General features: G+C 45.3%; 1 long non-coding RNA gene across 1 annotated transcript; it reads right to left on the bottom strand.

Moving 5' to 3' along the window:
• Nucleotides 1-44,917: 44,917 nt before the first annotated feature.
• Nucleotides 44,918-126,606, bottom strand: LOC144785104 (uncharacterized). Its single transcript, XR_013601760.1, has 4 exons — nucleotides 126,480-126,606; nucleotides 65,658-65,768; nucleotides 45,658-45,719; nucleotides 44,918-45,546 (listed from the first exon to the last, which is right to left on the bottom strand). It is a non-coding gene; the product is annotated as an uncharacterized LOC144785104 (long non-coding RNA).
• Nucleotides 126,607-144,179: the final 17,573 nt, after the last annotated feature.

The following is a 144,179-nucleotide window of genomic DNA, read 5'->3' as shown; positions in this document are numbered from 1 at the left end:
AATTAAAGGCTCCACAATCGTTTCACTTTCCCCAAAGGATGTGGGGCTAGAGTTAAGAGAGCAAATTGTAACGTGCCCAATATTTGCACTTTCCCCAATGTATGTTGGAATAAAGATATAATAGTAAATCTCATCACCTTAACTTCAGAGGTTCTCTAAATATCTAGGTTGTTTCCGAACAATCAATTAATAACAGTCTTTATAAAAATAAATAACATAATTAATTTTGATAGTTAAGTATTTGAACATCATTTTTGGTAATATATTGTATTAATAACATCCTGAAATATGTCTACAGTGTATTAAATTTACATTTCATATAATTAAGTCTCCCAGTTTTTAGTTTTTACAGATTTTTACACATAAAAACAGACAAAAAACAATGTTTTCCTGTCTGTATTTATTTTCAAAAGAGGGAAAATACAGAAAATGGAATAAGTAGAGCTCCATGCTGTCCTACAGGAATTCAATGGCAACAGCGGAGCAGAAAGACAGCATGGGGAGTTAAAAAACAAGCTGCGATTTCCTTAAATACAAGTATGTATGTTAACATATATTTGTATATCATGTTAATATATATCTCTGGGTGGACTGTTTGTTATATTTAGCAGCTTAATTTGGTAAAGCGCAACAATCATGAAAGTATGAGGGCATATTTAGTACTTAAATAAATGTGGAAATATACAATTTTACAACTCAATTTATTTGCAAAACACAAAATATATATGAATAAATATCAGTAACATAGCCCAACAAGCATTTACAATGCAATGGTTTTGCCTTTGTTAAAGTTAGAGTTCTATCTTAAATAGGGCATATCTGATGCTTTTCAAGTGCATCTATATTAAATATGGCATATCTGATGCTTTTCAGTGCACTCAGTTTACGGCTGATGTTATGGATAATTATTCTTAACATTGTTACGGACTTGCTAGATAGGAGTCTTACAGTAATTAACTTATTCACACATCCTCTAGATCTACTCTCTTTTTGACCTGATAGTTTAATATACTCTCTTTGCACTCTATACATTACCACAATGTTTAACGTGACTTCCATCTGTAATCACAGTCTGTATATTATGTATTTATTTATTCTGGTTCAAGTGTAACACATCAACTCTTTGTTAAACCATGTATATATATATAACACGATTTTTAATCATAGCTGGTCCTACTTCAATGAACTACCAATGTTTGCACTCCTTGTACTTATCCACATACCCCACTGTTTGATGTAAATTTGAACTTATCTACCAATGTTAACTAATTCCTTTATGTTCCAATCTTTCGGATTTGCTGTACATATTATGAAAATGTATGCATAAGATAATCACCTCTCTCTGTACATTAGTTATATCCTTTTTTTTTATTATTAGTCAACACATCGCTCACTATAGTACCGCAATACATTGTACAATGCATTGAACCCCAAGCGGTTTGAGTATGAGCTATAGAAAACAGTACATAAATACGCAAGGGTGCAAATGGGTGGGTTTAGGATTAGGTGACATAAAAAAAAAAAGAAAGATCGACCGATATAAATACACATACATACACAGTGTTTATCCTGAAAAGCCAGTAAAGACTTTGTGGCTGGGGTCCCCCTATGTCATGACTAAGTGGGGATTGTTTGACTTTAGAGAAGTAGGGTAATGGTTACAGTAAAAGCTTGTTTAAGGTTAATGTTCTATATGGTTAACCTAGCATAGGCATACCGCATTAGGGCTTGGTTGGAAATGTTGCTGTATTCACAATTCCAAACCTGTTGAGTATCCGAGAAGGATTGAGCAAGTTGATTACAATTATCCCATAGATGTCAATGTTTGGAGTTCTGCTATTACGGTGATTCCTTTATGTATGGAGGTTTTTAAGTTGGAGGGTAAGAAAAACAATTCTAAGTGAACGGGGTACACAAATTATGAGGTCGAGTCGATAGTTATAGCAAAGAAGTTGGGTGGCAGTTTTGTTTGGGGTAGGTCGTTAATGACGATGAGACACATTTGGGATGGGGTCTCCTAGAAATTCTGGCTCTTGGTTAGAGTGGGGCTGCTAAAGGCTTGGCCTCTTTTATTGGCTGGAAGTTTTTTGGGCATGTGATATGTTTTTCAAAGTTTATTTTGGTTCAGATCTTTTGTAGGACAATGTCGGGATTAAGCCCGTTTTCATAGGATTTTTTTTGTTTTTTATTATGGATTATTCCATTCCTCTGGGTGTGCGGGAATTGGTAAAGATGCAAGACTCCGCTGCCGGTCGGGGTTGCAAAGACCGGTTACCGGTGGGTGCAGGGTCCAGTGGGGTGCAGTCCCAGACACAGCCACAGTTGGCGCTGGCCCGCCTCCCTCTGACTGCACGGGGCAGTGTGTACACACACAGACAGATGACAACCTAGAACTTGTGCGTGCTGCTGTTGCAGAGTCCAGGCGCCTCCCTTCCCACTACCCCTAGCCCAACAGAACCCCTGTCCCCGGCTGACCTGCTCTGCAGCGGCCTCACTGCGGGACCCCATGCCGGAGCGAGTCCTAGAGGAGATAAAGTGAGCGGGCTCTGCGGCCGGGGTTGCGGTGTTGCTGCGAAGGGAGCGCCGGGTGTTCACCATACTGCCGGCACGGGTTGCGCTAAATGCCGGGGCCTCTCACTGCCCGGGCTCTCTCAGCGCCATTCCTCTTTCTCTCGGGCTGCTGTCAAGCGGCGCTGCCACTGGGGGTCGCTACAGCCAGTACCGCGGGCCGGCCGTTACACTCTCTCTATTGGCAGAAGCAGAGGTTTCCGCAAACACAAAGGCTCAGCCACTAGACCAGAGACATAGAAGAGCAGACAACGCTGGCGATTGCATATGGAAGCAGCGGCCATCTTAACAATTCCGCTTTGAAGCTGCTCGAAAATTTGCAACTACTGAATTTGACAAAAAGAAACTGGGCCGGGATAGTTCGCTTTAAAATACTTTTTTTTGGAACTGAGGCTGCTGCACGGGGAGAGGGACGGTCGATGCAGGCTGCTTCCTCCTCCCGGCTCTCTCCTCCTCCTCCTGCGATGACGCGGAAGGGGGCTCGGCCGGCTGGGCCAATCCCAGCGCGGCCCGGGCTTGAAGGCGGGCGCTGCTTCCTCCTCTCACTCGGGGCCGCGGCGGTGAATACACGGAGCAATGCCGTGTGGGATGGAGGCAAACAGCAGTGACAGGCGGAGAAGACATTCCCGAGTGCAAGGGGAAACAAGCAGGAAGGCGGGTGCCGGCTCAATGCCGGACCAGATTCGGGGGCGTTCCCGGCTTTTGGCTGACGTCGCGTGACGTAGCCAAAAGGGAAAAATTCTCGGGAACGCCCCCGAATCTGGTCTGGGATTGACAGACAGAGCCCTCTACCAATGGCTAGCCTCCATTTATGGAGCTAGCCAATGGGAGGAGGGGGCAGATACCCGACCCCACATAGAGGATTAGAGGATATCATTAGATTTTGCTAGCGCATGCGTACTTCGTACGCATGCATCGCTAGTCAAAACCTAAAAACGAAATATGGAGAAATACAGGCAGCAATGTTAAACAAGCATTTACAATGCAATGGTTTCGCCTTTGGAAAAGTTAGAGCTATTGGCATTGCTCATGACATTTCTTTTTTTTTTTTTACTTCTAAATAAATGGCATTGTTGTTTACATTGCAATAGGTCTCACATTTGTTGGAGTTGGAGCTACTGGCATTGTAAATGGCAATGTTTTTTATTCATGCTTTGTTAGCACACACACACACACACACCCTGGAGCAGTCACACACACACACACACACCCTGGAGCAGTCACACACGCGCACACACACACCCTGGAGCAGTCACACACGCACGCACACACCCTGGAGCAGTCACACACACACACTGGAGCAGTGACATACACATACTGGAGCAGTCACACACACACACACACACACACTGGAGCAGTCACATACACACACACACACACTGGAGCAGTCACATACACACACACTCTGGAGCAGTCACATACACACACACCCTGGAGCCCCGGTGTGTCTAAGACGACAACGTACGTTTATCAAGCATCTCAACAAAGCATCAAGGGAACCCTGTTTTGCAAGACTATTTCACCTCAGTTATCATACCACAAATGAGCGGTTTTAAAAAAGAGACCATATTCCATATTTTTAATTGTACACCATGCACCCATAATGACATTTATCCCATATTCAGGTTTAACCATGCTCATTCTTGCGCCTCAAGTTCCTGCTGAATGACTTGTGCAGAGGTGGTCATGGTGCAGTCAATGAGGAGAAAGGTCACAGTTCAAACCCTCTAATCAATACCACTGTCGAGAAGGCTGCACAGATTTACCAGCCCTGGATTTAAAGGTATCCTGGCAACAGCATCACCCCACGCCTGGGCGCTGACACAGCAGTGACGGATTCACAGGGAGAGGACCCCCGAGCGGTCACGAACTATCGGGCAAGAGGGCGGCGCACATGTTGACAAAGACAAAAGAAGCCTTGGCAAAGCCAGAATGTTTGGTTTGCATTTTGAGTGCCGGCTAAAACATTAAGAGCGCCTGATGCACAGGAAAAAACGAACTAACTGATTTTTTATATACGATGCATCTACGGAATATGTACTTTAATGTCCCATGATTTCAGAGTTCTTTTGAGATATAAAATATTCCTTCATGCGCTGCAATGCAATCATTCCATAGCAGGCTGAATACTATACAAATAAGAAAATAACATGGGGTGAGAGAAATACTGTTCAGGGCAGAGCAAACACCGGCACTATGTGTGTATGTATGTATTAAAGAATTGGTAAACATCGGTCTTCAGATAGCTGCTGTCATGACAAACCTAAAGATAATAGCAACTGGTGGGAGTGCTGCCTGCCTGGGAGAGTCCCAGGTGGCCTCATCTGTGGAAAAAAAACTCCTCTGCCTGGATGCTTGTAAAAATAAGCCTGATGTTTCTCAAAGCGACAAACCAAAATACCTTCTTCCTACTGAGTAACCAGTCCCACTTTGCAGGCGAGATCTCCCACCAAAGACGGAGGAGAGACAACCAGCAGAAGGCCAAGCACCGGACCAGCCTCGTGTTGGCTCGTGCGGGCTTTGTTCAACAGGTTTACTATGAGTCATGAGGCGAACACCCCAAGTGCAGTCCTGCGGTGTAAGCGGATGTGACCAGCTCCACCGCGGGAAACAGCACACCGACACACAGCTAGTCACACAACACATTGAACACCCGAACTTGACTTAATAATACAAAGTAGTGCTGAAGGTTGGCTTGGAGCACTGCTCGCTGTAGGAGCGGTTCTGGAGAATTCGGATTGTCCAATTGGACCTCTTCATTAGTTGCTACTCCACAGCACGTGAGCTCTAAGGAGCTGAAAAACGTTGATAAAGTTAGGAATGCCACTGGTTGCAACCACAACCTCATTCTATACAAATGACCCATACATATCGATTCACCTCATGACCAACACCCCGGACACCATTTATGAGCCAGCTAACTCATTCACATTCAGTGCCCCCCCATGACTCCGTGGTTCGCAGACATACCGTCGGAAACATGTTTGCGGTGGCCAGAGGGCAGTGGCGTGGGAAGTTGCAGCATAGCGCTGGCGGTACACGGACGGGGGGGGCGCAAACGGACAGCGGGAGCGGGAACGGCGCAAGAAAAATAAAACGGCACTCACCTTATGTGCTTGAACCTTGACAGCATTCTTTGGACTCTAGCGCCCCTGACAACAAAGACGGGAGGGGGACGGGAGAGGACGAGGGGGGCGGGAGAGTACACGAACGGCGGGAGGGGGGCGGGAGAGGACGAGGGGGGCGGGAGAGTACACGAACGGCGGGAGGGGGGCGGGAGAAGACGAGGGGGGTGGGAGAGAACACGAACGGCGGGAAGGGGGCGGGAGAAGACGAGGGGGGCGGGAGAGTACACGAACGGCGGGAGGGGGGCGGGAGAGGACAGGGGGGGACGGCGGGAGGAAGGCAGGACAGCAGCAAGCACGGCCCGGCCGGACCAGATTCGTGAGCTCCTAGGGCGGGGAGGGGTGGGGGCAGCGTGGGCTTGGGGTCTTGGCAATTTGGGTAGCTCTGAGAGACAACTAGGGGTGACAAAAGCTAGCCTCTTCGTTTACAGTACAGCAGGGAAAAAAGTGGTGCCCCGCTGAATTGGAGCAGCAGCAACTGCAAATATGACAGCTATTCGAGGTATTCAACAACTCGGGGCTGGTCAACAAGTCCCGGGCCGGGCAGTGCGCACGCGTGTTTGCTAAAACAGCGATTCTCCCGGCTCTTGAGAGCCAGCAGCTGCTGTTTTTGTTAAGCTGGAGGAGCCCGGGCTATGCCTCGAGGAGGAGGATCGGTCTCTGGGCGCACCTTGGCCAGGAACAGAAGCAGCTGTGAGTAATCACGCCCTCACTCGCTTTCTGAACAAGCACCTACGAAGACACAGGGGGCGGGGGAGGACACGGACGGCGGGAGGAGGGCGGGAGAAGACACGAACGGCGGGAGGGGGGCGGGAGAGGACACGAACGGCGGGAGGGGGGCGGGAGAGGACACGGACGGCGGGAGGGGGCGGGAGAGGACACGGACGGCGGGAAACGTGCACAGGACAGCGAGGGAGGGGCGGGGAGGCACACGGAGGGGGCGGGAATGGACAGCGCATCTGAATTCACTTTCAGTGAAAGGGGAGGGAACGGGAAAAAACGTAACTCCGCCCTGGGAAAAAATCTCGGGAACGCCCCCGAATCTGGTCCGGCCTTGACGGACAGATCCGGCACTCAATGGCTAGCCTCCATTTATGGAGCTAGCCAATGAGAGCCGGGGGACGTTCCCGAAGTGCTTAGTGTCGACATAGGATTTCACCTGCGCTGAAGAGCTGCGCAGAGCGCAGCCTTCGGCAGGCGAAACCCAAAAAATAAATACCATAAAACCGAAAGGCCTACTTATATGAATCTTTATGGAATATTTTTGTACATAAAAAAGTGTATACTATGGTGTTCCGACTGAAGGCTTTCTGGGTCCTCAAAGGCCTGTAACCACAATAACCATTGGACAGTTCAATAGTTCTGGCAGTCTCTAAGTCTAATTGGAGTCTTTAGTCCATGTTCCTTAGATCTATGAAGGCCTTTCTTTCTTGCCATGATATATATCTCTCTCACCACAAGTCAGAGCCCTAAAGGGAATAAAGTGGTCATGCTATAAGTCCACTAACTGTCCCTGCCTTTAATTCTTTCTTTAGTTCTGCCTTCTACAGGGACATCTAGTCATATGGGAAACTAAGCAGGGAGAGCCTGTCTGCAGAAGAGAATTGGGGTGTCTTGCAATTCCCTTCTTTACTTTCTAACACTGTAAGTCTTGAGTCATCTGAATGACATCAAGGTGTGACTTAGGAGGTCACAGTTCCTGGAAAGGGAAGGATCTTAAGAACTCAGCACTGCCTGTGCAGGCTACCCTTCCTCCACAGAATGCATAAACAAAGGGGCAAATTTACAAGCCCCGTGCGCCACTTTGGCGTCACCGTTGCGTCACTTCTGGGATGTAGCGGTGGCGTAAAGCTAGCGCCATGCTGCGGAGATTCACAACGTGACGCATCTAGGGAGATGTGTCACATTGTAAAGCCCTAAAGAAAAAACAATATCCCAAAAGGTATAAATGAAAGGACAATTTATATTGCATGCACAAAGCATTACATGGATCAAAAAAAGGAGACACTTATTCAAAATAAATTAGTTTTCAAAATTAATTTGTTCTATTTTGATATTCATCAGAAGAGAGGGAACATTTTATAAAGACATAATTATGTACAGCACAAAATACAGTAATTCAAATGACAACCAAAGAGACTTGGTGCTCAATATGTACAAGTGATGTGGCGACGCAAGTGCAAGGTGAACAGCGAGGGACGGCGCAAAGTGAACAAAGTGAAGAATTTGCAGTGAATAGCTCAAAGATGTGACATAGAATCAGTGACTTTTTATAATGTAGTTCGCAATTTCAATGGAGTCACGGCCAGATGCGCCTATAGTTTGCGCTGTAGGGTCGACGACGTTTCGGTCCTTATACAGTGTGGACCATCTTCAGGACGAGGTTGTCTCATTTTTGGAGTGCTTCAGTTGGCCGCCCGGGAGCTTAGTCTTCTGGCGGGTCAGGATGGACGTCGCGAGTGAATCGCTGTAAAGTTTTAACAGCCAGGGAGCTTAGTCTTCTGGCGAGTCAAGATGGACGTCGCGAGCGAATCGCGGTAAAGTTTTTTGACAACGCATTTGACCCTGTTAGTGATCCATACGCTAACTCAGAGGCTCCCTAACCCTTGGCTGGGCTGCTCAAACGGATTAATTGCGTTCCCGGACCGAGTATTCTCCAGGTCCCTGGCTGTCAAAACTTTACCGTGATTCGCTCGCGACGTCCATCTTGACCCGCCAGAAGACTAAGCTCCCTGGCTGTTAAAACTTTACCGCGATTCGCTCGCGACGTCCATCCTGACCCGCCAGAAGACTAAGCTCCCGGGCGGCCAACTGAATCTCGCCGGATCCTAAGGATCAGGGCTGTTAAATCACTAACTTACAGCACTCCAAAAACGAGACAACCTCGTCCTGAAGATGGTCCACACTGTATAAGGACCGAAACGTCGTCGACCCTACAGCGCAAACTATAGGCGCATCTGGCCGTGACTCCATTGAAATTGCGAACTACATTATAAAAAGTCACTGATTCTATGTCACATCTTTGAGCTGTTCACTGCAAATTCTTCACTTTGTTCACTTTGCGCCGTCCCTCGCTGTTCACCTTGCACTTGCGTCGCCACATCACTTGTACATATTGAGCACCAAGTCTCTTTGGTTGTCATTTGAATTACTGTATTTTGTGCTGTACATAATTATGTCTTTATAAAATGTTCCCTCTCTTCTGATGAATATCAAAATAGAACAAATTAATTTTGAAAACTAATTTATTTTGAATAAGTGTCTCCTTTTTTTGATCCATGTAATGCTTTGTGCATGCAATATAAATTGTCCTTTCATAACTGCCGCGGAACGCCCACGCAGGGATAATTCCCCTCCTGAGCGGGGCGTTCCATTGAGTGGGCGGAGTCATGATGAGCTCAGCTCGTCATGAGCACAGCTCCACTGTGCCCATGAGTACCACGGCGCCACGTGCGCCCCCCCCCACGCGCCGCGGGGGAATTAGCCTTGTGGCGAAGGGGTTAACCAGGATGCTGTGTTACGTTTTGTTTTTCAAGCAGCATATCCCTCTTGTCTAGTGCATAATTTAAATTGAGTCGCATCCTGGGGCACTATTAAGATGTGGCAGAAGGCAGTGCGAGTGTCTCTCAGTGCCTGTCAAGGGCAAAAAGGTGCTCAGATCACATGGTCATCCAATCGTTGGCCTCTTTGCAAAGAACACAGAGCAAGGGTCACGTGTACCAGTTGAAGTTGTGACTGTGTAAATGTGTGGGTAAATGTTTAAGCCATGCCCTTAAGTGTTTATGGGCATGGCCCTTTTAGAGACCCCACCCTCCAGTTTATTTATCCCACTTAAAACCCTGCATGACCCTCCCTAAAGCCACGTTGTCCCTGTCCAACTTTCTCCTACGCCCAGTAGCTGTTCTTTGAAACACTTCTGGGTCCCCTTCTCCTGAGCTCCATCTTTACCATCTTCTCTTCTTCCGAGCATCATTTATACATTCATCCTAGTTACTCGCTTCCCCAACTCACACCCTGCAAAGCCCCTTTCCTGTTCACACTAAGAGGCATATTAACTACTAAAGTAGCGAAGAGTGGAATTAAGCCAAGAAGGCTAATGCCACACTCTGTCACATTAGAAACGCTGGGCTGCACCGTAGTTACAACAATACGATGCAACCCAGCAGTTCCCCCTGCGCTGGTGCTAATTTCAGCTGCCTAGCGCAAATGCAGGCATCCTTGTACCATTGTGCAAGGGTGCCTGCGTTGTGAGGAATTGTTGTTTCTGTGCAGGAAGGTGTCCCTTCCTGCACATACAATCTTAAATGGCGATTTGTAACTACGTGTGCTGCTTTGTGCAGCGCACATAGAAGTTGAAACTCGTCATTTTTAAAATGTTTGTTTATGTGCAGGGGACACCTTCCTGCACATAAACAATCATGCATGGTGTTTGCAGTTTTTATGTGTGCTGCACAATGCAGCACATATAAAAACAGCAAAAACGTGGAGAAATTAAGCATTTCTCCTTGTTGCGCCAGGGTAAGACCAGGTTTTCCCTGTTCTTAATTTTGGCGCTGCCCCATATTTATGCCACCCTTGTAAATATAGGGCAGCGTCAAAATCAATGGGTGCTGCGGATGAACACCCACCGCAACACCCATTGCCCACCACTTTCACGCTAAGGATAGCAGGAAAGAGTGCCTTATTTACAAGACGCTATTATTTACACTGCCTTGTAACTTCACAAAAAGTGATGTTCTGGTGGCGATAAGGGCTTGTAAATATGCCCCTCTGTTTACCTGCATGTTGCAACATTTCCCTTCCTACAGCAACAATTCCTTTCCTTACTTTCATGCCGCCATCTTTGCCTTCTCCTGTCCTCTTCTTTCGCTCTACAAATGTTTACATCCCCACCAGTCTCTTTCATCCCCACTCCCGCCAGGGGTTTGAACCTCTGGAGTGAAAGACCATTTTCTCCATTTTCTCCTACTCCTTCACTGTCTGTTGACTGAAAGACCAATCGCTCACCCACAATCAAATAGAGTCAATATTGCAAGCCGTACTCCCCAATGTGATTGTCCGCGAAATATATTTGTTATATGTCACGTCACATTTTGTAATGTGTAAATACCAATAAAAATACATTTAAAAAGAAAAGAACAAAAAAAATGAAATCTTCTCTTTCCTGTACCTCTCCTCTAACTCTCTAACCCTTTTTCATGTCTTAAAGCCTTGAAGTAGTTTTAAAACGATATCATGGCATAAAAGGCTAAAAAATAAATGAGATTCTAAAAAAATCACATTAGCTCTTTTTCTTCAGTCAGCCCCCTGGTGCCAATGGAAGGCCTCTCCAATTCGGTATTTTAGTTTCGACGCCAACTATTCACATTCTTTCAAACCCCCTGAGCAGAGCGCAATGCATAAAGCGGGGGGAGGGGCTCTCTCTCGACCCCCCGCCACGCGGTGATGACTTCATTGCGTTGTTGAGCGTTGAGGAGGTACAGATCGCGGGATGTGCCGTCCCTGAAAGACCCCTTCCATGAGGGCGCCATTAAACGACAGACACAGCTGCGTGAACTTAAATCCAGCAGTGAAGAGGTTTCACCCTTGTCTTTGACCTCTAGGAGGACGTGGGGCCCGACGGCCAGTGTCGCCTATTTTGGAACAGGGAAACAAGGTTCGAGTCACGTCGTTGGCTCAACACAATGAGATTCTGGTAAAATCACTTAATCTCCGCGTACCTTAAAAAAACAAGCATTGGCGTAGTGGTCTCACGTATGTAAGAGATACTGGCTTTGTCAATGTGTTTTAGCAATGGTGTGTACCAGCGCAACTGCTGCGTGTCAGGGATAAGAGTTAGGGCAAAAGCGCTGTGAGGTGCTTTTTATTTCTGGCTGGCGAGGGTTGGGGAGGGGGGCAAACAGCAACAGGGGTAGGGTCAGGGCTCGAGTCGGGGTACCACGACACCACTTATTTTAACAGGAGATCGATTACTGGAGCAAATGGAGCTACACATTCACTCTTTGGCCTCTCTGGGGCGAGATCGGAGCTCATTCAGAACGCTGCTCATGCGCTGGCTTCTCTGATGCAATCGCATCTAAGGGGTGAGCGAGGGGAGGCAATGAGTCTGATGGTGCACGGCTCCTTTCGGGACGTCACTTCCTGTTGTGACGTCAGCGTCCCCCCACTTCTTTTTTTAGGACTTGTGCCCTGGGTAGGGCTCAGGTGTACAGGGCAAGTAACGACAGGGGGAGGGGCAGATGCTGTGCAAATAATGATGGGGTAAGGGTTGTGTCAAGCATCGATGAGGAGGGGGTCAGGGGAGGAAGGAGCAGGTCAGGCAACAATGCGGGAGGATAGGGCAAGCAATAATTACAGGGCAACAACATGGAGGTGGGGAAGCGGACCAGGCAAGCAACAACAACGCAGGAGATGGGAGGTGGGGGTGCAGCATCGAGGGGGCAACAACGGGGGGAGCAATGTGGCAAGCAACAACGTGGACTGGAATGGGGAGTGGAGGGGAGACGGCCGACAAACACATGCACTCTTAGTGAGTGCTGAAAGTGTTAGAAAAAACTGGGGTCCACGGGTAGGGTGTACAGGGCAGCGAGACAGGGGAGGAGCGGAGCACACATCTAGGTGGACTTACGGGAGATGCACCTTGAGGCAAGTCTGACTATATGAGTCTTCCTTCTGCCCTCCTCCCATGGGGCATTTAGGTTCTTGTTCTAGGGTTTAAAAGTGAGTCCCTCTACAATGGAGTGTGACACAGATCACCCCAACAAGTGGCACCATATCACCACAACGTTGGTAAGACAGGAGCACCCTCTTTTCTTTAGGTCCTGATGAATGCCATGGACCCAACTGGGCCAAAAGGCAGAAACATGTTGACCACACCCAGAACGGTGAGGGGGCAGTAATCTCCCCATAGCACTGTTTATTTGTTTTTGATACCATATAGCTGTCTGCCACATTAATAAATCAATTTGGTAACTATAATGGTTTTTAAATCAAACTCACTCTTCACGGGCCCCCACTTAGTTTAGAAAGGCATCCCTGTCGTCAGGTGTTTGCTGGCCCTCTACCAAACCGAGTTTCTAGAGGGCGAGGACTGGCCAATGATGAAGCATGACACCAGGTGCTGTGTGAGACCAGTCCTTCACTTTTTGTGAGATGCCCACACTCACAATTTAACCCTTTTTGCACCCAGGTCACTATTCTGGGAGCTGCCCCATTTTGCGTTAAACATTTTATGTTGGAGGCTGGCCTGCTCCTAGCACCACGCGCCTCTAGTTCCCTCCCCCAGGTCCCCCGGGGATAGTGTGGTTACACAGTGAGACAGAGGGCCAGTGCAGGGAATCATGGGGCCAGGAGCAGGGAACAGGATGGGGAACAGGATGGGCAGGAGTTGGTGGACTGGTACAGAGTTGCAGGGGAACAGGGGCAAGGTGGCAAGAGAACAACGGAACAGGGTGGGGAAACAGGGGGCAGAAGCTGGGGGCCTTGCAGAGGTGCAGAAGAACATGGATCTAGGAGTAGTGGAACAGGTGGTCAGGTTCAAGGGCCATAGGGCAATGTCACACCATTTTAATCTTTTCCTGGCAGGCACACAGATATGCATAAACACATTGGAAGATGTTTGGTTTACACCTTTCATGAATGCACCTGTTCACCCACCATGAATCTCCTCTGTGTAATCCTGCAGTATCAACATCAAAAGCAACATTTAAAGACGCAAAGACCTGCATTAATAACGTCACTTTCTCATCCGAGCCCGGGTCAAGATGTAGTTGTGAGATGAGTACTCCCTTTGGTAAGGTAACAACATCACAGCAGTTCAGCCATGGCCTGCCGGCAGCGACCAATAGCTTTGGGCCAGTGAACAGCAATAGCAGCTTCTCCATTCCATTTTTTTAGGACTCGCCTAGGCAGCGCTTGCGATTTCTCTTCGAGACATGTTGTATTCAGATTATAGGCATTTAGGAACACCCATCTTTCTAATTGGCTCCTTTTACTGTCCTTTGTAAATGGCTGTTTTTCATTGGTTAATATGGTCACTAGTCCCTCCTTTTTAGGGCTCGCAAGAGAGCCCTCTTGAAGGGAGCTTAAAAACAGACTTGCAAATTCCATTCTTTTTTTTGTGGCCTGCTATTGGCCTTTCACTGCTTGCTGTTTTGTAAGGTGGACACCAATAGGCCAGAGGCGGGTGCATAGCTCCGCTCCTGGCCTATTGGTGTCTATTACGTGCATTTCCTGACATATGCTTTCAATTATGCTCACTTTGCCACTGGATTCAAGCAAGCCGGGCTGAAGACGGCTGGAATGCCAGAAACCGGTCCTCGGAAGCTTGTTTCCGGTCCAGGGAAGGCATGGCTTGGCAGTTCGGGCTGGACTGTTCCCAAGAGGCACAGGGTCAGACTGATTTGCATATAGCCATGTCTGAACTGGGGTGGCAGAGTGGGCTAAAGAACGGTGATGGATCAAACCCAGATCTTTGCACTGGGTGTGAGTGTTTGATTGGTTCAGATGCTCCGTCCATCACCACCCCCTTTTGTATCGCTTCAATTAATTCAAAGCATATGGCAGGAAAGGCGCGCACGCGGCACCACTCACGAGCTTCTTTTTGTTTTTGGATCCATTTCACGGCCGAAGCAACTAAACGCTGACGTCTTGTTTTCCTTGTTTTCTTTTGTAACCTCCCATGAGGACTGCCCCTCTTAGATGTGCTGTTACGCTTTCATGTTATTTACTGTACCTTGTGGGCACTCTTTTTTTGGTAGACTCTTCCCATTTTGAGCTAACACACACAGCATTCGCATTTCTCTGTGTCCTAATCAGATGTGGTCCCATGGTGCTGCTAATCAGGCACGGTCCCAAGGCGTCTGTTCAGTGCACTTCCCCCTCCTGCTTTGGCTTTAAAGGGGCATTTGCATTTCTTTTTTCCTTTCATCATAGCGGTATGACAACACCTGTTTCTTGCACTTCTCCCTCCCACTTTGGCTTTCGAACGGCATTTGCATTTCTTTCTCTTCTACTGCTCCAGAATGTTTGTTCACCGGATCCTGGATGCATTTACATTTAATTGTTATCATATGCATTTTTTTTATAGCGCAGAAGCCGAGACTCGAACCCTGTTCCCCAGGCTCAAAGTAGGCAGCTCTCTTTGTTATGCCACATCCCTATACAGGTATACTTGCAGCCAATCACAAGCTGTCCTGCAAGCTTGAGTCTGCTGTAGCCAATCTGTAGACCGCACAATTCCTAAGCACATCATTTCGCGGCTGCACGGGAATCCCATTAGTGACTTTATATAAGTGGTGAGACGCTGTCACAATATTTGGAGATGGTCTCAAACCTTTGAACTGCATCAGCTGGTGCTTCAGGTGCACCATTAATACATTGTTTTAGAGAGCAACAAATGCACTTTATATTATCGTTTTGAGGTTGAGCCTTTATTATTTTACACTACTGCCCTCTACATACAATTTTTATTTACTTATTTTTAAATGTAGGTTATACATAATATAGCACTACTTTGAATTTGGGCAACAAATCCATAATTTGCAGGAATCTGCTGGCCACCTTAATGTGCACATTTGTATTTTTAAACACAAATCGTGAGCTTTTAAATTTTTCAAATATGGCCAACATTGACGGCCGATCCTAACGGGACTTTTAACTTCAAGTCCTCTTTCAATATCAATGATTTTGGTATTTACATGACGTCTGAGGTTTGAACAAGCTTCCTCGTCGTTCCCTACATCGCGTGTGTGTCCTGAGCATGGATCCATACTCTGGGGGTGATTATGACTTCTTTTTTTACACATATTGCTCTTAATCTGGACATGCATACAATATTCAGGTAAGTCACCCATATGTGCTCTTTCGATTGTCTCGTGCAGTGGTGTAATTGCATATAGAGGTCAAATTATCACTCCACTGCAAACCAAAAACATAATTAAAAAACAGTGCCATTTATTACGCCAATAGCTCCATCATTCATGAATGCGAGACCTATTACATTGCAAAAGCTTGTTTTACTGCTGTCATTGGTGATACAATCAGGGTCTGGTAAAGACACATTTACAGCAATGAAACCAACGTAAGATGAACGTACAAGCTATGAATGTACATTGTTCTCTTTTATAGAGTGGTTATTTTGAAAATATCTCCTGAATCTGCCTCCTTCACCTTCCTTTCACATCGTTGGAATAGAGGCTTGTAAAAGCATTGTAGACAACTAGCCTTGTCTCATGGGGGCTTCCCTGGAGCCAGACCTGACCGCGTGTGGCTGAAAGTAAAAAAAGATAAGCAATTGCAATGCCAGTAGATGTCACCTAAGAGCTATTGGATTTAACAATGTACAGCAGCGTGGATGCTTTACAGTGTGGCTAAAACTAGTTTCAAAATGCACTAAGAAGCAGCCTGGGCTTATGCACTTTTTTTTATACGAGTGCATTAGCGTTGAAAGTATCATAGTCCTTTTTTAATTATTATTTTTAGCCATGCTGCACAGCAACCACACTTCTACACAGAATTGCCACACATCATTGCCAAAGTTGGCAATACCCATGCTTGTCTCTGTACAACACACCAGTGATTCCAGGCAAATCAGTTAATCGTCCAATGCGCTGCAAAATATCCTACCACATAAAGAAAGCAATTGCGCTCATGTCTAAGTGAAAATACATTTGAAAGCAGATAACATCTGCTCTTACAATCAAAGCAGATAACATCTGTTGTCACAATAAACACCCATTTGAAAGGAGAAAAGGGCTTCTTTTAAGTGTATGTGGCATAGTAAAACATAGCTACAAATGGAATGAAGTTCAAGAAGGAGAAGAGGGAACAAGGCAAAACAAAAGTAGTTCCTTAATCACAGTGCAATCAGCGGAAGAACAGCAATCAAGCAGAAGCAATCAGTACTTGGTCCATGCTCCAGTCGAAAGAAGGGGAAATAAAGCCAGCATTTGCTGGCCATCTAGAAGGCAGCCAAGAAGACCAAAAATGAAGCAAATGAATGTTAAGCAATGGGCGGTCCGCAAGCCACTTGTGTACAATTTCTCTAGAAGCAGGATAGTGTTAATGGGGGAGTGGATAAGGTGGGCGGATAGGAGTGCAGTGAGACAAACGAAAGAATGAGACGTAACTTTAATATACGCACCCAATCTTTGTAAATTTGGACATCATATTGCAGATGAAGACAGTAAATTCAGTTGTTTTTCCATAAAATCTCAGTAAGTCAGAATAGATTGTATTGTGGAAAGCTGATATTTTGAAATGTTGACATTTTTAAACTAAGCTGTATATCATCAGTATACTTGGAAATTGCTACCCACACCTTCTCGGTCACAATTGTCTGTCCTCCTATTCATCAATTGAAAGAAGTTGGAGTCAGAATGGCAGAAATGAGAGCCCATCCCAGGATTTATTAGATGTATTTAGTTTGACTGCAGTACTCCTGAGGTGAAATGGGAACGTGAACCAGAAAGCAAACCGGAAAGCAGAAAAAAACATTTCATCCACTTACCCATCAACTAAGTATATATTGCTTCATATCTGCTATCACTTCTTGTCAATTATCCATCCCCATTTCTGATAACATGAGGCCAGCTGGCAACTCTGAGTGTGTGGCAGGGTGGAGCACTTCCTGCCCCATCAGCACTTACTGCCAATGCACCGTGAAAGAGACATGTCAGCAGCTATACAGTGTACATCATTACTGAGAAAGGCCACTGAGTCAAGCTTCCAGGAAATGGACACCGTTGATTCTATGTGAAACCCTCTACAGGGACTGGGCAGTTGTTCCAGCCTATCGTAAGCCTCCAAACAGTAGGTTTGCGGCAGCCTGAGTTTGTGGACATATGTCACAATATGCTCTTACTCAAAGTATCTTAGACATTATTTGGCATGCACTTGAAAGGAAAGGGCGACGTAAAGGAGGGGTTGCCATATGGGACAGGCAGAATTGGTAAATTGCAAACTGTTAATGGGAGGTGTAGAGTTCAGACCCTGGTTCTCACCTCTTGATCACAGTGCATGATTTTGGACACATTTTTTGTCTCCCTGTGCCTTAGGTTCTATATAGACCAATAATAGAAGTGGTTAGGCATTTGTTACATGCTTGTCTAAGACTCTAAATAAATAACATCAAACAACTGTAATTCGTAAATTGGATGTGCCATCTAGCCCACATAATGGACCAACAATCCCTTTCAATTCCAACTATTCTCCTGTTATCTGACAGTAAAAACCTCCCACAAATCAAAAGAGTCCCTCTAAATACCTAGGGCCCCATTAGGATGGCGGGCAGATCGCCCACGCCAGGCCGGCGGTAGCCACCGCCGGCCTGGCGGGGGCGATCCGCCCACCATCCGTGCCGGAATGACCCCCCGCCATATTATCATGGCTGGGGGTCCTCGGGGGATGGAAAGACCATCTGCCGCTTTTCTGCCCCGGTCGCCTTGTGACCGGGAGCAAAAGGGTTCTATATGGTGGCGGTGTCTATCAGACATCGCCAGCCATATTAGTATGGGCATTTTCCAATGCCTTTGCGTGGCGGCATTGCCGCCACGCAAAGGCATGCGGAGTCCCATGGACTCCGGGGGGTGGGGGGTGCACATGGGGGGTACCTATGATACACCCCAGCATTTCAAAGAACAACGTGGCAGGCACCGCGCGGTGTCTGTCACGTTGTGCTTTGAAATACACTACATGTATTTTTACCTTTGCGGCGGGCGGTGCTCGCCACAATGTTAAAAATACAGGATGCGCCCGCCACTGTGGCGGGCGCATCCTAATTTCTCCCATGGGACCCCCACCCTTATGGCGGGCGGTCCCTTTCTGCGATGGGATGGCGGGCGGGCAAAGTCCGCCCGCCATCCTAATGGGGGCCTTAGTGTTTTACTTCATGCAGCTTATTCCACTAGTAACCGTAGAACTGACACAAAGTGAGCAAGAGATACACCAGTCAATCACCTACACCGGATGAGATTGCTGAAACTGCAAAAGCCAAAGAAACTCAAGTTAAGAAATGAGATAGAGAAATGTGTTAAAGGGGTAATGTCAGACAGTAGGACTCATTTCAACACACTTAAGAGACGCCCACACAAACCACTGCATTTCTAAGTTATCTCAAACTCAACTCAACACAAGAGTCATGTCCAGCTCAACCAGAAGCTGGGCTGGATAGCTCTAAACCCAATAAAACAATCTGCTGCACTCTGTAGTGAGCATTGAACTGGGAGTTATTACCTATGTGAAGGACTCTTCTATGCAATCTATAGAAAAAAGCTCAAATACATGAAATAATATATTATGCATGTTAATACTAGTTGGCAGATTTGTAAATTGTGTGAAGGTTACAAATTGCAATGTTGCATAGATTGTCACTGAATAAGCCTTTTGTCCTCTTCCAGTCAATAATGACTGTCAATTACCTGGGTCAGAAGGACCTTTGTTTGAATGAAAATGATTGTCCCTCTGATTTTACGTGAATGGAATATCCCAGGACAGGATCTTTTATCATTTGTTCCATTACACAATCGTACCCCCAACATAAATCCTCCAACCGTATGCTCTCGGAGCGTTGTTGCAAAACCCAATACTTTTTTTTATGCCTTTGTTCCCCGGATGGTCCTGGGATTGTGCATCACGTGCCGATCACCTCATAGCTTGGCTGGGGACCAGGGTGCAGTAAGAGAAGGGCCAAAATGGTGGAAAGTTTGGGACACGTGTGCGGGTGGCTAATGAGCGGGGGGTCCTGGCACCATCCATGTCCTCATTACGGATGTCACCTGCAGCAAGATGTGGTGTTTACAGTGTATCCCACATAATTAATTAATTAATTAATTGTGGGTTTATATAGCGCTAGAATCAACTCCCGGAGGAGTATCTCCGCGCTTCGACCGCTGGGGAACCCGTCCTGGCTGACACTCAGAGATATTCCCGAATGGGTATCTCTAAGGTGCGACCAAGCATCCCCGGCAGTCTGGGGGGCCGTTGTGAAGATGAGGCAAGCTAATGCCCAGAGTTGCCGAGTGTGGTCCCTGACTAGAGTAGGCACCGAGGCGAGAATTATCGAGCCCGCTGACCCTGGTCCACGACCCTGCCGCGTCGGGAATCGAACCCTGGTCCCGGGCCGTCCTCTGCTTACGGGTCTGCCGCCTCTAACCAGTGAGCCACACCACTCCACATATGCACATCACCCACATTCTTAGCCCTGCCTTTACTTCTTGACCCCCACCAGGCAGGGGATATGCTGTTGGCGCCCTATCCTGACATCCAGTTACAGCTTTTACCAATCACAATGTAGGCTACAGGGGGCTTCTGGTTTTACACGAAGGCGAAGCCACATACCTCCCACTTTGTACTGTGTTTCCACCACTGACATTCCTGCTGGTCATACCTAGAGGTCTGTGTGTGGGGTGAAACCACTTGGGAGCGTGCTATTGGCTAGGACTTTGGTTGCGTCAACATGCACACCCTTTGTGGCAAATCTAACTGTTAGTGCACCAACAAAAGTCACTGCTCCTCAAGCGAAGGCGGCAAAATGCACACATTTGCCGCCTGCAGCGCAGTTTGTACTCGTGGTCACATTGTCTTATGTGGTGTTTCCCTTTGTGGGAAATGAGTCAACAAGAAAGCTAAGAGCATGAAAAACGTGATCCAACTGAGAGACACTTTGGTAGGTCAAAACAATTGCCATGTGCATCGACAAATGTCTGATCGTTAATCTCAGCATCAGGACTTATTGTGGCTATATATAAGATCCCGAATGGCACATGCAACCGCCGAAAACTCCGCCATGGGGGCGGATTGTCCAAGCACAAGTGTGGGCTATAAAAAATAATTGTTCACACTGAAATGCCATTTAAACTGTACTGAACGCCCACACAGTGTCAGCTTTGTTGTGGGTGTCTGCTGCTATTCTTTTGCCCGCCTAGCTGCACACACGTATAACAACACATGAAAACCATATGCGTGGGTGGTACAGTTAGAATGAGGAAGGGCCCGAACCCCCCTATTTTGCGTGGTAGAGGCAATGCAATACATGGAGGAATGTACCATGTGGGCATAAAAGGTTGGAGTGTATTACATTACACTCCCCTTCTCGTATGCCTGCAGATTTTATGCACCCCAGATAACGCGAAGATGTAAAGTTAACCCTGACGGCATGCATACGGTATGAAAATAGCAGTTTTCTTTTGTTGCTGGTGGCTTTGGGAAAGGGGGAAGTGCGAGGTAGGTGTTCCACTGCTGCTGCCTGGATGTATGTCGTTTTACACAGAGGCCTTTGTATCCCGGGCTCTGTTCCACTCATGGGCACTGCATTACATCCACATGGGGCCTCCGCGCTCACCACAGGGAAGCAGGGCCCTCTCTCCCCCGCCGATGTCTTTGTTATGCAGCGCTCCCCGGGGGCCCCTCCCTTCAGTGGACAGCGATGAAAGACTGCTCAGGCCTGGCGGGGCTCCAGACACAACAGCAGCTGATGATCAGCGCACAGAATAATATTATGGTTGGACACAGAGCAGACAGCGGCCAGGGGAGAGGGCGACGCTGACAAATGGCCACAGTGACCAGCACCGTCTACGGGCGCCTTACCGCCGCTCTCAATGCTCTCAGCTGGGGTGTCCAGGGTAGGTCCAGGAGAGGCAGGTCCATGGCAGACACTCAGGCTAACCAGTGACTGGGTAAACCATTGGCATTTGGTTACATTGTATTTAAATCTATCTCATCTGGATATTCTGAAGCAAGGGAGCAGATGGAAAAAATAAAATACCCCCACTTTGAATCCTATCCAAATGACACTGAATGAGTGAGGCGAGCAAGCCTGTCACTCGTTTGATCACTTCCTCGATGGAAATCCTGAAAACAATACGCCAAAATTGTGCCTATTGTATCTGCATGCTCAGTGAATTTGCCCATCCATCCATCCGTCTATCCATCCATCCATCCATCCATTTGTCCATCCATCCATTCGTCCATCCATCCATTCGTCCATCCATCATCCATCCGTCCATTCATCCATCCATCCATTCGTCCATCCATCCTTTCATCCATCATCCATCCATCCATTTGTCCATCTTTCCTTCCTTTCATCCATCCATTCATCCATTCGTCCATACTTCCTTCCTTCCACCCATCCATTCATCCATCCATCTTTCATCCATCCTTCATCCAACCATCCATCCTTTCATCCATCCATTCGTCCATCCTTTCTTCCTTCACCCATCCATCCATCCTTTCATCCACCCATCATCCATCCATCCCTGCATTCACCCCTCTATCCGCCCTTGCTTCTATCCATCTATCTTTCTCTCCATCATCTGTTTTCCTCTCATCTGTCCTTCATCCAATCCTCTTTCCATCCATCATCACCCTTACTTCTATATATCCACCATCCTTGCTTCAATCCATCATTCTTTCATCATCATTCCTTCTTTCTCTGCATCGTTTCATTCACCTAGCCACCTCTTATCCACCTATCCATATCTTCCTCCTTCCACCCAACGTTCTATCCACCAATTCATTCATTCACCTCTTTCCATTCATCCATTCATCTATCACTCCATCCATCCCTGTCTTGTTTCTTTTCTTTCATGCTCTGTGGTTGCCTTTTTCCTCTCTCCCCACGAATTCATCATGCTTTCCCCACCAACGTCACCAAATAGAATAAAAGGACACCATTTCTCAAACGCAGCGCATTTGCCCGGAGGCGCTTTCCTTACCACTACCACACCTTGACCGGACACCGGACCTCGCCGCACCCGCTCCGCGGGTGCCGCTTCGCCGAAATCCGAGAGGGGCAGCAGCTTGGATTTTGTTTACTGGGAGCAGAACTGTGCAGGACTTGGGCTGAGGGCTGCAGGGCTGCGAGCGTTGCAGGGACTCCATTACCCAGGAGTCCCTGCGTGACCGTGTAACAGCTTCCGGTCCGCTCCCCACCGCCCATAACACTCTCTCACTACATATAGGAACGGATCTCCCGCAGCGCGAGACGCAGCTCGGGCGAAGACCGGGCTAAGAGCGGGCCGTTTGAGGCCGTTCGAGTACGGCAGAGTCCGGCCTTGGCCCACCCCCCCTGGTCGTATTGGATGCAACTAAGGTAGGCGGACTATATAGTGTTACAATCCCCTGGCATTGTGGGTATGGACATAAGAACTACAAACTGTCCATGAGGCACATTAAACTACCCAAATAGTTTATGTTTGCGGTCTAGTGAGGTAGCTCTCACGTTGTTGTAGCAGGTCTAACTTAGATATAGCCATGCCCCTAAGATCAGGCAAAGAACGCTCAGTCCAAATCCAAACATCCAAGGGAGTTGTTTCGGGCCCGCTGGACGCTTTTATTACACGAGCCACGGGGATATTGGAAAAAGAAATTGCGATAGTGGAAAAAAGACTCTCGCTTGATCTTGTTAGCGGCAAGCGCTCCTCGCTGGGCGGTCTAGCCACTACCACCAGCCCCGTAGCACATGCAGCATTCAATTGTATACACTCCATTACCACCGAGGCAATTGTTCATCTAGATACTGGGGGGGAGAGTCCTCCTGTTCGCTTATTGGATGAAGATGCATATAACCTAGACGACTCCCAAGTTAGTATGGGGGACAGATCGCAGGTTAGTGTGGATTTGGAACCTAGTCAGTATTCAAGTCAGTCACCCCTTAATGCCTCTAATATTGTTGTTGCTACAGATTCTCCGAGTACTGATATAACATCTAGAAAGAGAAAGCAAGTTTCGAGCCTTTCGGGGGGGAGAGAATGTAAGATGTCAAAAATAAAAGACATAACAGATAATGAAAGCCAGGCCCCTGTGCATCCATCAGATACACACACTTCTTCTGTATTTCCTAAAGTCTTGTGCCCTTCTCTTACCTCCCTGGGCTCTTCTAACCCCTGTCCAATGTGTCTTAATAGTGATGAGATTTTGTTAGTAAAAATGGAGGCTATGATTAAATCTCTCCTATTACCCGTCCTGGAACGGACTAGGTTAATGACCACAAAAATAGACACAATGGAGGCTGTAGTGAATACAAACCTGGCCATGTTACAAAAACTAACTGGCCCCAGCTTTGTGGGAGACACTAACACACAGTTAGCCCCAAAAACATCTAGTGTAAATAAGATCCCCACTAGCAATGACACCAATATTAAAGCAACAGGGGTAGATACTAATAGGCCTACAGGGGGGGGACAGGTAAAAAACACATTAATCAAGGCAACCGAGAGTTCCCTACCACATGCCTCCAAGCCGAAGGCCACCGACAAACATAATCATGTTGGACTCCAAAGCATTAAACCACCCCCACAGGTAAAACCTAATTCTATTCCCTCCCGACATCCATCTCACAGACATATAGCTCGCCAGCGCAGTAATACCACCTCAAGGGTGGAGAAATACACTAGGCATACCACCCCACGCGCTGATCTCCCCATGGAGGCAACACGTTACACAATAGTACTAACTGGTGTTGCCGCTTTAAAAACAGGTAGTAAGGAGTCGCATGGGTACCTTCGAAACAAGGTGACGTTTTGGCTAAATAAAAACCGACCCTTACCTCCTTCCTCACCAACTGAAATACTTCTGGTAAGGAGAGTAGACTGGGTGGGCCATGGCACCAAGGATCTGGAGGGAGATTGCATCCTAATTTCGTTTAAGGATCCCTGGGTGGTGGACACTATTCGAAGAGAACCTAGGTTTGCTAGTCAGGGGGATGTCCAAACATTGGGTCTATCATATTTCTATCCACATAGACAAAGCCTCACTCGACCAAGCTCTATCTTCGATCAACCACCAGCTAGGAGATATCCTTTGGAAATGACCCCTCAAGCCCAGCCACGTCCATTTCTCTTCAACCACTTTGGTCCCTTATCTGACCTTGAGGCCATAGATTGACATCATACATCATCCTGTTTGAGCATCCCTGTTGAAACTGCTGGCCATAAGTTGGTGAGGTGGAATAGTGAGACTGTATATTCTATGTCTAATATAGATGTAACTATGGGGGATTTAGCCACAACGGAGAGTATCATATTAGCATCCAAAGATAAGTTAGAGGCTATGAAGTGTGGGGACTCCACGGATAATTTTAGGATTACGGAGAACAGGAGGGGTAGTGGGGGTGAACAGGTTTCTCCTGTAGTTCCAGTTCTGTTATCTCCCCCTGTGGTTTCTGCTCCAGAAAACGTAAACATTCTATCCTGGAACATTGCTGGGATCAAGGCTTGTATGCTCTTCGAGGACTGGTTGGAGTTTGTGGACAAATTTGACATCATCCTACTCCAGGAAACGTGGGCACCTGACCCAACCTTCAGGTTGGGCTATGTTAATTTCTTCAAACCTGCGATTAGAGGGGGTAAAGGGCGTGCATCGGGGGGTTTACTGATCTGGGTAAAGCAGTCATTGGGATTCCACCTCATAGAGCTATCTGTACAGAACCCGGATCTTCTTATAATCAAGCTGAGCAAGGCCAAACATCAGGATCTGATTGTGTTTAATATATATGCTCGAGGTCAACCTGGCGGCCGCAGCCCTCCCTTGTTGAATGTATTAGACCATAAGCTTGCTGAAATGGGTAGTGGAAATGTTATCCTTTTAGCAGGTGATTTAAACTGCACTTTTGAGCCACTGTATGACCTAGGGGACAGCTGGGGGTCATCTGAGGACGCTGCTTGAGATATTCCTGACCTGATGGTTGATAGACCTGTCAATGCGACAGAGGCGGCAGTGAACTGGATGGCTCTTTGCTTAAATCGGGGATTTCGGGCTAGTAACGGCCGCACAAGATCGGATAAAGGAGCCAATTGTACCTTTGATAACGGCCTAAGGCGAAGCCGTATTGATTATATTTTGTTAAAGTTGGAATATTGGCCCCTACTAGTGGACATGGAAGTTATACTGCGCCCAGAAAGTGATCATAACCCTTTGTCACTCCAATTAAAACTGCCAGGCATAAAGAGACTGGAGGAGCCTAGCACTTCATGGACAGGGGATGTTTTGTTAACTAACGATAGGAGGAGGTTAAAATGGTCCAGGATCGTGGAGGATGAAACCATACGGGATAATGTTAACACTGTGGTCAAAAATGTTTTTAATGAAATGTTGGAAAATGATCTGCTGGGGGGTAGTCTGGAATTGGCTAATAATGTTATTAATCTCCACACCAATTGTTTTGACCAGTTAAAGTCCTTACTCTCTCTCCCATGTCGGAAGGGTGCTATAAAAGTTAACCCCCACCACCAGAAATGGTATAACAAAAAATGCAGGGAGGCTCATACACATCTTATTAAAGCAATTAAATCGCGAGATATGAGTACAGTTAAAGCGGCTAGGCTGCGATACAGGAAAGTACAGTGGGAAGCAAAATGGGAATGGGAAGACAAGTACTGGTCGGATCTCTTGGATGCCTCCACCTCGAATAATCCCATAAAGTTCTGGAATTTAGTCAAGTGGGGGAAGGATTGTGAATCGCGCACCCCCGCAAACCATGTTCTTCCAGAAGAGTGGGTAACTTTTTACTCAGCCCAATTCAGTGTTGAAAACCCTACACCCCTACAAACACTGGGAGAGGCATCCTCGACATATAACCACGGGGAGAAACTCACCTTTTCAGAAACAGAGGTTGAGCTAGCACTAGGCCTGACCTTGCGAGGAAAAGCACCTGGTATGGACCTCATCCCCGCTGATCTGTTCAAAGCGAACCCCGCCTTGTGGCTGCCCTATTTAACCAAGATTGCTAACTCGTTAGCTAAAGGAGCAAGAATCCCAAAATCTTGGAAGGGGGCCGAGATAATACCAATATTTAAAAAAGGCGACAGATCTAACCCGGGGAACTACCGCCCGATCAGTTTGATCGACTCCATACAAAAAATTATTGCGCGTATGGTCCTGGGCAGGGTTCAGGGCTGGATCGAACTTGAGGGCATACTATCCCCCATGCAGGCGGGCTTCAGATCGGGCATAAGCACCATCGACCAGGTGTTCAGACTTTGTCTGATCTACTGGAAAGTGGTTTTGCTAGGTGGTGGTACCATCTTTGCAGCATTTATCGATCTGAAGTCCGCCTTCGATCTTGTGCCAAGGGATACATTTTGGGGAGTTATGAGAGATTTGGGTATGCCAATGGAGTTACTTGACCTAATAGTCAAACTCCACGAGGATAATTATGCGAGGGTGAGGTGGGGTGGCCAGGGACAAGTGACGGAATAATTTCCCGTAACTAGAGGTGTCCGTCAGGGGTGTGTCCTGGCACCAACACTCTTCCTCTTGTTCATTGACCAAGTGGTGACATTTTTCTCGGATACCCCTATGGATGCCCCAATGCTGGCTGGAACAAGGTTTCCAATGCTCATCTTTGCCGATGACACCTTACTCCTCTCTAGAACACGTAGCGGGCTACAGCGGGCGCTGGACCGCTTCGAGGAGTTCTGTGCCATAAACAATCTCACGGTGAATGTGGGCAAAACGAAATTCATGGTTTTCACAAGAAACCACCCAGTCCGGAGTTTGGTGAGTTTGAGTGGAGTTAACCTAGAGCAAGTTGAGACTATGACTTATCTGGGCGTTACTTTAGACAGCCGTCTGAGATGGAAAGATCAAGTCGGTGCACAAAATCTTAAGCTAGCACGGCTAACCGGCTGCTTAATAAAAGAGCAAAAGAGATCCATTACCAAGCGGGTTACCCCAGCCCTCAAGATCTACGACGCCAAAATTAGCACTGCAATCTTATATGGCGCAGATCTCTGGGGTCATATGGATCTCTTAAACCTGTTTAAAACCCAATGCAAATTCCTACGGAATCTGACAGGCCTACCCCAGTCGTCTCCATCCATTCCTCTTTGCTTGGGTCTGGGCTGCCTTCCGATCAATGAGATGGCCAGATTCAGATTGGTGGCCTTTTGGAGGCGATTATGGACTTCTCCCGACCTGTCCCTATTTGCGAAAGAACTAGCAGAAGTTAGGTCAATTGGAGGTTCTGGGAAAATTCCCTGGCTCCAAGCGGTAAAATCCATCTTGGTGGATATGGGGTTAGAACAACTTTGGATAGCTCCTACAACGAATGCTTTTCCCTCTAAACAAGAGTATAAATCGTTGTACTGGGCTTCGCTCCGTCAAACACGAGTTTCTGCCTCCAGCTCTACCAGTCTCACGGGTAGGTTCCTTACCTTTAAGTTGGACCCGTCCCGTGAGTTTTACTAGGATCTTATCACTAAACCGCTAGACAAGAAACTTTACCATCAGTTCCGGGTAGGAGCTTTGCCGCTGAATACCTTTACATATAAATGGTCCACTGGTGTTTCTGATCTTTGTAAAAGCTGCTCGGGGCAGAAGGAATCAGAGGGCCACTTTTTATTTGCTTGCCCTAGCTACCAGGTGCCGCGAACCAAATGGCTTAAACCGCTGTTCCAGCGTCTACCTTATAGAAAATCCGCAGAGGCCATTTGGGCGCTAAAGACTAATACCTCTGAAGTGTTTGTTGTGAGCCTAGCTAAATATCTGGGGTGGGCTTGGGTGATTAGGTTAAAAAATCTGATAAGTTTGATAGAGCCCCCAAATATACATTTATAAGGCCACACATCTGCACTTTTTGCACTTTATATATGGAATGGTGTTCTATCAAATGTCATTGTTTATAATGTAAATGTTAATTCTTATGACTATATCAGGTTTCCTATTTAAGATGTTTAACATCTCTTCAAATTTTTTTTTCTTTACATAATTTATTTTAGGTTGTTTAGTATTGTACGGTTTACTTAAGTTTAGTTCATCTGAATGTAGTCTTTGTTTAGTGATGTATTGCTCTCTTCTATATCTGAATTTAGTTGTCGTTGTAGCAAGATTTTAATTATTAATATCAAATATATTTGTACGTGGATTAGTTCTTGTTAAAACTATATAATTTATATTTTTTAAGTGTGTTATAATATGTCTTTTATGATTTATCTAATCGAAATAAAGACTTGAAACCTGAAAAAACCTGAATAAAAGTAAATATCAACTACATATTAAAGGTTTTATATCAGACAGACTTCCCAATGGAAACGCCTCCCACCCCCAACAGAAGCCGCTAAAGTGGAGGGTTCATGGGCCCCTGTGCTGAATCTCTTACATGGATGTTGCCCTCTTGGTCCGGCGTTGGACACCCTTCAATAAATTATCACATGCTCGAGGGACATTTTTCCTGTAATAAGCACTCGTAAAGTGTCTGCCTGCTTTTTATTACCATTAGGACAAGAACCCGGACATCCTGGACCGGCGCTGGACACCCTTGAATGAATGCTCACATGATTGAGGAATATATTTCCTCTAGTAGGTGCATATACAGAGAACTGACTTGTTTTTATTACCAATTGGTCATGAAGCCAGCCCTCTCGGACCTGCATTGAACACCCTTGATTACATTGTCACAATATTTAGGGATATCTTCCCTTTAATAAGCAGATGTAAAGTGTATGACTACTTTATATTACCATTTGGTCATCCCGCCTTTGCATACAGGATCAAAACATTTTATCTGAATAAACAAAAAGTGGTGTTCAGAGAGGAGGCTATGAAACACACCCAACCCAGCACTGACCAGCTCACGTCTACTCTAACAATGAAAGGGTCTCTGAGTGTCTGATTGCTGAAAATGGAGGTCACTTTTAAAGTGGATTGAAGGTCCTACCTCTGATCAGACAAGAGACATCACAATGGCACTGGGGCAGGTAGACATTTTATATCCAGAATGATGAATAGAAAGATGCGTTATTTTATTTATATTTGTAAAACTGTTTTTTGGCACTGTAGGAACACGTCCATGCTTCTTCTAGGAAGGGCTGGTGTAGGACCCCAGGTAATACTGAATTGAAAAGCCAGGTTTTGAGGGGTTTTCCCCTCAAAACCCAAAACTCTGCAGAGTTGGGCTCAGCTGGATTTCAATAGGGATGCTATTCCAGTTTAGTGGCTGTCACTTTGTAAGCTTTTCCTCCCGCCCCCTTTTTGACGTTTATATCTTGGAGTGGGTTATAAATACAGATGTGGAAAACATTTGGGAAAATCGAGGGAAATAATTCCTACGGTGCTTGAAGAAGGTTGATTTAAAGAGACAGCTGTCCTTGTACTACAGCAGCTGTATTACAAAGGCATTGCAGATGTGCACACTGATTCTGTTGTCCCAGAAGTAAACAGGCATCTATTGCCATCCTCATGTTTGCTGCTTGAACAAGGATTAAGAGGTATTTGGAAAAGGTGTTTGAAATATTGGGTAAATTTAAGGAGCACGTTGTTTAAATATTGTGTGGGATTCTCTAATTCTTAAGGGTGCTGCAGATGGAAAAGGCATGCTATGTTTTCACCTGATTAATACCTCAAGGTCTCAAAAAACCTGAAATGGTTGGTAATCAACTCACAAGTTACTAAAAAGCGGTATAAGATCACTTGCAATTGGCTTTAGCTATTAAAGATTCCAAAAATACCTAAAAACCTTACCTTTTCAATCTACTAAATCTTATTCCCAGTCCGGTTTTTGCCCCAGCACCAGGAAACTCGCTGAGTAGCTGTGCACTATACAAAACCAGCCATCCATTCATTCAAAGATTGCCTTAGCTGTCCCATGCTTAGAAAAACATCAATTATGAGTGGAAAGCCGGAAACCTATCAAACCTTTATCGAGAGCTGCCAACGAATCTGCATTATCGACCTCATCCACAACTCCTTCTTATAGAAATTGCAGATTTCATAGATGGAATTGTTAATAACAAGCCAAGCAGGCGAACATCCGAAGAATCTTATGGCCTTATTTAGAGTGGACAACCATGGCGGGGCACACCGTCAGCAAACCTGTTGTTTCAACCACTCTAGCTATAGCCGGGCACACCATCTTGCTTCCGCTAGCTCAATCCGCCAAAAAGCTCAGACCAACAGCACACAAAGGCTCTTGGATCATTAGATCTTTGGACCTCAGATGGTCCACTCTATTTAGGGTGAAGGTTTTTTCCTGTTCGGGACAGTCAGGGCAAGCCTCGCAATCCCAAAAAGAAAAAAGAAATGAAAATGACTCTATACCCAGGGGAAAACTCCTGTTCGTTTTTGATTTTCTAAAATAAACTCTAGCTTTGGGAGTTTGTTTTTGAAAAACAAAAACTTTTGCTGAGCATCTGCATGACACATGGCAGCCGCCCCGCAAAGGTACTATGCTTTCAGTGGAGCTGGTGTGACAGCGGCTCCCTTGATGGCACAGAAATCTCTGCCAGGCGGGTAGAGATCTCTAGATATGGTATACGGTCATCTTCCAGGTTTGCGAAGGTTATGATCGCCGCTTTCTGGCAGGACCATCGCCATACCCTTAAATATCACTTTAGTCTCCCTCTCAAAGCTCCTGCCTGAGGTCACACTTACCATACCCTTTAGGGCTCACTTTTATAGCTACACATTTCTATTTTCATAACCAACATTCATTCCTCAAAACTACGGCCTTTGTTGCAGCAGAACACTTGGCCCTTTTCTATTACTCTACTGCTCTCATTATTTTAATTTTTCTGACACTTACTTGATCCTCCGATGGATCTTGTATTGTGCCTCTGAGGGGTAGCATATAGGAGACCTAACACCCAAATATCCAACGAGGATCAGGAATTGGAAATCTGACTCACAAATTGATAATTAGCTTCATATATATGACCCTCAATACCAAGCTATACAAGTAAAGAATTATTACTGCTAGTCCAAATCTTCTAAAGAAATTTTCCCGGACTAAAATCAAACATACCAGAAGTTCTGTTAGAGCAATACAGAACAATACCATTAATGCCTGATGTTTCGAGATCTCTGTATATTGACCTGTCCCTCTTATTAATAGATCCATTTGGAATGCACAATCAACTAAAGGAGACAAATCATGAATAACACATATTCTCGTTTATTTAAAAGTATTTTTATCAAAGATATTTCAAAGGTTGTGCATCATTAATAAGCATTTAATAGCTAAAGATTTTTGGAGAATCTCATTAATCTAGGTTTGCCATAGGGAAAAAAGAGTTTTGGAAAGTTCAGCAAGAACATGACCTACGACAGCTCATAGGCAGTGTCCCATCGAGCAAAGAGTCCACAAATGGTGCACACAGCATATGCACCAGCCCAAAAGGAAGCATATAGAGTCTGTAAGGTTCCCAAAGGCAGTCTCTGGGATCAGGTCTCGCTTGAATCAGGAATGTAAAAAATTTCTCCCAAGATATCTCTGTCCGACAGCATGTGAGAGAAAAGTTCAGCAATGAGAAGTGGGTGACCACTTCTTCAGATCAATGTATATTATAATTAGGGCTCCCGGTTTAATGGTATTTATTTTTTTAACATTTCCGTCTGTATTTATCCATATTTATTTTTGGGCCATTTTATCTGTATTTATCCATATTTATTTTGGGTTTGGTGTATAAATGAAGTTGTAAAACTACATTTCCATATTTATTTTACTGATAGAGACGCACTCATACTTTGATGTCTGTCGTGATTTAGCTATTTAAGCTGCCAAATATTATGTAACAATACATTCACTAAATATTAGCATTATTCCACAAATGTATGTTGACATATGCAATTATTTATAGAAATTTCATCCTGTTTTTTAATTTCCCATGCTGTACAGCTGCTCAGCTGTTGGGCTGCAATTCATGAAAGACAGCACAGAAAGTTACTTAAAAGAGCACAATTTTCTGTATTTATTCACTTTTAAAAATAAATGCAGACAGAAAACACATTGGGGCCGATTAGGATGGCGGACGGACGCAAGTCCCCTGAGTAGGAGGGACCGTCCGCATGGGCAGCGGCGGTACCTCCATGGCAATTAGGATGTGACCGCCACCCTGGCGGTCACATCCTGTATGTTTTACATTGCGGCGGGTGCTGCTTCAAGCAGCACCCGCCGCAATGTAAAAAACGAAAGCAGTGCATTTGCATGCACAAAGCGGCAGGCACCGCGCGGTGCCTGCCGCTTCGTGCACGCAAAGGCAGGGGGGTACCATAGGTACCCCCCATGTGCACCCCCCACGCAACTTTCACCCAGGGGGCCCGCAACAGGCCCCCAAAGTGAATGTCTGTATGCTTTTCCACGGCGGCAAAGCCGCCGCCGAAAAGCATTACTTTCCCTACATCCTAATATGGCTGGCGGTGTCTGATAGACACCGCCAGCCATGTTAGTGCTTTTCCGCCGTGGTCGCCTTCCGACCGCGGCGGAAAAGCGGCGGACAGATTGTGAGACCCACCAGCCATCCTAATTTGGCGGTGGGTCTTTCAGGCCTCCTCGGCGGATTTTCCACATACTCCGGGCCGGCGGTGGCTTCCGCCGGCCTGGAGTATGTGGAAAATCCGCCATCATAATGACCCCCATTGTTTTCTGTCTGTATTTATCTGTAAAAATCCGTAAAAACAGAAAACAGGGAGCCTTAATTATAATCCTCTGGTTCCAGTGGTGACACCTCCTTGGTCATCTCATCATGTCAGACCACTCAGAGCATTGGCCAATTCGTGTAGGATGATTGTCATGTGGCACGCAGGAAGAAATATATTATTGGAAGAGGTGGTAGAAGACATACTTGTCAGATCACCCGGTTTGCTTGAATCTCTAAACAATTATCCTTTAGCAATAGGCACATGAGTGAGTGCAAGAGGACAGTTTCCCATAGCAGATGTTCTCAAAGTAACATCTTTTGTTGCAGATAGTGCTTGTAAGCGAGTGAGGGCTCTTCTGGTAAGACACAGTTTCGTTTCACATTGTAAGTATAAAGAAACTTCCCACCAGTGTAAAACAAAGCAGAATAGAGAAAATGCAGGCCTACAATGAAATTGTATTAAAATATGCAGAATATAAAGTAATGAAAATATACGTTTCATAAGAGAAAATCAATATTCTAGAATCATTCAATTTATCTCAGAAGATTTTATTTGTTGAATTATAAAGATCCCGTATAACTATGGCACATTACTGCATTTTCTAAGTACCAACTTGTAAAATTATTTAAAATCATACATTTTAATATTGTTTTAAATGGTTTTCATTAGTACATATATAAGATCATAATCTGAAGGTTTCATAACGATCACATTAAATATGTCTATGCAGCACCAGTTTTTCTCTTGTTACACTTAATGCACAATTTCACACAGGCAAATGATGAAAATCAGAATGAACCCATTAATATCTCATGTAAAGATGATTAAATTATGCTAGATCTCGTTAATTCTTTACACACATTAATAATTTCGAAGATGGTAATTAGGAGTTTCATAACAAGTGAGTATATCACTTAACCTTTTTCATACACGTTGAATTAACAACTATGGCTAATTAATAAAATGCGAACAGAATTATTTACTTTTTATATGATTTAATCTATCCTACTATTTATCTGCATGCTTTTACGATGCAGTAGCTAAATCCTCACACATCTAATTTTCCTGTCTCTTTTAATGTGTAATCAGAGTACTTTTACTCATCTTTTACTCAAATGTCTCATAATCAATTCTTAGGCATGTATCAAAGGATTCAGCTGCTTATCAGCTGTACCACCTTTCCGGTTGAGATCCTATCAGTCCTGTCTTGCGATACTTTTGCTGGTTACCAGTACTTGCCAAAATACTATGCCTCTCATACATTGGATAATTTATCAGACCAGCCAAAATTTGTTGTCGTGCATTACATTAAGCCCACCATGCTGTAGTGACGTTCGCAAGATTAGAACCCCCACATTCGGAGATCGAGCTTTCTCTGTCGCCACAGCTAAGGGCATGGAATGCCTTACCTCTCACCTAAAGCCTAAAGCCAAGAACCCTCTCTACCAACATTCACTAGAAAGCTGAGAACTTGCTTGTCGAAATATTGTTTAACTCACTAGTTTTACTTTACAATGCTGTCACAACCGTGTCTCTCCTAGTAAGCTAATGTACAGTGCCAAATACACTTATACCACAGTATCACTCTTTGGTTCAGTATCCAGTGAGCTCCACAGCATCAGAAATATTTCCAGACTCCATGAGATCAGAGTTAGCCACCAATAGTTTGCCTTAAACCATGCCATTATTGCTGTAAAGCACCAGTTGGTCCCCGATCAAGGTTTCCATAACCCTTCAAAGTAGCAGGTAATTCCCAAATCCAGAAGGGCAATCACTGTACCTTCTGCACTCTTGTGGACATGTCTTTTTTTCTAAACAACACCAATTGGGAGGCCAAAGTCTTGCACAAGCACCCTCAGGAACATCATATTTACACCTTTATCTTCAACCTCACCTTCCATCACCACCACCACCACCTTCCACAGGCTGTCACAGACAATCCACCCTTTCACTCCCGGGATATCCAATAACACTTCATGTTTGTAGAAAGACCACTGCTCTCCCCAACGCCAAGAAGACAAGTTTTGAAGATCATCCATCACTTCTACCAAGAAAATAAATTAAATTTAATAAAATTAACGACACAATAATAAAGACTAGAACAATAAGCCCGTTATGATATATGGGGTAACCCAATTAAAGTCCTAGGACCTGGGTATTGGTTATTATAGAAAAGGTGGTCCTAGACATCAAATTCCACACACAATGTTTGATATTAATTCAAAAAACTTTTTCAATTCTTTTTATCATGCAGCATAGATCCTGCAATGAAAAATTTTTTTTTAAGAACAGAAACACAAATAGCCCAAAGAGAAACAAACAAACAGGTGTCCAGTATACACACAAACAATCGATTTAAATGTTGTAAAAGTAGAGGAAAGAGAACTCTACAACTTATTCTCAGTGAAAATATATATATAAAATTCAAATTTTTCAAAATGTAATACACAAATATACAATCATTGCAAAAATCAAATGGGGTTACCAAAAGAAAGATAGAGCATATAGGGTGGGAAAGTCAGTGCTCATGTGAAGGAGAAAGGAGACCAAAAGGTCGGGAAATGATGAATCACAGAATTGTTATTGAGTCATTGGTATTGATTCAAAAAAGAGAGCCTGCCCTCAATGGTTATTGCAAAGAAGTGTCAATTTTTAGACTTTGCGGCGGTCAGTTTATTCAAAACTTTGTATCTTCAGTGGGAGTGGAGTGGGCAAGGGCAGTCGAGATGCAGGCTCAACAAGAGGGAGATTGTCGACGTTTCGACCCAAGGATATGAAGGGCAGTTTGTATCCTCATGGACGGGTCTTCATCAGGACGGGAAAAAGGATAAAGGGAAGAAGCTAAGTTACATTGTATGCATGTAACCCCAGCCGTGTAGACGGACACCTGTAACAAAAGAATTTGAGGGCTCAGTATTTGGAACCAACACGCATGGAGGTTTACCAGAGATCAGTACTACCAAGGCACTCACCCTTTAATGGTGTGCCACTTTGCATAAATCAATTCGGTTTTAAGAAAGCCGTCCGTGCGTGCTCTCGAGTACTGGAGAGAAAATGAAAACACATTGCCATCAGTGCTGTGTTTCAATTCAACATAAAAGACATGGGCTGGACTAAGACAGTACTACATATAACGACGTTACATGGAAACATTCGACCACGCTGGTGGCACTCACCCTCGCTGTTGTGCGCGACCGATGATGAGCGATCAGTCCGTCAAACACAATACACGCTGTGTCTGTAGACAATAATGTGTATTTCAGTAAATAGAACACCAGTCCAAAAGTTAAAAACAGGAAGGGAAATTTGTTTACCCAAGCGTACCTGCTCAATAGCACTGCGTGGCCTATCTCTGGGGGTCTGTTTGTCCGCGGCTGCTGCGTGGAGAACACTCCAACATGCTAGTGGCACTCGCCCTCGCTTTGTAGGGTAATCGATTAGTCCGGTGAACCCAATACACGCTGTGTCTGTAGACAATAATGTGTATTTCAGTAAATAGGGCACCATACCAAAAGTTAAAAACAGAAAAAGCTTGTTAACCCAAGCGTACCTGCTCAGTAGTACTGCGTGGCCTATCTCTGGGAGTCTGTTAGTCAGCAACTGCTGCGACGGGCTCAAACGGCGCCAAATTAAGCAGTGGACGTTGGGAGAGCGTGCGCGTCACTGAGACGGCATGTAAGAGGCGCCGTCGTTGCCTAGCAACATGTGTAATTGTTTGGAAAACAGACTTCACGTGTCGGGAAGATTTAGGAAAATGTATGACATCAAAAATAAATAACACAATACATTTTTACACGATGTAAAACAAATTATATACATGCAGATTTGTTTGGAAGACAGACTTCACGTGTAGGGAAGATTTAGGAAAATGTATGACATGAAAAATAAATAACATAATACATTTTTACAAGATGTAAAACGAATTATATACATGCAGATAACAGAATCATATACATTTTCCTATGCTTGCCCATGACAAGAGAGAAAACAGCAAAGATCTTAATACAGGGTAGCCATTTGTCTTGTCGTTTCCTCATATTCATTAAGGCCCCGATTAACCGTATCAAAAATATGCATCCATTTGCATTCTCGAAGGCTAAGTGTACTGGCAAAATTTCATTGGCATCTAGTGGCAGATGAGATAGATGAGATAGGGATCCCTGACCCTCCGATGCATGCATTTAGAAGAGGAAGGAGTGTGAGGGACTATGTAGTCCGATCGCTCCTGCACAGTAAACCTAGCAACATACAAACAACCCTTTGGAACACTCCACCAGTAATCGGCCACTATAAATGTGGCTCGTGTAAAGCCTGTCCCATGACTTTGGAAATTAAACAGTGTACGTACAACAACTACACCCACACCATGCGCCAACAAACCAACTGCAACTCAGCTGGCGTTATTTATGCAATCAGATGCCCTTGCGGGTTTCTATATGTTGGTCAGACCATACAGAAGGTAAAAGCCCGCATTCTGCAACATGTAAGCAGAATTCGCTGTAAGGTACAAGGGGCCCCCTTGGTGGATCATTTTCTGACTTTTGGACATCCACCAGAGAGCATCCGTTGGTGGGTCCTGGAGAAAGTCCAAGTTAATGTAAGGGGTGGAAATTTTGCCAGTACACTTAGCCTTCGAGAATGCAAATGGATGCATATTTTTGATACGGTTAATCGGGGCCTTAATGAATATGAGGAAACGACAAGACAAATGGCTACCCTGTATTAAGATCTTTGCTGTTTTCTCTCTTGTCATGGGCAAGCATAGGAAAATGTATATGATTCTGTTATCTGCATGTATATAATTCGTTTTACATCTTGTAAAAATGTATTATGTTATTTATTTTTCATGTCATACATTTTCCTAAATCTTCCCTACACGTGAAGTCTGTCTTCCAAACAAATCTGCATGTATATAATTCGTTTTACATCGTGTAAAAATGTATTGTGTTATTTATTTTTGATGTCATACATTTTCCTAAATCTTCCCGACACGTGAAGTCTGTTTTCCAAACAATTACACATGTTGCTAGGCAACGACGGCGCCTCTTACATGCCGTCTCAGTGACGCGCACGCTCTCCCAACGTCCACTGCTTAATTTGGCGCCGTTTGAGCCCGTCGCAGCAGTTGCTGACTAACAGACTCCCAGAGATAGGCCACGCAGTACTACTGAGCAGGTACGCTTGGGTTAACAAGCTTTTTCTGTTTTTAACTTTTGGTATGGTGCCCTATTTACTGAAATACACATTATTGTCTACAGACACAGCGTGTATTGGGTTCACCGGACTAATCGATTACCCTACAAAGCGAGGGCGAGTGCCACTAGCATGTTGGAGTGTTCTCCACGCAGCAGCCGCGGACAAACAGACCCCCAGAGATAGGCCACGCAGTGCTATTGAGCAGGTACGCTTGGGTAAACAAATTTCCCTTCCTGTTTTTAACTTTTGGACTGGTGTTCTATTTACTGAAATACACATTATTGTCTACAGACACAGCGTGTATTGTGTTTGACGGACTGATCGCTCATCATCGGTCGCGCACAACAGCGAGGGTGAGTGCCACCAGCGTGGTCGAATGTTTCCATGTAACGTCGTTATATGTAGTACTGTCTTAGTCCAGCCCATGTCTTTTATGTTGAATTGAAACACAGCACTGATGGCAATGTGTTTTCATTTTCTCTCCAGTACTCGAGAGCACGCACGGACGGCTTTCTTAAAACCGAATTGATTTATGCAAAGTGGCACACCATTAAAGGGTGAGTGCCTTGGTAGTACTGATCTCTGGTAAACCTCCATGCGTGTTGGTTCCAAATACTGAGCCCTCAAATTCTTTTGTTACAGGTGTCCGTCTACACGGCTGGGGTTACATGCATACAATGTAACTTAGCTTCTTCCCTTTATCCTTTTTCCCGTCCTGATGAAGACCCGTCCATGAGGATACAAACTGCCCTTCATATCCTTGGGTCGAAACGTCGACAATCTCCCTCTTGTTGAGCCTGCATCTCGACTGCCCTTGCCCACTCCACTCCCACTGAAGATACAAAGTTTTGAATAAACTGACCGCCGCAAAGTCTAAAAATTGACACTTCTTTGCAATAACCATTGAGGGCAGGCTCTCTTTTTTGAATCAATACCAATGACTCAATAACAATTCTGTGATTCATCATTTCCCGACCTTTTGGTCTCCTTTCTCCTTCACATGAGCACTGACTTTCCCACCCTATATGCTCTATCTTTCTTTTGGTAACCCCATTTGATTTTTGCAATGATTGTATATTTGTGTATTACATTTTGAAAAATTTGAATTTTATATATATATTTTCACTGAGAATAAATTGTAGAGTTCTCTTTCCTCTACTTTTACAACATTTAAATCGATTGTTTGTGTGTATACTGGACACCTGTTTGTTTGTTTCTCTTTGGGCTATTTGTGTTTCTGTTCTTCAAAAAAATGTTTTCATTGCCGGATCTATGCTGCATGATAAAAAGAATTGAAAAAGTTTTTTGAATTAATATCAAACATTGTGTGTGGAATTTGATGTCTAGGACCACCTTTTCTATAGAACAATAAGCCAACAAAACAAACTCACAGCTAGTTCAAGAGGTGCACCAGTAACAGAACAGTTTTCACTATTTTAGTGTCTTCAATTTCAGATTACCTCTAACTGGTTGTACCAGCACCCACAGTTTTCTCAATTATTCCCCACCAGTGCACAACACAGTTCCATGGGCTCAACAAGCCTGTCTCCAAACCCCAGCAAAACACGTCTTCTCGGTACTAAGGCACTAAGGCATTGATTTGGGGAAAATGTGCAAACCGCACTACACTACGCTACAAAACTGAACTCATGCATAGTTCCTTGTATTAGAGCTCATTGCATAGCACAATCCTCAAATAACCTGTGTGCATAGTGCACACAACAAAAGCAGGAGCACAATGGTTAGTTTCCATGATGGTCTGTGCCACCATCAAATTGGGGAATTGATACATGGCATCCTCTTGGCAAAAGCTTATCAAAAGTACATTGGTTCCCAGTTGGAGATGTACAACCATAGTACAACCAACAAACTACAAGGCATACCATGCCCATAGTCACTAGGAATCAGATGGGTCAGCATCCACATGGAAGCTATCCTTGCTTCCATACCATATAGGACAATAGACGGCCAGCATCTATGATAGAAGTCAGAGGATCAGGGACACTATGTACTCAAGGTTCGACCACATTGCTCCAGTTCACGTGAGACCATTGAACCGCACATGACTACTTCTGTGATATCCCAGTTTCTTGTTGAAGCGAAATAAAGATGGGGCCATGAAAGTAAACAGGAATTTAATAAAGTTTTGAATCTTAACATTTAATGACCATTTGACCAAAACTCACCGGAGCTTAGCATTTGTATGCATTTCTTTGATCAGCTTCAGTATTCTTGGTCCAATAGAGAGCTTTTTCCGCTTTAACAAAATCTTAACTCCACTTACCGTGTCAAACACAGCTGTAATTAAAAAAAATTCTGCAAAAAAAATTCTGAAAAAAATGCTGCGAAGTTGATTTGCTACTGTGCCTCCTGCAAACACTTGGGAAAATCTGGTCTATATTGTTGACACCTTCACAGAAACCACGTCTGATGCATTACTATAAGTTCCTTTTCACTTCTATAAATCAAATTATGTATTAATTGCATAACCAATGCGGTAATTCTGTTCATTATCAGTGTTATCGCTCAAGTAAACCTCATTGAATGCATTTCGAAGAATAACTTTTTGATCAGGGCTATAAGTAATAGTTTTCTACAAACTCTCATTCCGTAGATGCACACTTCTGAGGATTTATCAGCGCACCTCCTGGATGATGCAAGCACCATTTAGTTTTGTATTTCAACTTACTGATCCAAGATGGTAGGTGTAAATTTAAATTTAAATTTATGGACATTTGATGCTGCATTATCCCCACAGTTTGCCCTTAAATATCAACTTAGTTTAATCTTGATCTTGGCTTGTGACGGCTCGGAATATTTTGTGAAATTAATTTAGTGAGTTCACTATGGTACCTGGTGTGTTTACTAGGCCATCATTCCAGAATAGATTACCCCACAGTTCTTCCCCTCCCAAAAGGCACTATTACCACGAATGCTGGAAATGAAAGAAAGAATGCAGTTTGAGAGTTTTTATTGGTTCTGTGGTTGTGTATCCAATTTATCCAATAAGAACAAAATAGCACACTAACACAAAAAAATATTGCAGTACCTTGCTTCGAATTGATGATACAATTTGTTAACTACCAGCACTGATATTGCCTCATTCTTTAATACCTTGCCTTTTTGAATAATCTTACTGATTTTGGCACCAGTTTTACTACCGAATGACTGACTCACGTATATTATCCTCTTTACCACCAAGATGAAATTCCTTTGTTACTTTGTAGAGTTACTTCTTGTTTCAGAACCTTACATTTGCTGGTATCTCCCTGCTTCCTAGAGTGTATTCATTCCCACGAGGTACTAGAATTTATTTATCAAAGCTTTGCTTGCCATTCGCTCTTGCAGCCTATAAAGACTGAAGTACTTGCATTTGATTAAGATTTCTGATGTAGACTTGCATTGTATTCTTAGCGCACTCATCAGAAGTCTCTCTAAACTATCGTTAGCCTTTTCTCGATGTGGTCCCTGGAACGCCAAATGGTTTCTCATCAGTAACTGGTCCAGCGGTAACACCATTTCATTTTTTTGCTGTTCACTCCTTTTGATATCTACCATAATATTGCTTTAGCTTTGGCAGGTTTTCAGTTCTTAATTGGGATATCCTCTTGAGAAGCTCCAGATGCTGGTATTCCATATCAAGCTTGAGTGGTCCTAAGATGATGTGAGATGAAGATGGAAGGAGCATCCAAGTTTTTAACCTAGACTTTGTGTGCCCCCAATCTTAGCCCAGTGCTCTCGCCTGATCTTTGAGGCTGGAGGTCATCGTTTTGCATTATGCTTCGCGATCATGGCTATTGTGCACTCAGAAACCATTTACCTTTCTTGAGGATATGAGTTCTGGGATCTTTTACCAGCTGATCACAGACTCATGCAGCACAGGCAGAATATGAATATACTTCAAAGATATATAGAATCAGTTTGCAGGGCAGTATGATGTACGAAGGAGGGAAATTTGAACGAGGTTCTTGCTGCTGTTTTTAAAGGGTATTTTTGTTTTAAATGAGTAAACGTAAAAGTTTCCTCCACGTTTAGCAAATTTTAGCTTAGTGAAACTTCACTTGGAATAAAAATAGGTTTTTCTGAAGAATTTCCTCGCATTAACGATTTGCGAGAATTCTCACCACGCGTTGTATTTTTACCAGGGTGTTTGGCCCAAAACCTACTTTTATAGAATACATTTTCACAATTTAAAATGTTTTGCAACCATTCCAGCATTTCTAAAGTTTGAGAAACTTTTTAACTTTTGCACACCTCTAGTTTTCATGTCATGCTTCCTATAGAATAGAAACAACTTAAACATAAGTATCAGGCTTGAAACTGCAAGCTATGTTAGGGCAAAAAGTGCATAGCATTTATGCACGAGAAGCATAAAGAAAATGAAAGAAACAGGCCCGTGGGTTATGGAAGACCTTCTAAAGATCACTTTTTGCATATTTAACCAGAGGTTCCAACTGTAGAACTCTAAGACTCGCTCTGTCTGCTTTGCATCTGTTTCCCTGATGTACCGCCCCCTACTGTCTTCAAGCGGCACCTCCCACTCACATGACTTTGCGGTGGATATATGTATGCTGCGAGTAGTTAATACTTTACATATGTCTTGAAAATGCTGACTTGTTTTGTACATCATTTCCTTAAAATTTATGTCCTTCATATATTATTAAATTATGCATGATGGAGGGATCAAGAGGTATTTAACAATGAGCATCTGCCTATTAAAAATAAGAAAACTGCAAACAGCATTAATGAATACTGATGGTCAGACCATCACTGGCCCACATTCACTATTCAAAATCCCTAGATTCCTGTCATCTGTGACCCATTAGCCCAACTATAAGCATGAACCATCACCTCCCAAGCCCACTGCAAAGAAGCAATGTCAAAATCTCTAACAGTGGGGTTTTCAATAGATGATGTGTTTCGCTTCATTTGTTCTGGTGAATATGTTAATAATTAGAGAAGAGATATTGCTCAAATGGTCCACATTTTTTACATGGGGTTTTGAAATTGTGTGAGGGACAAACTATTTACTTCACTATCAGAGTCATGTCAAATTTTCCTACTATGCCCCAGGTAAAGGTTTGGTGCCCCGGCCTGTCAGCTGAGGTAATTCCCTGCTGTACGATGGCCCATAGATGGGACATACTGTTTAGGACCTGCATTGCATGCCAGCCGGAGCACTCCCAGACTGTGCATGTATGAGATGCCACTGAGGAAGGTGGGGATGGTGTGTGGGCCCTGCAGATAGTGCAAGGAGATGATGGACTCTACTTAGGAGTGGTATGTAACTGGGTAGTGTGGCAAGTGTGTTCATGAGTCACAAATAAGAGCAAGAGGTATGGGAAGTAAAATTGTGTGCCGCAAGAGGACTTAGGAGACAATCATTTTACTGGGGCAGTTGCCTAAATGCTAAGTGGTGCCAGTCCACCAGTAGCCTTTCACGTCAATGTAAATGCTCACAACTGCTTACAAAGGTTGAAAACAATTATCAAAGTTGCAAGTTGTGGAACTTCACAACTTTGCATTCCCTTCTTTGGCAGGTCTACCCAAAAAAAGATTTAGAAAAATTGATAGCTAGTGTTGTTTCATTATAGTCACTTTTGGCAAAGAAATTGGCTGATACAAGTTAAACACTATTTAATTGGGTTTCAGATCTTCTTCCTAAGGCACTTTTATCAAAATGGCAAGTGGTGCATCTTCTTAATTCTACATTACTCCAGTGCATTGCTCAAAACTTGCCTGGGAGTTATACATATTTAGTGGGAGGAGAGATGTGTTTTTTTTTCCTTTCCCAAATTATTTTCATAATGAGATTCTTTTAGAACGTTTCATAAATGTACGATTTTTAGCTAATGAATTTGATACAATGTGTTGTAAAATGAAAGACTTAATGAAATGTATAAGATTCTGGTGGTAGTGAGCATCCCCGCCTAATGTCTTCTGGTGGACATTGCTTGCTAGGTGGATACTGGGTTACTATTTACAATTTCACTGGGCTAATTTTTACACCTACTGTAGTCCAGCTTGAACCAAACATCTTGCGAGATAAAATTGAGTGTTCATTGTAAGCGTAAAGAACAGAAAATATGAGTGATACTACTAGTAGAATAATCTAGGGTGACTCCCTCCCTCCTGGTCACCAAGGACATTCCTGGTCTTATGTGATAACTCAATACATTCGGGTATCGGAATCTTGTTGGTGAAAAGTTCAGGACAGGAGGCATTCTTGGGACTGGCATGGAGTTTGGTGGTCACTCTACAGTAAGTGATCTAGATTTGCAGAAAATGTAACTTGTGAAAAAAAAATTACTCACATCCGTGTGCCTGACAGACGTGCCTTAGAAAAAGAAAAGTGATTAGTGTACCCTAGTGTCCTTGGGAGATGAGTCCCATACAAGTGTAGTATTCAGTTTCCAACCATGTAAAGAATACCTGGGGCCTGGGTGACGTGCACACTTTACCTGTAAAACGTGGAAGGCTCCCTTTGTGGACCATTTGTGTGCTGGCATGTGTTCATAGGATTTTATATAATATCATCTTCATATCTTATTTCATATCAACAAGTAGACTTTTGTAATTGGTGAAAAAAAACAAGGAAAGTAGTTGCACATGCTCTCTGTTTCGATACTAACACATTTATTGCAGAAAAAATAAAAAGTAATAATGGATTTGAAGAATATTTATAACACACAGATGAGGGAACACTCTTGCAATGATAAATCCCATCCTGACCCCCATGGGAAGGCTTGGATCATGCAATATGTCACATGAGCTATTGTTGCACATCACCCAAATACCTAATGGAGTTTACAAATAAGAGTGGCTGCATATTACAGAAATAGTGCAACACTTGTCAGAAAAAGCACAGGAACATTTGTTGGGGTGGTGGAGCAAACTGACATCCCCACCCAATCTACAAATCTACACTCAGTCATCCAGAGAAGTCATGGTCCGGGGGGGAGGGGGGGTGCTCGCATGGCAATAGTCACCCACCACTTGCTCTACTGCCAGACTTTTGTTATAATATTGAGCACAAAAATATTGTACTACAAAAATATCATAAGAAATAGATTTTTTTTCTTAAATTTCATAGCAAGTAAATAGAATAGAGCAGTGTTTCCCAAACTGTGGGTAGTGATTGGTGGATCTCCAAAGTCCAGGCAATACATAAAGATTCCTTTAAATTCTGTACTAATCGTGGCACATTTGCTGCACTTCAAAGCCTGATGTCAAATGTCAGATTATATCTTCTGCTGCTTATTTTTTTCAGCTGAGTCTGGTGTTTAAGAATTCTTCTCGCCCCAGTCTGAGAAAGAAAAATAAACTGAATTAGTCGACAATCCTTCTGGGGTACAGGAAGTGTGAAAGGAAAGCTGGGGGTGTCATTTGTTCCTAACACACATCAAAATGTTTATACCTTGAAATAAAATGCACATCTTCAGCAGTCGGGAAGCAAAATGAAGCACTCTTTTTGTAGTTCTAAAGTGTGATGGAAAGAAAGATTTTAGTATGATTAGAACAAATCAAGACACTTTACTTGGTGACGCACAAATGATAAATATTCACTAAAACCCGGTTTCCACACAATATAATGAGCGCACAATATAGTATTAGCTAGAACATATGGTGGAGATTTACTAAGCTTTTGCGTCGTGTTTGCGTCACAGAAGTGACGCAAAACGACTAACATTTTTTTTTGTAATTTACTTTCTGGAAATAACGTAAAAGTAATGCGAAGCGTTACTTTGCGCCTTGGGAGAGTTCCAAGGGTGGTGCGTGGGCTTTCCCGTGCAGCCACCCAAGGTTTCCCACGCTAAACCCAATTTACTAAAAACAGTATATTGGGTTTAGCATGAGAAAACTGCGCCCTTTTCAACTAGGCACAAGGAAGGAGAAATGCTTCCATTTCTCCTTCCTTTTTCGACTTTTCATGCGTGCTGTTCTGTGCAGCATGCATACAAAGTGGGAAAAGCCTTACCTTGTGTCGATCATCATATTTTGTAAAGGAAGGGTACCTTTCATGTAAAAAACTTATACTGGACTCATGCACACACCCTAACACTGTGGCGCCAAGGTGTGTGCATGGCGCATAGCAGCTGTAATCAGCGCCTGCGCAAGGGAAAGGGGAGGAGATAGCCTTATCTTTGAAGATATGGTGCTCTCCTGCTCCCTTCCTGTCGCGCAATGCAGCGCAGCCTCGAGGAGGCTGCGCTGCGTTGCATGACATTTCCGCAAATCTCTCCCTATATGTCTGTCTAAAGTGTGCAAATTTAGTAACCATTTCAGTGGGAACTGTGCCATCTGTAAATAATAATGCGCTACCAGACAAAGCTTTATTACATAAAAAAATTACCTTCCTCGAGTCTATTAAAGAACAGTGAGTCGTGAAAGTTTGTCGCACTAAAAAAGTGAGACGTGGAGGTTGAGAAGAACTGGAACAGAGAGCAGGTATGACGCGAAATATTTGACCTTAAGAAGAACATTCAGCTTTTAGTTTATTTGGGTCACTAATACTGGAAAGAGGGCAAAATACTTCCATGAGCTGACTGTAAGTGTGTGGATTGGTAAACATCCATTACAAAGCAGGCATTACAACGCAATACCTGTACAACTCAGCCAATACAACGCAAGTTCCATTACAATGTATGCCATTACAACGCAAATGCCTCACTGACCAGCACCTTCCCTGAGGTTAGCACCTGGCTTTCTTAGACTAGTAATTTACGATGTAATGGTACATGCGTTGTAATGGCTTGCGATGTAATAGCTTGCATTGTAATGGAAGTTGCTTTGTAAAAACCATGTTGTAAAAGTATGCGTTGTAATAGTTTGCATTGTAACGTCATACATCCGTGTTGATTATTTTTAGAAAATAACGTTGCAAGAGGAATAACAACAGTAGAAATAATAGACGAGGCCACAGATTTTAATCATTGAGCTTCTGCCATGAAAATGGGAGTGAGAGAGACAGTAAAACAAATGAAAAATGTTGCCAGCACTTCCAGGGAGCCCTCAGGAAGCATGATAAAGGAAAAGAGCAGGAAAATCCATGTCCAAGTGGCACGTCAACTCCCATCAGACCCACATTTAAAAAAGAGCAATACATAAAGAGAAGCATATGTGTAGGGAACCCCCTCCTAAACCTCAATGTTTTCCTGATATTAACAATCCTGATTCCTTCAAACTAAACCTGATTAAGGCAAAATTCCAACTGTGTGACCACAAAACTCTCCAAAAAGTGTCTGTTTCCCACTAACAAAAATCTGTCCAACTTTAAAAATAGGAGCATCAATCAATCAATCAGAATTCTTATAGAGTGAGGCTAATCACCTGTTAGAGTCTCAAGGAGCTGAGGGAGGGGGTCTGCAGTGGAAGAGCCAATTCAGTCAAAGAGGTCCTTCCTGAATTGAGGCAGTGAGGGTGATTACCTGAAATGTAGAGGAAGAGAGTTCCAGGTCTTTGCGTGAGGTAGGAGAAGGATCTTCCTCCGGCCGTGGTCTTGCGGATCGGTAGGATAGTGACCAGGGCCAGGTTTGCGGAGCAGAGGTGTCTGGTGGGTGTGTAGAAGGAGAGGCAGTGGTTGAGGTATGCAGGTGCAATGTTGTGGAGGGCCTTGTAGGCATGTGTGAGAAGCTTGAAGGTCATTCTTTTGTTGATCAGGAGCCAGTGAAGGTTTCCCAGGTGACTGGCGGTGTGGCTGCGTCGTGGGATGTCCAGGAAAAGTCTGGTGGCGGCTTTCTGCATTCTTTGCAATTTCTTTTGGAGCTTCTGAGTGGTGCCGATGAAGAGTGTATTGCCGTAGTCGAATTTACTGCTGAAGGGCACCTGGGAGACAGTTCTTCTGGACTCGATGAGGGTCCACTAAAATATCTTTTGAAGCAGACGGAGTGCGTGGAAGCAGTAGAATGAGACAGCATTGATTTGGCTGGGTATAGCATGAAAGCAGTGTCTGAATTGGGTGGGGAGCCTGGTCTTTGAGACCCATCCACTTCTGGGCCGGATGAGAGGAGCAGAGCGGCCGGTACGTTTTGTTTATTGCCCAACTCCCCTCTCGGCTGCTCCACCACTTTAGATAGGCAGTTGCCGCCACTGCAAATGAATGCTCATATGATCTACATTAACACAAACACAACAGCATAACCCAGAAGTAGTGGAGGCAGGGTCTGCCAAATGAAATGGTTATGCACACTACTATGAAGTAGGAAATTATTGGCCCATGTTGTAAAACAGCAAACTTAGTTTGTAGTTTGTAGTTATAAAAAGAAACCGTGCATTTCAAACCATAAACACATGAATAAATGCCAGCTTTAAGTAAAACCAAATCGTCATGCGTTTGTTTTAAAATGCACGCAACCCTATATTAAGATTTAAAGGTGCTGTCCTTGGTTCTATTTACTATAATATGACCACTCTTTTGTCCTCTCTGCTGCAGTGTCTCACTATAAACTTGTTCCCTTCAACATCGTGCTATTTTTTTTCTGACGCTTAGCCATAAAATATTAGGTAAAGAAAGAAACCCTGAATGTGCAGGAGGAGTCAGTGTTTGTGCTGGGTACCACTGTGGCTTTATTTTAGTCTCCTGCAGCATTTACCATGTACAATTCAAAAACATTACTCGGGGTAGCGTCTCTGGGCTATCCTTTACAATGCAACATGGTTGCTAAGGTCGAGTAGGCCTCCGGGTGCAGGGCCCATGTAGCAACGGCTCCTCCGTTAAGGGGCAGAAGCATCACCCTACTGCTCTCTCAGCAGTGAAAACATGAAAAATAAAATGATAATAACACAGGTTATTATAATTTTCTTTTTCCATGCTGAGCCGAGTCACGGGCAGGGCTGGGCTATGCTGCTAAACAGCATCTGCAACAGGGGGAGGAGTGGTGGGCATTGCTGCAAGTGAGAATGGCGGTTCGTCTTAGGATGGCTAAACCATCATGCGCACTTAGATATCTCCAACCCGAGCTGTGCTGCACAGCCAGGTGACGAAGACACCCAGGCTCCCAGGCCCTAACTGAGCATTAAACCAGCCTGCTCATGCCAATCACGGTGCTGCGCTCATACATTGCCAGCATAAGTGCACCGTCGTGATTGGCATAGGGGATGGAATCCTCGGATGGACGAGTCAAGAATGCAGAAGAGCACCAAGGCGGAAGCCAGCACGTAGGTGCTATTTTATTTTCTTTCACATGAGCCGCCACTGGGCCCATGTCCATTAATGCGATTGTGAAGGTTAGCTTGACAACGCCACCCCATTCATTGACAAAAGAGGGGGAAATTAATTGTGTAGCATATATTTTCGTACATAGGTCACAATCTGTGTACAGTACTACTTTGATGGAAAACATCTACCTAGAATTTAATTATGAAAGCATTCTGCACTAGTTGAATTCTGTCACAATAGCGACCACATGACAAAGTGTTTTCGGGATACAGCTTAGTCGGTTTTTGAGCCTAAATCTGAACATTAACATCCACCAGCTGTTCTTCAGGTTCGGCAGAAGACTTGACTGACTAGGTCCTCTTCTGATATTTCAGAGGTTAGCAGCCACGGGTCCCCTTCCGGTGTCTGGCGGAAGCCTGTGAGCCCCAGCAGGGCCTAAAACACTTGGCAGGTGTCCTTCACTTCTCAGCAAAGCGAAAAGAAAATGTGTCACGGCTACACCATTAGACCTGTTGACGAGTTTCAAAGCGATCAGCGGCCGTCACGGATATAATGGTCACATGCCAAAAATGAACGCAGGTAACACTGCCAGCTCGCGGACGTGCACTGCTGACGAAGGTGTTTTTTTTTTTTTTTTTTTACGCATTTAGCAATCTCCTCTCTCAGGGCTGAGAGAGGAGATTGCTAAATGCGCCATTCATAGCTTGTTCAGGGATGTGTAAAAATGTTGTGGAAAAGTGGGAAATAAAAGTTAATTCTCAAGGTGTCTTTTTCACAGAAAGGCTGTGTTGTGTCTCTGTAAATATGGCGGGCAGGAAGACTCAGCACGTTTGTTAGAATCAATGGCTGCCCCCAAACAGATATATAGGTACATGTCCATAGTACACATAAATGCTTATATACATAGAGATATGCTGTATATTTCTATCTGTTTGCGTAGGGTGGTTTTGTGGAGAAGAGTCAATTCTTGAGTAGTTTTCTGAAGCTAAGGTGGTTATCTGTGGATCTTATGTTGGGGGTTAAACAGTTCCATAGTTTGGCTGCTTTACCAGAAAATGATGTGAGACCCATTGTTTTTTTCTTGTATCTTGGGATTTTGAGGCAAGGTGCCATTCTAGAGTGAGGTTCCTTTATTGAACGTGTTTGGTGATTTTATTCCTGCTGAAGACTGGTCCTGTTTCATGGATTGCTTTGTGGGTGATACAAAGCAGCTTGAACGTGGATCTTCTGGCAACCAGTAACCAATGCAGGGCTTTTAAGGCAGGGGAGTTATAGTCTTGCGGTTTTATATGTAAAAGTAGTGCTATGAACCCCAATGTACCCCGATATAGGCATAGGTAGTTGCACAACCTTTTAATTACATTTGTCCTATCATTGTTCTGCATAACGGTTCTGGCGCTGACCTTTTACCTAGTTAGGTACTGCATAAATGTCATGTGGTTTTCTCAGAAAACTAGCCTAATGTATTATGCATGATGATTCTCAGTATCACATTAGGATTACCATCTTCTGCATAATAACTCTGTATAAGAGACACCACTATCGTCATCCTTGAATTCATTTTACTGAGGTCCTGCTACACAAACCTGATCACTCAGGAAGCGGCGGCTCCTCTGCTAAGGCGGGGGAGCGTCGCCTCACTGCTCGCTATGAGCAGTGTAAAGGAAATATTAAATATGAACTGGAGTCAGGTTAGGGCGGGGTGGGGCTGGGCTCCTTTCAGAGAAAGGGGCGGATGGTTCGCCTACGTGCGAATGATGGTTTGGCCAGCCGTCTTGGGCCGGCCAAGCCTTTATGTGCATTTAGCATATTCTCCACCCAGGCTGTAGCGAACATGCACAGGCTCCTTCTCCCTGTCTGAGTGCCAAACCACGGCCCACAGACCAATCACGACACTGCTGTCAAGGTGACGGCAGCATCGTAATTGCCTTAGGGGAGTCTGGAACTGAAGCCTGGGTGCTGCCAGGATCAAGGAAGAGCAGGGGACGTAGGAGAGGTGGCTGCTGGCACTTGACGAGGAACAGTTAAGTCTTCTCCCTAAGAACCTAAAGTCAATTCGAGTTGTTGAAGAAAATGATCTCAGAGGGTGATCAGAGAACAAAGGGCGATTCCTTGGGATCGCCTATTTTAATGGCTTTAATTAGCATTCCTGAAGAAGGACCCTAATTGAATGGATTCCTCTCTGCCGAGTAAAGCCACCTTTCATATATAATTATTTGGCCATACGTTAGATATACAGTTCATCCAAGGATGATGGTGCAGGGAGAGGACATGGTAGTGTCGCCTTCACATTTCCAGAGTTGTGACGTTTATGTAACTATAAAGTCATTTGAATTTGGAAGGCCACTGACAGTGCTTCCTGGACACATTATATGACCATTACTCTAACTTCATCCTCACATTAGTCGGGCGGGGTTGTTAACTAGATACTGAAGCAGGATGGATCTGACCACATTCTGAAGCGCATAAGGCCATGGATAGAAAGCACAATTTAAATAGTAAGTGTCAAAGTTGCGGAGGGGAGTGTATCCTTTGAAATTTATTCTTAAGTGTACAACGGAGACTTGCTGTGAAAATGGCGATTTTATAAACCTAACAGATAACCGCTGGCAGCTGGTTTTAATGAACGATGGGGCATTGCCCTACCAACATGGGGAAGGACACATAAGGGAGAGAATGAGGACCAAAGAGCAGTTTTAAGAAGTGCTGACTGCTTGGTGCTCCCCGTGAAACGATTTAAAATCTTTTTTTTGTGAGGTCGGAGTCCTCTTACGCATGTGCTGGCTATTCCTCGCCCTCAAGGCACAAGCGAGGAGAGTGACATCAGCCTAGTGGGAGTGGCTGTACAAAGTGGCAGTGCTTGGATTTCAAATGGGGCGCTTGTGAAGTGGCCCAGGGCGCGGCCAGAATAGCGTTGTTCACATAAAGGGGAAGGGCCAGACCTGGCCAATACAACACAGTGCAGTGGTTGGCAAAAATGGATTTGGCAGCTCCTATTTCCGGGACAAACAGCATGCAGCAGGTGTGCTGTAGTGCACATGTTGGCTCTTTATTGCTCACGATGGACACCATCAAGCTGTTTCTAAAGTGACATCACAGGAAACAGATGTTAGAAACAGAAAGGCTCCTGCAGCAGGGTAACACGCAGCAGTTTTTTTCCCTTCAAGTTATCAAGAGCTGAATTGGGGGTGGGTATTGCTTTGTATAAATGTGTAGAATACTGATGTTTAAAAAATGTATTATATATAGATCTTTATTAGTTCTGCTTAACAAATGTACATATTACTGATAGTTACATTATTCTGTTTTTAACATATATAAGTGACTGCATAAATAAATATATCTTTTTTATCATAAATATCTACAATTTCCTATCGATTTACACAAATATATATATATATATATATATATAAATATATATATATATATATATATATATATATATATATATATATATATATATATATATATATATATATATATCCAAAACAAACAGGAAGCCCAAGTAAAGCAGATCCACACGAAGTTAAATAGGCACGTTTTCTTTATTTGCATCCATTTCACAGCTCGATCCCCAAGCTGCTCCGAGCACCACCTTCTATCATAAGAGCCTAACGCGTTTCAGGAGTTACCCTTTCATCAGAGGCAAGGTTCGAAGGTTCTGAGAAACAGTCTCTGGTCATACACCTCTTCAAATACAAATCACCTGCCAAGTGGGCGTGGCCAATCTTGCACTGAATTCTGTGCCTTGTAGTGTACTAATCCTCTTCCCACAGTGGGGCTGCTTCTCTGACTTCTCAATAACCACTATTGTTCCCCCAGTGGGGTGAAGGGCAGCGCTGGGAGCCTTCGGAGAGCGCTTTGTAGCTGCAAAATCGTGCCAAAGCAGCGCCACCTGCAAGGCGCCAGTCTTTGCTTCGTTCCGTGGCAAACTCCAGGAGTGAAGCCTGCCTTGGACCCTGGTCACAGGTGGGGTCCGCCTCTCGACAGAGCAGCAGCCGAAAAATATCCAAAACAAACAGGAAGCCCAAGTAAAGCAGATCCACACGAAGTTAAATAGGCACGTTTTCTTTATTTGCATCCATTTCACAGCTCGATCCCCAAGCTGCTCCGAGCACCACCTTCTATCATAAGAGCCTAACCGTTTCAGGAGTTACCCTTTCATCAGAGGCAAGGTTCGAAGGTTCTGAGAAACAGTCTCTGGTCGTACACCTCTTCAAATACAAATCACCTGCCAAGTGGGCGTGGCCTATCTTGCACTGCATTCTGTGCCTTGTAGTGTACTAACCCTCTTCCCACAGTGGGGCTGCTTCTCTGACTTCTCAATAACCACTAACAGGTGATTTGTATTTGAAGAGGTGTACGACCAGAGACTGTTTCTCAGAACCTTCGAACCTTGCCTCTGATGAAAGGGTAACTCCTGAAACGCCTTAGGCGCTTATGATAGAAGGTGGTGCTCGGAGCAGCTTGGGGATCGAGCTGTGAAATGGATGCAAATAAAGAAAACGTGCCTATTCAACTTCGTGTGGATCTGCTTCAAATGGGCTTCCTGTTTGTTTTGGATAATTTTCGGCTGCTGCTCGGTCGCGAAGCAAAGACTGGCGCCTTGCAGGTGGCGCTGCTTTGGCACGATTTTGCAGCTACAAAGCGCTCTCCGAAGGCTCCCAGCGCTGCCCTTCACCCCACTGGGGGAACAATAGTGGTTATTGAGAAGTCAGAGAAGCAGCCCCACTGTGGGAAGAGGATTAGTACACTACAAGGCACAGAATGCAGTGCAAGATTGGCCACGCCCACTTGGCAGGTGATTTGTATTTGAAGAGGTGTACGACCAGAGACTGTTCCTCAAAACCGTCGAACCTTGCCTCTGATGAAAGGGTAACTCCTGAAACGCGTTAGGCTCTTATGATAGAAGGTGGTGCTCGGAGCAGCTTGGGGATCGAGCTGTGAAATGGATGCAAATAAAGAAAACGTGCCTATTCAACTTCGTGTGGATCTGCTTCAAATGGGCTTCCTGTTTGTTTTGGATAATTTTCGGCTGCTGCTCGGTCGAGAGGCGGACCCCACCTGTGACCAGGGTCCAAGGCAGGCTTCACTCCTGGAGTTTGCCACGGAACGAAGCAAAGACTGGCGCCTTGCAGGTGGCGCTGCTTTGGCACGATTTTGCAGCTACAAAGCGCTTTCCGAAGGCTCCCAGCGCTGCCCTTCACCCCACTGGGGGAACAATAGTGGTTATTGAGAAGTCAGAGAAGCAGCCCCACTGTGGGAAGAGGATTAGTACACTACAAGGCACAGAATGCAGTGCATGATTGGCCACGCCCACTTGGCAGGTGATTTGTATTTGAAGAGGTGTACGACCAGAGACTGTTTCTCAGAACCTTCGAACCTTGCCTCTGATGAAAGGGTAACTCCTGAAACGCGTTAGGCTCTTATGATAGAAGGTGGTGCTCGGAGCAGCTTGGGGATCGAGCTGTGAAATGGATGCAAATAAAGAAAACGTGCCTAATCAACTTCGTGTGGATCTGCTTCAAATGGGCTTCCTGTTTGTTTTGGATATATATATATATATATATATATATATGCAGGAAAACACTCCTTCCAAAAAAAAGAGAGCAGAGACCCAAGGGGAAAACTTTGGAGGCTTTATTCTGGAAAGTGGCGGATGCATTTCTGGCTGTTCTTGTGCCTTCGTCAGCGCCCAAAAAGCCTCCACAAGAGTAACACTCTGTTGCAAGTCCCGCCTCTCTCTTAAGCCCAATGTGATGGGCCTGCACCTCCCACAAGAAAAACTTGAAGCAGCACACCTGTGCAGCGTCCCCTGAGTCCGGGAAAACTACAGGTCCCAGAATCCCCTGTAGGGGGATCATGGGGGTAGGTGCTGCGGGGAAAACGATAGCTCGATGCGTGAATGCGGGAACCAAAACAGAGTGAGTCTTAAAACAAAGCAAAATGTCCCGCTCTGTTTTTCCGGCTGATTTGTCCATAACAGAGCCTCCTCAGCTCCCCTTCATACGCCTCAGCCCCAAGATACAGGTGTCCATTGGGCAGGGGCGGTGAGGTCAGTGCCTGCAGCCCACAGCGAGGTTGGGATACCTCGCAACTGCCGGTTATTTTCCTGTACTCCGGGGCGGGATTGGGACCAACCAAATCACTCTGGTGAAAAAAACGGACTGAAAACAGTCCAGTCCTGTGATGTCCGATCCCGTGGTAAGGCGGGGTTCTCTGTAAGCGTCTCAGGTTGACGCATAAAATGTGCAGGAAAACACTCCTTCCAAAAAAAAGAGAGCAGAGACCCAAGGGGAAAACTTTGGAGGCTTTATTCTGGAAAGTGGCGGATGCATTTCTGGCTGTTCTTGTGCCTTCGTCAGCGCCCAAAAAGCCTCCACAAGAGTAACACTCTGTTGCAAGTCCCGCCTCTCTCTTAAGCCCAATGTGATGGGCCTGCACCTCCCACAAGAAAAACTTGAAGCAGCACACCTGTGCAGCGTCCCCTGAGTCCGGGAAAACTACAGGTCCCAGAATCCCCTGTAGGGGGATCATGGGGGTAGGTGCTGCGGGGAAAACGATAGCTCGATGCGTGAATGCGGGAACCAAAACAGAGTGAGTCTTAAAACAAAGCAAAATGTCCCGCTCCGTTTTTCCGGCTGATTTGTCCATAACAGAGCCTCCTCAGCTCCCCTTCATACGCCTCAGCCCCAAGATACAGGTGTCCATTGGGCAGGGGCGGTGAGGTCAGTGCCTGCAGCCCACAGCGAGGTTGGGATACCTCGCAACTGCCGGTTATTTTCCTGTACTCCGGGGCGGGATTGGGACCAACCAAATCACTCTGGTGAAAAAAACGGACTGAAAACAGTCCAGTCCTGTGATGTCCGATCCCGTGGTAAGGCGGGGTTCTCTGTAAGCGTCTCAGGTTGACGCATAAAATGTGCAGGAAATCACTCCTTCCAAAAAAAAGAGAGCAGAGACCCAAGGGGAAAACTTTGGAGGCTTTATTCTGGAAAGTGGCGGATGCATTTCTGGCTGTTCTTGTGCCTTCGTCAGCGCCCAAAAAGCCTCCACAAGAGTAACACTCTGTTGCAAGTCCCGCCTCTCTCTTAAGCCCAATGTGATGGGCCTGCACCTCCCACAAGAAAAACTTGAAGCAGCACACCTGTGCAGCGTCCCCTGAGTCCGGGAAAACTACAGGTCCCAGAATCCCCTGTAGGGGGATCATGGGGGTAGGTGCTGCGGGGAAAACGATAGCTCGATGCGTGAATGCGGGAACCAAAACAGAGTGAGTCTTAAAACAAAGCAAAATGTCCCGCTCCGTTTTTCCGGCTGATTTGTCCATAACAGAGCCTCCTCCGCTCCCCTTCATACGCCTCAGCCCCAAGATACAGGTGTCCATTGGGCAGGGGCGGTGAGGTCAGTGCCTGCAGCCCACAGCGAGGTTGGGATACCTCGCAACTGCCGGTTATTTTCCTGTACTCCGGGGCGGGATTGGGACCAACCAAATCACTCTGGTGAAAAAAACGGACTGAAAACAGTCCAGTCCTGTGATGTCCGATCCCGTGGTAAGGCGGGGTTCTCTGTAAGCGTCTCAGGTTGACGCATAAAATGTGCAGGAAAACACTCCTTCCAAAAAAAAGAGAGCAGAGACCCAAGGGGAAAACTTTGGAGGCTTTATTCTGGAAAGTGGCGGATGCATTTCTGGCTGTTCTTGTGCCTTCGTCAGCGCCCAAAAAGCCTCCACAAGAGTAACACTCTGTTGCAAGTCCCGCCTCTCTCTTAAGCCCAATGTGATGGGCCTGCACCTCCCACAAGAAAAACTTGAAGCAGCACACCTGTGCAGCGTCCCCTGAGTCCGGGAAAACTACAGGTCCCAGAATCCCCTGTAGGGGGATCATGGGGGTAGGTGCTGCGGGGAAAACGATAGCTCGATGCGTGAATGCGGGAACCAAAACAGAGTGAGTCTTAAAACAAAGCAAAATGTCCCGCTCCGTTTTTCCGGCTGATTTGTCCATAACAGAGCCTCCTCAGCTCCCCTTCATACGCCTCAGCCCCAAGATACAGGTGTCCATTGGGCAGGGGCGGTGAGGTCAGTGCCTGCAGCCCACAGCGAGGTTGGGATACCTCGCAACTGCCGGTTATTTTCCTGTACTCCGGGGCGGGATTGGGACCAACCAAATCACTCTGGTGAAAAAAACGGACTGAAAACAGTCCAGTCCTGTGATGTCCGATCCCGTGGTAAGGCGGGGTTCTCTGTAAGTGTCTCAGGTTGACGCATAAAATGTGCAGGAAAACACTCCTTCCAAAAAAAAGAGAGCAGAGACCCAAGGGGAAAACTTTGGAGGCTTTATTCTGGAAAGTGGCGGATGCATTTCTGGCTGTTCTTGTGCCTTCGTCAGCGCCCAAAAAGCCTCCACAAGAGTAACACTCTGTTGCAAGTCCCGCCTCTCTCTTAAGCCCAATGTGATGGGCCTGCACCTCCCACAAGAAAAACTTGAAGCAGCACACCTGTGCAGCGTCCCCTGAGTCCGGGAAAACTACAGGTCCCAGAATCCCCTGTAGGGGGATCATGGGGGTAGGTGCTGCGGGGAAAACGATAGCTCGATGCGTGAATGCGGGAACCAAAACAGAGTGAGTCTTAAAACAAAGCAAAATGTCCCGCTCCGTTTTTCCGGCTGATTTGTCCATAACAGAGCCTCCTCAGCTCCCCTTCATACGCCTCAGCCCCAAGATACAGGTGTCCATTGGGCAGGGGCGGTGAGGTCAGTGCCTGCAGCCCACAGCGAGGTTGGGATACCTCGCAACTGCCGGTTATTTTCCTGTACTCCGGGGCGGGATTGGGACCAACCAAATCACTCTGGTGAAAAAAACGGACTGAAAACAGTCCAGTCCTGTGATGTCCGATCCCGTGGTAAGGCGGGGTTCTCTGTAAGCGTCTCAGGTTGACACATAAAATGTGCAGGAAAACACTCCTTCCAAAAAAAAGAGAGCAGAGACCCAAGGGGAAAACTTTGGAGGCTTTATTCTGGAAAGTGGCGGATGCATTTCTGGCTGTTCTTGTGCCTTCGTCAGCGCCCAAAAAGCCTCCACAAGAGTAACACTCTGTTGCAAGTCCCGCCTCTCTCTTAAGCCCAATGTGATGGGCCTGCACCTCCCACAAGAAAAACTTGAAGCAGCACACCTGTGCAGCGTCCCCTGAGTCCGGGAAAACTACAGGTCCCAGAATCCCCTGTAGGGGGATCATGGGGGTAGGTGCTGCGGGGAAAACGATAGCTCGATGCGTGAATGTGGGAACCAAAACAGAGTGAGTCTTAAAACAAAGCAAAATGTCCCGCTCCGTTTTTCCGGCTGATTTGTCCATAACAGAGCCTCCTCAGCTCCCCTTCATACGCCTCAGCCCCAAGATACAGGTGTCCATTGGGCAGGGGCGGTGAGGTCAGTGCCTGCAGCCCTGGAGTTTGCCACGGAACGAAGCAAAGACTGGCGCCTTGCAGGTGGCGCTGCTTTGGCACGATTTTGCAGCTACAAAGCGCTCTCCGAAGGCTCCCAGCGCTGCCCTTCACCCCACTGGGGGAACAATAGTGGTTATTGAGAAGTCAGAGAAGCAGCCCCACTGTGGGAAGAGGATTAGTACACTACAAGGCACAGAATGCAGTGCAAGATTGGCCACGCCCACTTGGCAGGTGATTTGTATTTGAAGAGGTGTACGACCAGAGACTGTTTCTCAGAACCTTCGAACCTTGCCTCTGATGAAAGGGTAACTCCTGAAACGCGTTAGGCTCTTATGATAGAAGGTGGTGCTCGGAGCAGCTTGGGGATCGAGCTGTGAAATGGATGCAAATAAAGAAAACGTGCCTAATCAACTTCGTGTGGATCTGCTTCAAATGGGCTTCCTGTTTGTTTTGGATATATATATATATATATATATATATATGCCACGAAACTCCTCCCAAAAAGACGAGCAGAGACCCAGGGGAACTGTTGGAGGCTCTTTAATGGAAACATTAGGCGGATGCATTTCTAGCCGGTGTTTGGCCGTCGTCAGCGCCACAAACCTCCATTGATGAAATACACTCTGCTGCTGGGCGCCGCCTTATCTGAACTCGTGGTAGCGAGTCAGCACCGCCCCCTTGACAGTGCAGCACACCTGTGCAGAGTCCTATATGGTGTAGGAAACTACAAGTCCCAGAATCCTGTGTAGCGGGTCCCCGGGGGTGTTGCTCATGTATATATATATATATATAAATAGATAAAACCAATGAAAGTAAAACACTTGAAAGCCAGAGTTGATTTAATTAATCTCTACATATACTACCTTCCTTTATGCATCTATATACCTTTCAGGTACTTATGGATCTATATCTTTATTACTTTTGGATCTATATTTTGTTTTTCTTATTTATTACTTTCCCTGGAATTCAGCATATCCAGTGCACTACCCTATTTTTCACCCTAAACCCCTCTCAATATATCCTCTAGCCGGACTCATTTCAAACCCCCATTTCTCACCCTATACCTCTATCAATATATCCATTACTTCCACTCCCTCATTCATCCCAAACCCCATACCACTACCATGATCCCCAAAATAACCGTTTCGAGACTCTTCCCTACTCCACCCCTCCTAGCATCATCTCAAACCTCTTTTTACTATACCGATCCCCCAAAACAAGCCTTTCTAAACCCTCCCTCTGACTCTTTCCCCTCCACCTCCCTTTTACGTATACCCCTCCACCTACCTTTTACTCATCCCAATCCTCCTCCTACGGCTGTGAGTTACAAAACAAACCAAAAAATCGAAATCCTTTCCTTCTATCCCTCCTCTATTCTTTTCAATCCAGCTAACAGACTAACATGTCCACCTCTAAAATGAATTTCATATTTCACTATACTAATTCACCACTAATCCTTTATGGATTCTGGAGTAGGGTGCTACTAGCCAAAAAAGCACTTCAACATCTCATCAGGGGTAGCAAGCGCTTTATAAATTGAAACCTTTTTACCTCTTCTACCCTTTCGCTATCCTTCCCAATCCAAACAAGCATTAGCATAGCCAATAGGTCTCGCCTTTGGGACCTTATAAGTATTTAGTTATCCAGCACAATATCTTTGGTGCAACAACATCAACTGTTACATGGCTATACACTTATAAGGTCCCAAAGGCGAGACCTATTGGCTATGCCAATGCTTGTTTACATAGACATACAGACAGAAACACACACACCCTTTTGTCTCTGTTTAAAATTTTTTTTAAAGTATTCTTTTACACAATATTGAATTTTAAGTACCCCTCAGAATCCGCACTCTTCTCCCTTCCTGACACTCCTTAAGCCCTTCTCCAGCCCTGCTTCCTAAATAATGTATTTTTGGGAAATTGAAGCCACCATGAGAGCAATGCCATGTTCGCCTCTTCCGTGAGACGGTCATGGATACCGCCTCCCTCAGGGTCCAGACCAGGCTGAAGACTGCTGCTGGGGTTTTACGGATTACATGACCTGGCTGTGTGCACTGGGAGTTCCTTTAATCCAGTTCCTTTTTGTTGCACACACCAGAGGGAGGCTCCCATGCGACAGCCAGTCCCAGCATTCCATCCTACAGAACACTGCACACCACGCGTTAGGGAACAAACGGGCAGGAAGATCTACCGTAAGGACACACAGCATCTGCACAATAACACCAGCATTCCTCCTCCATTCCACTACCACGGGATGCACAAACAGACAAGTACAAACAACAAGGCAGACTCCAATCAACACAACTAACAAGGAGAGCTGAGAAAGTACACAACCGAGAAATCACGCACCTGTGACATGCCCTTGCTCTGAGTTACCATTTGGAGTTGGGGACAACTAAAACTTGCTGCTTTTAAATCCTTTTAGAAGAGAAACAAACGTCAACCAACTTTTGCACCTCCAGCTACGCTCCAGTTATTGGGAGACAATGAATTGACGAAGCTCACTGAGCTGGAACTGGTGCAGTGGGGACAGGCCAGAGAGCTCCTGGTGAGGCGGGGACAGGCCAGAGAACTCCTGGTGAGAAAGGGACAGGTCAGAGAGCCCTTGGTGAGGTGGGGAAAAGCCAGAGAGGCACCCGGTGAGGCGGGAACATGCCAAATAGCTCCCAGTAAGTTGGGGAAAGGCCAGAGAGCTCCTGGTGAGACCGGGACAGGCCGGAAAGCCGCATTGTTGCTGTCCTCTCTCTTTAACTTTTCCAGCGGCGCTGAGTGTCTTCTGTGAATACAACGTCACACGCACCGGTACACGTCACCGGGCAGTCATGATAGAAGCCTGGTGGTTTTCAGCATACAGTATTGTTTCGCAAACTATCTTAAAATAGAGTACACAAAACATTTTCTGTATTTGCTTTATATGTCCGATAAGCAAGTAAAACCCGTAAACGTCACTCGGTTACAAACTAGGAATTTTCTTTCTCCAAGGAAATGTTGACCTTTCCATAAATCTGCGTGCTGCTTTCCGGGGACCCACTGATGCTGCAGGTGTTACCCCTGAAACATACATTCAGATACAGTACGAAAAAGCCGGCAGCCTGAGTAATGCGGTTTCGCAATACATCTCAGCATTCAGAGCCAGCTCAGTGGCCCCCGTAAACATAATTCAGCCTCATTATTATTAATTGACAGGATTTTGTGAATCCTACTAAATTCTCATATTGTGCTACAACAAAGACGTAAATCAGTCGTCCTGGCCTTTAGTACATCATGTAGTGCATCAGGCCCATATAATCCTGATAAAAAATCCTCAGATGTCAGTCTTGTGGCCTCTTTGGCCTTTAGGTACTTATGGTCATCATGTAGTTTTGTGGTAAGGGAGGTTCAGCGGGTGGCAATGATAAGGAGGAGAGTGGCACTGGCTGTAGCGCCAAGACAGGTCACAGATAACATGTGAAACACTAGGATTGCGCTTTTCTTAGCTTTCTGTTCTGCGCTGTGAAAAGAACTACATGGCGGTTAGAGTGTAGCGCTGCACGGAAGAATATGAGAGGCAACGGAACAAAACAGATCATTGAGGAAGATAAGGAATCAAGGAAAATGTGTCTGGCCCTCCATCAAGGTGCTGAAAGAAGGGGGCTGTCCAAAACTAACCAATGTCTGAAGGGCGGCTGACCCAAAGCGCTCTGTATAGGTTTGTTTGGGTTGTTCACGTGTTATCTGCAGACAGGTAACGCTGTCTGCGTCCAACCGAAAAATGGGTTTAGGGAGACTGCTGGGGAAGTTAGAAAGCAAGAAGTGAATAGAACCGAGTGAAAAGTGGACGGTAAGAAACGCCATAATGAAGCATCGAGGCAGGAGAGAGGGGTCATTCTAGAAATAATGATGAAGAGAGGTTAACTATAACGTAACGTGAATATCCCGTTTTTATGTAGAGCTTAATGTTGGAGAATACTCTTGTATGGGAGTATTATTGCAATTTTGAACGGGGAAGAGAACTAGGGGACCGTGGACATCCAGGAAGTAACAAGAGATAACAAGAGTGGCTGTGAAAGTGAAAGGCCACGCTAATTAAACCCAGGCGGGAGCGGAGGGGAGTGCGAACCACCGATACGGGCACTACAGCGACGTATTGCAGCCAATGAGTAGCAAGCTGCCGCGCTGCCCACAGAAAACCAATCCCAGGAGTGGAGCATGCACGCGCAGTATTGACTTTTCAAGCACTGCACTCGTGCTTGTGGCACGCCGCTGTTTGCTCTCGCAAGGTGTATGCCTCCACAAGCACGAGTGTAGTGCTTAAAAAGTGAAGACCGATGGCTAAAGGCCCTCATAGAGCAGCGCATGCCCGCTGCCTAGGCAAGACCTAAAAACTGACTAACATATCCGCCACTCAAATTACTTTAATATTTTCACTATACTAATTCACCACTAATCCTTTATGGGTTCTGTAGTAGCATGGTACTCACCAAGAAAGCGTTTTGACGCTCCGTCAGGGGTAGTAAGTGCTATATAAATGCAGTTCCAATACAATTCGAACTCTTTGCTCAGGCATAAGGGTCTTCTCCCTGGGAATCGATGATGCGTAAATCTCACCGAGTCAGGAGATATAAAATACTATGGGTCTTAATTACAAGCCCCTTGCGCCGCCGGTGTGTCACTTTTAATATGGGAAAAAGTGACGTACCGGTGGCACAAGGGGCTTGTAAATAAGCCCCTACCTTTCTTTAAGTTTTATCATGATTTTCTCCCCTATCTGCAAGTTCACAACAACGTCATCGCACCACAACGTCTCAAGAACATACTTTCTCCCACTTTTTATGGGATGAGCCTCCATTTTCTAAATATCTCTGCTTACTCAGCTCTAGAGCGGGGAATCTGGTGCAAACTCCAATGAAATAGCATTCATCTGGTTAAAACTAATTTTAAGACACTCTTGGAATATTTCCCGCTTCCAAACTGCCTTCAGGGCAGCTAGCGCTTCAAGAGACTAAATGGGACTTGTTAGTTCTCTTCTAATAACAAGAAGCAGTTAAAACGCGAGAGCTTCCTGCCTCCTGTGCTGTGCTCCGGCGCCCTACCCAGGTCTGTTCCTTCCAGCTTCTCCGGAGACATGTTACAAAATATTTGGACTGAAGCTATTCACGGATATGGAAAAGAGTTTGAATTAAAACACATTTCCTGGATGGGAGGACAGAGGAAATGAATTACAGTTAGTATTTTTCAAATTGAAATATGTCGGTGTTTTGCCTACAACTCGTTTTAAAGAACAGCTTTGCGTTTTCCTTTTTTATTCTTTTTTCCATTGTTATTTTAAGTTCAGTACTGGTTTATGCAAGTCGATTGGGTTAGAAAACACTTTATAAATGCAAACCCTTCTCTCCTCTATCCATCCACTATCCTTTCCAATCCAAATGACTGACTAATATGTCCACCACTCAAATTACTTTAATATTTCTCTATACAATTCACCACTGATCCATTTTGGTTTACGGAGTCGCGTGCTACTCGCCGAAAAAGCGCTTCGACACCTCCTCAGGGGATAGTAAGCACTATATAAATGCAATTACAATGATAATTACAATGCGTGTCACTGTGGGACAAGTTATAGGCTGACATCCTGTGATTCTGCGTAAATCACCTCCCCGTGCCTAAAAAAGGGATGGACATTGTGGAATGTAAAGCGCTCTTATGTCCTTGGGCCAAGTTTGCACTATACAAAACTGCAAAAGATAAATAAATTAAAAAGGTACAGGGACGACAGCCGCTACACCGCCAATTTGTGGGATCTGAATGCTTCCAGCTGTTGTCCGGCTGCCGAAATGAAAGGATTAGAATGCCAGACCAGTTGCCTTCTCCAAGAAACATCAAACGTTTATTTCATGTTCTAATGAATGAGTGGCTGGTTCTTTGTTTATTTTGTATGAGTTGGTCGACAGCATAATTTGACTTTATGGGTTTTCCAAATACACCCTTGTTGTGCGCTGATGTTTTGGGTCTAGATGAATTAAGCTTTTGCTAGACGGTCCCAATGACCTCATGAGAATAGTTTGAAAGTTGATGTTTAGTCAGGAACACAGTTCCCTCTAGGCTGTTTGCTTGCCAGTTGCGGCCGATAAGGTACGGGGATATCGGAGGAGGGGTCATATGTTTGAATTAAAAAAATCACTTACCTGAACTCGCCGCGTCTCATCTCCGTCCCATGTCGAGTGAGTCTCTTCCGGAAGGGAACCCAGGCTCCCCACAACCAATCACATTGCTGCAATTCAGCATTGTGATTGGTCTGAGCGCTGTGGTTCAGGGCTCAGCCTGGGAATGGGGGCATGGGCATGTTCTCCACACAGGCTGTAATGCAGCCTGGGGTAAGAACATGCAAAGTGCGCATGACTTTTTGGCTGGCCCGAGAGGGCCGGTCAAACATTCATGATGTGCACTTTACAGAGTGCACAAGAACAACTCCTCCTCCCCCACGTCTGGGGAGCCAAGCACTGCCCACCATAGCCTGACGATCCGAAAAATCAAATGATAATAACTTCAGTTATTATCATTTTTTGTTTTGTTTACACTGCTCATGAGCAGTGGGGCGATGCTACTCCTCCTTAGCGGAGGAGCCGCCACTGGTGCTTACACGACCACGCTTCCTCCCCCTTCATGCTGCGCAGAATGGTATTATCAGCACGCACTTTCATGCACAAGTCAATAACCCTAATAATGAAGGAAGCTTCATTATTGACGTTTAAGGTTATCCCTTTTCAACTAGGTTCCCTTTCACATAAAATAGAGCGAATCTAAAATAGAGAACTGAAAGCGACATGGCATGCAGCCTTACCAGTATCCATTTCCAGATTTATTAGCAAGCTTTTTCAGAGACAAGTTCCTTTGGTCTGGAAATAAACCTGTAACTGTTCAGAGTCGCATTTGCTAGGACTGCTGCCTGGGCCTGTCATACAACAGAAAGACCAGGGTAATGTCATACAATATGAAGATCATGGTAATGTCATACAATATACAATAGGAAGATCATGGTAATGCCATACCATAGGAAGATTAAGGTAATGTCATACAACAGGCAGACCATTTTAATGTCATACAATATGAAGATCATGGTAATGTCATACAATAGAAAGATCCTGGCAATGCCATACAGTAGGAAGATCTTGCTAATGTCATACAGTAGATCATAGTAATGTCATACCATAGGATGATCATGGTAATGTCTTACAATATAAAGATCATGGTAATGTCATACAATATGAAGATCATGGTAATGTCATACAATATAAAGATCCTGGCACTGTCGTACAGTAGGAAGATCTTGGTAATGTCATACAATAGGAAGATCATGGTATTGTCATACAACAGGCAGACCATTGTAATGTCATACAACATGTAGATCATGGTAATGTCATACAATATGAGGATCATGGTAATGTCATACAATAGAAAGATCCTGGCAATGCCATACAGTAGGAAGATCTTGCTAATGTCATACAATAGATCATAGTAATGTCATACAACATGTAGATCATGGTAATGTCATACAATATGAGGATCATGGTAATGTCATACAATAGAAAGATCCTGGCAATGCCATACAGTAGGAAGATCTTGCTAATGTCATACAATAGATCATAGTAATGTCATACCATAGGATGATCATGGTAATGGCTTACAATAGGACAATCATGGTAATGTCATACAATAGGACAATCATGGTAATGTCATACAATAGGAAGATAATGGTAATATCATACAATAGGATGAGCGTTGTAATGTGATACAATAGTAAGATCATGGTAGTGGGTAATGTCATACAGTAGGACGATCATGGTAAAGTCATACAACAGGAAGACCATGATAATGTCATACAATAGGAAGATCCTGGCAATGACATACAATAGGAAGATCTTGGTAATGTCATACAATAGATCATAGTCATGTCATACAATAGGACGATCATGGTAATGTCCTACAATAGGACGATCATGGTTATGTCATACAATAGACCATGGTAAAGATCACCAGAAACCTGACTTTGACATTCCTTATTGTTTTCAAAGTTTGATTGAATTATGCCCACTGGACAAACCTTTATTTGAAATTCTGTGCCATGTTCTTTTCTACCACATATTTTACACATTTGAAGATTTTCTACACACCATTTCCTCGAATTAATAATTCATAACTTATTGGTACTTGTTTTGCAAACCTGAGAAGGATGAAAAGCAGAGAGAACTTTAGGCCAAGTAAACCCTAAGACTTGCCGGAGGCTCCTCGACTCCCACAACTATTTTGCTCTCCGCCATAAATTTGCAAGATTCAGTCAAGAGTACACAAAACACTACAGATAACGTAAGAAATGGGAAAGAAGTTTCTTGTGGCACATGTAATGCCTCAAGCCTGAAGCTCACTGGCATTTTAAATAGGTTGCATTATGCTAGATATATCATCACTCTCAGGAGGATGAAAGGCTTTATCAGTTCACTAGGGTTCAAATCTGTGATCTGGAAGCTAGAAGAATAAACACATTTCACTGGAGTAGTTGCTTGAGAAAGTTTCGTGCATTAAAAAGGCTGAAGGAGAAACAAGGAATTGCGGCTTGTCTGTTCAGTGCCTATAGAAATATAGCATTGTCAGTGCTAGGCGCGACCGGTGCCGGTAAGAGTGGGGGGCGGGGCGGGAGTCGACAGACAACGATGGAAATTAAATGACGAAAAAAAAGAGAGCCACTTACCTTGCAGGCGCCGCATCGCCGACTCTGCGATGCGGCGAACGTAAGGTAAGCGGTTTTCTTTTTTTAAATTGAATTTTCCCTCGTCGTCAACTGTCGACACCCTCCCTACCCCACCCCGCTGCTCTTATCTGCACGGGCCGCTCCTGGTCAGTGCCCTCTCTCAGTAGATTGCAACTGAAGTAGGTAGGAGTGGGTAACAAGTTCAGGAATCATTTGCCGCCCTCTGGAAAACCTGCACAGCTGGGCAGAGTCAACGACCTGTCAGGCATCACAGGAACCCTGGGCTTGCAGTGGAATTTCTAGTGAAAACCATGGAGAGCCCAGGTGACATCAAAATGCACTTATTTCTGTGTACATGTCCAGAAGGTGCAGAGGAGCTATTGTCAGATGATGGTGGGTCATACAGGTCTGTTATTCTGGTCCTAGTAGTTCTGCTTTTCCCATTACAGACCCAGTCTTAAATGTAGCACAATGCAAAGCTGAAACAGACATGCACAGGTCTTTCCACCTTCAGAAAAATAAACAAAGAGAGAATCCAACCAGTCTTCCTGTTCCTTACTGAACAGTGTGGCATGGTTTCCAGGAACACAGTCAACTTAAAAAATATCTTTATCTGCAGGCAAGTCTGTGCGGCTATTGAGAAAGAGTTGGGAGTGTCCTCTCGTTTATAAAAATCAAGATGACATATTTTCAATGTTCTCAATTGGACAAATGGTTCTATTTCTGATATAGATGCAATATTCCACTTGGTGTGCTAATAAACAATTGCTAGGCAGCTGACACGTGTTTCGACCCCTATGGCTGATGAGCCTGGGGCTTTCTCAAGGCTCAACAAATAACAATTCCAGTTACATCTTCTTTAGTATGTGCCATTAGTTATATACGGTCTTGGGTCAAATCCCTTGTTGCGGTTCGTAAGAGTCGCAGTGTTGAGGTGGTGCTAGGGTGCCATGAGGTTGATGAATCTTATGATACTATGTGTAGACCAACTTCGCGTGCACCCACAAATGATCTACAGCTGGATACTGTTCTTTTGTTGCTCTTTGGGAAGTAAATCTACAATGATGCCCTGCTGTTTTAGTGCCGGATATGGCGTCTTTAGAGGTGAGCAAGCCTGCATATTCATAGAAATCACTGAGCCACAGCCATAAGAAACGATTGAAAGATTTAGCATGTAAATCGTGAAAAATGTATGAGAATGATTTAAATTAAAAAAAGCTAGTTCTTCAACATCTGTACAGGACTCATATTAATACATTAGAATAGATCACTGGTGTGACTAGAGTGACATTGAAAGTAATAGTTTCTGAACAAGAACTTGTAAACAGTCCAGAATATATTTGTGCCCTAATGAAATTATCATGAGTCAACTAACAAAGTCAAGTCAAGTCAGAAAATGTATATAGCGCGCTACATACCCAGAGGGTCTCAAGGCGCTTGAAGAAGGGTGGGGAGTTATTGGTCGAATATCCAAGTTTTAAGTTGTTTTCTGAATGCTGGGTGGTTTTGAGTGAGGCGAAGGTGAGTAGGAAGTGAGTTCCAGGTTTTAGCTGCCAGGTAGGAGAAGGATCTTCCTCCCATGGTGGTTTTGTTGATGCGAGGTACAACAGCAAGGGCTTGGTTGGAGGAGCGTAGCTGGCGGGAGGGGGTGTAGAAGGAAAGTCGTGTGTTGAGGCATTCGGGTCCAAGTTCGTAAAGTGCTTTGTAAGCGTGGGTTAGGAGGCGGAATGTTATCCTCTTATTAACGGGGAGCCAGTGGAGGTTTTTCAGGTGACTAGAAATGTGGTCTTTAATCGGGATGTCTAGTATGAGTCTGGCTGATGCGTTCTGGATGCGTTGGAGTTTTTTCTGATTTTTTGCGGTGGTACCGGCGTAAAGGGTGTTTCCGTAGTCCAGGCGGCTCGTGACCAGTGCGTGGGTGACCGTTTTTCTAGTTTCGGTGGGAATCCAGCGAAATGTTTTTTTGAGCATGCGAAGAATGTTGAAGCAAGATGATGAAACGGCGTTGACTTGTCTGTTCATCGAGAGTGAGAAGTCCAGGATGACGCCCAGGTTCCGTGCGTGGTCCGTCGGGATGGGTGCTTTTCCGAGGGCCTCTGGCCACCAAGAGTCATCCCAGGCGGAGGGGGAGGTACCTAAGATAAGGACTTCTGTTTTGTCTGAGTTCAGTTTCAGACGGCTGTGTTTCATCCACTCGGCTACTTCTTTCATTCCTTCATGTAAGTTGGTTTTGGCGGTGTTCGGGTCATTGGTGAGTGAGAGGATCAGTTGGGTGTCATCAGCGTAGGAGATGATGTTGAGGTTGTGTTGGCGTGCGATGGTCGCGAGGGGGCTCATGTATACGTTGAAGAGGGTGGGGCTGAGTGAAGATCCTTGTGGCACGCCGCAAATGACTTCAGTGGCCTCTGCTTTGAATGGTGGAAGGCGGACTCTCTGAGTTCTTCCGGTAAGGAACGAGGAGATCCATTCCAGTGCTTTTCCTTGGATTCCGATGTTTCTGAGGCGTTGTAGCAGGGTGCTATGACAGACTGTGTCGAAGGCTGCGGAGAGGTCAAGGAGGATGAGGGCGACTGTGTCTCCATTGTCCAGTAGAGTGCGAATGTCGTCTGTAGCTGCGATGAGTGCGGTCTCAGTGCTGTGTTTTGCTCGGAATCCGGACTGTGAGGAGTCGAGGGATTTGTTGGTTTCGAGAAAGGCGGCGAGCTGGTTGTTGATGGCTTTCTCGATGACTTTGGCCGGGAACAGAAGGAGCGAGATGGGGCGGTAGTTTTTGAGTTCGGTGGGGTCAGCTGTGGGTTTTGTCAGAAGGGCGCTGAGTTCGGCGTGTTTCCAGATTTCCGGGAAGGTGGCGGAGTTGAGGGAGCAGTTGATGACGTCTCGGAGGTGTGGTGCAATGATGGAGTCTGCTTTGTTGAAGATGTGGTGTGGGCATGGGTCTGTGGGGGATCCTGAGTGGACGGAGTTCATCAGGCGGATGGTGTCTTCGGTGGAGATTGGGTTCCAGTCATTAAGTATGTTCAAGGGGGGTGAAGGTGCGGCAGAAGGTTGTGTGGGTCGGTCTCCGGGTTGGTTGTTGAAGCTGTTGTGGATGTCTGCGATTTTGTTGTGGAAGAACGAAGCTAGGGAATCGCAAAGGGTTTGGGAGGGAGTGATGTCGTTGGAGTTGGCTGAGGGGTTGGTAAATTCTTTGACGATGTTGAATAGTTCCTTGCTGTTGTGGGAGTTGTTGTCTAGTCGGTCTTTGAATGCGGTTTCCTTGGCAGTTCGGATCAGTTGGTGGTGTATGCGGGTGGCGTTTTTGAAGGCGTCCTTGGTGCTGGTGTTTGGGTCTTTTTTCCAGGCCTTCTCAAGGGAGCGACAGAGTTTCTTGGATTTCTTAAGATCCTCGTTGAACCAGGGAGCGTTTTTGCTGCCTAGTTTGATTTGACGTTTTTTCAAAGGTGCTAGGTTGTCGGCGCTGTTAGTTAGCCATTGAGTGAAGTTAATGGCTGCTTGGTTGGGGTTCGAAGAGTGGGCAGGGGGGTTTTGAAGAAGCGATGAGGAGATCTGATCAGTGGTGATTTTGTTCCAGTTTCTTCGCAGAGTAGGTTGAGGATGGTTGTGGGTTGTGATCTTTTTGTAGGAGAAGTGAACGCAGCTGTGGTCCGTCCAATGGAGAACTGTGGTGTGACTGAAGGAGATATGTTTGCTGGAGGTGAAGATGGGATCGAGTGTGTGACCTGCGTAGTGAGTGGGGGTATTAACAAGTTGTTTGAGTCCGAGGTTGGCGAGATTGTCCAGAAGGGTGGTGGCGTTGCTGTCGTTGCTCTTTTCCAGGTGAAAATTGAGGTCTCCTAATAAAATGTAGTCCTCGGAGGGGAGGGCGTGTGGGGTGATAAAGTCAGTGATGTCTTCACTGAATTGTGCACGGGGTCCAGGTGGCCTGTAGAGGAGGGTGCCTCTGAGTGTGGCCTTGGGGTCGGTGTGGATCTGGAAGTGAAGGTGTTCGGTGTTCGCGAGGTTGATGTCTGAGCTGGTTGAGATGCGGATGGAATTCTTATGGACGATTGCGATGCCTCCTCCTGTTTGTTTGGTGCGGTCCTTACGGATGATCTTGTAGCCGTCCGGGATGGCAATGGTGATGTCTGGGGCTGAGGAGGCGTTCATCCATGTTTCTGTTAGGAAGGCGACGTCCGGAGAGATGGTGTCTAGTAGATTCCACAGGTCGATGGCGTGTCTGTGGACCGAGCGGGTGTTGAGCAGGATGCATTTAAGGTGGTAAGTGTCGAAGCTCTGTTTGGTGTTCGTGGATGAGGAGTTGGTCTTGGTGCCGTCATACTTACAGGAGTTGCAAGTGAAGGGTCCATGGGTGTGTCCAGGAGCGGCTTGGGCGCAGTTAGGGAGTCGGCCGGGGTTTAGGGCAAGGAGGGTAGAGGCGTCGTAAGTAATGCGGGTGGGGAGGGTGGTACGGGGCCCAGGGGGTCTGGCGCTGGGCGCGGGCTTGGCGCGGACGGGCGTAGACGGGCTTACCTTTGGCGCACCTTCGGCGCAACTGGGGCGCGACCGCTGCGCGCAAGTGCTACTGACATAAATGGGTGGAGGGGCGAGGGGAGCTCAGCTGGGAGGCGGGGCGGGCTCTAGAGGACGGGCTTGCAGGGAAAACAACAACAACGAAATGGCGGCGGATGGTAAAGCACTATCAACAAAGCGCCAGAGATGAATGCAACGAAGGCACAGTGAAAGTAAATGCGCAACAAGTAATTGTATGCTGAAAGAATGAGGCAGACTTCAATAGTTATCGTCACAGCAGTCACAGTGCAATTATCGCGCTACAAGTTTATATGCCAGATCTCAAGCGCAGCCCAGTGCAATTATCACGTTACAAGTTTAAAAGCCAGGTCCCAAGCGCAGTGCAACGATACCAGTTCAAGCAGGGAGCCAGGGGAGCGACCGCTCACAGCAGCGATGAGACAGTCACAGCGCTTCCGGGGACGGGAGCGCTCTATGTAATCAGTGGGAGGGGAGCTCAGCTGGGAGGCGGGGCGGGCTCTAGAGGACGGGCTTGCAAAGGTATTGGTTTATGTGTCCATATGCCCAATGTTGTTACTTTTGAAGTAATGTTATTGCCTTTTAAAGCAAACAGGAGTGACATTTTGCATAGGGTATATTCTGAACTGAATATCTTTATGGTGTTCTCAGATTGGTCATTCAAGGAAAATAAAGCACTGTAAAGTGATTTATCTGAGATCACATAATTTGGTCAAGTGAGGAAGCTGAGGTTTAAGCTCAGGTTTCTTGGTTACACATTGGTCACTTCAGCCCCGGGAAAGAAAGCTCTTACAATCCATTAACAACAAAGGACACAGTTTTGTGTTCAAATCTTTCTTGAGCTAAATTAGTATGCCATGTTCAATAAATGCATATACCACTTTATCTCGGTCTGATACCATATCTATATTTGTACATGTATCTATGTTATTGTTTTATGTTACTATCGCTGCTTTCCCCTAACTTAGAACAAAAGACTAATTTTGAGATGCCACTCAACGCCTCAATGATATTGTTTCGAACACAACTTGTCTTTTCCCAGGACAGTAGTCCAGGTTTTCAAAATATGCAGCATGGTTCATAAGTCTATTTCCATTTTCTTCTGCAAATGAGCTTTGTTCACTCTTTGATTCATGTTTATGCTTTAAGTAAGGATCATTCATGCCATTTCAGAATACAGAAAGATGGGCGGCTGGTCAGAATGGAGAAGTGCTCAGCATAGAAGCCTGGGGGGCGAGCAAGGGTGCAGGACAGGTGGATTGTTCTGCATCCTCGATTGAATACCCAATGTGCTCGGAATTCCAACTTTCCAATATGCCTCCCATTTTTGAGGACTAATGCAGAATTTCTGTATTCCACCTTTCTCACATATTCTATATGGAGCAGTAGCGGGCAGTGTATTGATACAGTGGCGGGGTGAGGGCAACGGGGGAGTGCAGACAGACAAGACAAAAAAAAACACTTACCTGAATTGGCGCATCGTGTCCCTCTCTTCGACAGGCACAGACTGCCAGAGTGTATTGCGGCCAATCCTGACGCTGCCTGATGCTGCTTTCATTCTGCTGAAAGCAGCATCAGGATTGGTCTGAGCGCCGAGGATTTCCGCTCCCAGTTAGATTGGGAACCTGTACCTGCTCTCTCCTACATGGCAATTACAACCAATATACTTTTAGGAACCATGATTCTTAACTCCTCTGCTGTAAAGGTATTTTAAAAGTGGGATGGGTATACCCAGACTTGGGTCCCGTACAAACTCTGTCACCGGAACCAAGCTGTAACCGGCTGATGAGCCCATAACTAGGGCGAAACAGGTCCTGGGTTGCTTCTGTTCTGTTCCAGGGAGGACTTGGCCTGGCAGTTCAGGCTGGACTGTTCCGATTGGAGCAGGGTCAAGACTGATTTGCATATAGTGGGTCCAAACTAAGGTGACATGGTGTGCAAAAGAACGATGGATTGGGATGCAGCTCGAGTAGCTACTAGTGGCTGAGATTAATTCTAGCATTCCAGCCTTCACTTTTTGTGTACTTTAGTGTGTCACCATAAGTGGAGCTGGTATGCCCAGATGTGGGTCCTATGCACACGGTGTCAGTGAAACCAAACTGTATCTGGCTGATGAGCCCATAACTATGGTGAAACTGGTCCAGTGTTGCTTATGTTCCCTTTCAGAGACGTCTGGCTTGGCAGTTCCAGCTGGACTGTTAAGATTGGAGCAAGGTCAAGACTGATTTGCAAGTAGCTGGGTCCAAACTGAGGTGACATGGTGTGCAGAATAGCAATGGATTGGGATGGGACCCCAAGTAATTACCAATGACTGAAATTAGTTAAAACATTCCATCCTTCCCTTTTTTGTATACTTTTTTGGGGACCAGCACTTATTTTTCCTCATCAGACATTTTCTGAGAGCAAGAAAGGGAAAAACACATAAAGGGGAAAGAACAAGGAAGAGAAAAAAGGAAAACCGTCACAAAGAGAGAAAGCAGGAACGTCCAAGAGTGGGATTAGGGGGATTCGAGTGTGTGGTAGGTGAATGAGGTGGATTCAAGAAAACCTGTCCTTGTTATTAAATAAATAAATGCACTGACATTTATTAGCGCTGGCAGGGTGTTTTGGAGAAGCTCTTTGGGCATTTGCACTCGTCCTTTTAAAAGATGAAGCACTGAACCTTCCACATAATTTGATCCTGATGGGGAAGTACTGGCACCCTCCCAGGAGCAATTCAATAAAACTCACCAGACATAGCAGGTTTGCTCAGAAACAGAGTGAAATGTATTTATTGGTACCAAAAGCATGCATCATTGCTAATTAGCAAGGAAGAAGTCAGATCTGCCACCTTAGGGGCTCTCGGACCGCTTCTTCCCAGAGTGACAAGTTTCTAGGTGTTATGTACAGTATGAAATGCAATATCAGCGGAACTAGAATAAGACACCAAGCCAAATATGGCTGACATGGATGTGCAATGTCTGCACTATGCAAAACAGCTAGATATGGGTAGACCAGAAAGGCAGGCTCTGCATTGTGTAAGCAACTTGCATAACCAGATTAAGAAATATCATGTAGTCAGGACAAGCAAGGTGACCTCTAAGGGGTGTACAGAATAGCTTGTTTAAGCTTGTCCAGTCAAGGTCAGATAGGAAGCCCTTTTGAGCTCCAGGCCTCATGTTAATGTGGTCTATCTGAGCATGATATCTTTTGAAGTGCATACACATGAATTTATATGGATATTCATATATATTTTACAACAGATCCTCCCCTGGCGCATCGTTCCTGTTGCCCTTCTTTTAGGCACTCGATTCGCAGACAACAGTGGTCTGGAAAACCTAGTGTCACCACAGCAATAACATATGCACACCATATACAGAAAGTGTGGTAGCATTGCTTTGCTTTGTTCATCCACTACAGAAACAGCTTACTGCATAAAACAACTTGCACCTGCACTGAATGTGCAGCAACTAAAGTAGTTTCTGAACCATTTAACCGTATGCGCGCTAGCGGTTTTCCCGCTCTGCGCTACGTTTTTAAAAAACCCGCGGTTCATGACGAGCTCAGCTCGTCATGAGCGTACGAGAGGCGTAACTCATGACGAGCTGAGCTCGTCATGAGCGTCGAAGGGGTTAAACAAAATCTACCTGACGGAAGCAACACTTCTTGCATGAGGTCCACCAAAACACTCCACATAGTTATTGAGATAACAAGCTGCAATGAACCAGTGTCAGCAAGAGTTACAAGTACACAAATTACAATAAGAAGAGTGACAGCAGCAACACCATCAGTTCATGGTGTAGATAAAGCGAGGCAGCACCAATTGTAGCTGCAGAAGGCATGGCACAGACACAGCAGTGACACCAAGAGAGCTGAAACGGTGTAAATGTAGCAACATGAATTGCACAATGTGTAAAATAACAGTTCATGATAACAGCAGAACCAAATATGCAGGACAGCAGTAGTACACCTGGCACCAGGAGCTGTATTATACAAGTGCACCCCCGGAGCACTTTGGTATTACAGAAGGGGCCACAGACGCTTGTGCAGCCCCTTCTGTAATACAGATTGCGCTGTGGTACATAAAGCACCAAGGCTGTCTTCAGAGGGCATTCCCTAATTTGCATGGGGGCTAGCCCCATTCAAATGAGGGAAATCCTTTGCCTCTCCACCCATGCCCTATTAAAGACGCGGGTGCAAAGGCAAAAAAGCTGTCAAGAGGCGCACTAACAGTGCCCCATCCAAAAGTGCACCCCTGATGGCAGCCCTCTGCAGGGGGTGAAGGGAGGCCCATGGACCCCCAGATATCCCCTTGCAGGTGGGTGCAGTTGCACCCGCCTACAAGGTAATCTCTAATCCCCCTTCAAAGTGCAGGAAAAAGAGCATTAACAAGAGCACAAGAAAAAAGAAAAGCACAGGACAGTGCAAATAAAAGCAAGGACTTAAAGGGCTGCATAGAAGAAGAGCAAGAAAGGGTGACAGAAGTGCCAACCAGAGCACAAGACACAGGAAGTGTAAAAGCCACAACAAAAAGAGGAAACAAGCACAAGCAAGTGCAAACGAAGGCAAGAAGGTGCCAAGGATATAACTAAAAGAGGAAACAAGCACAAGCAAGTGCAAACGAAAGCACAAAGAGGCAGAGGAGCATATTAAAGGAAAGAAAACAAACAACAAAGAGAAGAAAGGCTACAAGCAAGAGACATAGAGCGTCGGAAAAAGGGCTAGAGAAGATGGCTGAACAAAAGAGCGAAAAGCAGAGCGCCCAATACCGCAGACCTCTCCCATTCAATCTATCAGAACTGCAAGTAGGGATCAGATGAGAGAAATGGATGAGAAAATTCGAGAGGTACATGCGGGCCACGGACGTAATAGAGGCCAAACAATTGGATCTATTTCTCAATCTGGTCGGCGATGAAATAGATGACCTACTAGTAACACTACCAGCAAAAGAGACGTCGACATGCAAAGGGCTAATAACATGTCTTTCGAGCACATTTGATCCCCAGAGAAACATTGACTTTGAGAGATACACGTTCGCCATAGCTTTCCAACACACGAGTGAATCACTGGATGAGTTCACGACGAGGATGCGCAAGCTAGTGACACACTGCGAATTCGACAAGTTTGATAACGAGCAAGTGATTCGCCTGCGCATCTTTGAAGGATGTCGTGACACGGACTTCAGGACGAGAATCCTGAAGGAACCGACCTCACTGGAGAAAATATTGTCATTAGCAAGGGCCGAGGCAAGGGCAACGGTGCAGGCAAAGCCAATGGAGCGGGGAAAGGAACGGCGAGTAGAACAGGCACACCGCATGGCAGAGAAGAACAGCACAAATGGTTGGAACAAAGGACAGAATGAACAAGTGGCAAGGAAGCAACATGAATCAACCTGCTACAGATGTGGACTTGAATTTCCACACAAAGGCGCATGCCCAGCAATGGGCCAGACCTGCAGGAAGTGTAATAGGAGCAATCACTTTGCCAGCAATTGCCTGGACTCCAGTTCAGAAGCGAAAGAGGAAGACCGGGAAGACCAAGGATGACAACGAGCAGGTACGTCAGACACATAGAAACGGCCAACAGCAGCTCATCGGCCGAGTCAGGAGAAGATGAAGAGGACTATACCTCATGTCCGATAATGCTGCCATGGCCACTGATGAGGGCATAACCAGAGAAAGCGTTCACCTGGTGAACAAAGACAACATCAAGAAGACGGAGACCGTGACCATAGAAGTGGGGCCACACAAAACACGGTTCGTGCTAGACAGCGGAGCAACCTGTAATATCAGGTGTGTGTCGGAATACGAGAAGATGGAAGTAAAACCAGGGCTGATGCCATCAAAAGTTGAAGTGTTCACGTGGGGGTCAAGAAAACCAGTGACTAACATGGGAAAATTCACAGAGAATCTGAGATACAAAGGCCAAACGCTGAAAGAAGAAATACATGTACTGAAGGGTGACATTCCAGCACCGGGCCTATTGAGCAATGTCACAGCACAGGTAATGGGCATCCTCGAAATGACATACAACATGTCAGAGAAGAAAAGCATCCTGCAGGAATATCCCAAACTGCTCCAAGGACTAGGGAAGCTGAAAGGACGCCAAATAACACTGCACATCAATGAAGCAGAAAAACCAGTGAGTACCCATACATCTGCAACCGCAGGTGGAGGAAGAGATTGAAGCGCTACTGAGGCAGGACATCATAGAGCCAGATGAGGGACCGACACCATGGGTGTCACCAATAGTAGCAGTGCCAAAGAAAAACACGTCCAAGATTCGCATCTGCGTCGACATGAGAATACCGAACACAGCAATTGAACGCGAAAGACATCCTGGACCTCACCTCGATGACATGATCAGTTGCCTAACAGGCACAAGACGCTTCTCCAAACTAGACCTATGCAAGGGATATCATCAGCTGGAACTGGACCCTCAGTCCAGATATATCACAACATTTTCCACACACTTGAGAGGGCTCGCGCGCGCTGGGCGCTTTACTTTGCTTTTAAATTACCTCATCCTCTGCTGACTGAAGAGCAGCCCTTCGTCCCGCTGACCGCTAGCGCTGGACGCCATCATTCACTTTTTAAAATTCACTCCTCCCGCCCTGTTGGCTCCTCCCACCTCTTGCGTCACGCGCCTATTTAAACGTCCCCTATGCGGCCGCGCAGCGGGCGCGCCGGCGGCGCGCCAGAGTCGCACCAGAGTCAAGCCCGTCTGCGCCCGTCCGCGGCCGGACGGGCCCAGGGGCCAGGGACGCTGCTACTGCTATCTCCTATTCTTCTCCCGTCCTCATGCACCTTCGCACCGCCGTCTGTCCCCTATCGTCAGACACTTGGACACGGATCACTGCACTTGGAATCGCTGGTGACCTACCCCCCCACCTGGGTCCGCTCACCCTCCCCACCCCCCCTATCACCCCTGAGTCACAGATCCGCTTACTTTATTTAAACACTCGTTCTTTTGTCAGGCATCAAACTGACATTTTCCACTTACTCTTGACTGAAAGGCCTGATGTCCTCCTACTCTCTGAGACCTGGCTTACGGACGACTCCCTTCCGGACATATTGGCAGCACTACCTCCTGACTACTATCTGCTTAACACCAACCGCCAAGGGGGCCGCTCTGGAGGGGGGGTCGCAGCGGTAATTCGTAAGGACATCCAGGTTATCGCCTCCACCTCTATGACTCTTCCTGATGTGGACAATCTGGTTTTCAGCCTTGGGACCGAGGTAGGCGCAGTCACCTTTATGGTACTCTACCGTCCCCCCCAGCCCATGCCCTCTTTCCCTGTATCTTTTATTGAACAGCTTGCAAGCCTAGCTACCTCTTCCCCACGTATAGCCATCGTTGGGGATTTTAACTACTGGTTCCAGCATAAGGACGCCGGTCCCCATGCCTCCAAACTGTTCGAAGGTCTCTCTAGCCTGAACTTTAGCCAACTAGTTACCTCTCCCACTCACAGTGGCGGTCACACACTTGACCATATCTGGGTCTGTGGGGTGAAGCCCTCCCACCCGCTCACCATGCCTTGTGTGTGGTCTGACCACTTCCTTATTGACACCACCATCTCTGTGGTTGGTCAGATTAGGATTCCCCCGCGGGAGGGTGGCATGGCCCGTAAGTGGAAGGCTGTTGATCCCTCCAAACTGCTATCCCACTTGTCTCTCACACGCCCCCCTACCCTCAATAATCCTGACATCAACGAGCTAGATGGCCAAGTTTCCAACTGGCTCGTGTCAGCTAGCGACATCTTTGCCCCACTAATCAAGTTCCCTCGATCCCGACACAGCAACTCACATAAATGGTACACTCCCCATCTCAAAGCCTTACAGCTGGAACTCCGCCAATCTGAACGTAGATGGAGAAAAGACTACGGCTTGTCAAGCAGAGATACTTATGTGGCAGCCCGCAATAAGTACAAATCTGCCATCTCTGCAGCTAAAAAAGCCTATGTCTCAGAGAGAATCTTACTAGCCCCCTGCAAGTCGAAGGAGATCTTCAGAGTTCTGGACGAATTTACCTCCGATTCCAGAACGCTTCTGTCCCAGGCCCCTACTCAGGAATCCTGTAATGCACTTAGCACTTTTTTTTTACAGAAGATTGTTTTGATTAAGGACACCATTCCGGTCACCTCACTGGGCGCTGACTCCGCTACTCCCCCTCATAATGCTCTTTCTATTACTCAGTTCCCCCCCTTAGATCCTACATCCCTAGCCAGCCTGGCCGTTCGCATTAAGTCTGGTTCTCCTGACGACCACTGTCCACCATCTATACTACGGGACATCTGCCATTCCTTACCCGACTGCATCCTTCCTTTGCTTAATTCTTCTCTCCTCTCCGGGACGGTACCCAGCTCCTTCAAGGAGGCCGTTCTAGTGCCTCTGTTGAAGAAGCCTGGAGCTGATCCGGCCGTCCCGGCGAACTATCGTCCTATCTCTCTTTTACCTTTTCTTTCTAAAATCTTAGAAGCCCATGTCACTGCCTGTCTCTCGAGGTTCATCGAGGGCTCCAACTTCCTCGAAGCCAACCAGGCCGGTTTCCGTCCTGGTCATTCCACGGAGACTGTGATCCTGGCCGTCCTGGACACCTTGAGAGACGGAGCTGACAAGGGTACCTCCCAGGCCTTGGTATTATTAGATCTGTCGGCCGCCTTCGACACGGTGGACCATAACATCCTTCTCCACCGTGTCGAACAGGCCGGCATCCAGGGCCTAGCGCTGGCATGGGTTAAATCCTTTCTCACTGGGAGATCCCAGACCCTCAGCCTAGGTACATTCAGGGCCCCCAGGGAGCACCTGCCTTGCGGGGTCCCCCAGGGCTCCTCTCTATCCCCCCTTCTCTTTAATCTTTATCTTCGCCCTCTTCTTTTCTCTTTGAGGCAGTGGGACGTCACCGTCTTTAATTATGCGGACGACCTACAACTCATTTTCTCTCTAAACTCTTCCTCTGCTATCCCCACCTTCCAGGCAGTCATGTCCCATATCTTTCAGTGGATGTGTCAGAACCAGCTTAAACTGAACCCAGGAAAGACGGAGCTCCTCCTGCCGGGCAAGAGCGCCGTCTACTGGGGTCCACATTTCTGGCGGGCAGAGCTTGGCTCCCCTCCCACTCCGGTGGCCTCGGTGAAAAGTCTCGGGTCACTATCGACGCTGGGCTTTCTCTCGGGCCGCAGGTGGGGACGGTGGTCTCCTCCTGCATGTTCCAACTACGCAGGATTAGGAAGGTGGCCTACCTCCTTACCCCCGATGCCCTGCTGCAAGTCATTATGGCCCTCGTTCTCTCCCGCCTGGATTTTTCGAATTCCATCTACCATGGTTCGCCCAAATGTTCCATCTACAGGCTGCAAATCATTCAAAACCAGGCGGCGAGACTGGCCCTCGGGATACCAAAGTGGCAGTCTGCCAAACCCCTCCTCATCAAACTGCATTGGCTCCCTGTCAGCCTAAGGGCTGCCTATAAGCTTGGGTGCCTTATCTTTAAGTCTCTCTCTGGCTCTTGCCCCGCTTTTCTGAAATCCCTCATTCGACCTTACTGTCCTTCACGCAATCTTAGATCACTTCACTTACATCCCTTGGTGGTCCCTTCCTTTAAACTCTATAGATCTGGTGGTCGAAGATTCGCCTTCCTCGGCCCCAAATTCTGGAATTCCCTCCCTCTCCCAGTTAGGATCTCTGGCACTCTCATCCAATTCCGCAAATCACTAAAAACCTGGCTCTTTCCACAAACTAGCTAAATTCCCTCTGTCTCTTCTCAGCACCCTACCAGCGCCATGATACCCACGGTGACAGTGCGCTTTACAAGCACCCCCTTAACATAACATAACATAACATAACATAACTTGGGTCACTTCCGATACAAACGTCTAAGTTTCGGTGTATCGTCGGCTGCCAAAATATTCCAAGAGACAATAAGGCAAATAATAAGGCCAGTGAAGAACAGTCTGAACTACAGTGACGACATTCTGATGTTCGGAAAGTCAGAGGATGAACATGACAAAGCATTGCGAGATGTATGCTCCCACCTGGAACAGGCAGGCTGACGCTAAATGAGGACAAGTGTGAGCTGGGGCGAGATGAGCTAGTGTTCTTTGGACACATCTTCTCTAAAAAAGGAACGCGACCAGACCGAAGCAAAGTGGACATGCTAGAAAAAGCAAAACATCCATGCAACGTTGCAGAAGTAAGATCATTCCTCGGACTTGCTAGCTACTGTGCAAGATACATAAAGGACTTTGCTACGGTGAGCACACCACTGAGAGAACTAACAAAGCAAGGCCAGACCTTCGTATGGACAGAAGAATGCGGAAAAGCATTTGAAGCGATCAGGCACGCAGTGACAGCAGTAGATCACCTCGCCTACTTTGATCCGTTGCTGTGCACCGAATTGACGGTGGATGCCAGCCCAGTGGGTTTGGGTGCCATACTAGCACAACACAGACCAGGCAAGGAGTCACCAAGGTGTGTAGTAGCCTACGGAAGCAAGAGCCTGTCTGATATCGAAAAGGCATACTCCAAGCCCGAAAAAGAAAGTCTGGCAGTAGTATGGGCATGCGAGCACTATCACATATTCATATACGGGAAACCGTTCACGATAATAACAGATCACCAGGCACTGGTAACAATATATGGAAATCCCAACGCAAAGATACCACCCCGAATAGAGAGGTGGGGAATACGACTAGTGGACTACAACTTCAAGGTCATACACAAACAAGGAAAGGAACACCACCCGGCAGACTACATGTCAAGACATCCTCTACCGTACACACTCGAGGCAACGTCAATGGCGGAAGAATACCTGAATTTCATACTGAAACACAACACTCCGACATCGATAAAGATGGAGGACCTGGAACAAGAAACAAAATGGGACCCCACTATGCAAGCGATCAAGAAGGTGACAAAACAACAGAGGTGGAGGCATGTCAACAACAACAGCATCATGGAAAAAGGAATAATAAAAGAGGAAATGTTGGCATTCAAAAAGATCCATGAACCGCTCTCGGAGACCAAAAATGGCATCATGATGAGAGGAACAAGGTTAGTAATGCCCAGGGCGCTGAGGAGACGGACAGTAGACCTGGCACACGAATCACACAGAGGCATGGTAGCAACAAAGAAAATGCTACGGGAAAAAGTGTGGTTTCCAGGACTAGACAACATGGTTAAGGCCGCAATCAGGTGGAGAAGTGTGGCTCACTGGTTAGAGGCGGCAGACCCGTAAGCAGAGAACGGCCCGGGACCAGGGTTCGATTCCCGACGCGGCAGGGTCGTGGACCAGGGTCAGCGGACTCGATAATTCTCGCCTCGATGCCTACTCTAGTCAGAAACCACACTCGGCAACTCTGGGCATCAGCTTGCCTCATCTTCACAACGGCCCCCCCAGACCGCCGGGGATGCTTGGTCGCACCTTAGAGATACCCATCAGGGACCATCTCTCAGGGTGAGCCAGGATGGGTTCCCCAGCGGTCGAAGCATGGAGATACTCCTCCGGGAGTCGATTCCTAGTGCTATATAAACCCACAATTAAATTAAATTAAATTAAATCACACAGTGCCACGTTTGCCAACTGACAGGACAGCCGCCGAAACCGGAACCACTGCAGATGTCAGAACTACCGAAGGCAGTGTGGACAGAACTGGCAGCCGATATCTATGGCTCCCTGGAGACAGGAAACTACCTGCTAGTGATAATAGATTAATTCTCCAGATTTCCCATCGTGAGGCAAGTGGCGTCAACGTCAGCAAACGCAACGCTGCCAGTCATGGATGACGTTTTTGCAGCATGGGGAGCTCCACAAACTCTAAAGACTGACAATGGCCAGCCCTTCTCAGGAGAAGAGGTTAGAAAATTCATGGACTACCTAGGGATCCGCCACCGGAAAATAACGCCTCTGTGGCCCCAGGCGAATTGGATGGCAGAAAGATTCATGGGAACAATCAAGAAGGCCGTACAACGAGCCAAGATAACTCAGATATCGATAGGGCAGGCCCTGTGCCAGATACTAAGGGATTACAGAAACACTCCTCACAGTTCCACAGGGCGGTGCCCTGCTGAGCTCGTGCTAGGCCGCCTAAGCAGGACAAGGATACCGCAGATGGACGAGACCTCAGGAAGGGAGCGAAGCAGCATAGCTGCTACAGACAAAGAATCAAAGGCGAAAATGAAAGCGTACGCCGACGCAAGGAGACATGCCACTCCGGCACGACTCCAAGAAGGGGACACGGTAGTAGTGCGGCAAAGACAGCTGAGGAAGTCAGACAGCCCGTTCTCAAAAGATCCGCTGACAGTGACTGAGGAGAAAGAGCCCATGATAACAGCATCGGCAGGGCGTTACCGCATCACACGAAACAGCTCACACTTCAAGGAAGTGAAGATCAAAGAAGAAGACAAGCAGGTACTCGCACCAGAGGAAATCAGACAAGGCGAAGGCGCACAAATGGAAGAGGAGAGACAAGGCAAAGAAGGAAATGCAAGAGGCCAAAGAGACTGATTAAAGAGATGTAATGGGACTATTCAACAAGAGAGTCTCTCTCTCTCTCTCGCTCTCTTTTTACTCGCTCGCTCTCTCTCTCTCTCTCTCTCTCTCTCTTTCTCTCTCGACAGGTATATAAAGATCTCTCTCTCTCTCTCTCTCTCTCTCTCTCTCTATCTCTATCTCTTTCACATGTTCTCTGTCAAGTGAAAGGAGACATGTCAGACAATGTTCGTTTGTAACAAAGGGGGAGATGTCGTGCCCTGGATAGTGGGCACTAGGACACTGCAGCACGAGTGGGGGATGGGGCCGATACTGGACACCAGTTCCGGTCAGGGGAAAGGAAGTGGCGGACAGAGAAGCGATGACCAGGGATGGGGCAGGATGTACATGAGTGATGCTGTAATAACCTGTAAAGAATAAAGCTCACCTGCACTAATTAGCGGTCTCCTGTCGTGAGTGACGTCCAACAAGACACATACCACCCACATTCTGTAGATAAGCAGTATGACAGCAGTAACACCACTGGCATTACGTGCACTAACAGCAACAGCAGCAGGTGTACTGCATCAGGTGTACAGAGGCTGGCGCTGATCTGCTTGCGCTTGTTGAACGTAAACAAACAGTGCGTAAATGTGTCATTGCAGAGATAGTTCCATGCTGAGTCTGTTTGTCCTTTTGGGGACCTGTAACCCCATGACTGATTGGAGCATCTTGGTGACATGCACTTCCGGGGCCCATCTTCAGCTCTGTTCTCTCTTGCATGTTCTTGCCTTCTGCAGGTGTTTGACTGTCTGTTACTCTGTTGCAACTGTCTCACTGTTGAATGTGCCATGAATTGTCTTTGACCTTTTGACCCTTAGTCTACACCCACTTATGCAATGTATGTGACTTGCACACAGTGCATTGAATGTTGATAGTACATACATACTAGTCTGCCACAGGATACTCATTATGTATATATATATATATATATATATATATATATATATATATATATATATATATATCCACTCCACTCCTTCAAAGAACGAGTAAGGCCACAGCTGGGGAACGTTTTGGAAGCGCTTTTATTTGGCTGCACGTACAACGGAAAATGCAATCTTTTCCTATGGCGGATGCATTTCGGCGTTCTTAGCCTCCTCAGCGCCAGGTGCATGTGCTTGTGTGGATAAGCGTAAGGGAGGAAGATATATCCTGCCATCTCCCCCACAGACCGCAACTCCTCCCACTATGATGACCTCATGTTGCATACACCTTTCTGTAGTCCGTTTAATGTTCAACGCCTGCAAGGTCCAGCATGCCACAGCAATGCATAGTAGGTATCGCAGGAGTAAAGTGGGAAAAAATTATTACAGCGTCTGTGACGATAAAGCCATGCCCAAAAGTACATGTGCTCAGCTGCGCTGCCTCCAGTCCCCATACCGCTTTAACCAACGTAGTTCAGAAATCCTTTCTGGCGGGGGCAAGTCAGAAATCCGACTGGCCCGACGTGATGCATAATGTCATCCTCACCGTCGTACTTCTTTCTTCGCTGCGTGGTGGACTCTGTGAGTTCCGGTACCCCGGAGAAATCCAGTTTTTCCAGTAAGTACAGAGCCTCTTCAACAAAGCGGGAGCCTTAAAAGCGCATCATATATATATATATATATATATATATATCACAGCTGGTGCACGCAGCAGGGTCGGACTTGCCCCAAGCTTAATTCTCCATCAAAGAAGTATTACGTTGCACTCTCCCAGATTGTGTTAAATCAATAATGATTTATTCAAGCCATTGCCTGCTCCTTCATCACCTGCGTGTTTTGACCAGCAGGTCTTGATCACGGTGTTTAGCGTTTGTCCCTTTAAGCTTTCACCTATTAATACCCAAAGCCCAGTGAACACATCATGATGCATGCTGGGAGTGGTAGTATTCATTAACAATTAGCATGTATATACATGCAAAAAACGATTTCAAATTTCATTGTGTGATAAACATATGACAAATGGTTCACTACCATTGATTCATTATGACAATTGTACCATTATTCTGGGAGAGTGCAGCGTAATACTTTTTTGTTGGAGAATATATAAATATATATAGATATATATATATATGTGATCAAGACAGGGTTGCCCCGGTCGAAACGAGTCATGCTGCCAGAGTAAAGGAGAAATAAAGCACTTTCGATTTCAATCCGCACTGGAGTGTTCTGTACCTGTATCTCTTGTCCGTGGAGTTCGTCAACTTCAGGAGTTTGGATTTGATATATATATATATATATATATATATTAACAACGCAAAATCCCACAGTCCTCGGGATTCACACATGAAGAGCACTCAGAGCCAATACAGCGTAGTTTTGCCAAGAGATTTATTGCAGAAACTTTCCGCAAGTTAAGTCAAGTTTACAAACGCGTTTCGGCGTTGCCGCCTTCGTCAGTGTAAACTGACATTTGTTTTCTCGTAATTTAAATAAAACCATGGTGACCTTAAGTCACGTGTTTCTTAAAAGATAAACATAAAAAAAGGCACATAGCTTGTAATTACATCATTACTTCTACGGCGGCCATCTTATAATGGGTTTAGTACAAGTTATATTAATTATTTTCATAACATTTGTTACCATCATGTTATTCATTTAACTTGATTCCTGGTCTGATATATATAACAGTGCAAATCTATTTACTTATTCGTTCATTCAATTGTTCGAGGTAACTTATGTTACATGTATTCATTTTGAGGCGCCTATACAAATAGTGCCAGTCGATCGTGAGGCTCACTACGATCCCGATATGAGTCCTCACGAGAAGTTCACAATTTATTGGGCCACACGATATGGGACAATTCACATTCTCTGAATGTCATGCAATCAAGCCCTGAATGGGCATTCCCATTTTTCACGTTGCACATTTAAAAAGTAACTCTTCAGAAAGGTCCCTATATCTTTCTATAGCAAAGGATACTGTTTAGTTACAGGGTGATAGGGCAGGCATTACTGGTTTTTAAGCTTACATGTTAGTTTAGTCATTGTTGTTCCAGGGTTTAGAAAATATCATAGGAACCCAGTTGATAGCATTCTAGATATGGGTCCACATCTCCTCCTCATTGTTCATCCCGCCCGGGGTCTTGGTCTGGAGCTGGATAATGAATCTTGATTCTAGGGTTCTCAGTTTTTTTACCCAGTTCCCCCCTCTCTCTGTTTTGACTAGTTGATCCAGTATGAAATAAGTCAACAGATTGCTGTTGCTATTGTGTGCTTGCTCGAAATGGCGAGCTACTGGATAACTTGGATCCTTAGAGGTGATGGCCCTCATGTGTTCCAAGACCCTGAGTTTGGTGGGTTTTACTGTACTCCCTATATACTTTTTCCCACAGGGACAAAGCAAGCAGTATACAGTATGATCGGAATTACAATTGAGTAGTTTCGTTATCTTAGTTCTAATTTTCCTCCCTGGAATTTGATATTCCTTGACTTTTTTTGAATTCCTACAGGCCTTGCACTTCATGCAGGGGAAGAAGCCCAAGACAGTTGGCTTACTCTTTTTCTTTTTTTCATAGTGACTAGTCACTAAATGGTCTTTATAGGAGTTTCCCTTTCTGTAGGTAATGAGAGGATAGTTGGATAAGGATTTCCCAATCACAGAGTCTGTTTTCAGAATTTTCCAATTTTTTCGCATTATGTTAAAGACTTCTGGTGACTTTTCTGAATAATCAGTGATCATTCTGATCTTCGATTCAGGGGATTTAGGTTTATCAATTAGCAGGTCTTTCCTCCCCACTAAATTGCTTCTAATTTCAGCTCTATCCAGAACCCCTCTTCCATATCCTCTCTGTGAGAATCTCCTTTTACATTGTTCCTTTGCTTTCTCAAACTCCTGTTTAGTTGAGCAGTTGCGTTTCATCCGCAAAAACTCTCCCAGGGGGATATTATTGATGACACTACGGGGATGATAGCTGTGTGAGTGAAGTATTGTGTTACCTGCCGTAGGTTTTCTATATACAGCAGTTTGGATTGAATCATTCTCCACATAGACCCGAAGGTCCAAGTAGAACACCTCACTCTTACTAATGCTACTTGTGAAACTGAGGTTCAAATTATTGTTGTTCAATTCGGCAATGTATTCCTCAGCCTCATTCTGTGAACCCCGCCACACCAAAAACAAGTCATCGATGTAGCGGGTCCACAGGATGATGTTGTTCATCCACCGGTCATTTTCCCCCGCCCAGGCCACGTGCTTCTCCCACCAGCCCACGAATAGATTTGCGTAGCTGGGGGCGAAGCACGTGCCCATCGCGGTCCCCTGGAGTTGTAGATATAGTTTCCCTGCAAATAAGAAGATGTTATTTCTTAAACAGAAGTCTGTTAATTCTAGCAACATTGTATTGTTGCTTCGATATTTAATGGGTCTATTGTCCAGGAAGCTCTTCATTGCCAGTAGGCCATCTTCATGCCTAATTGAGGTGTATAAGCTGGCAATGTCCAATGTTATTAGAATCATTCCCTCTTCCCATTTAATGTCCTGTATGATTCTCAAAAAGTCCTTCGTATCTTTTAGATACGAGCTGAGATCTTTGACGAATGGTGCAATGAAGCTGTCAATGTAACTTGAGGTCTTTTCAAGTAGACTGTCTTTCGCAGACACAATAGGTCTACCTGGAGGCCATATTTTACTCTTATGTACCTTGGGCAGGTGATAGAACGTAGCAATCTGGGGGAATTCACATTTTAGGTTGTTCCAATCTTTGAAATCCAAAATTCCTTTATCCTTCCATTTCTCAATCAGATCATTGAAGGTCTTGATACTCTCTGAGTATTTCTCTCTTTTGATTTCCATATAATGTTCTTTGTTGTTCAGTTGAGAAAATGGCTCGTCCTCATATTGACTGCGTTTCAGGATGACGATATTCCCGCCTTTGTCGCTGGGTTTAATAATAATATTCTCATCCTCTTTGAGATTTTTAATTACAGCCCATTCTTCCTTTTTCAGATTTTTCCTTTTCCAATTGAATTTCTCTGCTTGTAGTCCTTTTAATTCTTCAATGACTACTTCCTGAAATGTGTCAATTCCATCATGTGGAGTTCTTGGATTGATTTTGGATTTGATGGTCATTCCACTCTTGCAGCTTTGTTGTGTGATCCCACATGCCGCCAATGTTTGTGTGGGTTGTATGTCCCAATCCTGGGAATCACTTGTTCCAATCATGATTTGTGCCGTAGCAATGGCACGTAGATCTCCCCCAGTTATGGCTGCTAATGGATCAGTCTCTGTCATTCTTGTTCTATCATCTGCCTTGGGGTTTAGAGTATGTATCTTCTGTAGTTTCATTTTCCTGATAAATCTGAATAGATCTATCCGTGTCTGCGTGTAATCGCACGCCGGAGTTGGACAGAAAGTTAGTCCAAGTTGTAGTAATTTTTCTTCATTTGTTGTTAATTTTCTATCTGATAAGTTTATTATGGTGTTCTGTGTTGGTATCATGGTATTCATTTCCAAGTTTTCCCTCGAGTGCTCCTCGTCACTATGGGGGTAGATCTTCCTTGCGCGGCCCCGCCTGCCCCTCCTCGTTTTCCTCTTGCGGGTTTTGGTGGGTGTGTGGTCGCCGCGGGTCGCTGTCTGAGTCCTCGTATCACCTCGTATTCCTCGAAAAAAGAATTGGACTCTGTAGTCGCTGATTTCGCTTCTAAGTGGTTCCCGCCACCTTCTGCACCCTTGGTTCCTCCTGTGGTCTTAGCCCTTACTGATTCATCCTCAGAAACTTCCGACTCTTCAGTGCTGGCCGGAGTTCTGTTTCTTAATTTCTCTTGTTGGAGTGTTTTCCTTGGGGCATCATATTTTCGTGAAAAGGTTAAAATTATCCCATTTGCGTAGTCTTTCTCATCTCGGATGAACTTGGATTGCTTTCTTAATTTGATTGTGTTTTCGTAGTCAATTAACCTTTTTTTCATAAGGTCACGCAACTCCTCGCATTTCTTCTGGTCTTTGTCGCCACTAATCTTCTCCTCAATGCCTTTTATTTCTTCTTGTAGTTTCGTTCTTTCATTCCATGCATGTTTTATCAGCAGTTTCAGCATTCCTTGCATTACATCATTCATAAATTCTGACCATTCCCGCAATAAATCGTTGTTTGGGTTTTCATATGATGCAACTAAAAGGATCCTTAGCCCTCTTGGGACTCGCCCAACGTCCAAATATTTTTGCAGGTTGGTAGCTTCCCACCACTTACGAATTTCTTGCTCGTATGTTTTTTCAAGTGTGGAAAAAAGTTTCGTAAGGGTATCGGGTGCTTCTGCTGGCTGTGATTGATTGTCTTTTTTTCTCGCCCCTGTTTGGGGTGTAAACAGTGTGTCTGCCGCTCTTTCCCTTTCACTGTCTGTGAACATTTATTGCTGTACAAAGTCTTATTGTTTCTGCGCTTGGCTTCTCCTTTCGCTAAGGCTGTACGCGGTCTGCCGGAATATTTAAAAGGAAAGAATATCAGCGTCGTTCACTCACCCGTGCAGGATTTTCCCATTCACCGAGTTACCTCGGGATCGGTCATCCGTTCCAGGTTCGTGATGCAATGTCTCGCTCAATTTCCAAGTTGTGCTTTTTGCACGTCTTTCCGGCGGGGCCAGTCGGTAATCAAATTTTCGGCACGCAGGTTCCACCCACCACCGCTCCACTCGTCCACGGGTGCCTCTTGCACCCGTGGACGAGTGCAAAAAAAAAATATATATATATATATATATCAGCTCAATCCTACTGCATTACTGTTTCATGGAAAGCACTCACGGGGCCTGCTGCAGTTTTTAAAGGACTGACAGCGATAAAGGCAACCCATAAATACATGTACATTTGTACATTTTTAGGTATACCCAATCGACTCAAAAGTCTACCGATAATCGGCAGCTTGGGGTGTTGGTTGGTTGCACTTTTCACTTGTAATATGACATGGATGGAAAAATGCCATAAATATTTATTGTCATTTACCAGGTGCTTTGATAAAGTTTTAAATGCACCATTCAAAGATGGCGACTGTATTCAGACTCCAGTAGTCCTCTGTTGATTATCATACATTTTCTAATCATGTGACCCACGCAATGTAAACTTTAAAATGTCTGCCTTGCTGGCCCGAACTACGAAAAACATAAGACTAAGGCATCGCCGAAACGCGTCTGTTTTTTCATGCTTTCCGCATATGAATTAAAATACCTTTAAAAACTGCAGCAGGCCCCGTAATGGAGTAGGATTGAGCTGATGTGATAGCGCGAATGCACCGTCGCGTTCGAAGCACCCGTCCCGGAGTGCGCCGTCCAAAGGTGCAGCTTGAGCACAATTGTCAATCAGGACAGATCCTACCCTGTAGCACGGCACTTTGAATCACACCACTAAAGTAACCCCGTAGGCCTCCAATATTCTTGTATTGCAGAGGTCCCAAAGAAAAAGAGAGGAGGTGACAGGAAAGGTGAACTCAGAAAATTGGAGACTTATTTTATCTTAGAATTTAACTGCAAACAGCCACAGGGTTGAAATGTGGATGAGGATCTTTATACATGTTTAGCCTAATTGCCTAAATACTTAATGAAATGATAGAACAACCTCGAGTATACCGAAACTGCATATTGAAATTATGAATTGTTAATATTTTTAATTGACAAATAGTTTAAAAAAAAATTCCTTCCCTTCTTTTAATACATAAGTGGTAGTATGATGTGTAAAATTGAAGTGGCATTGAAAAACGGAATGAACTGAGTAATGCTTTTTTAACTATTTATGCACTGACACTTTCAAAAATCTTTTTAATGTGAAATATGAGTGGATTGTTTACATAAATAGTTGTCGTTTAAGCATTAGCACTTTTGAAAATGTAACATATTCAAGCACTAGCACTTTATTCTCTATTTTTGAATTGTGTGCATTCTATGGAGTAGTTGTTTACAGTAAGAAAGTATTATTGTTTACAAACAAGCACTTGCACTTAATAAGGTATCTCGAATTAAATAGCATTACTAGGAATTGTTCTCCCATTCCAATTACATCAGTTTGGTATAGCCATGTGGCGAACTAAGATAAATTAGGTCTAATGAAATCAATTAATTGGGAACAAAGGTTGTACAGCGTGTGATATGAAATTGTAAATAATCCTATGAATACTTTTTTAAGGCTCTAGTGGTTATGGGGCACTTGACCAGATAATTGTGGAAACCTTATTATTTGAACGATTGAAAATGATGTTCTTCATGCACTTGCGCGTAATAAAAACAACGTTTTTATACACCTGTTTTGAAATGATACAAAACATGATAATAGGATGTTTATATTAGATACTCTGTTATTGGCGTTTGCCCTAAACATGTAGCATCTTTGCATTGCTGCTGTACAAAGGTTTCCTTAAATTGCAAGTGCCAAAATGGCCGCCAGATTAGTAGACGACTTGATCAGATTTTAATTGTCCTTTTGTACTGTTTACTACCCTGCTTGTGTATTTGTAGAAGTGTCAAATGGCGGTACAAACATCGTGGTCATGGGAGCTTGACTCCTGAAACACGTTGATGGATGTAATTTGAATAATAAAAGCCTGAATTAACGATACCCGCGTACGAGTGCCGGATGATTTCCTTACAAATGAAATGGATATCTTATCTTGAATATATATATATATATATATATATAGATATATATATATATCTATATATATATATATATATATGTATATATGTTTTCAGCAAGACTCTTCAAAAGAGAAAACGCCGCACACTACTGCAATTGTTGATCTTTAGTTTATTTTCTGTAGGTTCCCCACCTACGCGTTTCGGACAACAACTGTCCCTGATCACGGTTACAAACATGTGTCCATCATTTGTGTTTACCTTAAGTACCTGATGACACCACATGGCTGTTAAGATGCATTGTGGGCTGAGTAGTTTTAGGTTTGAAATTTCTCCAAACAATGCGCTGTGATTTGCCGGATCGCGGCATTTTGGCGGCACGCTTCAAACTATATAAATGTATTAAAGTAATACTTTACAATTGTGCATAATGTTACTCAACATGACGTTGTGTCTCAACATTATTATGTCTACGCATATTAAATGGCGCAAAACGCTGGATAAGTTAGTGATGGACTGAGTGTCCATGTGTTTCAGTTGTGGCTGAGTGCCAAATAGTCTAATTGTGCCGTTTAATGCTTTGATCGACAGCTAACACAGCGCAAAGATACAATTATTATATATATATATCACATATATTGCATTTGAATCATTCATAAAATATAAAGTTCATAGGGAGACTCATTGTGTATATTCTGTTATAAGTATTCAGTTCATCAAATTTATAAGTGTACATAAAGTTCCTCATCAGTGTTGAGGCCCCACGGGTTTCTAGTTTTGAATCTTATTATTAGTCCAGAAGAGATGCCAGTTCTAGCTTCTGGCCCATGCCTACAACGTCCTCCGTGACCAATGACCCGCAGACATGAACCACCGCCTGCACTTCCACCAACCAACCAGGAATTTTCCGCTCCACCCACCTTGCCCTCGCAGAGATACCACTTATCTGCTACTGCCGCTCCAGAGGACGTTCCTATTCCCACCTCGCCGCCAAAGCCTGGAACACCCTCTCCCTTCATCTTCACACCACACCCTTGCTCGCCCTCTTCAGGAAGGAACTCAAGACCTGGCTCTTTGACTGATACCTGCAGCCCAGCACCTTGATACCCTCTAGGTTGATAGGTTGCACCATACAAGTATACTTGATTGATTGACTACTTACAGGATTTGTCTGACTGTCACAATCTGGTTTGTCCAAGCCTTAGCAGTAGATACCACAGTGCTTTAGTTTACAGTCTGTTGGCACGATCTAGCCAAGGAGAGAACCAGGTCAACAGTGGCATGAATCCCTTGTGGGAACTCTAGATGTGGGAAGGGGAAACATAGACTTTGCGGGATGTGTGAAAATATTTTAGGTCACTTTTTATTACTTGTGTCACAAGTGACAGGTTTGAGTTCTTGAACAATCACGCTTTTTCATTGCCTTGTGGGGTCCCTCAGGGCTCATCTTTGAGCCCCACTTTGGTCAATCTTTATGTTACCCCACTTGCAGCTTTAAATTGCTCATTTGGCTTTTCTTTGGTTTCATATGCGGACGTTACGCAGATTGTTGTATATGTCACTGATAATCCCGGAACCACAGCAGCTCAGTTTCAAGACTGTATGCTTCATATCAGGAACTGGATGAGCAGCAATTGCTTGAAATTAAACTTCTCAAAAACTGAAGTCCTGCTGTTTGGTAACAACCCTTTTTTCTTGTCAAACAACTGGTGGCCCCAGGAACTGGGGAGTTTAGCTAACCCTAGGGAAAAAGCAAAAAACCTTGAGATGTTTATTGATACTAAGTTATCTTTTGAAGGACAAATAAATCACATCACTTCTTCGTGTTCCCTCATTCTGAAAGCTTTAAAGAACTACCTTTCATACCATCAATCCTGCAGAAAGAGGGTTGTCACGACTCTTATCTCGTCCAAAGTAGATTATGGTAATGCACTCTTCATTAACATTCAAAAGCTTTTTTTACATAAGTTACAAATGCTACAGAATGCCACAGCTAGGCTACTGCTGAGCATTCCGAAACATTAATCTGCCTCAAAACACTGATCCAACTACAGTGGCTCCCCATAGATAAAAGTATACAGTGTAAGGCACTTTGCATTGCCTTCAGGGCACAACAAGCTGTCGGCCCGACTACTTTATAAAGTATTTTCACCGATACATCCCAGCATGCTCCCTGAGCTCATCTGCAAGTGGAAATTTGGTAATCCCCACAGTTAAGAAGGCTAACTGAGGTGGGAGATCCTTCATTTTATGCACATCGAGACTGTGGAACTCACTTCTGGCAGAACTAAAACTTAAGACAAATCTACTAGAGTTCTGGAAAAATCTAAAGTCTTGGCTTTTTACCAAATAATTCTGGCATCTTCTGGATCTTTCTAGCTTGTCAGCATCTGCTTAGCGCCTAGATACCCTAGGGTGATTGTCATGCTTTATACATTTTATTTTCATTTAATTTCAAGGTTCCTCATTTCCACTCATTTATGTCCAAGATCCTGAGGCAAGATGGATGTGGGATGGTACCATGTATAGTTTTCACAGTTGAGAATCTCTGTTTTTGATGAGCTGAGCTTGTGATGGATGAACAACATACAGTGGTGATCAAAAGCAGGAGCTGTGGCTGTGTGCAACCTTTCCCTAAAGTGCTGCCACATTCACCAACAATGGTCCCAGTAACAACTCAGAATGGCATAATTAAGAATTATGAGCCGGTACAGTGGGCAACAATGTCAGCTAATAAATCTCCCTCTAGTTATAGACCTAAGCCACAAGCCCATCAGCCTAGTCAGACAAAACAAGAGTAGAATAACGTAAACAGATGTTTTTTCTACTTTTTGGCCGATTGTGGTTTCCCCTCAGCAAAATCAAAATGGAGGAGCCTGGATAGCGGTGCTTCAGAAGAGACAGAGGGAGCGTGCGGTAGAATAGAGTTTACTTATCAACCTTTCTGAAGGTTAGAAGCAGCTCCTGCTCCCATGGCCCACAGCACACCAGAGGATCCTGGGAAGTGGCAGCACAGAAGGCTTACTTTGCTGGACTGTAATAGTAGCTATAGTCACAAAAAGGAGCATTTTGATTGGCTGACCAGGTCCCAATGTTCCAGGTTATTATTTTTCAATCAGTGTTCCAAAAATTATGATATCATCAGCATATTGCATCTACAAAGCTGCCTATCTGATTGTGCAGGGGGGGGGTGTAGCAGAAATGTGAGTCCAAACATGATTACAGTGCACCTAAAAAGGTGCCAAACCATTCAAAGGTGTCAATTATTTTATCTTGATTCAGCCTTAGCTACCATACAAAACAGGTACAAATATACATCCTTTGCTGGTGAACGTGTACAAAGGTGCTCATTGCAATTGCTGGGGGTGGATTAGGTAAGGCTGGAGCAAGGAAGGAAGGAGGGCGATAGTCTGAAGTTGGTTAGATGAAGAAGGGTTTGGAGAGGACCTAGAACCTGATACAGGGAGGGGGCAATGTTACATCCGCTGATTCCCAGCTGATGTGTGAAACTTGTCATTGGTGGGTCTCAATCAAGGGCTTTCAAACTTGTATATTATGGCCCTAAAATACTATTCAAAGGAAATGTATAGACAATTTTCAGATTTGAAAAATACAGATCTAGCTTTATGGTCAAAAGACAAAGTAATGGTCGGATTTTCTTAGGCATAAAACTCAAGGACAGAAGAAAAATGAGAATGCTCAAGCACCAAAGCAGAGTGTCTGAGAATAATTTTGAAAAACTAGAATTTGCATCAGCAATTCCCAGAGAAATGGTACCCCGGATACCTTTCTTGTAACTGGCGCCTCTAACGCTGAAACAGGAGAAAAGGGAGATCAAGAAATTGACTATTGAGAGACAAAAAAATTATGGTGGGCCATGGAGGAAAGGCAGGATCTATCAGAATGGTTGATCATGTGCCTTTAGGACGAGTTTACCCTAAATCCTCGGTAGCACAGTGAGGATAAAGAACTCACACATAATACACATTAAAAAAACTAGGGCAAATTAGTACAGGAGTGTAGTCACTGGAGGAAGTCAATCTAGATTCAAAGATCTTCATACAAACAGAAAAAGAGGAGACAATCACCTGGTTTGACAAAGATTGTTATAAAGTGGGGAACCGCTGCACTCTCAGTTAATCTGTGTCCAAAATAGTTGGTAAAACGATTACTCTTGTTTAGGGTGCTCGAGGTGATCACCTCCTAGTCCTCGAGGTGCAAGAGGAAACATACAAAGGGAACCTTACACAGTGTAAGGTTAAATCTCGTGCACTCCACAGGCGTAAATACGCGCTTGTATTATTTCAAAGGTGAAGTAAGCTGAGACATTTTTTCATAGTAGAAAACACATTTTTAATGCTTGGTTCTATCGATGAAGAACATCATATTCCGTCATGGATGTGTTCAATCTTTCAATCTCGTGGGTTACATAGATTAGCTACGTGAGTCCACAATGTGAGCACCGTACGGGATTACGGTGCTCACATTGTGGACTCACGTTGATAATGTTACGAGCAGATTCCCCCTGAAGAAGTGCTATGCACGAAATGCATAGGGGAGATCGACCTTTATTGATGATGGTTGTAAAGTCAACCTTATAGAAATTTATCCTAGGGGTAGCAGTGGCGAGCAGTCTTCAGGCGAAGACTTCAGAGAGCGAATTAAGCTAGTTGTTTTACCAATTATAATCCCTTGAGTATCAAATGAAAGCACACCACACAAGGTATATATCAAATATATATGTATTTATTCTAAACACAACCCCTCTGCACTCTTTATGAGGTCAGAGGTAAAAGTACAATACTAGGAACCTAATTAGCATACAATAAGTTGCACAGTATACGTTATGACCTAGGGACCCCACAAACCATTTACTAGAATAGTGGTATAAGAACCACGCCTGAGATAGAAAGCAGGCCTAGGGCCTGTGGAATCGCTGGGGCTTCTAGGAACAACCAAGGGTTAGGAAGTAGGAGGCCCACAGGAGACGCGTGCAGTGTCTCAACACAGCCGCGGGTTACAATTGACCTTCTATGGGAAACAAACAAGTTGCACATTTACAATTTAAGGACACTTCTAAATGAACTACAATGAAACCCTTTTAGACTTAGACACTAGGAGGGACAATACCCTCGAGACTACCAGAGTACTTGTGTTACCTCACCAACGGAAGCCGGGTGCATAGGTGTCTTTTGGTGTTGGGTTTCGTCGTCGATTTTAATGGAGAGCTGCAAAGACGTGCTGCATGCGTCCAGAGGAAAAGTGTCCGGGTGGATTCAAGGGTGGATCGAAGATCTGAAGAAACTGAAAGCAGAAGGGGCAGAGTCGGGGTCACTTGCCAGTGACCAGGATGGCGATGGAAAGCTGCCAGTCAATGTCGGGTGATTTCAGGTGAAAAGGTGAAGTTTGTCTCTTCAGCCACGAGATCCAGGAAGCGTTGACGGTAACCAGGAGCTGGAATTTGAAGAACTGGGATTTCAAGTACCCAGCGGCGCCAGGGACACGCCCAAAGTCCTCTGGGTTCCCTTGCCTTGGTATACAGAGACACGGAATACTTCTAGGTGGCGTCAGAGATCAAATTTATTAGCTGCTGCTAGTAGCAGAAATCCCAGTAATACAACACGGTGTACAACTCCAGAAACTGCTCAATTTTACTAAGGCGAGACATCCCTATTTATACACAAAAAGGTACATTTAAAATGCACGCCCCTGCACCAAAATTCAACCAATAGAAAATACATGACATCACACAGCATCATATAGTAAAGCTCATTTTACAGTGTCCCAACCCACAAGTTAATATTTAGGCATATCTAAATAATAATCTGGAAGGCCCGGACAAACCCTTAATTGAAAGCGTAACCCATGAAATGAAGAAACAGTAAAGAAAAGTAGTTTCAGATAATGTGCAAGATAACAGAAACGTAAAGAAACTTAAAAGTTAACAAATGTCTTGAATGGTGATTGGGAAAGTGGATAACGATCTTGCAGGGAAATTGGCTTGGCAGGGTCAATTCCAGGTGAAAGGCCAGCTTCTGAAATTAACTCCAGCGCACGAAGGAAACCTTAGTTAATGTACACATAACCCCCAAAAGGTCAGACTGCTTTGCTCGCAGACTAACTTCTGAGGCCTACGTAAAAGGCAACACCAGATGGCAGTCACGACGCATGGCAAAAACCCATGTTTAGAAAAGAAAGTCGTGCACTTTAAAAGCACGCAAAATCACAGAACCTAAGACCCTCCTTTTGCCATTACGTAGGCAATAAATTAAACTCATGTCAATCTGAATCTAGGTCTATATCTATTCTCATCAGGTTATCAAGGTGTTGCTGTAACATCATCTTATTATCCTTCACTTCTCTCGGGACTGGTCTTCTCATACAGATCGTAGCACAAAGACTAAAAATGGCGGGACCACACTGGATGCATAAACAACACGAGAAAAGGATAGCTAACGCCATACCAAGGAATATCAGAATCTTCCATCCCCATTTGGACTGCAATTCCCATAACCATCCCATCAACGACCAGTCTCCTTCGTCCACATGAATAGACTAAGCGATCTTATGTAGTCTAGAGATGGCTTGGTACACTGTCGGGGCATTATCTGGTATGAAAACGCAGCAACTAGATCTAATCAATTTGCATACCCCACCTCTATCTGCAAGTATAATATCTAAAACAAAACGGTTCTGTAATGTCATAAGGCGATCCGCTTGAAGCTCAGCTGTAATATTGCTAAGGGCACCTGCAGTCTCATTAATAGTGGCCTCAACTACTCTCGTAAGCTGACGAATATTCCTACTATTAGCCATAGGACCCCAAAACGGTAGGAAACCCTTAAAGAAGTCTCCAGCTTCTTGTGCGACAGTATCTTTCGCATCGATTACACCTCTACCATATCTTGTCTTATGGTAATCGGAAACAGCAGTGTATGTAGGGGGAAGCAAAAATGCCACGTAACATGTGCCGGAAAAATCAGATGACAACCATGTGTATGCTCTATCATAACAGACAAAATACGTGCCTTTAGCTGGCACGAACGGAGGAGATTTCTGGGACGTATAAACGTATATGTGAACACACACACGCTTACCAAGCTGAGCTCTCGGATTCTGACCATTACCTTGCATACAAAGATGACCTCGGTGGGGTACAATCCAAATAGGAGGAGACCTTCGCTGCCTTTCTTTCTCCGTCAAGCTAACACTATATGTCGTGTTATTCCAACCGACATATGCTCGTACCTCATCTTTAAGGATAGCATTATACGCGTCAATATCTCTAATCATATCGACTATTCCCTGTATCAAAGCATTCTTGCTCACGTTATCGTTAACAGAACGCTCTGGAGAGGCTTCGTTCGCATAGATAAACATCGATTGGAGTGCCCAAACTGACCCATTAGGTGAAAAAGGCAAAACCAAATATGGCATTCCCTTGTCTGTAGTATGTGGCATAAGACCACACACCCAACAATTCGTGGTATTTATGACTAGCTGATGCTGATGCAACATCTGTATGAATGAATTATTCACAAATTCTGATCTTCGTGTCTGTTCATGTTCAGGTAACGTATGAAACTCATGTGGAGAAACAGTAGAAAAAGAAAGAGTAGGTTGGGAGGTAGATGTAAGCGGCAATTGTGTGACATAGAAAATCCAACCCACACAAGCTAACGTAATATTCACAAGCATAAGGAAACACATTATTAAAAAACATTTGCTACGAACCAATATACATATTCGGTTTTTAGAATCCACTTTCCTAACACATTTTTCAGACTCAAGAAACTCCCTCCTCTAACGTGCAGCTCACGGAAATTTTCCTTCTTCACTTAAGTGTGTGCCAAGATCGCACTAACGACCGTGAACCACAGACCTTGTGTCAATACGTGGCTCACCCCTTAAGAACTTCCTACCGTGACCCTGCAGCTGAGTCCGGATGGTGACTCGAAAAAGGAAAAAGCAAAAAAAAAGTTTCTTGATCTGCCAAAGTGTAAATTCACTATCTAAAAAAATATTCCAGTTTCACGTTTATTTGTCCATATGTACAGTCTTTCGCGGTCTTAGATTGTAGCGTTCTTTATCAGGTACAGTTGGATCCTTAAATAAAAGTTCCGTATTGGTGGTGTCAATCTTTAGATGAGGAGGCACAGCAGCTTGCAGAACATCATCATCCTCGCGTTCCGACCGTGTCCATGTCAAATGAGCATCACTAAATGGCACGAATATGGGGACTTTCTCGCAATCTGTGTCAGCTATACCATCCCTCACCCACTGATCATACGGTAAAGGCAAAGGAACTTTTTTCGTATGGGTGGCATTCACCCAGTTCTTTTTACCAGCTACTCTAACAGCAGTTCTAGTGACCAGCAATACCAAATAGGGACCAGTCCATCTCGGTTCCAAATTCTTGGATCGCTGAAAATTCTTCGTCAAGATAAAATCACCAGGTTGGATCGTGTGCCCTGGATCTGTAGTAGCTGTCGGCAAACTGTCATAGACCTGTTGGTGGAGAACACGTAATTTAGCAGTCAAGTCATGTAAGTAATCCACCAACATAGGGTACTCAATACTGCTGTATTCTTTAGGATGAGGCACACCCCAAACATTCGCAGGACGACCAAACACAATTTCATACGGACTAAGTCCCACTCGAGAATGCACAGTCGTCCTTGTTGACAAAAGAGCCAACGGCAAGGCATCCAGCCATGTAAGACCAGTGCTCGCTTGTACCTTAGCTAATTTCAGCTTCAAGGTACCATTGTAACATTCAACAAGTCCAGCAGACTGGGGGGATTCGCTGCATGGAACTTTTGATTTATTCCCAATCCAGCACACACTTTCTTCATGATTTGACCCACAAATTCACTCCCATTGTCCGACCATACAATTCTCGGTAAACCATACCTAGGGAAGTACTCTCTCAGCAAAACCTTGGCTGTAGACAAGGCAGTATTATCTTTTAGGGGGTAGGTCTCTATCCACCTGGAAAAGGCACAAAGAACCACAAGGACATACTTCAAATTATTGCATCTCTCCATGTGAATGTAGTCTAACTGTATCACTTCAAACGGATACGTTGGAGGAGCAAAATCACCAGCTGGAGTGGGACTTCCCTTACCAGGATTATACTTCAGACAAATCATACAATGTTTCACCACGTTCTCTGCACATTTCGGAATTCCAGCATTCTGCCAAACTGGAGCCAACAACTTGCATATTCCCTTCGAACTTATGTGAGCCATTCCATGAGCCATTGTAACCACTGGGAGCACATACGCATCAGGCAACAACCATCGCTGGTGTTCTGACAACTCAACCCAACAACCTGTCAAATCCAACATACCCGTAGTTTCTCTCCAAACACTCACTTCTTTCTCAGACGCTTCAGCCTGAATCGTTCTCACACTTTCTATTGTGACTTCACACATTCCACCAGCCATAACCCAATTAGCTGGGCCTGCAACATACATACGGCTCATCATGTCTTTCGCCGTTTCCTTCGCAACTTCATCTGCAAACGCATTCCCTCGACCAACATCGTCCACAACTTTCTTATGCGCACTACACTTCACAATTGCAATCTGCTTTGGGAGAGTGAGAGATTCCAAAAGTTCATTCACCAACTGCCCATGCTGTATTTTTGTCCCATGCAAAGTAAGGAACCCACGCTCTCTCCAAAAACGCCCAAAACTATGGGCAACACCAAACGCATACTGACTATCGGTGTAAACATTCACTCGCTTTCCTTCTGACAACACGCACGCTCTAGTCAATGCAATCAACTCTGCTGCTTGGGCAGAATTCTGTGGTATGCGTGCTGTCTTAACAACTGTATGTAAAGTTGTAATAGCATACGCTGCAGTCGTTTCACCATTCGGAAGCTTAAAACACGAACCATCTACCCATAGGGTACCATCAACATCCGTAAGGGGAGTATCCCTTAGATCGACTCTAGCTTTCGTTTCTTCCTCTGTACGAAGAAAACAATAATGCTGTTCCTGAGGATCCGTCTCTGTAGAGATCGGTAACAACGTAGCTGGATTCAGCACATTACATCGTTTAATGTGAACATGACTAGCCAACAATGTCAACTCGTAACCTGACAGACGTGCACTAGTAAGGTGCTGTGTCTTAGTCCTGTTCAATAAGGTATCCACTGCATGTGGGACCATCACAATCAACGTATTGTCCAATACCAAACCAGCAGACTGTCGAATAGAAACAGCCGCTGCAGCTGTAGCTCTCAGACAACTCGGCAACGCCTTAGCAACTGGGTCTAACGTTGCAGAAAAATACGCGCATGGACGCTGCTTGTCCCCAAATGGTTGTGTCAACACTGACAACGCACAACCTTCTCTCTCGTGCACGTACAACGTGAAAGGCTTACGATAGTCTGGAGTACCCAACACAGGAGCCGAACACAATGCATCGCGTAGTTCAGAAAAACTTTTCTGACATTCGTCAGACCAAGGAAGAGGATGCGGAGTGTCTTTCAGAGTCAATGCCAACAGAGGTTTCGCTAGCAAGGAAAAATTGGGGATCCACTGTCTACAATATGATGTAATACCTAAAAAGGCACGCACTTCTCTCTGTGTGGATGGTACATTCATTTGCGCAATCGCTTGAATTCGTTCTGGGGTCAATCTCCTTCCCTCCTTCGACAAGAGATGACCTAAGTAGGTCACTTCTTGGCGACAATATTGCAACTTTGAAGGTGACACTTTATGATGAAGGTCAGACAAATACCGCAACAAAGAAAGAGTAGCCTCTTTACAAATCTTTTCATCATCAGCAGTAACCAACAAATCATCGACGTACTGAATAAGAGTAGCACCAACAGGTAACACAAAACCGTCAAGCTGAGTTTTCAACGCTTGACTATAGATGGAGAAACTTTCACAATAACCTTGGGGAGCTCTCTTAAACCGGAAGCTTCGGCCTCCTAATGAGAAGCCAAAAATATCCCTACTCTCCTCAGCAATAGGAATACTGAAGAAAGCATTCTTCAAATCGATGACAGAAAACCAAGCTGCCGAAGCAGGAATCAAAGTCAACAAAGCAGTGATATCAGGTACCACAGGAAACTGTGGCATGACTATCTTATTGACCTCTCGAAGGTCGATCACAAACCTGTACACAGGTGGCTGAGAAGCATCAGTACGTTTAAGAACAGGCAAAACAGGACTGTTACACACAATACCTCTCGTTTCCTCAACTACACCCTTCTCAACCAGATCATGGACAATCGCTAAAAGAGCTCTCTCACCATCACTCGAAATCTTGTATTGGGGAATACGAGGTAGCCTAGCATTCGACTTAAGGGTGAAATCTGCAAAAGACCAACATCATTTGGACCTGCAGCCCAAAGTGTATCAGGAAGCGAACGCAATTCCAGTGGCAAACAATCCTTAGACAAATACATTGGAGAAATCACTTTCTTACCAAGGGTAAGTTTTACTCCTGAAGGAGAACAATGCAATGTTGCATACAATCTTTTCAGCAAGTCCAAACCCAACAGATTCTCACCACAACCAGTCGTTAAAATAAGTGGAGCTTCCAATTCACAAGGGCCAATGGTAAGGGACAAAGGACTAGAAACCGGATTATGAACTGGGGCGCCTGAAAATCCTACTGAAACATTGGTCAATCCCGACAAAGGTGCGCCAGGAAGTTTAGAGTGCATAATAGAACTCTTCATTGCACCAGTATCCAAAAGAAAAGGTTCTACCACACCTGATGTAATCACTTCAACATAAGGTCCACTCTGGTCTACTGGAACTGACACTACTCCTTTTCTTTGTCCTTGGCTGTCCTAGTTATCATTATAACCAGAACTCTCACCTTCGACATAGTAATCCTCAACATAATACTGGGCAGACTGACCACTCGGATCATTCTGTCTGTCAAAATAATTCGCAGAATTCTGTAGGGAAGAGGAACGCTCATTCTGAGGGATCACACCACGTCCCCTAGGAGCTTGCTGAAAACTACCACGATCTCTCTGACCAGATACACCATTTGCACGCTGTAACAAAGCCGGGCAACTATTCTTGTAATGACCTTCCTCTCTGCAATAAGCACACTGATTAGGGCCAGGAAAGAATCGCTGAACATAAGGCTCAGGCTTCTGTAACAATCTCTGAAATTGTGGAGGTTGCTGAAACTGAGGCTGATTCTGACGAGGCGGATAAGCTTGCTGCAAAAGAACTTTCGTCTTTAACTCTTTAGTTTTCTTCTCCACTTTATCCTTCTCATCTTTATCCCTATTCTCGTAATATTGTGCAGTAGCCAATATCTGGGCCGACGAAGAGACAGCCCATGAACTCTCAGAGTCCTTTAACTTATTAGAAAGCTCGGGAAGCAAATTAAAGACAAATTTATCCACAAACAACCTTTGACCACCCTCCGTACTCATATCCTGACCACTATGATCAATAAACGTCTCTTCAAACCTAGTGAAGAAATCAGATACACTCTCGTCTCTCTTCTGCTTACATGCTGCTAACTTATCTCAATTTACTCGTAAAGCAGGCATCATCATTTTCATCAGATTAATAATTCTACCTGGTAATTCTGAAACTAGAGGTTCAGGTTTAGCACCTCCCTCCTGTCTACCATCTGCGGCAACAATATTCGCCCAGGTATCACCTAATTCAGCAGCATGATTCTCATGACGAATCTTCGCCCACAAAGGTTGGGGGACTACATTACCCATCAACATATCGATGTCAGCTAAATTCATAATACATGCTTCAACTGTCTGGGACAACTCCTTGTAATAACCAGCAGGATTCTTACGAGGGTCAGGTAAGGTCTGCTTAAGAGCCAAGAACTCTGCTCTCTTCCAAGGGACATGTACCCATATTCACTGAAAATGCGCCGGAGCGGCCTGAATACCCAAATTTACATTAGCCTGAACTGCTTCTTTCCATACAGGAGGAACTTCTCTCATAGGGTACTGTTTCACTTTCCTCCTAACAGAGGAATCAGGTTCATACAATGTCTGAGGGGAAAGTCTAGATCTGAAAGCAAGTATTGTCTCTACGGCATCTGTAACATCAGATTCCACTATCATCCCTTTAGCAAAATCTGACTGAACAACGAGCACATCCTGCGGAATCGGACCCAACTCGTTATCTTCCCATTCCTGACGCAGAAAAGTACACAATCCATCAAAAACATACCTTTGCTTAGACGGTTCCCACTGAAAGAAAACATCCATAACTGCTGGCAAATCATACCTCGGAGCATTTAAAATCCACCTACGAGCCAACAAATCCAACACTGTCCGTTCTTCAGAACTAGGAAGCTGATTACGACTCTGTTTACGTTCCGAAACAGGGGTCATATTCAGTGACCCAAACAATGGTGACAACAGATTAACAACAGTCTCGGTCATTCGTTTTCGAGCAGAAGGGGAAGAAGTAGACATAAGAACAGGAGAATAAGTATTCTGAGGCAAGGAAGGTGTAGGGACAAGAACAGTAGAAGTCGAAGATGCAGAAGCAGAAGGCAAAGGAGTTTGAGGCAAAGCTGGTAGCAAGGCTGGCGATCCTAGAATGGGTTGCGCAGGAGGAGGCAAAACCATCTGTAGAGCACCGGGTGGCTGAACAACAGCAGGAGGTTGAACAACAAAGGGTGGAACAACCGGGGGTAATAGAGGCGCAGTAGCACCCTGCACATAGGGAGGTGTCAATATCAGTAAATGAGAGATCAAAGGATCTTTTTCAAGGTCTTCAATCACTTTTGGAGGAGAAGACGGCAAGGCCGGATAACATTTATCTATGGCCATACAACGCTGTCTATCTAAAACTTCACTCGCACGCTCTTCTCCATCTTCCTTAAACTGTCTAGCAGCTTGTAGTACTGACATATTCTTATCTTTCCTATCTCTCTTTGCTTGTTTAATTTCTCTCTGTTTGGCTTCCTTACGCCAAAGGCGGAAAGAGTCAAACATTGCCGGCCGGGCTTTCTTCTTAAATAGCTTAACTTCTAGATTGTCTAAAATCTCTGTTTCAAAACTACCATGTGGGGGCCATTGCAAAACACCATCCTTTTTAGTGTAGTGGACCGATACTTCATTATAAGTAATGGGACCCACTCCGTGTTTAGAATAGAGCTCATAAGTCGGAGTTCCAACCGGAGGTATCGGACATGAATCCTCCAATCGGGAATCCCTGTTACTACCACAAACAAACCAATTACCACATTTACCAAGACCAGGCATCTTGCTCACTAGTCTGGTTTCAAACTTCAAAGGGAATAAAAAAATGATACACTCGTAAATATACAAGCCCTTCGACTTTGGGTACTGCAGCAACCAAATCAGAACCAAGGAACCAAACAAAGTCGTGGGAGCGACCCACTTATACTTAATCAAATATCTGTCACGCCACCAGAAGACCGTCTATCGTCTCGCTTTACAAACATCAATCGGAGGGTCCAAGACAAGGCGACAGTCAGGGCAGCAGTCCTTCGTAGCCATTGGAAAGCGGGAAGCCTCGCAGAAAAGACCTTCGGTCCACGTCGACATGCAGGGGTCAATGAAGTGGGGGCCCTCCTCCAGAGTTTCCTCACGTGGCTCCTCGCAATCTTCGGGCTTGGACCGGTACCACTGAAGTCGTCCCACGTTGGCCGCGCCAACTGAATAACTGGGATTTCAAGTACCCAGCGGCGCCAGGGACACGCCCAAAGTCCTCTGGGTTCCCTTGCCTTGGTATACAGAGACACGGAATACTTCTAGATGGCGTCAGAGATCAAATTTATTAGCTGCAGCTAGTAGCAGAAATCCCAGTAATACAACACGGTGTACAACTCAAGAAACTGCTCAATTTTACTAAGGCGAGACATCCCTATTTATACACAAAAAAGGTACATTTAAAATGCACGCCCCTGCACCAAAATTCAACCAATAGAAAATACATGACATCACACAGCATCATATAGTAAAGCTCATTTTACAGTGTCCCAACCCACAAGTTAATATTTAGGCATATCTAAATAATAATCTGGAAGGCCCGGACAAACCCTTAATTGAAAGCGTAACCCATGAAATGAAGAAACAGTAAAGAAAAGTAGTTTCAGATAATGTGCAAGATAACAGAAACGTAAAGAAACTTAAAAGTTAACAAATGTCTTGAATGGTGATTGGGAAAGTGGATAACGATCTTGCAGGGAAATTGGCTTGGCAGGGTCAATTCCAGGTGAAAGGCCAGCTTCTGAAATTAACTCCAGCGCACGAAGGAAACCTTAGTTAATGTACACATGACCCACAAAAGGTCAGACTGCTTTGCTCGCAGACTAACTTCTGAGGCCTACGTAAAAGGTCACGACGCATGGCAAAAACCCATGTTTAGAAAAGAAAGTTGTGCACTCTAAAAGCACGCAATATCACAGAACCTCAAATCTACCTGTCCCATGGAATGATCTAGTTGACTGCAGTGTCGGTATCCGGATTGGACCCAACAAGCCTTGGCAAACGCAATCCACGTAAGCTATCAAGATCGGCTTCGGTGCAGACCAGCAAGGTCTGTGCAACTTTTCTTTTGAGGAGAAGTTGGAGCAAGCCTGGAGCAACCAGGAAAGCAAAGTAGTTTTAAGTTTGGTCTTCTTGGGGGCTCACTAGCCAACGGACTAGGAAGCGCAAAGACGCATCAAGTGGAAATGCACAAAGCGGGCCCACGGGTCACTCATGAAGTGGGGGCCTCTGAGCTTCAGTGCAATTGGTGCTTGGAGCATGGGCTTCAAGCACTCTAATGCACAACTTCAGACTACCGTGGGAAGTGAGTGCAGTTTGCAAAATGCAGGATGTCTAGGCGTTTCAGTCCCATGTTTCTCGTGTCCGCCACAGGTCTCAGCTTTGCTGTGAGTGAAGGTCGGGGTCAGAGATGTCTGGAAGTCTGTGTCCTGTGTTGCAGATTCTTCGGGATTAGGCGGGAGCCTCAAAAATGCAGACCAGCAAAGTTGCTGTTGGTGCCTGTTTGAACAGGGTGGTCACTCCTTAACCACAAGGTAGATGTCTTCCATCTTCCAGTCGAAATGGAATGTCGAAGGTCCAGGATATACATTTCAGAGTTTCGACCAGGGTAATCTAAAGTCCTAGGGACTGGGATCCTATACTTATACTAAGTTTAAGGGTTGGACTAAGTTTAAGGTCCCTCCTATGGGTGGACCTGGGGAGGGGGTGGTTACACCCCTTTCCCTTTGTCCAGTTTCGCGCCAGAGCTGGGGCAGAGTGCCCCAGCAACCGGTTTGAACTGGGAAATGCATGGAGCACCTAGTGTGCCCCAGGCAGTGTCTAGAAAGCATTCACTAAATGCAGCCCTCCCTGCCCCAATACACAAAAGCCTGTCTGGGGAGGTGCCAGCACCTCCCTGGACAGGAAAGCTATTGTCCAGGCCTCCCCTGCCAGATTTTCATCCAGCAGCAGGAGGGCAGACTCGTGTCTGTGGCAGCAGCATCCATTTTGTGATGCTGAGGCTCTGTTTAACTTTAACCGGGTTCACCAGTAACTACATGTCTTCTCCCTCTAGAAGGGTCGAATGCTAGCCCCGCCGCCAGGACGGGTGGGGGGGGGGGGGCGGCAGTAGTATTACAAAGTGTTTGATACCTTACACGGCATGTTTTGATAAAGCCAAACCAAAGATAACATTAACCACGAGGGTTATAATGCACCTAAGAGTATATGATATGGCTATATCATAGAACAGCTATAAGGAGATGGTTCCGAAAGCTGCAAAGGGGCTCAGCTCATGCTAGGGCACCCTCTCACATAAAACCAAGCACTCTACTTCCAGGATTGTCGAGGTCTGCCTTAGGAGTGGCTTATAGGTGTATATGTGTCTATATAGGTATATAGATATAGGTATACTATATCTAAGTAACGGGTGATTACACCACCTTACTCAGGCTGTAAGAATAGACCTGTGGTGTCAGTTTGGAAGGCTAACCAGGGGTGGCACAATACATGCTGCAGCCCCTGGTAGGCCTAGGGTGCACCTATGACCTGGGTACCTAGGGTACACTATACAGGGGCTCACAAGGGTGACCCAGTAACCACTCTGGGATGTACCTAAAGTACATGGAGTCCATTTTATAGAGAAAGCAAATAGACTAGGGCCCTGAATAGCAGGCCAGGCCAACTAATTCGAAAACCAGCAAAACACCAGGCAAAAAGTGGGGGTAACCATATAGTATGTATGTATGTATGTATGTATGTATACTTGTAAAGCGCACTGTTACCCCATCTCGGGGCGTCCTGGCGCTGTATACCGCTGGGGAACCCGTCCTGGCTTTCCCTGTGAGATGGTCCCTCCTGGGCACCCCCAAGGTGAAGCCAGGAATCCCCGGCGCTGATAGGGCCGTTGTGGAGATTAGGCAAGCTATTGCCCAGAGTTGCAGAGTGGGACCCATGGTTAGCGTAGGCACCTAGGCGAGAATTATCGAGTCCGCGGACATTGACCCAAGACCTAAGATAGTCAGATATCCAACTTCCTACAAACGGTTCCTCTAAATAGGAAAGGAGACGCGAACGACCCCTGGTCCTATCGTTCCATGAGCCACATAGATGTGGATGCTAAGATTTTTACAAGAATCCTATTGAATGAAATCAACCAAGGGCAGATGATGAAAATTTGTTCAATGGATTTGTGAATTTAATGCTGAGGTTTCACCATGGACAAAGACCAAGCATTCAAGCTGCACTTCCTAACTGACAAATATGCCATCAGAAAGAAGTTCCCTGTTTTGCCTACTTTCCTAGGTTCTAGGCAGGGTTTGCCTGACCGCTTGGCTCTTCTGGACTTACTGTCACCAGAGGGAGCAGGGGGTATTTCACATGTTGTAGGGACTGTCGAGTGGCAAGTACAGAATTGAAACAGCGGAATACACTGGACGAAGGATGTAAAACTAGGGCTTCTTTATAACCAACTCCATCTGTTTAAGGAAGGAGGTACTGAGGATGAGCCTTGTGACTTTCCTTTTCCAAGTGTCTCCAGGGAAATGTATAATAGATTCCCAATCCAAAGGGAAGAATGGTTTATCCTATAATGTCAATACCTGTTTAAAGAATATATCAAGAGTCATCTTTAAGTGATGTCTGTGTCGTCCAAGCAGCTATTCCCTTATTTTTGATCATGGTCATCTCCCATTCTGCTGCTATTTTTTGTCCCTGAGTTTTGACCTTGTGTATCTGAGGATTCTGCTGAATTTCTTCTGTTATTTTCTGGTTTGGCTCTTTCGCCTCCCTGAAATCAGAGGGTGGTGGGTGAATTGGTATTCATCGCGACATTAATCTTCATCTACAAAACAAGTGCTACAAGATTGCTGAAGAGATTGTTTGCTCTTTGTGTTTTTCCTTCAATTTGGGACGCTCTTAAGGAGACAATCATCATCTCTTATGTATACCCATGTCACTCTGCATGCTGGCCCCGTGGAGAGCTGATGGAGTGATCCATTACTTGGTCAATCAAGAAGGTGATTCAACAGACCTCCTCAGCGGATGTATGACATTACAACGCATGCTTTTACCACGCATGCTTTTACATCGCAAGTTTTACAACGCATGCCTTTACAACGCATAGCGCTTTGGGGTGCTGGATAGTGAATAGTTTAATTTACTATTCCAACTCCAGTCCCCGTGGATAGTAGGGAAGGTGTTGGATAGTAAATTGAATATATTCCCTATCCTAGAGCGCCCCCCAGCGCAATGCGTTGTAATGGTTTGCGTTGTAAAAGTTGCGATGTAAAAGCATTGCGTGGTAAAAGTTGCGTTGTAAGTGATGTTTCCCCTCCTCAGCATCCAGTCCTTGACAATTTCTGCCAAACCTCTGATTTGGTTAAAATAGAACTCCTCTATGAAAGGCTAGGGAAGTTGAACATTAACAGTTCCCCACTTCCTCTAATTTCATAGCTCTGTCATCCCTCGTCATCATTATGGTAAATGAAGAAATTTCAGATAAACACTGAGAAAAGCAAGGGTATTTGCTTCTCTGTCACTATTCAACCTGTGGGTTAATTTAGGGGTGGGCGTAACTCATGTAGTTCCGTTCAGAGTAATCATGAGGAATTTCCTAGGAATTCCACAAGATTATGCTTGAATTGCACAAGAAGAGTAATTCTTCATTTACCGCTATTTTCTTAGCACAAAAATGCCCGCTCATGTCCAAAATGCACGAGGATGCATTTTGCATTTATAAATAGCACTAAATGCAAAAGAACATGAATAACGAACACTAATGGGCAGTCGCACTCGCTCAATGTGCTCTTGCGGTAGGATTTCTTTCCCCAAAATTATTCTTAACTAAGCAAACAGGAATAGTTTCGTAATTATTGGTAATTTCACATCAAAAGGTAACACAGAAGTACCGAAGTTACTCCAATTACTCCAGAGTATTCAAAAGTCTACCCATGTTCAAATAGAAGTTAACGACATCCCCAAATTCAAGGACATTGGAATCCACATGCTAGTAAATGATAATCATTCATTTTTATTGCCAAGTAGTTGATAAATGATGCAGTTGCAACTGAACAAAATGGAAATCTCAGGAAAACGTGGAAACAATTCCCAAGAAAGCTTAATCCCAAACCATGTAATTGGCTTCCTATCAAAAAAGTTGTAAGCAATAACTTGTACTTGGTGGACTACCTCTGAAAGAGTCAAACAATTTCAATACCTAGCAATTCCCATGTCATCTCCCCCCTGTGAACTCAACACATCCTAAGATCTACGATGAGAGTGGAGGCCGTGACAAATGCAATACTGAGATTTACACACAGATATAGCAAAGGGATGCTCACGCATTTAGCAAACATTGACCAGGCCAATTTCAGGCTACACCAACATATAGAGCTTAATTATGGGATCCCACTAACTGGTCTAGATAAGTGGATACAGCATAACATAACGTGTGTTTGTGAAGCGCATGTTCACCGCAAAGGGTATCTTGGTGCTGAACAATAGGGGACAGATTTACAAGCCCCTTGTGCCATTTTTGCGTCAATTTTTCCATGTTAAAAGTGACTCAAAAGTGGCGCAAGGTGCTTGTAAATCTGCCCCTAAATTTTTATTGTTACCCAACTCAATGGTACTCATTTTATTGACCTCAGAAGGATAAAAGGCTGAGTGGACCCGCCAGGATTTGAACCTGTGATGATGAGGTCCAACACAGGTCCCTACCGTGGACGCATTAGTCCACTACGCTACCGGCACAAAGAACATTCTGCAAAAAAGCCCATGTGCTACCGTCGTCCCTTCCGTCGGGTCCCATCGAGGTAGCATGTGGCTTTTCAGTCCCTATCACTTTGAGCCATGGGGGGGGACAATGAATTACCTCCCATGGAGAAATACCTCACAAGTACATTTCTTAATAGAGAGTTGCTGATCCAAAATAATAACTTTTTAAGAGGTCTAGCCTTCGCTGTGAGAAGCTGCAAAAATGGGAAAATCGTCTCCCTTATTGACCTAAACACTTTTTTAGGTCTCGTGACCTATCAATGCGCATGCGCATTGAGCGGAGCGAGACTATAGGGCTTTAAACAGACTTTAACTAACTGGCGATTTGATGTTGTGCCCGTGCGCTTTTAGGTCAATGTTCCCTAGCAGCACTCCTCCCACACCTTTGAAGTGAAGCTTAGCTTCACTTCAAAGGCCCCTGCTGCTTCACACTATGGCCGTGTCTCTCCCCCATCGCCGCTCTCCCCTCTCCGCCCCCTGCTGCGGCCGTGTCTCATTTCTCCTCCCCCCTCCCCACAGCAATGCCCTTCGTCTTGTTTTCCAAATGCTTCTGCATTAATCCTCGATCCCTGGCCTTCATGCGTAGTGAAACTGCTTTTTTTTTTTTAAACAATTAGATTTGATTCCAGTGCTCCCGATGCAGTGTGCAAATACTGAACAATGAACTTCACCACAAAAAAGCGGTTTGTAAATGCTATTGCGCTATCTCCCGATGCTTTGACACCCCAGCTGCTTTGCCACCCCCTCCCTTCCTGCTGGCATTCACCCTTCTCGCCGCACAGTCCTTGTTTTAGTATTCCTTTGACCTCGCACCACGCTTACTCGGCCTGGCCCCATTGTGAACAGCATCACAGTTCCCTTACATGTTTTCAATACACTTAGACCGCTGCGTTGACTTGAGCACATAATTCCGCAATTCTGACATAATTTGATCAAGTTCTTACAAATGCTTCTGCATTAATCCTCGGACCCTGGCCTTGATGCGTAGTGAAAATGCTTTTTTAAAAAATTTTAAACAATTAGATTTGATTCCAGTGCTCCCGATGCAGTGTGCAAATACTGAACAATAAAATTCACCTAAAAAAAACTGTTTGTAAATGCTATTGCGCTAACTCCCGATGCGGTCTTAAAATCCTTTGTTGCACTGCCTAACTATAGTAAAATTCTACTATTGGCATGGAGAAGGGCAAACTGAATAATGTCATGGTTAGAAACGCCCTATTAGTGTTTAATTTGTAAACAAATTAAGTGCGGCGAATCATATTATTTTGCAGTTTTAAGGTGCAATTTTATTTCCATCTTCTAACAAACAGCATGAAATCTGTGTAAACAAAAAGCGGGTGTGGTTTTGAAAAGCAAATGCTAACATCCCATCTTGGAACCCACATTGCTGTGTCTTATTTTGCTTATATTTCCCCAACTACATTGCGCAAAAAGCACACTTAATCACCAATTGCAGTTTTTAAACATTTTGGCACGTTTTTATTTTAAAATTACAAACGTGACCCCAGCTCTCCCCTCCCCTCTCTCCCCTCCCCTCTTCCCTCTCTCCCCTCCCCTCTCTCCCCTCCCCTCTTCCCTCTCTCCTTACTCTCCCCTCTCTCTCCTCACTATCCCCTCCCCCCTCTATCTTCACTCCCCCCTCTCCCCTCCTCTCTCCACTCCCTCTATCCTCACTCTCCCCTCTCTCCTCGCCCTTCCCTCTCTCCCCTCCATCTCCCCTCTCCTCCATCTCTCCTCTTTTCACTCTCCCCTCTCCTCACTCTCCCCTCCCTATCCCCCTCTCCTCACTATCCTCACTCGCCCCTCTCGCTCCTCTCTCTCCTCTCTCATCACTCCCACCTCTCACCACTCTCGCCTATCCTCACTCTCCCCTCTCCTCACTCTCCCCTCTCCTCTCCTCTCTCTCCTCTCCCCCCTCTCCTCACTCTCCCCACTCTCCTCTCTCCCCTCTCTTCGCCTCTCTCCTCTCTTCTCCTCTCTCCACTCTTATCTCTCCCCTCTCCTCACTCTTCCCACTCTCCACTCTCCACTCTCACCACTCTCCCATCTCTCACCACTCTCCCTCCCTCTCTCACCTCAATATCCCCTCTCCTCCCTATCCTCACTCTCCCCACTCTCTCCTCTCACACCACTCTCTCCTCTCTCACCACTCTCTCCTCTCTCATCACTCTCCCCTCTCCTCACTCTCCACTCCCTCTCTCACCTCTCCTCACTCTCCACTCCCTCTCTCACCTCCCTCTCTCCTCACTCTCCCCTCTCACCACTCTCCCCTCTCACCACTCTCCCCTCCCTCTCTTACCTCCCTCTCTCCTCACTCCTCTCCTCAATCTCCTCTCTCCTCCCTTTCCCCTCTCTTCTCTTCTCTACCTCTCCCCTCTCCTCACTATCCTCACTCCCCCCACTCTCTCCTCTCTCAACACTCTATCCTCTCTCAACACTCTATCCTCTCTCATCACTCTCCCCTTTCACCACTCTCCTCTCTCCTCACTCTTCTCCTCTCTACCTCCCCCCTCTCTCCTCACTCTCCCCTTTCCTCTCTCACCTCTCTCCTCTACCCTCCCTCTCTACCCTCCCCTCTCCCCCCGCCTGCTCTCCCCTCCCCTCTTCCCTCTCTCCTTACTCTCCCCTCTCTCCTCACTCTCTCCTCCCCCTCACTCCCCCTCTCCCCACCCTCTCGCCACTCCCTCTATCCTCACTCTCCCCTCTCTCCTCACTCTCCCCTCTCTCCTCACTCTTCCCTCTCCCCTCTCATCACTCTCCCCTCTCATCACTCTCCCCTCTCCTCACTCTCCCCTCTCCTCACTCTCCAAACCCTCTTTCCCCTCCCTCTCTTTCCCCTCTCTCCTCACTCTCCTCTCTCCCCTCCATCTCCCCTCTCCCCACTCTATCAATCTATCGCCCTCACTCTATCTATCTATCTATCGCCCTCACTCTATAGCCCTCACTCACTAAATCTATCTATCTATCTATCATCCTCACTCTATCTATCGCCCTCACTCTACATATCGCCCTCACTCTATCTATCGCCCTCACTCTATTTATATATCGCCCTCACTCTATTTATCTATCGCCCTCACTCTATCTATCTATCTATCGCCCTCACTCTATCTATCGCCCTCACTCTATCTATCTATCGCCCTCACTCTATCTATCGCCCTCACTCTATCTATCGCCCTCACTCTATCTATCGCCCTCACTCTATCTATCGCCCTCACTTTATCTATCGCCCTCACTCTATCGCCCTCACACTATCTATTGCACCACCACAGCATCATTTAGCATCACCACAGCATCACTCAGGGGCACCACAACATCACTATGCGCCACCACAGCATCACTGAATGCCACAGCATCACTCAGGGGCACCACAACATCACTGAATGCCACAGCATCACTCGTCGCCACCACAACATCACTCAGCGCCACCACAGCATCAATATGTGCAACCATTCAACAACAACTGGTTCAAATATGTTCTCTCAATGTTTCAAGCTTTATTACAAATGCCACAAAAAGCTGTTAATATTTTACTTCTGTTCTTGGATTTTCGTCACAATAAAATACACTGAACATAATCTTCATAATTTATTTACAAAAGTTTAAGCTATTGCCATTATAAATTACAATAACTTGTATTTCAGTATTAATTATTAAAAAAATTAAAAGCCATTGTTATTTGTAATATCAATACATGTAAGTCATGTAAATACAACACATATTGCATTACAAATGCTATAGGTGTCACATTTGCAAAAATTATAACTATTGGCATTGTAAATGACAAAGCTATCAATTTATCTATTTTAAAAAGCAACAAATAAATAAAATATTTGTCATTTACAAGACCAATAGCTCCAACTTTTCTAATGCGAGACCTATTGCATTTCCAATGCTTGTTTCATTTTATCTTTTTATTCACATTCAATCTCTCTCTCACCCTGCATGCTCCCCTCTGTTATCTTAACATTTTTATTACGTCATTATTTTAAAATTGTGTATGTATCGTATATGTTTGATACGCAAAAGCCAATTCATTGAAGGAAAATGAAAAGCAAATCCGAATTACTGTAGGTGAATTATACACTGCTGTCTTGTAGTAAGGAGGGTGAATTCCACTGTAATGAACCAAGTTATTGGCGGCTTTACCTCATGCTTCTTGAAGAGGTTGATTTTATTTTAAGTAGAATCTCTAAATAAGCCTTGTTCCTTAAAGGAGTTATGTGAAGTCTAAGGATTTTTCCTCCTGGTTATCTCCTCTTGTTTATTGTCCCCTTTTCCTTCTGTTACTTAGGCTGCCACTGGAGTTTTCCAGTTATGTTTTCTCGGGAGTAAATCTTTCAAATGAGCCAGTGACCGGCTGCATCAAAGCCTTTAGGGCTTATCCAGTGCTGATTTATGTCTGCATCACTGCAAGCATTCACCAACCTCCTCCACCAAACCAGGATGCTTCCTCCATAGAAACAATCCAACACACTCAAGTATTTGAACATAACTAAAGACAAAAATGTTAATAAGCTTGAGTTTTGCAAACACATCAACTGCATTGCAGAGCCACCATTCCGAAATAAACCTTGTAAACAATAGAACTAAAAAAACTCAGGCAGATTTACAAGTAACTGACGCATCTCTGCGTTAGACCAGAGATGTGTCAGTTTCCCTGCGCCTGCGTGCAAAACCCTTGTGTCACCATCGATGCATTGTATTTACAATACGGCACAACATGGCACAAGGATTGACAGATGCGTCAGAAATTCTGACGCATCTGTTGGAGCAAAAGTCAAGCATTGCTGGAGTTGTGTCGCAAGCACGACGCAACTCCAGCAATGCATGGGGAGGCCTATACTTATTGTGCTGTGTCACTCCTTACGCCTGCTCCAAGTAGGTGTAATGTTTTGATGCAGTGGCGTCCTAGAAGTGGCGCAGCGAAATCTTGTAGATATCGGGAGACAGCCATGACAACGCAGGCTTTACACCGCGCTGCCATTACGACGCTGCCATTACAACACAAGTCGTTACAACGACTTGCGCTGGATGGCGCTAGAGACTAAGGAATAGTAGATTTACTATTCCAACACCTTCCCTACTGTTGCGTAGGCTGGAGTTGGAATAATAAATCATACTATTCCAAAATCCAGCGCCTACAGATCAAGTCGTTGTAACGACTTGCGTTGTAATTGATGCGTCGTAATGGCAGCGCGGTGTAAAAGCCCGCGTTGTCATGACGTACATCCGTAGATATCACTGCTTCACTTCTAACAGGCTTTCGTCCACCCTGCATACATTATACCTGACACAGCTATAATATGGTGCAGAGTTTTACAACGTGACGCATCTCCCTAGATGCGTCACGTTGCAAATGGGCCACCATGTGGTGCATTGTTTACGCCGCCGCTGCGTCACAAAAAGTGTCGCAACGGCGGCGAAAATGTGACGCAAGGGGTTTGTAAAATCTGCACCTGCACCGGACTATCTATCCCTTTTAGTGTTCGGAGGTATTTTTTTCAGAAACAGGACTGCTGTTCCAACCTGTAATGGCTGGTGATGACGTCCCAGCCCGCCCTTGAATCCATTCCCATTGAGAAGGGTTTCCTCCCTAAAGGTGAATCATGAAGGGCATTTAACTAAACATTGATCGATTTTTCACTAACACTTGAGCCTATTCACCTTTTTAGGGCTCGGACTCCTTCCCAGTGTAAACTGGGAGGAGTTTGAGAACTAATGGTAAAGGAGAAAAAAAAAGAAGAAGAGGGCCTTGGAGAGAGAAATTCCAGACATTCCTTAGCGTTTTCTGTCATCTGGTCAGTGATTCGTCTTCCTTGTGTTTTCTTTGTAATAGGCTTGAAGTGATAGGGTAAATGTAGTTTTGTTCCGCCATTTTGAGGCATATTTCGTGCGTGCTCGCTTAGGGCTCGGACTCCTTCCCAGTGTAAACTGGGAGGAGTTTGAGAACTAATGTTAAAGGAGAAAAAAAAAGAAGAAGAGGGCCTTGGAGAGAGAAATTCCAGACATTCCTTAGCGTTTTCTGTCATCTGGTCAGTGATTCGTCTTCCTTGTGTTTTCTTTGTAATAGGCTTGAAGTGATAGGGTAAATGTAGTTTTGTTCCGCCATTTTGAGGCATATTTCGTGCGTGCTCGCGCAAAGAAGTACATTATTTATAATTAGGAGCTGTCAGGGTGGCCGTGTAATGCATTGCAGATGGTGCGCGCGCGTTCACCATCTAGCAGTGTGTTTGTCGGGCGCGCGTCCTCCTCACGTGCACACAGGCATATACGCCGTGTGCGGCTCCTTCCTGCCGGCCCGGGGAGCTGCTCTGCCGCTCTCTGCAGAGTACGGGCGACCGAGCGGCGAGCAGCATTGCCAAAAGAGGGAGCCCCAGAACCGAGGCCCACATCCGCAGGCCCATGAACGCCTTCATGGTGTGGGCCAAGGACGAGCGCAAGCGGCTGGCTCTACGGTTCCCGGATGTGCAGAACGCCGAGCTCAGCAAACTGCTAGGTAAGGCCCAGCGCCCAGAAGCTAAAATAGGCAACACTTAATAATAATGATTAATAAGACGAATTGCACTTTTTTTTCTCCAATTTTTGATTTATTCTGATTTCGATATTGCATTTGAAGCTAATTATGTTACTAACGCTGGCGGTGAGTTTCGAGGCTTCTGTTAAGTATGATGCATTTCGACCTCGTCTCCTCCTCAGACGCAGCATCACCCCCGTTCGTCCCCACTCACAGTTACGCTACTACGCATGTATTCTACTGAGGGGTGTTCTATATCACATTAATGTCAAGCCCTGGCCCTATGAGGTGACGTCCCCACTCTTGTGTGATTGAGGGCGGGTCGCGCATTCTTCTTGGGCCTCTCTGGACGTGTACGGAGGCCGGGCGGTGTGCAACAAGTCACTTCTGGTTACAACCGACCCGAGCCAGTCTTGGACTGTAGATGACCCCCACTCCCCTTGTTTAACCATAGCGCTCCGACGCACTGAGAGGCTAATCAAGGAATTATTGCTTTTATGGACTCTTTCCCTGTTTTTTTCTTAGTTTAAATCGGACTGTGCGTGTGTGCTGAATATTTGCAGATTGCTTTTTAGAAACTAAGTAGACACTCGCACAGAGCGACTTTTATGGGAAGCCCCGTCGCTATGTAGGCTTAAAAACTCCTAAATGGCGCGCAGATAATAGTTGATAAAAAGACACTCGCGTGTTCTGATTGTACGGTACATTTTTCCGTAGAAAATTCAATGTAAATGAAAAGTATGTACTGCCAGCTTTCTAGCTCGCTGCTTGTCTTTTGCCACCTCTGGAATTATAGTGGTTTCAGTGGGGTAACATTAGCACCTGCTTTACCGTGCACAGGCTCAAGTTTCGATACCTCACAGGGTGGTTGATCACGTATTTAACACACGATACAGTTTGAATGGATGAGTGAATCAACTAGTGAGCACCTGAAAATAAATAAATGCTTGAAGGAGTGAACAAAGCAGTGTGTAAACGAATGCATACTTTGTGCTTAACGCACCCAGTTAGGGCTTCGAGCGCTTTGGTGATCATGGTTAGACCAACGGAGGGACCGATTTAGAATTTAGACACTTGAGTTAAAGATGCTTTTTCAGGAACCCTTTGAATTGCATGAAAGGCACTTTTCAGAATGAGTATTCAGTTGGAGCAAAGTACACACTTTTAAAATGTTCAACTCTGCTGTGTACGAAAGTTTATGGATTTGCGTTTGCGTGCAGCTTCATGTGCACGCGCGCAAAATTAAAATAGTCTTGGAAATACAGGAAGGACATCACAGGCAGTAACGGTGCAATATTCTCACACTCACAAGGAGATCACTGGCAGTACACACCACATGAACACATTCCATAACACATAGCAACAATACATTGGCATTTACAATGCCATTAGCTCAAACTCAAATAAATCCGAGCCCGATTGCATTTCTAATGCTTGTTTTAGAAAGTTCATGAAAAGAGAATTGTTCAGGGATGCCTTCGATTAACTTCAGGTGACAGAAAATACCATCCAGCACCAGGTGGAGTAGGGTGTCATACGGCACGACCTTCCATGGAGCTCCTACGTGGAGGCTAGAGACACCATCACTTACATCTCCTCTCACAGCATCACTCACATCTCAACCCGGAGCTCTACTTACATCTCAGCTTCTATCTCCATTCATATCTTACTGTATATCCCCACATAAATCTCTATTCACACTTTCCACTCTCAGCTCCACTTAATTTGCTGCTCTTATTCCCACCTTAGCGCAAACAGAGCTAATGCCCAGTGCTTAATTTGAGCCGGTGGTTTCTGGTGCTCGGCACCGGCACTTAATTGTCAACACCAGCACTTATGACAGTCTGCCACATGGTGACACTGTCTGTATAGTTTAGACTTGAGCCCAATAACAGATGCTTATTAAATCAATTTACATGACAAATGACTAATACCTGCCACCCAAGCCATTCTTATAGCTTTGGGGCCAGCAATAGTATAAATTGTCACACTTGTAGCAGTGTGATCAGCCGCGGCCCGTGCAGGTAAGAGCAGTGGGGCCGGGTGGGGGGGGCGGGGGGTGGTATTTCAACAGACAACGATGAGGGAAAGTTAATTATGTATTTAATTTTCCCTCGTGGTCGTTTGTCGAATCCCCCCAACCCAGCCTCAGAGCTCTTACCTAAACGAGGCGCAGCTGAGTGTGATGGTTGGTAGTTGCATTAGTAGTGTCATTGGCAGCACTGGCAGGTGCAATGGCCTCCTGAAGAGGGCCCTGCCCCTTAGTTTTTGGGCAAATTAAGCACTGCTAATCCCAGGACCTCTCTCAACTTCCACCTCCACTTAAGACTCAAATGACAGCTCTACTCCCCTCATCCTTCTCATCCTTAATTATAAGTATTCTGGCATTGACTACAGCTCTTATTCTAATAGCACCCTCCCCAGATGATATGTAAATGAGTATCTCTGTACTGCTAAACTTGGAACAGAAGCAAGGTGCGAAAAGCAAGTACAAAGCATTTGGCTTTGCAACACCATTCATGGCTCGACTTACATCTCTTTTCACACCTCTTTTTTCAGCTCCATTGGCACTTCCAGACATTTATTAATGTCGGTAATTACATGTGGACTCAGACCTGCATTTACATCACCTCGCACAACTACACCCCATCAGCCCACCTTCACGCAGATCTCAACTCATACCTAGGCCTCGGTATGATTTGTGTTACGTCTGCGTAATATAATGTAATTTCCTGTATTATGGTTACGCGTATTACGCAAAATGCACAAACTGATGCAGTTGTACTGTGTTGCATAATTTCCTGTCCCTTCAAGGAAAAGTCAAATTATGGGAGCAGGGGAGCAACACGGACGAAGAGAGTGTGAGAGTCATGTTTCATCTAGTGGTAATTTTGTACCCCAAAATGAGACAGTGAGTCCTAAATGGTTGCTGAAAAATAGCGCTAAATGCCGGGCTTGTGGGTTGAATAATTTCAAATAATTGTTCTGGAACTTCTCATAATTACGCAAAGGGGGTTATGCAAATTTTGCACAGCCCTGCATAGGTATACTCACACAGGCTACACGCACCACATTCAGCAGCGACGTCACTCCCTTCCTATTTTTAGCCATGATTTTCTTTAATTTCGAACTATAAAATAACCAGGGGGCATATTAGCAAGAACCTCGTAAAAACCATCGCCGTTTTAGCGGCAGGAAACTACCGCTAAAACTGCGATAATGGGCTTGCTAATATGCGTTATAGAATTCCAATAGAAGCCCAGGTTAGATGTCCTGCGCAAATACATTGACCTGTGATTCTCTCCACGGGTCGCGAAACTTGGGTCAAACTAATACCTTTGCTGATTTCTGCCCCACCACCAGAGGCTGTCACGCCAACAGAGTGAGTTATAAGCCTGCCTCCAACAGCCTCTCTGTGTTTGGGGGACGCTCAGCCCAGTTCTTGCAGTGTTAACTGGCTCCTCGTCACTGTGGGGCACGAATGATACAGGTGAGGGTGGCACCTTGAGACAAGTTCAAGCAGCTGCTGTTTCTCGGCGTTATCTGCCCTGGAGGGCAGACCCTCTCACAGCCTACTTGTTTGCATGCAAAGGCAAAGCCTTGTTACTACATATTATACTGTCAGCACCTGCATATAAAAGTGTAGTGGTTCTTAACCTTTTGACTGCTGTGTACCACCACTTAATCCTTAGTGGATCCTGGGACCACCACTGAGCCATTATTGGAATCCTGGGGCCACCACTTAATCCTTAGTGGATCCTGGGACCACCACTGAGCCATTATTGGAATCTTGGGACCACCCTTACTCCTTAGTGGATCCTGGGACCACCACTGAGCCATTATTGGAATCCTAGGACCACCACTTAATCCTTAGTGGATCCTGAGACCACCACTGAGCCATTATTGGAATCCCGGGACCACCACTTAATCCTTAGTGGATCCTGGGACCACCACTGAGCCATTATTGGAATCCTGGGGCCACCACTTAATCCTTAGTGGATCCTGGGACCACCACTGAGCCATTATTGGAATCTTGGGACCACCCTTACTCCTTAGTGGATCCTGGGACCACCACTGAGCCATTATTGGAATCCTAGGACCAACACTTAATCCTTAGTGGATCCTGGGATCACCACTGAGCCATTATTGGAATCTTGGGACCATCCTTACTCCTTAGTGGATCCTGGGACCACCACTGAGCCATTATTGGAATCCTAGGACCACCACTTAATCCTTAGTGGATCCTGGGACCACCACTGGGCCATTATTGGAATCCTGGGACCACCACTTAATCCTTAGTGGATCCTGGGATCACCACTGAGCCATTATTGGAATCCTGGGACCACCCTTACTCCTTAGTGGATCCTGGGACCACCACTGAGCCATTATTGGAATCCTGGGACCACCACTTTATCCTTAGTGGATCCTGGGACCACCACTGAGTCATTATTGGAATCCTAGGACCACCACTTAATCCTTAGTGGATCCTGGGACCACCACTGAGCCATTATTGGAATCTTGGGACCACCCTTACTCCTTAGTGGATCCTGGGACCACCGCTGAGCCATTATTGGAATCCTAGGACCACCACTTACTCCTTAGTGGATCCTGGGACCACCACTGAGCCATATTGGAATCCTAGGACCACCACGTAATCCTTAGTGGATCCTGGGACCACCACTGAGCCATTATTGGAATCCTGGGACCACCACTTAATCCTTAGTGGATCCTGGGATCACCACTGAGCCATTATTGGCATCTTGGGACCACCCTTACTCCTTAGTGGATCATGGGACCACCACTGAGCCATTATTGGAATACTGGCACCACCACTTAATCCTTAGTGGATCCTGGGACCACCACTGAGCCATTATTGGAATTCTGGGACTGCCACTGTGCCAGTATTGGAATCCTGGGACCACCACTGAGCCATTATTGGAATCCTGGGACCGCCACTAAGCCATTATTGGAATCCTGGGTCCACCACTGAGCCATTTTTGGAATCCTGGGACCACCCTTAATCCTTAGTGGAATCCTGGGACCATAACTGAGCCATTTTTGGAATCCTGGGACCACCACTGTGCCATTATTGGAATCTTGCGACCGCCACTGTGCCATTATTGGAATCTTGGGACCACCACTGAGCCATTATTGGAATCCTGGGACCGCCACTGAGCCATTATTGGAATCCTGGGACCGCCACTGAGCCGTATTGGAATCCTGGGATCCAGCCTAAGCAATTTTGATGATTTGAACCACAAAACAATACACAAAAATACTGAAACCAGCGTTCTTCAAACAAATACACAAATTATGAAAATATTTTATGTAATTCACAGATCTAAAAAATTATTTTCATTGGAAGGTTGTAGCTTTTCTAAATGTGATTGAGGCCACCCAACATCCATGCTACATTCAGTTTGATGCATTTGCGATGCTCCCACAAATCAAAATGAGGACACCAACTTAATTTGTAGCCTCCAATTTAAGATTCGTTCAGATTTACAGAACGTTTTAAAAGATTTTAATTTACACTTTGCTTTTTTATGTACACCTTATTAATCTGTTAATATTATTTCATTTTCTAAGCAGTTGAGGATGCCGAGTAGGTTTCACAGACCCCCAGGCTTTCCAGGACCACAGGTTAAGAACCATATTTTAGTCACTGTTTAGTGTTTTTATCAATACTGCATTTTTCAGCTAACACATTATATCAAGCCATGCCTGGCTGATGTTACACCCCTGCATCCTCTGGAACCTGGGGGAAAGAGGTGTCATGTAAGAGTGAAGTAAAAACTTCAGCAAACCGTGATCACGTTATATTAACCTCAGGTAAAATTGACCTATTAGGACATCTTCCATAAATGTGGCACACACTGTCTTTGTTTCTTTGGCCTAGCCCAGGATACACCATCCAGTGTAGGTATTCCAAGTGTGACCACTTCAGAAATAGGTTTGTGTTCTGGAATAAGCACTTTGTAAATGTTCAGGATTTAAGACCATTTCTACATTGATCAAAAAGCCGTAATTTCTAATATGTATCTCTTTGCATGGTGGTTACATTGTTTTGTTCTAATTGCAATTAACTGTCACTCAAACAGCAGACCTGCCAACTAAAATGAAAATGTCACCATTTGAGGAGGGGGTGGGGTCTTGGAGGGAGTGGGGCCTCTGCCGAAAATTACATACAGGTCCTTTTTTCCCCCCCCCAACCCCACTCCTCTAAAAAAAAGAACAAAAGATTCTTGAGACTGGTGAGGATGTCCTGGGGTGTTTTCCCACTCCTTAGTGGATGTCGGTAATTCAAAGCCTGCAAAAACTTTCTGGAAATCCACTGTTTACTGTGGTTTTCAGCTCATTTTCCCTGCCACTGTGTGATATTGGCTCCTCACCAGGTGACCGTGTGAAGGGTGTCAATATCGTGTGTCAGTCACACTGCGGCACCCAGTGAGTTGGCAGGTCTGAAACAGTCACCCATGAATCACCATAATGACACATATGTACACTTTGAATATAGAAATGTCACACATAAGCAAACTGAAAACTTGGCAGCTATATCGTTGCATCACTAACAAGTACGAACAATGACTCACCACTGCTCTTCGCCCAGACGGATTTTACCCAGAAGCCATTGGGTTCACTTTCTGGTTAATTCATTTCACCCTGGAGTGTTCCCTTTCTTAGGTTGAAAACCACTGGGGGAAAAGGCAACCTCGGCTGACACCCCTTGAGAGGTGGCTGGAAGAAGAGGGTGCATGGAAGGGTGGAATGGGTTTGACTAGTCTCCACCAATCAGCGTTCTGCTTTTGGGCAGCGCGTGTCCGACCTCCTTATCAGCAGTGCTGACAACAGATTGACTTTGCATGATGTGTCGACTAGCAAACTTCAAGAGCAAGTTATCTGCTGGGAGAGGAAAGCAGCAGACTGCAGATAGCAGTTTGCTTTCCTTGGAGCTGGTTGGTGGGGCCTGGCCTTTGCATGATTCAGAATTGCAGGCTGGATCCTGCCAGGTGGCGCTGCTGAATGGGGTGGATGGAAATACAGATGTGCATACACGCTGTCCCTATGACTGAAAGCATCCTGTCTGTGTTCCCCAGTGTGGCATGACTCACATCCTGGGATTTGATGCTCACCGTAGGGTGGTTCTCAGACTGCGTTAGTTAGAATCCAGGCGGCCAAAGGGACCAGGTCCAAGGTGAGCTTGAGTCTGTGAAGAGATGTCTAGAGATGATCTTATCGCTTCCCTGTTTCCTTCCCAAACATGTATCCTATGACCAGGGTCACTGGAATTACGAGGCAGGGGAGGGCCAAATTAAGCGACAGAGTTGAGTAAATTATGCGGCAAGAAAAAACAAATTATACAATGGAATGCCGCACTTTTTTTTTACAGTATTACTTCATTATTTTGTACTTTTTAGGTGCACCTCATCAGTACCAATTTAACACCCAAATATAGCAATAAGCAACAGAAAGGTGACCAGTCAACCTTTGGAAAAAGCCTTCCGCTGCACGGCAACACGTGTTGCTGCTTTTTTAGTAACGTTTGACCAGTTTGAGCTAGAAACACATATTTCTTTGTTAAAATCTGCAGATTATGCAGCAGAAGCTGGATTATGTGGTAAATGCGGCAAATGTAAAAATTATGCCAACTATGCAAAAATCGCAGCAGTCACACAATCGCATAATTCCAGTGGCCCTGCTTATGGCCCTGAAACGAAGGGGACTTGATCAACACGTTTCTGTCAAAGAAAGGTCATGCATTGGAGGTCTTCACCTTTATGTGTCACTCCGCTTTATCGACAATTGGTGACATTTGAAGCTACCCAGTTAATTGAAAATTCATTAGTGAGGTCAACCTGAGCTTATAATACCAGGCTGGTAAGGGGCGGAATAAAAAAAAGTGTAAATCTACGGCTTAGTCTTACACCTACGAATTTCATAGGTTTACTCTTTTTTTTAAACTTAGAAATGCACAAAGAATACAGTTGAAAAGATTAAATTAGATTTTTCTAGCATTGCATCCATTTCTCCTAAAGCAACTTCTGTGGCTTGTCAGCAGGTTCGGTTTAGTGAAAATGTGCAATCACATTACTGTTACCTCCATTTTTTTCTCCACCTGGGAAATATTTGACCACAGGGTAAAATCCCTTCCCCATAACAGTGGTCTTCCAAAATGTTCATGTGGACCTACTACTTGTGTGCCAACCAAATGACATAGCAATATTTTTTAATAATTACAGTGTACATTTTAAATATTGAGAGATAGTTAATGCATTGTAGTGGGGCTTAAGGGCTTTTCCACAAATAAAGGAGCTGAACACTGATATTCAGTAATGCTTTTCAATTTCTCCAGTGCTTAATTTGAGCCGGTGTCTGCCAGGCTCAGAATCGGGGTTCCCTTTGGAGGTCTGAGAATTAAGTTACTTGCAGGTAGTGACAATGGTGCACAGACTGGCTGTTTACATAAAGCACGTTTTGCTGTTTGTAGATATTTGCATTCAAATACTGGTCTTTGAGTCCATCAGGCAGGCAGCAGGGTGGGTGTATCCTTTTTTGTGTTGTTGGCATTACAATGAAGAAAATCTTAGCTACTTTTGGTATGTGAATATACAGCAGCGTCAAATGAGGGGCTAAACTGCTTTCTTGGCCACAGTTCCACATGTGGCTGATTTTGTGCCCAGAAGCCGGAGAACTGTAGCACCTGCCAGCCGCCCATTGGCTGATTTCATTTGTGGAGGGCAAGCATCCCAACAGCAACTCACTACGTCAGAGTTCCAGGATGATCACGCCTCTGCTCCATTACTGATGGTCAAACCTCGACTGATCATTATCGCAAGCAGTGATTTGTTCTTCGTTCTCGTGGTCCAACTAGATGGGCCATCAGGGGCTGTCACAAGAATGCGGCAAGACGAAGGTTGCATTCCATGGTCAAGCAAACTTGAGCAACTCACCGAGAATCCTTCGCTAGTAATGCCACCCAAAGCCCTGATTACCGTGTCCTACAGGAGAAGGACACACACCTGCTCTCTGGAGTCCAACTACCAGTAAATTACCACAGATCCGCCCAAGGGTCAGCATGATCGCTGTAAAGGTTGCGTGTTCAAGTAGGTCAATAACACTTCAAGTATATGATGTGTGTTACCTAAACTATATCACGATTAGAAGCACAGATCTCAATCAGTTTCTTGTATTGTGTTGTCACATTTAAATAGCACTTTATACGTCAGATGATGCAGTGAAGTGGTAAGAGTTGCAGAAGGACCTGGGTGCCCTTTCTGAGTGTATAATTGGATAGTGTTATATGTAGAATATTCTATGGCAAAGATGTTGGCTGGACTGAAGAAGGGTCAGAGACATGCTCCAAGCATGGTGCAGTTGATCCTGCAGTGCTTACACCTGCAGTGTTGCATAGAGTGTGACAACTTAAATAGTACTTAATTTGTCTAGCTCGTATTCTGGTTAATTGCATACTGAAAATATGTATTTTCCTAAAGCATCCCTCTGTTTCTGTGCTCTCTAATAACAAGTGCTAATGTTATCCAGCTCAGACAGTGGTCCAGTGTGGAAGGTGTCCTAGTGCTAGTGGGTGGCTATTCATGGGTTTGGGAGTAGTGTGGTGCCACACTCCGAGCAGAAGACATGAGAACTACAGTAGTGTGAGCAAGAGGTCAGCCACAGTGACACTTCTAGACACTATTTCAGTTTATTAAAGAAGTCACTGACCTGAGTCCTGAGGATCTCAGGACCATAGATAGTTGGATGATCCACACTTCCTACCCTCACAAGGTACAAGCACCAGTTCTAAAAACTCAGTGTATGCGTCTTCCTGAAAGGATGGAAACGGAAAAAGAGGAGCGATGGTGGGACTAATCTGAGGATCTGTAATCTCTTCAAAGACTATCTCCTACTCTATCAAATAAATCTCACATAGCTCCCCTGCCCTATCCCTTGGTCTTCATTGCAGGTTTTATGCCCATTCTAATTTCCTTCTAAATGACCGCATTATTTGCCTGGGCTGTGGTTGGTGGAATTTGGGTCACTGTTATTTAATCTCCCTACAAAAACACAGAGAAGATTCTAGTAATGACCCTATTAGCTTCTGCCTAGGCAATGTTAGAAAAATGTATGCACTTAGTACCTACTAACACTTTTGCCTTGAACCGAAGGCATAAATACCACAAAAACACAAAGGGAGAACAAGGAGGATTGGGAGCCTGGGGAGTGTGGCCTCCTACCATGTTTTTGCAGAAACATGCTGACCTCTCTGTGTGGGTTTCAGTAACAACTGTATCTTTCATTTTTATTCTCTACCACTGAAGATCATTATAAAGCTCAGGTTTCCACCAAAAGGTAGTTTTAATTCCCTTGTTTTTCCTTCTATTACATTTTTCTTAAAATATGACCCCTACACCCATCGTCATAGGAGATCCCATCTGCTTTGTGACTGAAAGCACCTCAAGAGCTCCTCTGTACGAGGGTGGTAGCCCACACCAACACCCGCTCATAGTGTCGATGTGAGGAGGAGTGTTCTCAAAGAAACATGCCATGTCAGGGTGGGTGAGGGCTTCTGTCCTTTAGAAGCAACATGTTAGGTTTCCCTACTCATAACACTCGGTAGCTACCCTTACCAGCCGGGAGTATTCTGTATGGTTACGGCTTACATACCACTTCACTGATATACTCCTTTCCACCGTACCTCGCACAGAGAGCGTAGTTTTACGTGGAAACTCAGTACAATCTGTGAGCTCAGAGACCACTGAGGTACAAATTGGGCAACTGGAGGATAAACAGAACAGCACTGGGACATGAGGGGAAAAAATGTGAGTAAAGCAGCGGAGGGGTAGCAGTAGCATTACTCATGCACAGCTTCCAGCTCTGTACAATCTGCGAGCTCAAAGACCACTAGGGATTAAACGGGGCAACTGGAGAACAACCAGGGCAACACTCAGACATGAAGGGGCAAATGTGAGTAAAGCAGCGGAAGGGGTAACAGTAGCATTACTCATGCGCAGCTTCCAGGCGACTCCATGTCATGTGTGACAACCTGTGCTGCCTTTTTAGGCAGCAGCATGTTGTATTCCGAGAATGCAGGAAACACAGTGAATCTGAAGGTGTCACACATGGCATGAGGCAACCTGGCAGCCATGATCATGACGCACCTGCCTGGCCATTGAACCAGAATTGTAAAGCCATCCAATAGGGTGGGTTTCTTGTTATACATTTCTGGGAAACAACCTTTACAACGCAACCATTACATCGCACTACACTTACAACACAGGCATTACATCGCAACATCCTTTACAACGCATGACACTACAACGCAGCCATAACTATGCATACCATTACAACGCATGACACTACATCACATGTCACTACAATGCAGGCATTACAATGCATACCATTGGAGTTAGAACAGTAATTTTTAACCCCGACACTATCCAACACTTACCCTACTGCTGCACCCCTGGAGTTAGAATAGTAATTTTTACCCCCTACACTATCCAACACTTACCCTACTGTTGCACCCCCTGGAGTTAGAATAGTAATTTTTACCCCTACACTATCCAATACTTACCGTATATGCAATGTAATGGTATGCGTTGTAATGGTATGCGTTGTAAAGGTAGTATGCGATGTAATCGAATGCGTTGTAAAGGTAGTTTTTTAAAATGCGATGTAGTGTCATGCGATGTAATGGAATGTGTTGTAGTGGATGTTGCGATGTAAAAACTGCGTTGTAAGTGCATGCGTTGTAAATGTATGTGTTGCAATGTCATACATTCTCATGTTTAACAGGCATAGTTCTTTGGATCCATTGAGGTCTGCTGTGTTCTTGATATTGCAATGTGTAGGACTTTTTAGGTCTGGATGCACTCACATTTTCAATCAAATTTGTTTATTAAAAAAAAAAACTCCCATAGAGAAGCCATCTGTGTCCCTGTCCTCTCCCTTACTTATCGTCCTAGGGTACTCAGCCTATCATCCTTTCAAGGTCGGTAATGTGGATTTGGAATCAGTGACGAGCATTACTTAAAGAACATCCCATTTGTTCGCAAGTCTGCCGTAGGAAGCACTAAATAAAAACCTGATTATTATTCATAGAGAGCATCACTCCAAGCACTGAATTGGCAACTGCTTATCACATTTGAAAAGTCAAGAACTGGATGAAAAACACCATTATTAGTGCAGCAGATGCCGTGGCACAAGCGCCTAGGCGTGTTAGGGCTGCAGTGTGCCCCATTTATGGTTGTCTTTCACTGCATGATTGCAAGAGCTGTTCGTTGCATGTATTGAGCCCATAGCATTCCTCCTATGCCAATAAAGAAATGAGGGGCATATTACCAACGATTAGTGATATTTATCGCTAACGAGGCTTAGCAATGAATTTTTTAACGCTAAGTATTGCCGGAAATTATCGCAGAGATAACTTGCTATTAGCAAGGTTTATCTCAGAAGTGATAAAAATCCTCGCGCTAACTGCCAAATGAGAGATTATTGCTGGAAAACCAACGATAATCTCTCGAAGTTTGGCGTTAGCTTGATAATAGGGGCTCACAAACTTAGCCATGATATCCACCTTCCATAGGATATCATGGCTAAGTCAGGAAAATACCAGGTGTAAAAAAAGCAGCGCTAACCGCGGTTAGCGCTGCTTTTTTTTATCACTAACCGGGTTAGCGAAATCCTTGATAATAGGAGAAATGTCGCTTAACAACATTTCTCCTATTATTTTTCTCTGGAACGCCCCCTTTGCATCTCATTAGAGATGCAAGGGGAAGCGTAGAGAAAAAGGGTGCTAACATGCAAATTTGCGTGTTAGCATCCTGTTGCTGATAGGGAGATAATTTTTATCTCCGCTTTCTTGGCTTTTAAAGCCAAAAAAGTGGAGATAAATCACTTGATAATATGCCCCTGAGTCCTCATGAAATCTGTACAGTGGCAGCCTCTCAAGGGCCTGTAATACACAAGTGGTTAATGGCCCTAGGAAGATGGTAGGTCAAATTAAAATGCAGATGCTTATATATACCTAGTCCAAGATTTGCTACCACATTGCAACAGGTTTGCGTGACTGTTGTAATGTAAACCAGGTGCAAAGTGTTGCAGTGGTATTAACTTTCCAACACTATTCAGGATTTGCATGACAAAGTTGACCAAAGTAACACAAATTAGCACTATGCAGTTCTTTTGTGTCTAGGAGAAGCTCCATTGGTGGTACATGGGTGTTCCCATCCAGCCCCCATGGGTTTTGATGCAAATCCCTATCTACTAACATCAATAGACATGGATTTGCACCGAAAACTCGCACCTTCTCGTGGCAGGAGTAACTGAGGAGCAAGTTTCACAGCTTTCCACTTTTTTTTTTTACCTTTGCTTCACTGTAAAGCACACAAACAAATTGGGAAAAAGTAATAAATCATAGTTTCTGTACTGGAAGGGTCCCCTTCCTCTATGAACCTATACTTGATAGAACGCACACAACCTTCACTATGGTGCAAGGGTGTGTGCGTTGGCTCATGACAGCCTAAAGTTCGCCTGCGCAGGAAGATGGGAAAACTGTGCCGTATCGTAGTATATTTTGCACTGTTCTGCCCTCTCCAGTTCACACAATGCAGTGAAGCAACTTTGGTTTCTGCACTTCATAAAAAGTTAGTAAATCTGCTCCCTACTTACTGGTCATGTGACATTTTTAGCTCTAAAAATTGTGCGCATGTTCGTCATCATCAGACTTTGAGAGGGAGCAAGAGAGAGAACGATAGAATAGGGAGAAAGGAGGAGCAAGTGACTGGTAGGGAACAGTGATAAAGGGGGAAAGAAGTGATGAAAAAGAACCTGCAAGAGTGAAATGAAGAGACCGGAAGTGGAGGGTGATGGAAGAGAGGCAGATGAGGTGGAATCAAGACTAGGTAGCCTTGGTGTTCAGCAGCGCCAGCTGGGGGATCCTAAGACAGACTGTGGGACCCTGGCACCATCTTTTTATTTTTTGTTTTTATACAAACTAAGCTCTGCCAGTCCCTATTGCATCCAAGCATGTAGATGTCAGGCGTGCACCTGGTGCAGTAGCGCCATGGCCAAATGAGTGTGGGATCCAGTTTAGCCTGCACCAGCTGCATGTTCATTATCAGGCCATCTGCCCTGTTTTGTTTTTGTAAAATGCCCACCTGGGGAATGGTGGTGGTCAAGTCTTTCAGTTTGCATTTAACCTGTGCAATTAGGTCTGTATATCTATCTATCTATCTATCTGTCTGTCTGTCTGTCTGTCTGTCTGTCTGTCTGTCTGTCTGTCTGTCTGGCTGGCTGGCTGTCTGTCTATCTGTATGTCTGTCTGTCTGTCTGTCTATCTATCTATCTATCTATCTATCTATCTATCTATCTATCTATCTATCTATCTATCTATCTATCTATCTATCTATCTATCTATGTGTCTGTCTGTCTGCCTGCCTGCCTGCCTGCCTGCCGATCTATCCATCTATCCATCCATCTGTCTGTACCTCTGGTCCTCTCTCTGTACCTCTCTGTCTCTGTTCCTCTCTCTGTTCATCACCTTTTGTCTTTCCCCCTCTATGTCCCCATCTCTCAGTTCCAGGCCCAATAGTGCCTGCAGCATCTCTGTCCCTCTCTCTGCCACCGCCTCGCTCTCTCTCTCTCTCTCTGTTATGCGTCTCACCTTCTTGCTCTCTGCCTTGCTCCCCCTGCTCCTTCGATTTATGAAAGTGCTTTAAATCACACCTATGTGCATTAAATCACAACTACCCCAGGGCGTCTGTGGGAACATAGGGCGTTCTGGACACAATCTGACCGCGCATCTGCAGAGACCGCAGCCTCGGCCTTTTGCTTCACCCAGTGTCGTAGTGTGGAACGGGGCCACAGGGGCGGTTGCCCCGGGTGCAGCATTCTTAGTGGCGCAGGGGCACTCTTAAAGGCGCAACATTTAAAAAGAAAAGTGGAAGGATACTTGCTTTGACCCGAGCACTGGCAACCCACGCTTCGCCACTGGCTTCATCGTACAATATGGCTGCTGTTTTGATGACACAATGCCAGGGAGTGGGTCCAGGGATATTGGTTAGGGTCTGGTTGTGAGTACATCTCGAGGTGTTATCCGCCTGAAGGGGACGGGCATCTTGGCCCTGGGACTCTGGTGGGACTGAGAGAAGCGAAGCTGGGCGCTTGTGTTACTATCGGGGTATGGTAAGCTCAGTTTGGGTGTATCTTTGCATAAATAGCAATCTGAGAGGTGGAGCCACCCGGAGGAGGCTGGAAGCTCAGACTAGTCACTGTCAGGGGATGGGAAGCTTGAAGCTGGTGCATTGAGTTGAAGGGAGCTCAACGCTGGCGTCACTTTCAGGAACTGGAGCTTCTGCTATGGAATCAGTGCGACTGGCTACAGTCTCGGGGATGTATCAATCAATCAATCAGACTTTTGTAGAGCGCACTACTCACCCGGGAGGGTCTCAAGGCGCTGAGGGTGTGGGGCGGTGCAGCTACTGCTCGAACAGCCAGGTCTTGAGAAGTCTCCTGAAGGTCAGCAGGTCCTGGGTCTGTCGCAGCTGTATGGGGAGGGTGCTCCATGTCTTGGCGGCCAGGTAGGCGAAGGATCTGCCGCCGGAGGAGGTCCTGTGGGTGCGTGGGACGGTGGCGAGGGCGAGGTCGGCGGAGCAAAGCTGGCGGTTCGGGTGTAGAGTGTGAGATGTGAGAACGTGCAAAGCTGGGTGACTCGTGAGAAGAGAACCTTGGTACTAGTAACATGGCGAAGGGACTCTTAACATGGGCCTCACTCTGCGTAGACGAGAACCCTGGCTTAGAGGTGTTATGAGGAGCAGGGCCAGACTGGGAATTTAAACAGCCCTGGCAAAAATGATCAATTCCGCCCCCATCTGCAAAAGTGCTCATGCGCGGTAGAACCAGAGCAACTCTTTCAAAATGCGGCCGGGATCGTGTAATATGCACCACCACTCCTGGAGGCTCAGATCAGCTTGCAAGTGTCAAAACTGGCCTCCTGGGGCTTCAGCCACGGATTGCCCACTTGCCCGGCTGGCCAGTCCGGGCATGATGAGAAGGCGCTCTTGTTCATGGGGTAACTGTGAAGAGAAGAGATGGGCAGTGGGGTGCTGATGATACTAAAAGTGGAATTGGGATGTGAGGGCCTGACAGGAAGGGTGGAACTCTCCAGTGTTAAAAGACTGAAGGTTTATTGCTCTTGGTACATAGATTCACAGAGCACATTTCAATAAGGGATGGATAATGGCAGACACATGAAATTGCAGATCACTCAAAGTTGTCATGCCTATGTGCGACTAAGCTCATCCAGCCCACGTTTTTGGTTTTACAGTCTGGGAATCGTATCCATGCAATATGAAGGGACAAAAAGGGCTACAAATCCCAGAATGCACAGCAAAACCCTGAACAGGGTGAGTTATGCATGGATCTGAGTAACTCAAGAACTCAGAAACTTGCTTCTGCATTAGCTAGGTCCTTTGTGGGGATCTTTTGAGCATGTTGAACTGTTATTGAATCCTAAACACTCGTGGGCTGTCACAGCTGCAAATAAATCATACAGTGACCCTGTTGTAGCCCTTTGTTGTGTAGGGCCTGAGACTCAGTTTCAGTCATTGAAAGGGAAGTAAACATAAGGGATAGTAGAACTGGAGAAGTACTAGAGAATGGAAAAATAATGAACAAGCACTGGCGTTGCCAATAGGTTTCGCATTTGGAAAGTTGGAGCTATGGTTTTGTAAATGACATTTTATATTTATATATTGTTATTGACAATGCCAATAACGATATATAAATAAAAAATTTCATTTACAAAACCAATTGCTCCAACTTTCCAAATGCGAAACCTATTGGCAACGCCAGGACGACACCGACAACGTCTATTACACAAAGTTCATAAATGTCACTGAAATATCTTTGCTTAAGTAGTATTATGGCCGGAAATAATCCCACAGTGACCTGTTTCAATAAAAAAGTTTGGATTCTGTGACAGAAATGCAATTAAAGTACTGTTATAGTTTCATACCTGAAATCCAATACCGTTATGTGTTCATTATTAGCTGTATAAGCATAATTCCCCCGGTGTGCTGTATGTGGCGGACAGCTCACTGCTTCCACTCACACGCACTTAGTGTTACTGATGCACAAACCAACGGCGAACAAGCACTGTCAACTGACACACATGGTCAACTTGCATCCATCGAAACACAGACATGTTAAGTGATACAAACACAATACCAGGTGAGATACAAACGGCATACTCTGACACACACAGTCCCCCTACTCACACTCCACGCTCACTGAACCACAGATAGCAACTCGTAGACATACCAAGAGATTCAAACAAACAGTACCTAGTGACACACACACACACACATCTACTCACAGACACATCAAGTGAGTGATACAAACACACAGTACCTAGTGACACACACACACAGACGTCTACTCACAGACACATCCAGTGATACAAACACACGGTAACTAGTGACACAAACACAGACACCTACACAGACACACCAAGTGATACAAACACAATGTACCTATTGACACATACACACACACAGACGTCTACTCACAGACACATCCAGTGAGACAAACACACAATACCCAGTGACACACAAACACAGACATCTACTCACAGACTCACCAAGTGAGTGATACAAACACACAGCACCTGTTAAGACACAAATAGCAAGCACTGGCACACAGACTACACTACCTCATACTGACACAGTCGGCGCCTACTAGACACCATCTACTCTCAGCCACATCTAACGGTGCGAACGCTGAGTCTGGTGACCCCCGAGACCTCTGCTGACAAGGACACACGTGCACTGACGAACACAACCCTCAATACACGCATGTGGCGGTGTTGTGTCGAAGAATTGTGTCGACTCGGTCGTTGTGATGCATTAGTTCATGAACACAGTGTATATCAGTAGACGTGTAATATAGCGCGTCGTGCCGCTGCTCGGCGGTGCTGCTGCTAGGCGCTGCACGGGGTGCTCAGGGTCACAGCGGCACGCGGGCTCGTCAGCCTGTACCCTGGGGGTGTTGCACGAGTGCGTGTGCATAAGAAGAGCGTGTGTGTGTGTGCGTGAGAGAGATGCGTGGGTTCGCGGTGACCCCTGGCGGAGCCTGCAGGCTGCAGTTCGTCTCCCCTGCCCCGGGACCCGCACCGACTAATGCCCCCCATCTATACACCTTTGCCGCCCCCTCCCCGGGCACCTTGTCATGATGCACACATAATGCGAGCCGTTGTTAACGTCACAGATGACATCTTCGTGTCACCCTTGTCTGTTAGGGGTTTTCCAAAGCGCTAAGAAGTGGCCTTGAGGTGTTAGGTGTATATTAACCAAAAAAGACACTTATGGGCGCATAAACTTCTGCGCCCATAGGGGGGAGAGCTCAGAAGTGTCCGGGCCACCCTGCAGTGGTGTCTGTCTGTCTGTCGGGCGTAGGGGGTGAACATGCTCAGACCGCCACCCTGCCCGCCCCAGCCCCGCATGCGTTCTTCTGGCGTCGGGGGTCTTACTCAAAGTCGCCGTTTCTGCTCCGTATGTTATAAAAGTTCAAAAGGGAAAAACAAATATATGTCCACTGAATCTTAAGAAATGATTGTGGAAGCCTTGTAAATACGACCCGTCAGCTCGACCGAACCGAGAGCTCATACATAACACAAATAAAACACTCAAGGTGCACGTCAGTAATGGAAACGATACAACTTAGAAAACGGCGACAAAGTTAAGAGGAGAATGGAGGGGGAGGCAAGACCGAGGCAAGGAGTGTGGCAAATGGCCGGAGGGAAGCCGGATGGGGGCGGGAGAGCCTGGTGGGGGGGCGGGAATGCGAGCGAGGGGAGCAGGCGGATTACGGAGATGCGCGTCGGGCGTAGGGGGTGAACATGCTCAGACCGCCACCCTGCCCGCCCCAGCCCCGCATGCATTCTTCTGGCGTTGGGGGTCTTACTCAAAGCCGCCGTTTCTGCTCCGTATGTTATAAAAGTTCGAAAGGGAAAAACAAATATATGTCCACTGAATCTTAAGAAATGATTGTGGAAGCCTTGTAAATACGACCCGTCAGCTCGACCGAACCGAGAGCTCATACATAACACAAATAAAACACTCAAGGTGCACGTCAGTAATGGAAACGATACAACTTCGAAAACGGCGACAAAGTTAAGAGGAGAATGGAGGGGGAGGCAAGACAGAGGCAAGGAGTGTGGCAAATGGCCGGAGGGAAGCCGGATGGGGGCGGGAGAGCCTGGTGGGGGGGCGGGAATGCGAGCGAGGGGAGCAGGCGGATTACGGAGATGCGCGTGCTTGTGTGGTCACGTGACCCGCTTTTGTGGCCATGTGACCTCACATGCACTGGGAAGAAACCGCAGTGGTTTCACGAGTCGATTGAGCCCTTGAATGTTCGCCTATTACATTCGCAAGCGAATGATAATAGGCGAAACCTAAAAAGGGTGAGAGATGCAGGGAGTGAGGAAAAGAGGCAGGGAGAGAAACACAGGAAACTATAGATTTGGTGAGAGAATGTGGCCTAACAGCTAGAGCAGTCGACTTCGGAGCTGGGGAACTGGGTTAGAGTCTCGGCATGTACGCTCAACATCCTGTGATTCTGGGCAAATCACTTATTCTCTCCGTGCCTAACAAAAACTAATGTGTCCGTCTGTAACACAAATGTTGCTCATGTAAAGCGTTCTGATACCTTTGGGGCTAGTTCGCATTATATAAAAGAAAAAAAGAGTAAATATAAAATGATAGGACTGAATAGAGGGCTGTTGGGAGAATGGAGAGATACATGGGAGGGTTAAGAGCAAATCAAAAAGGGTGGAGAGATACTGGAGACAAAGAAACAGAGCAGAGCTTAGAAAAGGGGAGAATGGTAAAATAGAAAGAAGAGCAAATGGAAGGATGTCGAGAAATGGATGGGGTTAGGAAAAGACAGGAGGGTGGAAAGGTAGAAGGGAGAATAGAGAGGCACAGGGAGAGATGGAAAAGAGTGAGAGAGGGGGTGGAGTGGAGAAATACAGGATAAAATGCAGAGGTAAGAGTGGAGCAAAACAGAATATAAAAATAGGACAACAGTATAAGGGAGAGAAAAGTGGAAAGGTGTGGGGAAGTGGAGGCGGATGACAGCTAGAAAGTAAAAGTATACAAATGGAGCAAGAAGTGGAGGGGCGTTGTGATATACATGGAAAGATGAAGAGATACAGGGAGGCTGATTAGAGAGGAGCAAGAACCTAAATACATAAGGGCAGAGTGAAAGGTAGACCCTAACTAGAAGAGAATGTTGCAAACTAGAAGCTAGTGAAGAGAGGGGAAGGAAAAAAGGTGAGTAAAAAGGACTCGAGTTTCGAAAGAGTGAGTAAGGGAGGGACAGGAGTAAATACAGTGGAGAATTAAAACACCAGTGGCGAACAGAGTAGAGGCAATTGGCGAGATACAGGTGGGTGGGTGTTTGGGGAGAGTGAAATGTCTGGGGGGGGACAAGAGAGAGGAAAGGATGTAAGGCTCGGGAGAGATAATGGGGTGAATGGAAACATCAATCACGAAATGAGGGGTGAGGGAAAGAGTGAATGCTGGAAAAAGCATAATACGACGGAAAAGCAAGAGAAGAGTGAGCTAAGGAGGTAGTGATAAGGGGATTAAATGGTAGATGAAAGCGGGGACATAGATATCACTAGTGCAACAGTTTCAGTGGCACCAGGGTGTGATGGCCCACAGCATCCCAATTATGGCTGGGTTTTTTTACACCTACAAAGGGCAAAGGTCGGCCCATTTACTTTGCTTCCGTTACGACCCATGGCTCTACTGTTTTGCCACTTCTTGTACCCCTTGCAAAATCTATAATAAAAAAATTACGTAACAAGTAGCGCGAAAACAATAGTGTTTTGCTAGTGTAGAATGTATTTTTAGCAGTGTAGGTCTCCGTTTACGTCTCAATTCTGCCACCTAGTGGTAAAAAGTGGAAGTCCCTACAAGCAATAGGCAGGGTGGAGATGCGAGGGCTATAAGAAGGGGTGGAAAAAACCAACCAAGTCTCGTTAACATGTAAATGGTATTTTAAAGACCTGTGAGGTACTCGGGTGCGGCTGCAATAAGACGGACGCCAGACCAGACATCCCACAGCAGCTCAAACACTGTGTGTGCCCAGGAAGCTGTCTCAGCCCGGGCTGACACTCACGAGGGGAAGACTGAAGCCCCTGAGTCCTATGGGCGTTGCGCGCCTGCTCGAGAACAACTACTCGTGACAGTGCCGGTTGTGGGTAGGGGAGATTTAGTCTAACGGTAGGAGGTGCCAACTTTAGTAACAGAACTGGGGACAAAGGTTCGAGTCCTAGCATTGCCTGAACCTCCTGTGATTCTAGGCAAATCGCCTAATCTAGCCGTGTCTTAAAAGTAAAAGAAATCGTACCTTGTGTAGTTTAACCTGGTGCTCTTTGAAAGGCATCTAATACCCTTGGACTAGGTTTATGTAAAAATTTTTTTTTTTTTAAAGTTTTATATAGCGCTAGCTTGACCCGTAGGTATCAGAGCACTTTACATACACACTGTAAAAACTGAAGGAAATTGCATTACATAGGAGGAAGGAAGTAAGGAAGTAAAACAGAGATAAACAAAAAACAACAGGAAAAATAGGTAAACAGTGCACGGGAGGGAGAGAAAACAAACGAAGATGGCTTACACAGTCCGGTCACCAACTATCCTTGAATGTCAAGAGAGAGAGGAGTCAACTCGGATATTGAAGACTAGGTTAGTTGATGTTGGTCAGGAAAGTATTTGTCAAGGAGATGGAGTTTCAGGTCCCTTTTGAAACAGGAGAAGGAAGGGTTGCATCTGAGGACTCTAGGGAGAGCGTACCACATCCTGGGAGCGTTGCCAGAAAGGAAAACGAAACGAAAAATGCGTTTGCCGCATCCACTCTAGTCTTGGGCAGCGTACTATGTGACATGAACAGCAGGAACCTCAAGTAGACAATGTCCCACCTGAAGCTCAGGCAGGATACTGGGGTACCAACTCTAGAACACCCATAACTCGGATATGAGTCTCAGCCAAAAATGCAGCTGTATGGCAACCCTTTGAGAATCCAACGATCCATTCAAGTCGTCAACTAATAACTAGAACATGTGAACACAGTGACTGTCAAATGGTAGAAATAACCACTCGCCGTTATTATTATTATTTTGTTGTTGTTGAAGTTTTATACAGCACGAACTCGACCCAAAGGTATTGGAGCACTTTACACGAGCACCAGTTACATTACACAATGGCACATTTATTATTTTTTAGGCATAGGGAGATTGAGGGCCTCATTTATGAAAAGTGGCGAATCGCTGGATGAAAATAGCGATACAAGTGCCGTATTTACACTATGGCACGCCATGTTGCAAGGATTAAACTGATATGTCAGGAATCCTGGCATATCTGTTGGCACAGTAGTGAGGCATTGCTGGGGCATGTCAGAAACAGGCGCAACTCCAGCAATGTGTCAATACACATGGGCAAGTCCCATGTGAAAGGCCCTGCATCAGTCCTTATGCCTGCTTGAAGCAGGCTTTGGATTTGAATCAGTGAAGCCGTAGAAGGGGCACCATGAAATCTTATAGATTTCACTGCGTTACTTATACAAGCCTTTTATACCGGGGAACACCTACCCTGCATACATTATACCTGACACAGGTATAATGTACCGCAAGACTTTACAAACTGATGCATCTACTTAGATGCGTCACTGTGTAAATAGGGTGCAGTGTGGCACATTGATTATGCCGCTGCAGTGTCACAAAAAAGTGACACAACGGTGGCGTAAGTCCTTCAAATATTACGGCCTGAGTGTTTTGCCCACAGTCACAAGATGTGGAGTCGAAGCTAAGACTGGAACCTGGTTCTCCAGTTCCAAAGTCCCCAGCTCTGGCCATTACACTACATCTTGTCCTCTCCTGTTACGATCCCAAGTAGCGCTGTTTCAGAAGGATGATTGCCTCCAGTCCTGAGCCCAATCAGGGGCGTAGTGGAGGCACCCGCCGCCCACGAGGAGTGTGGGTGCCCCCAAGATTCCCTGATCAGGAAGGGCCCCCTCAACCCTAAAGCCATGCTATTTGATGCCTGCTTGCAAAGCCACGGAATGACAGTTAAATGCTAGGAAAAGTCACTCTGCTCTCCTGAGCCGAAAGAAAAAGAACTTACACACTGTTGTATATCGCTGGCAGTCAGAGGCGCAGCGAAAATACACCCTATGTCTCTGATTGTCCATGGTAGGGGTGTTACGCAGGCCCCTGCAGGCCGGGTGACGCAGGGGAGCCCTAAACCTTTCGAAGACCAATTTGTACGATTTGAGAGAATTTTGGGCCCCTCATCACATCCGGCAGGGGGGCCCCTCATTTCACATTACACCACTGAGCCAAGTGACTGGAAACCTGGTGCCATGAATGCAACCATTGAGTCATATGGCAACCAGGCGGGACATTACGGCCTATGATCTGTGGCAACCTCCGACACATCACGAACTCCACACTTTATGTTCGTATTCCACCATAAATAAATTAATTCAGGTGTATTGGCCAGCTTTCATCTGGCCACGATACCTATTTTATATCAAGACAAATCTAAGAGAAAGGCTTTGTAAGACCTCAACCACGGCCGAGCTGGGGAAGCAAAATTAGCCCTGGCAAGAATGCTCAAACCTGTCCCTCTACCTCTGTCTCCTCACACAACCTGTCTCTTTCCATCCATCCATCCATCCTATCTCTACCCTTTCCTCTTCTCTCTCCGATCATTTTCTCTTCATTTTCTCACTCTCTTTTTCTTTCTCTTCAAGCCTCCATAATCCCAAGCCTGTTGCAATTAACCTCAGGGAGCTGGGGCAAGTGACAGAGACACCAGGAGGAGCCCTGATCCGTCAAATCGGGCTCCAAGGGTTCCAGCCCACTGAGGAAATGCCCGTTAGAATAAATGGCCTTTCCGCCCCTGCCTCCAAATCAAGAACTATTGAGGTCTCAATTGGAAAAAGCTTGAACTAGATGCAGTACCTGATCGAATTTACTCACCTTAGCAACCTGAAGCCACCAACATATCTTGGGACCCATTATTTGATGTGCTGGATGATTAATTCTTCGCTGTTCCTGCCGCCCGAACGCTAATGAAAACTGTAAAAATACACTGTAAAGGAAGACCGACCACACAGCTCACCTCTCAGCTAGCAGAGACCAAGCACTTGAGACTCAGGGCCAGATTTACCTCTTACTCACGTAGCGCCGTGCAGTGCAGCGCAGCAGCTGCAAATGCTGTGCT

This window comes from Lissotriton helveticus, chromosome 10 (assembly GCF_964261635.1).
Source record: "Lissotriton helveticus chromosome 10, aLisHel1.1, whole genome shotgun sequence".
NCBI lineage: Eukaryota > Metazoa > Chordata > Amphibia > Caudata > Salamandridae > Lissotriton > Lissotriton helveticus.
The sequence above is the reverse complement of the archived record's forward strand: the minus strand, read 5'-3'. Positions and strand labels throughout refer to the sequence as shown.